Source organism: Corvus moneduloides, chromosome 14, assembly GCF_009650955.1.
Source record: "Corvus moneduloides isolate bCorMon1 chromosome 14, bCorMon1.pri, whole genome shotgun sequence".
Classification (NCBI taxonomy): domain Eukaryota; kingdom Metazoa; phylum Chordata; class Aves; order Passeriformes; family Corvidae; genus Corvus; species Corvus moneduloides.
The window spans coordinates 20,152,027-20,276,874 of NC_045489.1; the positions used below are offsets into that span (position 1 = coordinate 20,152,027).

The 124,848-nt window shown below is 60.0% G+C and overlaps 9 protein-coding genes and 1 long non-coding RNA gene across 26 annotated transcripts; 4 read left to right on the forward strand and 6 right to left on the reverse strand.

The window, feature by feature from the left end:
• Positions 1–893: 893 nt before the first annotated feature.
• UTP14A (UTP14A small subunit processome component) lies at positions 894–6,828 on the reverse strand. The gene is made up of 14 exons (XM_032124185.1): positions 6,655–6,828; positions 6,351–6,415; positions 6,088–6,152; positions 5,833–5,975; positions 5,586–5,741; positions 4,565–4,684; positions 4,157–4,251; positions 3,931–4,054; positions 3,771–3,848; positions 2,987–3,329; positions 2,416–2,834; positions 1,848–2,035; positions 1,681–1,780; positions 894–1,342 (listed from the first exon to the last, which is right to left on the reverse strand). Exons 1-14 carry the CDS (start codon positions 6,811–6,813, stop codon positions 1,013–1,015), a joined length of 2,385 nt encoding a protein of 794 aa, XP_031980076.1. The 5' UTR covers positions 6,814–6,828; the 3' UTR covers positions 894–1,012.
• Positions 6,829–8,692: 1,864 nt separating this feature from the next.
• ZDHHC9 (zinc finger DHHC-type palmitoyltransferase 9) lies at positions 8,693–21,253 on the forward strand. The gene is made up of 9 exons (XM_032123932.1): positions 8,693–8,996; positions 15,732–15,892; positions 16,448–16,606; positions 17,425–17,562; positions 17,688–17,736; positions 18,004–18,106; positions 18,240–18,343; positions 18,457–18,622; positions 19,361–21,253. Exons 1-9 carry the CDS (start codon positions 8,830–8,832, stop codon positions 19,463–19,465), a joined length of 1,152 nt encoding a protein of 383 aa, XP_031979823.1. The 5' UTR covers positions 8,693–8,829; the 3' UTR covers positions 19,466–21,253.
• Positions 21,078–26,185, reverse strand: SASH3 (SAM and SH3 domain containing 3). Of its 3 annotated transcripts, none has more exons than XM_032123935.1 (8): positions 25,982–26,185; positions 23,684–23,776; positions 23,298–23,447; positions 23,069–23,219; positions 22,847–22,995; positions 22,540–22,746; positions 22,106–22,256; positions 21,078–21,997 (listed from the first exon to the last, which is right to left on the reverse strand). In XM_032123935.1, the coding sequence occupies exons 1-8, from the start codon at positions 26,033–26,035 to the stop codon at positions 21,810–21,812; spliced, it is 1,143 nt and encodes a 380-aa protein (XP_031979826.1). In that variant the 5' UTR covers positions 26,036–26,185; the 3' UTR covers positions 21,078–21,809. The 3 variants fall into 3 exon arrangements, with proteins under 3 accessions (XP_031979826.1, XP_031979824.1, XP_031979825.1); XM_032123933.1 differs by having other exon boundaries at positions 23,069–23,216; positions 25,982–26,123; XM_032123934.1 differs by having other exon boundaries at positions 21,078–21,994; positions 25,982–26,123.
• A 585-nt stretch (positions 26,186–26,770) lies between these two features.
• On the reverse strand, positions 26,771–34,914 carry XPNPEP2 (X-prolyl aminopeptidase 2). 2 transcript variants are annotated; one of them, XM_032123931.1, is made up of 22 exons: positions 34,661–34,914; positions 32,554–33,365; positions 31,716–31,789; positions 31,517–31,627; positions 31,367–31,430; positions 31,118–31,222; positions 30,893–30,979; positions 30,646–30,792; positions 30,430–30,531; positions 30,241–30,322; positions 29,669–29,864; positions 29,449–29,538; positions 29,238–29,347; positions 29,074–29,151; positions 28,915–28,986; positions 28,751–28,811; positions 28,516–28,585; positions 28,298–28,402; positions 27,864–27,923; positions 27,610–27,686; positions 27,385–27,483; positions 26,911–27,111 (listed from the first exon to the last, which is right to left on the reverse strand). In XM_032123931.1, the coding sequence occupies exons 2-22, from the start codon at positions 32,597–32,599 to the stop codon at positions 26,911–26,913; spliced, it is 2,037 nt and encodes a 678-aa protein (XP_031979822.1). In that variant the 5' UTR covers positions 32,600–33,365; positions 34,661–34,914. The 2 variants fall into 2 exon arrangements, with proteins under 2 accessions (XP_031979821.1, XP_031979822.1); XM_032123930.1 differs by lacking the exon at positions 34,661–34,914 and having other exon boundaries at positions 26,771–27,111; positions 32,554–32,764.
• A 1,858-nt stretch (positions 34,915–36,772) lies between these two features.
• Positions 36,773–38,675, forward strand: APLN (apelin). 2 transcript variants are annotated; one of them, XM_032123840.1, is made up of 3 exons: positions 36,773–36,856; positions 37,684–37,855; positions 37,939–38,675. In XM_032123840.1, exons 1-2 carry the CDS (start codon positions 36,781–36,783, stop codon positions 37,848–37,850), a joined length of 243 nt encoding a protein of 80 aa, XP_031979731.1. In that variant the 5' UTR covers positions 36,773–36,780; the 3' UTR covers positions 37,851–37,855; positions 37,939–38,675. The 2 variants fall into 2 exon arrangements, with proteins under 2 accessions (XP_031979731.1, XP_031979730.1); XM_032123839.1 differs by lacking the exon at positions 36,773–36,856 and having other exon boundaries at positions 36,863–37,855.
• Positions 38,676–42,430: 3,755 nt separating this feature from the next.
• OCRL (OCRL inositol polyphosphate-5-phosphatase) lies at positions 42,431–64,927 on the reverse strand. Of its 4 annotated transcripts, none has more exons than XM_032123835.1 (24): positions 64,844–64,927; positions 64,676–64,755; positions 64,133–64,212; positions 63,245–63,283; positions 62,711–62,818; positions 62,555–62,638; positions 62,124–62,244; positions 61,874–62,035; positions 60,889–60,990; positions 60,344–60,458; positions 58,469–58,585; positions 58,143–58,330; positions 56,699–56,810; positions 55,139–55,248; positions 54,068–54,203; positions 52,776–52,886; positions 52,308–52,473; positions 51,877–52,112; positions 47,815–47,838; positions 45,497–45,616; positions 45,185–45,269; positions 44,619–44,746; positions 43,948–44,059; positions 42,431–43,845 (listed from the first exon to the last, which is right to left on the reverse strand). In XM_032123835.1, the coding sequence occupies exons 1-24, from the start codon at positions 64,874–64,876 to the stop codon at positions 43,721–43,723; spliced, it is 2,694 nt and encodes an 897-aa protein (XP_031979726.1). In that variant the 5' UTR covers positions 64,877–64,927; the 3' UTR covers positions 42,431–43,720. The 4 variants fall into 4 exon arrangements, with proteins under 4 accessions (XP_031979726.1, XP_031979725.1, XP_031979729.1 ...); XM_032123834.1 differs by having other exon boundaries at positions 62,711–62,821; XM_032123838.1 differs by lacking the exon at positions 62,555–62,638 and having other exon boundaries at positions 62,711–62,821.
• A 76-nt stretch (positions 64,928–65,003) lies between these two features.
• Positions 65,004–69,563, forward strand: ERCC6L (ERCC excision repair 6 like, spindle assembly checkpoint helicase). The gene is made up of 2 exons (XM_032123833.1): positions 65,004–65,352; positions 65,497–69,563. Exons 1-2 carry the CDS (start codon positions 65,303–65,305, stop codon positions 69,296–69,298), a joined length of 3,852 nt encoding a protein of 1,283 aa, XP_031979724.1. The 5' UTR covers positions 65,004–65,302; the 3' UTR covers positions 69,299–69,563.
• Positions 69,564–72,494: 2,931 nt separating this feature from the next.
• On the reverse strand, positions 72,495–73,412 carry PIN4 (peptidylprolyl cis/trans isomerase, NIMA-interacting 4). The gene is made up of 4 exons (XM_032124323.1): positions 73,309–73,412; positions 73,072–73,142; positions 72,834–72,953; positions 72,495–72,673 (listed from the first exon to the last, which is right to left on the reverse strand). Exons 1-4 carry the CDS (start codon positions 73,340–73,342, stop codon positions 72,515–72,517), a joined length of 384 nt encoding a protein of 127 aa, XP_031980214.1. The 5' UTR covers positions 73,343–73,412; the 3' UTR covers positions 72,495–72,514.
• Positions 73,413–74,188: 776 nt separating this feature from the next.
• On the reverse strand, positions 74,189–103,373 carry NHSL2 (NHS like 2). 10 transcript variants are annotated; one of them, XM_032123879.1, is made up of 8 exons: positions 102,997–103,373; positions 82,966–83,118; positions 82,004–82,140; positions 81,709–81,913; positions 80,703–80,834; positions 77,339–79,528; positions 77,110–77,242; positions 74,189–76,762 (listed from the first exon to the last, which is right to left on the reverse strand). In XM_032123879.1, exons 1-8 carry the CDS (start codon positions 103,250–103,252, stop codon positions 76,450–76,452), a joined length of 3,519 nt encoding a protein of 1,172 aa, XP_031979770.1. In that variant the 5' UTR covers positions 103,253–103,373; the 3' UTR covers positions 74,189–76,449. The 10 variants fall into 10 exon arrangements, with proteins under 10 accessions (XP_031979770.1, XP_031979777.1, XP_031979772.1 ...); XM_032123886.1 differs by lacking the exon at positions 102,997–103,373 and adding an exon at positions 95,927–96,111; XM_032123881.1 differs by lacking the exon at positions 102,997–103,373 and adding an exon at positions 92,515–92,616.
• A 985-nt stretch (positions 103,374–104,358) lies between these two features.
• Positions 104,359–105,226, forward strand: LOC116451167. Its single transcript, XR_004243113.1, has 3 exons — positions 104,359–104,659; positions 104,985–105,046; positions 105,116–105,226. It is a non-coding gene; the product is annotated as an uncharacterized LOC116451167 (long non-coding RNA).
• The last annotated feature ends 19,622 nt before the right edge of the window (positions 105,227–124,848 follow it).

Here is a 124,848-nt window from a genome sequence, read left to right on the forward strand (position 1 = left end):
TCCCCGCGCAGCCCAGGAAGAGCCAGCACCCAGAGCCCTGCGGGAGTCACGGGGTACCCGCAGTCGGCACGGGGGGTGCCGGCGCCCCGGCCCCACAGAACGGCCCCCCTTTCCTGGTCTGACCCAGTGGCAACGGAGAAGGGTGGCCCCGGGGACAGGCCGTGCCCGGGGCGGGCTGCGGGGCCGAGGTGGGAGGAGGCGTCCTTGACACGAGGGACGTTTCCTGGGACCAGCAACAGCTCCAGCTCCAGCGCTGGGGCCGGGGAGTGCTTCCCCAACTGGCGCGAAGCACAGCCCACGCTGGAAGTGCGGGGAGACGCCTGGGGGGATCCCTGCCCATTCTGTAAGGCTCTGGCACATCCCTCCACTTGTGCTGGGTGCACCAGCCAACCCTGGGCAGCATCTCACTGTCACACTCCGAGGGGTGGCTGGGCACAGAGCACGGGCTCGGAGGGGGCAGCAGAAGTGAGGGCTGCCCACAGGCAGAGCCAGCTCCCAGCATGTGCAGAGCAGCAGCACCTCACAGAGCTATTTCCATGTGATCAGGTTCATTAGGGCTGAGCAGGTACTTTGGGAGTGCAGGTAGACCTGAGAAACACCCCCGAGACCAGGCTCAGCATGACAAGGTGGGGAGAAAGCCCCTTTGGCCAAGACTTAAAAATCTATATAGATACAAAAATGGGGATATGAAAGACAATGGCACAGGACAAGATGTTGGCAGTTATTCCAGTCCCTCACCATGCTCCCAGACCTGCCCCACTATGAGCCCTTGACCAAGCTCTTACCCTCAACTCAGCCAAAGCACCTGACCCTGCGTGGACCCAAGGACAGGATGGAGGGCACCAGCCCAACCTAGCCCCCGACACTGCCAAGGCAGCCATGCACACAGCACAGAAAGGGCAGCCCTGGGTTTTATTGCAGGGAAAGAGGTAGAAGGAACTGGACAGAACCAGGAGCTGCTCCTGGTTCCTCTGCTCACTCCAGTTGGAGCCCCCAGGCTCCAGGCACAGAACTATTGCGCTCTGCGGCGCCAGGGCTGCGCCTTCCCCCTGGACACAGCCTTCTGCCCGGGCACAGCCTTCCCCCCGGGCACAGCCTTCTGCCCGGGCACAGCCTTCCTCCTGGGCATGGCCTCTGCCCCGAGCCTGGCTCCGCTGCCGGGGGCCGTGTCAGGGACGTCCTCGGCCGAGATGGGCTGGATGATGTGGCCGGCGCGGGTGATGATGCGAGGGGCCGTCAGCTTCTGGAAGGCACGCTGAGTGTTCCACGTGGGGCCCACGGGCGTCCGCATGCTCTGCTCGAACTGCTGGGGCCGCTCGAAGGGGAAGGGCAGCTCGCTGACCTGTGGGGACACGCAGGGGTAACAGCCCCGAGCCACCCAGCCCCGCTCTTCCAGCCCATGCTGCCCCCAATGCCCACCCCTTCCCACTTGTCCAGGACCCACACACATGCTGCTTCCCTTTCCGCTGCCAGCAGAGCCCAGCAGGGCTGGAACAACCACCACCACCAAGGGAGCAGCCCTGTACATCCCTCCTCCTTCATTTCCGAGCTGTTTAAGCTGGAAGCTAAGCATTGGGCAGGGATTACAGGCAGGGACTGTGAACATTTTGGGAAGGGATCACAGGAATGCCGCAGGCTCGCCCAGGTGCCGGAGCTCTCACGGAGACCGGGTGTCCCCACCTGGTGTGCTGCCGCGTGGATGTTGCGCTTCTCGCTCATGATGACGTGGGGCAGGTGCTTGTCCTTCCGCGGAGGCGCTGGCGGTGGCTTAATCAGGAACCTGTGGGCAAGTGAGGGGTCAGGGCTGGCACGGGGCTGGGAGCATCCCTGAGCTCTCCCCCACTCACCTCTTGACCTTCCTGGCGCTGGGTTTCAGCCCCGTGCCGCCCCACTCGCCCCAGCCTGGCAGCACCAGATTCACCGGCTGTGGCTTTGCCGCCTCCTCCGCCTTGCGCTTCTCCCGGCGGAAGTCGGCGACCACATCATCCCCAGCGAAGGCCTCCGTGATCATCCCGCGCTGCTCGATGCCCCCCTCCTGCAGAAGGACAAGGCAGAGTGGATTTAAGGGTTACTGGGGGAATTGGGAGGCACTGGGAGAGGGTTTGTGGGTACTGGGGAGAGTGGGAAGGGTGTTACTGGTGGGGTTTGGGGTTACTGTAAGGGGGTTTAGGAGTACTGGGAGTTACTAGTTTCAGGCTTCTCGTTACTGGGAGGAGGTTTAGAGTTACTGGTTTGGGGTTACCAGAGTTACTGAAGGGAGGTTTGGGGTTACTGGGAGGGAGTCCAGGGTTACCAAGAGAGGGTTTGGGGTTACTGGGAGTTAATGGTTTGGGGTTACTGGGAGTTAATGGTTTGGGCATTACTGGTTGGATGTTCTGGGTACTGGGGAGCACGGGGGAGGCACGGCCTGCTCACCTCCTCCTCCAGAACCACTGGCAGGCTGGAGCAGTCCATCTCCTGGGGCTTCCCATCCAGCACAGCCTCCAGGCTGATCATCTTCCTCTTGGCTGGTGTTTTCCTGCTATGTCTGTCCCCAGCCCTGCCTTCCTCCTGCCGCTGCGCTCGCTTCCCTGCTCTCGGGGCTACTGCCTTCTCCTGCTCTTCTACAAGCTCCTCCTTGGCCAGACTCTCCACATCCTCCATGGTCTGCACGCGGCGCAGCTGCTCTGAGAGCAGGAGCTGCTCCTGGGCCTGAGGGGGCTGCTCCAGCCCCACACCCACCAGCTCCTCCACACAGACTGGGGGGACTGGGCTGTCGCCCAGCTCCTCAGCACAGACTGGGGGGACTGGGCTGTTCCTGGGCCGCTCAGCACTGGCCTCAGTCTCATCAGCACCTACATGTTGAGGGCAGAGATGGTCACTCCACAGGGCAGCAGAGTAAGGACAGCTATGTGAAACCAGCCAGAAACTGTCCCCAAATCCCCCTTCCTTTGTCCAGCCCCACAGCACTCCCAGCCCACCCAGCTCAGGGCCCTGAGCTCCTCACCATGCCCCTCACGGCTCCCTGTCCGCTCCCGTCGCTTCTGCTCAAAATCTTGCAGCAGAGCTTCTTCCTCTGACAGCTCCTCCTCCTCCTCCATCTCATCCTTGCTCTCCACAGCACCAGGCACTGTGCCATCTCTGGGACCCTCTTGTGCCTCAGGCTCTGGGGCCGGGCCACTGGGCTTGCCCAGCATCCAGGGATTAGCTGTGCTGGCCCCGGTGGGCACCGGCAGGGCCGTGGTGTCCTCCTCGGGCACCTCACACAGCTCCTCCTCAGGTGGCTGCACCTGCACCTTCTGCATCAGCTCCTTGTTCCTGGCCAGCTGCTCCTGCATGGCCTTGCGGGCCTGGGGGACACCGAGAGGTTCTAACCCAGGGCAGAGACAACATTCCCAACCTTCCCTGCCCACCTCAGCCTCCCCCCCTTCCCCAAGCAGTGCTGAGAACCTTGCCACGGCATTTCAATGCATAAATGGGCTTATAAGAGATAGAGAGACTTTATACCATGGTTTGGAGGCACAGGACAAGGGAGAGTGGCTGCACACGGGCAAAAGGCAGGGACAGATGGGATATTGGGAAGAAATTCTTCCCTGTGAGGGTGGGGAGGCCCTGGCACAGGTTCCCAGAGAAGCTGTGAATGCCCCATCCCTGGCAGTGTCCAAGGCCAGGTTGGACGGGGCTTGGAGCAAGCTGGGATAGTGAAAAGTGTCCCTGCCCATGGCGGGGGGGTGGAACTGGATGAGCTTTAAGATCCCTTCCCACCAAACTCTTCTGTGGCCCCATCTCACCTCAAGGTCATACTTAGCCATAATGGCCCTGGATCGGGCCCATTTCCCCTTGTTCTGGTGCTTAAGGCTCATCCGCTCCTGGGGGAAGAGAAGCATCACACAGAGTTCCCCAAGGAGCAGGGCCCTCCTGAGGGATGGGGCAGAGGTGCCAAGGCAGCACCTGCATCCTGAGCTGCTCCAGCTCCTCCAGCCGTGCCAAGGCTGCCGTGGGGTCCGATTTGTGCAGCTGCTCAAACTCCTTCAGGGCCTGGCGCCTCCGGCTCTTCTTGAGCACGCGGTGGTACCTGCAGCACAGGGGCGGCTCAGGGCTGGGCAGCCCACGGGCAGGGCAGGGCCCAGCCCTGCCACCGTGCCCAGCCCTGCCACCATGCCCAGCCCAGCCTCACTTCTTGCTCTTGATCCGCTTCGCTCGCCGGGCCTTGGCCTCGTAGTAGGACTGCACTGCCCGCGCCTTCTGCAGCTCCGCCCGCCGGCGCCGGGCCTGCCAGGGAGCACGGGGTGAGGGACGGGAACATGGGGACACGGGGTGAGGGATGGGAACATGGGGTGAGGGATGGGGAGCACGGGGTGAGGGATGGGAACATGAGGACATGGAGTGAGGGATGGGAGCATGGGGTGAGGGATGGGGAGCACGGGGTGAGGGATGGGAACATGGGGACATGGGGTGAGGGATGGGAGCATGGGGACACGGGGTGAGGGATGGGAACATGGGGTGAGGGATGGGGAGCACAGACTGAGGGCTGGGGCCAAGGAAGAAGCCCCCAGAGCCAGGGCCCAGCAGGGTGAAGCCTCACCTCCTCCAAGCTCATGGCCTGCAGCGAGGCCATCTCCTCCTGTGTCAGCAGCGGGTCTGTGATGGGCTGCTGTGTCTTGTGGAGCAATCCTAAGATCTCCTGCTCCAGTGGAGTTCGGGCCTGTTGGGACAGAAGACACAGGAAGAGGATGAGGAGAACTGCAAGGGCCAATGCTCCCCTGGATGTCCCCATCTGCTGCCCCCAAGGAGGTCTGTGGAAGGCCCAGAGAAGTGTCCCCCCCTTGTCTCCCCTTGGGGGACTGGGTGGTCACAGCCCCATTCAGGAGTCCCACACCACAGCCCCTGGGCACTCTTCCAGCCCCGTGGCCAGGTGAGGGCAGGTAGAATTCCTCCCACATTGGAGAAATGGCCTCCCAGTGGCCAGGCAGTGCTGACCAGGCGGCACCACACAGGGAGCACGGAGCAGGAGTTCCAGGCCACGCAATGCCACGTCCCTCCGAAACAGAAAGGGACCTTGGGGCAGATCAATGTGAGTGACAGGTTTGTTGGGAGCTCAGCAGGGGCTGCCCCTTCCTCACCTGAACATCTGACAGCTCCCAGGGATGGCAGTGACTCCCTGCCAGCAGCACAACCCCACAGGAACTCGCATTCAAAACCAAACGCATCCTTCTTTTGTAAGGAATGTTTCCAGGCGTGCAGGATTTGGCAAACCACCCCCCTCTATCTCAGCACTTGTGGCCAAGGAACACTCCCACGTGCCTGGCCCTGAGAAGCTTCAAGGAGGAGAGGAGACAGAGCAGGCTCCAAACCCTTTGCTCATACCTTACCTGGCTTGTCCCAGATGGAATTGACACACCTGCTCTGTGTGAGAACACTGACTGCCCTTTTAACCCTCCCAGCCCAGCGGGCACCTGCCCAGCGCGTCAGCCACAGGCTGGGCCCTCCTCACCTCCACCGCTGCTCCCAGCGCAGCCAGGAGACATCGACCTGCCCCAGCTGATCCTGGAGCACCCTGGCCAAAGCCCCGGAGCCGGCCCAGCTGTGTGACCGCCAGTGCCCACCTTCCAGGCCGAGGTCACTCTCTCCAGAGGGGTGACCGTGGCGATGTCCTGCCGCAGGGGGAACACCAGCTGCTCCGCGCGCCGGTTCTGCACCACCACCTGCTGCCACTTCCCCACGTCCTTCGAGGTGGTGACGTAGGCGGCCTCCCTCACCACCTGGAGGGGAACAGGACGGGCAGAGAAAGGCCATGCTGGCCCCCGGGAGCGGCAGGGGGGTACCGAGGGCCCCTTGGCTCCCTGCACTCACCCTCTTGGCCTCCTCTTTGCTCAGGGGCAGCTCCACCGCTGCCTTCCGCTTCACTCTGGCCAGCTCCTTCCTCACGCTGCCCAGCGTGGATTTGGGATGGATGGGCTGCAGCAGCTCCGACAGAACCAGCTTTTCCCCAGCACCTACGCGCAGGTGTGGCACTGCCAGGTGAGGGAGCTGTCCCAGCCCTCGCAGCAGCGCTCGGTGGGCAGCGCCGTCCCGGCCTCCCGAGCCCTGCCCAGCTCCCTGCCTCACCTTTGCAGGTGACATTGAACTCGGACACCTGCCCGCTCGCCTCCGAGCGCTCCGCCAGCTTCCGCCTGCGAGAGAAGGACAGAAAAAAACCCCAGACGTGCCTCGTGTCCCCCTCGGGGGCTCTGCAGGGTTTGGAACCGGTGCCCGAGGGCAGGGGCCGAGAACCGCCACACCCGCCCCTCTCCCTGGGCAGCCTCTCCCGGCGCGGCTGCTGCAGGAGCCCCGGGGCCGAAGCCATCAGGACGCCCGTACTCCCCGCTCACCGTTTCCGTCCGGACAAGGCGCTGATCGCCTCCAGGAGCTGCCGGTGCCGCCGCTCGCCATCCTCCTGCCACACGGCACACGCGGTCACAGGCCCGGCCTGGCAGAGCGCGCCCACGGGGACGGCCCCCGCGCCCGCTCCCAGGCGCTCCCCCGTGCCCCCACGGCGCCGCCCGGCCGAGGCCCGGACCCGGCATCCCCGGCCAGGCCACGCCGTCCACCCCGGCCAGGAGAGCGCTCGAAGCCCCGCAAACAGCGGTGGAGGCCGCCCGGAGAGCCCGTCGCGCTCTTGCCGGCCCCGCTCACCCCCTCGTCGCTCTCGCTGCCGCTCCCGGCCGCCGCCGCTGCCGGGTCCTCCTCCGCCATGGCTCCGCACGCCGGCACTGCCGCAAAGCGCCACCGAGTGTCGCGCCGGGCCCTCGCGCTCTGCCGCGAAGCGCGCCCGCGTGACGTCAGGGTTGCCATGGCAGCGGGCCCGGCGGGCGGGGCGGGAGCGGGAGCACCGGTGGGGATCGGGGGGGGCCCGGGAGGGACCGGGGCACCGGCACCTCCGGCCCGGCCCCGGAGGGGGCTCCGGGACAGCTCTGCCCCTCCCGGGACGCCCCCGGGTCGCCGGTCAGCGGGAGCCGGCGGTGCCCACCGCGGGCCAGAGCAGCTCTGAGGGTCTCCGCTCCGTACGCGACCCTCGCGCGTCCCCCCAGCCCCGGTGATTCCGGGATTCGCTGTTCTCCCCCGGGACGTGCCGCGGGCTCGGGGACGGAGCTCCCTCACCTACGGCTCCTCCCGCCCGGCCGGCCCCGGCTCCAGGGAGCGTTTTTGGGGTTTACGGGATTCAAAGGATCGTTGGAGCGAATTCCCGGAGTTCTCAGCTACGGGGAGGTGCCGGTGTCTGTCACCTGTGCCCGCAGCATCCATCCATCCTCCTCGTCCTCTTTGTCGTTCTCCATCCCGAACTGGGCGCACAGGGGGGCTCAGGGCAGGGGCCCGCCGAAGGGAGAGGGATAACGAGCTGCTCCCCATCTGCTCGCGTCTCCATAGCAACAACAGCGGGAAAAGTTCCGTATTTTCCCCTCGGGTTTGACGCTCCGGGCCCTGCCTTTGCCGGCAGCCACGTGCCCACGGGGAGCGCCGTGCGTGGGATGCCGGAGACGGATGCCGGGGGTGGGATGCCAGGGAGGGATGCCGGGGGTGGGATGCCAGGGAGGGATGCCCCGAGGCGGAGTGCCAGGGATAGATGGGATGCTGATGGCAGGATGCCGGGGATGGGATGCTGGGGGGTTCTCCGAACCCAACCCCAGGGGCTGCGTGTGCAAAACCCTGTGAAAACTGCTGTGCAAAATGTGGAAATGGGGCGGGCGGGGAACCCACGAGGCAGCAACCCGTGCGCTCCCCGCGGCGCTGGGGTTCGGCAGCCCGGTGCCTGTGGGCACCCGGTGCGAGAAAACGAAAAAGAAAAGGGGAATGGGGGCGGCGCCGGTCGGGCCCCACCGGGGGCTGCACCGGGAGGTGTGGCGGGAGCCGCCGGGCCGAGCCGAGCCAAACCGGGCCGGGCCAAACCGGGCCGGGGCCGGGGCCGGGCCGGGGCCGGGGCCGGGGCCGGGGCCGGGGCCGGGGCCGGGGCCGGGGCCGGGGCCGCCACGTGCCGCGCCCCGCCTCCGCCCCGCCCTCCCTTGTCCGCACCGGGGCGGGGCCAACCGCGCGGAGTGGCAGCGCCTCTGGCCAATGGGCCTACGAGAAGCGGCGGGGCGGGAGGAGTCGCCGCGAAGTGACAGCGGTGGTGACCAATGGGCAGGCGAGAAGCGGCGGGGTAGGAGGAGCTGCCGCCGAGTGACAACGCGCGCGGCCAATAGGCAGGCGGGAGGCGGCGGGGCGGGGCGGGGGGCGCGGCGGGACCAATGGCGGTGGCGGCTCCGCCCCGGTGGGGCGCGGGGCGTGGCGGCCCCTCCCGGCGCGGAGGGAGCGACCGGCGCGGCCCGAGCGGCACCGGCACCGGGTGAGCGGCGGCGCGGGATCCCTCCCGTCCCCTCCCTTCCCGTCCTCTCCCGTCTCCTCTCTAACCCTTCCCTTCCGCCCTCTCCCCTCCGGATCCCGGCACGCCCGCAGAGCCGCAGCCGCCCTGCCCTGTGTGGCCCGGCCCTGCCCTGTGTCCCCTCCCGGTGCGGAGCCGCCCCGCCGGCCCCTCCCGCCCAGCCGAGGGTCTTCCTGGCCGCGCCCCGCGCCCCCTCCCTGGTGGATTCCCACGGCAACGCCCCTCCCGGGCGCGGGGTTTCCATGGCGACGGCGGCCGTCGCCCCCCGCGCCGGTGCCGCCGCCGCCCCGGTGCTGACCGAGCGCTCTCCCCGTTCCCTCTCCCGCAGCCGCCGGCCCAGCCCAGCCCAGCGCGGCCCCGCGGGGCCCCGATGATGCCGGGCGCGCGGGCGGCGGAGCAGCAGCAGCGCCCGGAGGTGCGGCGGCCGCTGCCGCCCCAGTGACGGCCCCGCCATGTCGGTGATGGTGGCGAGGAAGAAGGTGGTTCGGAAATGGGAGAAGCTGCCGGGCAGGAACACCTTCTGCTGCGACGGCCGCATCATGATGGCCCGGCAGAAGGGCATCTTCTACCTGACCCTCTTCCTCATCCTCGGCACCTGTGCCCTCTTCTTCGCCTTCGAGTGAGTTCCCCGGGGACCCCGCGGGACGGGGATGGGGATGGGGTGCCCGGGGCCCTCGGCAGAGGGAGGGGAGCCTGGCGCGGTGCAGCCTGGCAGAGGGTGGCTCTCCCAGCCCAGATCTGCTTCCTCACCCTCAGCAGACCGACCCTGGAGGTTTTGGGGAGAACGGGCCCTGCTGGAGCTTGTGACACTGGCCTCTCTTCCCCGTGGGTCACCTTCCGTCTGGGACTTGGCAGTCCCTTGTCCCGAGTGTTCCTGGCTCCAGGATAGCTGGGGTGAAAGGGCGCTGCTGCTGCTGCAGCCCCGGGGCCCAGCCTGCGTCCTTACCCACGAGGGGAGGTGCAGCTCCCGCGCCAGCCCCACCAGCGAGGTGACCCCAACTGGAGGATTAATGAGGAGTGAGCCTGGGGGTCCTGCCAGTCCAACCTACCCCCAGCCTCCAGGCTGCACTACAGCAGAGCCCCCGCAGCCAGAGCCATCCTGGTGTTTGGGAAGGATCCGACCACTCCTTACATCCCCTCAGCAGCCTAAAGGCCTTCAGCCAAAACCTTCGATCCTGCTGAAAAAGAGGGATCTGCCACCTCCCCTCAGCTCTCTCTGGGAGCCGGGCTGAGGAGTTGGGCTGGCCTTAGACTAATCCGAAAACCAGAAAACAAGCAAAAAGGGAAAAGCCTGTGTTTGTCTGGGCCGATGGTGTGGGAGGGGGCAGGACACCCCTGTTGCCTGGTTAGAGGATGAGCTTGGATCAGCTAAACAACTGCAAAACTTCCCTTGCTTGCTCTCCATGGGCATGTTTGTGTTCTGGGGCGGGAGAAGGGCTGAAACAGGGTTGGGTAACACAAAAGCTAAGCCAGGAAGAACAAGTGGAAGGAGCTGCTCGCTGGCTAAGCCCTGGCTATTCCTGCAGGTCCAAAAAGCCCTTGGCCCAGATGCTGTCCTCCTCAGCATCTTTCCTAAGCCAGGGAACTTGTTTCCACATTCCCTGGCCCAACGTGTCTCTCCCTGCTTCCCTGCCCAAATTATCCCTGGCTCGGTCTGAATTCCGAGGTACCAAGTGACACCGCTCTTGGTTTGATGTTTGGGGGTTTTTCCATCTAAAAAATGGGGCTGAGCCTTCCTGCCTTACAGGAAGAACTAATAAGTGTTGGTGCTCCAGAAATGCTTACTGCTGCACCAGAAACACTGATTTGAGGGATAATTGCTCTGGCTCCCTGTGGATCCTGTCCGTAGCAGGAGAGTGAACCACATCCCGCTCTGCCGTGGTTGCACTAGGCGGAGTGAGCCAAGGCTGTTTTCCAGACCTAGGCTGTGGTTAGTCGGGAACGTGACTGGAAATTCCTTGAGAAGCCCCTTTCCATGCTCTGGCAGGCAGAGGCCTGTGGAGGGGTCGCTTGCACCAAGACATCCAGGCCGTGCCTAGAGCTGGAGGGTGGGCTCTGCGGGGGGAGTGCCTATGGGAACAGGATCACCTCTGAATTTTAGTTAAATCATCTGAGGGAGATAAGGAAAAGTTTGGGAAAATCCAAATAGCCATTTGATTCTTTCAGTGCGGAACACCTCAGTGTTGGTTTTTTTGGAAGAAAGAGGGTTATTTTGAACTTGTTTGGGGATTTTTGAATTTGGGATGGGGATGAAATGTTGCCTTCCCAACGGTAAACACTGCCCAAGGTCTCTGTTTCACTGATCAGGCTGAGATAAGCAGCTTGGCTTCTCGGGAGCCCTTCCTGCCCTGCATGTATAGGGAGTTTTGGGTGAGGATCTCAGCCTCGATCTTTCACTGTGTTGTCCATTTGTCTCAGTGTTTGGCAGGTTCTTTAGCGTTTGCATGGAAATTCCTGGTTTCCCCCTTAAAGTTCGTGTCTGGGTTTGGAGCGGCAGCCGGCGGTGGGCGGAGGAGCCCTTTCCCTCGCTGCCCGCTCACTGCAGGCTGCCTGTGCCGTGCTGCTGCTCCATTCAGCTGAATCACTTGCGCAGTCACACCTTGTCTGAGCACGGCTCCGGGGTGCCTGGAGCCAGGACCCGTCTGGCTGCTCGCCCTGCGCCGGGCTGAGCTTGATCCCGGCGCTCCGGGCTGCGCTGGCTCCAGTTACAGCTGAGGCCGGTGGGGACGGGCACCCAGGTCAGGAGAAAAGCCACCGCCGTTCCCTCCCAGCCCTGGAGCGATGGCTGCACTCGCGGGGCTGCTGCTGGTGGTGGTTTTTTCCTCCGAGTTCCTCCAGTGCTGTCAGCGGCTCCGCGGTGTCCACAGGTGAGGGGGCTGAGCCACCTCAGCCCCGTGGCTGGGAATTTGAGTTGTTGATCCCCCAAACCGCAGTGCTGTGGTCTGGGATCGGGGAAATCTCTCCAGCCAGGAGCAAACAGGACCCAGAGGCTGGCAGAACTCAGTGCTGTACCTGAGATCCGACTCCTCCCTCCTAGATAAGGCAGAGGGACGGAGCTGTGCTGGCTCCCAGGAAGGGCTCTGCAGCGACCGGAGTCCTCTGCCCAAGGGCACCTCTCTCACCACTCTGTCGGCAGGGAGCAGCTCCCACTGCTTGGGGCTGGCCCCTGCAGAGTCCGAGACCTGTGTTTAACTGGGTCTGCTCTGTAACAGGTCCCATAAAATACAGTTTCACATCCTCTTGGCCTTATTTCAGACTCCTAATGGTATGTCAGCCCTGTGGTTGGGCACTTAGCTGCTGTTTGCTTGAGGTGTTCCAGCACGAGGAGAAGACCAGATAAAGCACTTGTGAAATCTCTTTAGGACCTGGGATAATGGGAGGCAGTGTCTGGGAGTTCCCTTTGCCGTTCCTGTCTCTCCTGAAGCGAGTTCCACGCTCAGCTGACGGGAATGGGATTTCTTTTGTCTCTCGCTTTTCAGCACAAAACTTGGCGTCTGTAAATGTTAGAGGCATGATAGCACCAGCAACACTGGCTCCTCACGGGAGGGGGCTGCTCTTGGATTTTCCAGTGCCCAAGCATGTTTGTCACTTTGTTTTTCCTACTTTCTTAGCTTTGTAGAGATGAAAATGTCTTTGTTTTCTGCTGAGCTGAAAACGTCTACACTGCCCCTTGTGTGACTTTATTTTGTAGCCTTGATTTCCAAACCCCAGAGACCCAAGTCTGACAGAGGGGCCTCTGAGCTGGCGTTACCTCTGGTTAGATCTGTGTCAAGCATGGTCAAAACTTACACGTGAGTTGAGTGGTGCTTTTTAATCATTGTAATTACTCTCAGTAGAAGTGAACTTTTTGATGTCCACACTTCAGCTTGTTTTGCTCCTGTTTCTGCAGGAAGTGGCCACTCGTGGGGTTTGGATTGACCTTTTTCTTATATGGGGTTCCTTCTCAGGAGATGATTTTGCCCTCCCTGCAGCCTCCACATCCTCTGTGGCACCCCCATTCCCAGATGGATCTTGGGGTGATTTGCCTGTGCAGAGATTTGAGATTTTAGCTGGGAAAGGAGCAATGACATCGGCATAACACGTCTGTCTCCTGCCTCAGTTGGGTCAGAAGCACATGGTGTGTGCTAACAGTTGATATGTCACTGCTGGCAAATGGGGAGAGCTTCCGTGGAGAGCTCCAGCCCTGCCTGTGCTGCTGGGAAGGGCCTGCACACAGTGTTGTGGTGCGGCCGGGCCTTGGAGCAGCTGCTTCCATGCTTACCTCAAACCCAGCAGCTGCTAGACACCATCCCAGGGCTGGTGTGAACAGCCAGCACAGCCAGGCTGCAGTGCCCTGGTGAGGGTCAGGCATTTGGGAAAGGTACAGCTCTGCTGGCACTCACACCAGGCACACGGTGTGGCTGTGCTGTAGCTGAGCAAAGTTAAACTGGTGATTTGCAGGTGAGACGACAGTGGGTGAGTGAGTGATACTGCAGAGCTTGTGCTAAGCCCTGGGAGCTGTGCTGCCCTGTGGCCGTGGCTGCAGTCCCTGTCACCAGGGCTGGCATGGTGGCTTTCCCCTTCCTCCAGGGCTTTGCTCAATGTGCCGATTACAACAGACCTTCCCAAGTGGGTGCAAAATAACCAGCCAAGCACCATAACTCATGGCACCTCCCAGCTGCTTCTCCCCCTGCTCCCCATTCCAATGATCTCTTTGTTCAGCCTTCCTGCCCCCAGCCCATCCCGCTGTGATGATTAGTTGTGATAGTGCTGTTATTGTCTGCTTTTTGGTGACAAAATGCTCCAGAGCACAGATATGGTGCTGGGAGTGGGGGAGCAGCGTCCTCACATGCCAACAGAGCATCTCTGTTGGCTCTGAGCTCTCCCAAACAAAAGATCTTTAAATGTCTGTTCCTGAGCAGTGAAATTGTCTTCGAGATAAGGTGTGGACTGAAGATACCCCAGTGCTAGAGCGTACCTGAGTACCAACCCAAGAGTTTGTGTGGCTGCTTTCCCTGCTGTGGACGTGTTCCCCGAGTCCCCTCCCGAAGTTCGAGGCCCCTCAGCACAGCTGGTGGGCTCCATGCTGGGCTCCGTGCTGGGCCTTGGGGTGCAGTTTCACCATGGTGGAAGCTCCTCTGGCTCTTACCTCTGCTCTCACCTGCAAGGGGCCACAGAAGCCAGCCCAGCTAAGGGAAGCTAAGCTTAGCCTGTGTGGAAGCAGGAGGGCCATGGCTCAGCTTTAACACGGCTCGTGGATCTGTATTTAAACCCACAATACGTTCATGTTGCCACAGCGGTTCCAAAAGCTGTCTGTTCAGCTGGACAAGGGTCAGGCTGCAGCCCTTTGGGGCAGACGGTGTCCAGCTTTTCAAGGAATAATCACAGAATCATTTAGGGTGGAAAAAACCCCCAAGACCATCAAGTCCAATCTGTGACTGGTCACCACCTTGTCAACCAGCCCAGAGCACTGAGTGCCATGTCCAGTTGTTCCTTGGACACCTGCAGGGATGGGAACTCCACCACCTCTGTGGGAAGCCCTTTTCAATGCCTGACAACCCTTTCCATAGAAAAATTTCTCCTGATGTCCAGCCTGAACCTCCCCTGGCACAGCTTGAGGCAGTGTCCTCTTGTCCTGTCACTGATTACCTGAGAGAGGAGGCTGACCTGCGCCTAAATCCATGTTCCATGTTCCTAACCCCATATTTCTACCTAAATGAGAGCTCTAAATGAGCTCCAAGGTTTTTGTTTACTTGCTGACTGACTCGCAGCTGTCCCTGGACTTTGCCCTTGCAAAGGGAATGCAAAGTTATCTTGGGCTGCCTGAAGACAATAAGCTCGGCCCTCCAGTTCTTCGTCTGTGGGCAGGGCTGGGCACAGGGACGTTGTTTTGGGGAACTGCAGAGTGTGCAGTGTCTGAAATGAAGGATGTTGGTTTAGGGGCCAGGCCCTCTGTGTTGCTGTGGGCTCCTGGTGTTGCAGCTGTGACTAAAGCGTGCTGTGGCTTCAGTGTGCAGCCCTTCTGTCCTCGTCACGCGTGGGGGACAGCTGCTGGAGTCGGGCAATGGCCCGGGACACGTTCCTGCAGTGGGCCTGCAGAGCCCAGTGCTGCCAGCTGGAGCTGGAAACTGTGTTGTGTTTGGGGAATCTATGGTGGGAATGGTGTCCAGAATTAAACACTGCTGTGGAGGTCATGGAAGTGGCCTTGCTTGGGATGGCAGCCCCACCAGGGAGGATAATCCCTGGCCCCTCACTGCAGTAGCCTGATGCTCCCGTGGAGAGTAGCTGTGGAACAGCAGGAGTCTGGGTTGGATCCAGCCCTTAGCAGAAGGGATAAAGGGTGGATCCTAGAAAGGCAGGAGCCTGAAAGCCTGGGTGCCCAGCTGCCTCAGGAGGCACCTGGCGAAGGGATGTGTGCGAGGAGAGGTGAGACATGGCACAAATGGTGGGATGTGGGTGGGCTTTCCCTTAAACTTCACCCCAACATCAGTGGGGTTTTCTGAAGGAATCAGGGTAAAATGTGTTTTTTTTCAGCTCAGTATGTCTCTAAATCAGGACTTCTGCTCAGGCCTCCCACACGGCCTGTGTTGTGGCACTCATGGGGACATGGCTGTGGGTGTCCAGGAGCAGCACAGCCATGGTGAGATGAGTCCCATGCTCCCTTTGCATCTCCTCCATCAGCAGCATCAGCACCATAAACTCCTCATTGGGCCTTGCTGCATTTATAGAGCAAACACACCTTGTTCCCTTTGGAGCTGGGGGTCTTGAAGCAGGAGCCTTTCTGCTTTATTTGGAGCATTCCAGTCCATTGTCTCAGAAAAGCCAAAGGAAGCCAGATGTCTTGTTGCATGGGAATGTTGTGCTTCCACAGGAATCCATTCCTGAGAAGCACAGGATGCACCTAATCCCAATAATTTCTGTGGTGCTGGAAGCTGCTGCCCTTTAGGGGCCAGCCAGAGAGTCCCACCATCCCCACAGGCTTCCATGCCTTCTGGCTCTCCAGGCTTGGGGTCCCTTCAGGCTTTGGGTGCTTCTCCCAGTGGTCTGTCCCATCCCTTGGCACCAGGAATGTAGTGGACAAGGTCTCTCCAGCTGCCTGGTTGTGTTTCTGGCATTACTTAAAACGGGAGCTGAAAACAGAACAAATGCTGGGAAGTATCTGTGCCTGGCTGGTGGAAAACACGGAGATGCTGTGATGGTGCCTGGTTGTTGGAGCTGCCCCAGGAGTGTTCCCTTGTGGTGGTGGGATCAGAAGGATGTACTGAACAGCTTCTCTGCTCCAGATCTGAGCAGTGCCCGGGCGCTGATGCCATGCCAGGCGCTCAGCCCGGCACTGGCAGACTCTGACTCATCGCCTCCCGCCCCGTGTCCGCAGGTGCCGGTACCTGGCTGTCCAGCTGTCCCCGGCCATCCCCGTGTTTGCAGCAGTTCTCTTCCTGTTCGCCATGGCCACGCTGCTGCGGACCAGCTTCAGCGACCCTGGCGTGATCCCGAGGGCCCTGCCCGACGAGGCAGCCTTCATTGAGATGGAGATCGGTGAGTGTGGAGCGGCCAAGCTGGTGAGGGCTGGAAAAGCCTCTCTATTTATGGCATATTTCTAGGTTACAGTCCCTGCAGAGTTTATCTTCCTGGCTGGACCTCCAAAAGTGAGGATTGCCCCAATCTGCTGGCTCACTGTACTTGGCCAAGTCTCAGAAAGTTGGCAGGATGTACCTGCATCCCTCCCTGGGAGCCGTTTCACCTGCTGCTTTCTCTCCCATAGCCATGTACATACAAACCCAGTTTGTTTTTGATAAGGGGTGTAGAAAGCCTGGAGTGATCCCCTTGATCCTTCAGGGAGGGAGGAGGTTTGGTGGATGCGGGTGATAACACCCAGCCCACTCTCAACATGCCCATGAAAGCTCTGGCATCCCTTTTCCTGCCTCCAAGCTGCCAGGTTGGCTCTGGCCCGCATGAGCAGAGCTGCAGCCTCCGGCTCCGGAGCCAGCGGGCTCTGATCCCGCTGGTAGGAAAGGCAGGGAAGTGAGTTGTCATTTGAGGCCTGGCGTGTTGTAGCAGCAGGTCCGATCTGTGCCCGGCTCTCTCTGGCAGAGGCCACCAACGGGACCGTGCCGCAGGGTCAGCGCCCGCCCCCGCGCATCAAGAACTTCCAGATCAACAACCAGATCGTGAAGCTCAAGTACTGCTACACGTGTAAGATCTTCCGGCCACCCCGCGCCTCGCACTGCAGCATCTGCGACAACTGCGTGGGTGAGTGGGGCTGGGGGCTGGGCCTGCTCCTCGCAGAGAGCCTCGGGGGAGGGACGGGCCCGTGCCCGGGCTTGTGCTGGGCAGCTCCGGACTGGTGGAGTGTCCGGGCTGCCTCGTCTTGTACTCAAGGAGCTTGAGGTTTGCTCAGAATCTGGAGCCAGGTGGTTCCTCTTTGCCAGGACTTTGACAGTAACCAGTCTAACCGAGCCCAGCTGCTCTGTGTACACGTGCAGCCCGCTTTTGAGTTCCACTGGACTCTGGCCTTGCAGGACTGGAGGGTTGCAGTGGAGAGTTGTGTCTCAGGTGAAAGCAGCTCCTTCATCAGCACAGAGACTGTGCCATTCCTTGGGGTGCCCTGGTTGTTGTCCTCCTTCTGTGTATGTAATTGGCTCATGTTCAGCATCACTGCTCCAGGCAGAAATCCCATCCTGCTGCACCCCTTTGCTCCTTTTCAGATTCCCAGCCTTTGTGTGTTTATACAGTTCCTTGAACCCTCTCCTGATTATTCCAGGGTAAGAACTTGGGGACCCCCAGGCCTTCATCTAACCCATGTGCTGTGGCTGTTGTACCCCAGGGAAAGAAGACACATGAGGGGTCAAGCTCAAACTCTCTCTTAATGTGCAAAATGACTCATTATAAAACGATTTTGGACTTTTGACCTCCTGAAAGGAGGCCAAAATGTGGGGTCCTGAGTGAGCGGAGGGTTGGACTTGGCAGTTTGTGCCAGCCTGGATTTTCGAGGTGGAAACAGGAGCAAGGATCTAGAGGTGGGCAGGGCCATGCCAGGGCAGTGCTAATCTTCATCTTGGCTTCCCCAGAGCGCTTCGACCATCACTGTCCCTGGGTGGGCAACTGTGTGGGGAAGAGGAACTACCGCTACTTCTACCTCTTCATCCTCTCGCTCTCCCTCCTCACCATCTACATCTTCACCTTCAACATCGTCTACGTAGCACTGAGTGAGTCTGCCTGGAAAGCTGGATGGCTGGGAGGGACAGAGTGGGGCTACAGATGGTGTGAAACCAGGGAACTGGACACAGTGGGATGTTCCATATTAAAAAATCTCTCTCTTTTTGTACCGCAGAATCTCTGAAGATTGGGTTTCTGAACACATTGAAAGAAACCCCAGGGACATATCCTTCCATGGTCCTGAGGGCTTGGCTTCTCCAAAGCTGGGGGTTAGTGGGAGCTGCATCGAAGAGTGGCTGCCTTGGCCACTCTGAGTCTTTCAAAGCATTTTCCTCCCAGGTGACAATGTGGGGAGGAGTTTCATGGCTTTTGGGAGGAGAGCAAAACAGAAAACAGTGGCTAGGAGAGGAAGAGAAGTTGGTGTTTCTGGGGGCAGTAACAGCTGGGCTGGGCCTGCTCTCAGGCTGTTCCCAGTCCTTAACTGTTCTCACTGTACTGGAGGTGCTCATCTGTTTCTTTACGCTGTGGTCGGTGGTGGGGTTAACTGGGTTCCACACCTTCCTGGTGGCACTGAATCAGACAACCAACGAAGACGTAAGTAGAGCCTTCCTCTTCCTCTGAGCTGTCGCCGTTTCTCAGTGTGTCAAGGCTGTGCACAGCACAGGGATCTGGGGGCTGGGGCAGGGTGTCCCTGGAGTAAACCTGAGCTTGTGCCCAACTATTTCAGATTAAGGGGTCCTGGACTGGGAAGAACCGCGTGCAGAATCCCTACAGCCACGGCAACATAGTGAAGAATTGCTGCGAGGTGCTCTGCGGGCCCCTGCCCCCCAGGTGAGCTCCTGAGGGGTGGCCTTGACCTTCATCTTCCAGCAGCAGTTCTGGTGGGGAGAGAGGTGGGATTTGGGGAGACATGGGTCTCTGATGGCGTGGCTGTGTCCTTGCAGCGTCCTGGACAGACGGGGCATCCTGCAGCAGGAGGAGAGCACAGCTCAGGAGGGGTCGTGCCTGCAGGGGCCTGGCACGCAGGAGCCCCCAGCCACGCAGGGCCCTGGGCAGGCCCAGGAGGGTGGCATGAAGCAGCAGGACGGCAGCATTCCTCCCCCCAGTGCCGTGAGTGATCCTCTTGGGAGCTGGGGGGGGGCTCTGGGACAGCGAGAGGAAGCTGAGTGTGACTTAGAAAGGACAAAATGATATGGGGGGTCTGTGCTGAGAGGCTGCTGCTGAAAAGCTTGTTTGCTCTGACCCTGGAAACCAGCGTGTGTTGGTTTCCTTGGATTTCCTCAAAGGAGATCACAGCTGGCTGGGGTTTTGGAGATCAGTCCTGCCATGAGAGCACTCTGGAGCTGTTGCCCATGGAGCTCGGTGGGGCTGGGAGGGCTGGGAGGTTGCACACATCTTGTTCTGGTGCTGCATGTGAGCTGCAGGGCTGTCCCTGGGATCTCCATCCTTGGAGAAAGCTGTTGTGGCCCTGAGCAGCCTGCTCTGTGTTTGAAATTAGTCCTGCATTAAGGACATGGTTTGACAGGAGACCTCCAGAGTGCCCTTCCCACCTAAATTATTCCGTGAACGTGGTGGGAAATAGCTCAGCTTGCTCCTGCTTGGGCATGAGTTGTCGCTTCTCTGGTGGACACAGCCCAGACACTTCTGCTGGAGCAGTCCAGTGCTCCAGCTCTCCCTGAAGCTGCTGTTCTGCCTGTTGGGCGGCCCCTGGTTTCTGGTTTCTCCTTGTCCCAAGCCCAGCTGAGACAGCTGCCAGTGGAGCTGGAGGCAGTAGCGGAGCGGTGGGGGCTGTGTTCTCGGGCTCTGCACTGGGCTGTTCCTGCAGGTCACTCTGTCCTCTCTCCGCAGGTCCCTGCGCCGTCCGTGAGCGACACCGAGATGCCAGAGGAGAAGCAGCGAACGCCTGGGGAGCTCCCGGTGCCCTCCCCGGACGCTGGGCGAGCGGAGCACTAGCATCTGCTTGGAAGGGAGAACTTTCTTGTTTTGTCGAATCAAAGCTGGAAGTGGTGGAGGAGAGGAGGAGAAGGGCTGGATGGCAGGCACCTGATTCCCCATGGCCATTTTGCTTTAGTCATTACTCACCGCGGTGCGGGCGGCGCTGGCCCTGCGCAGTGGCACGGGACAGCGAGCGTGGGCAGCACGCCCTGGTCACCACGGGGCACTGCCACCACCAGGGCAGCTCTGCCTGGGGCCGGGCCTCTGGCTCTGCGGGCTGTCCTGGATGCTCCATCCCGGCGCGGGGCTGGGGCTGTCCCTCTGCCGGGGCCCGGCTCTGACCAGGAATCCCCCCAGGAAGGGGAGAGCAATCGTGGCAGCAGCGTCCTCTCTCCCCTCCTCACTCCTTCCTCTAATCTGTCGCGTTGTTTTGTGGTTGGCGTGGCAAGGCTTGTCAGGAGACATTTTGGTGCCCAAAGGACCCAAACAAGCGGGAAGGAGTTGTGCTGGCAGCGGTTTTTAAGTAGCGTTCTTCCTGTGCTCCTTTTCATGTGGTGTAGCAAGGCAGCAGCTGTGAGGGGACCCTCCCTCCCATCCTGCCCTGGGGCTCACACCGCCCTGGGGCTTCCAGGGAGGGAGAGGACAGCCCTTGCCCCTCCCTGGCCACAGAGCAGTTGTGCTGGGGTGGGCTGAGCTGCAGGGAAGGGTCTGCCCATGCCACTGGCTCCTGGCTGGTGCTGGGGCTGCATTTGCTGCCGCGTGTCCACACTGAGCCCTCCCCGGCTGTGGCACGGCCGCTCTGCAGAACCTCAGCTCCGATTCTGTGTTGTGTCACTGCGTCCCCATGTCCCCACCCCCTTGCCTTGCTCTGCAGTTCTCAGCCACCCTAGACTGGCTTTGGGAGCCTTGGATCTTCCCAGGATTGTGCCAGCTGCCCAGGGCTGGGCTGTGTGGTGTTGGTCACTTGTGTGTCCTCAGCGGAGGAGAGGCTGGGGGATGGTGGGAGAGCTCTGTGCCATGGCAGGGCTCCCCCCGCTCCACAGCCCCCATCCTGCACTGGCAGGACCCTCACACCTGTGGGGTCCCCACAGAGGCTGCTGGTAGAGGAGAGGCCATTCCGTGCCCCGGCAGCTCCAGCTCCGCATCCCACGCCACAAGCACTGGGCGCTCCCGTTCTCCCCGCAGGCGTGCGGTGGGTGGTGGCAGGTGGAGGGTGTCCTGCCGGGCCAGTCCCGTGTGTGTGTCCGTGATGCTCCTGCCTGGCAGTGGGAAATGGCTGCTGCTCCCTCCCTGGCCTCTCGTGCCACCCTGCTCTCAGCAGTGGTGAGGAGCGGGTGCAGCCGGGACCCTGCTCCCTCTGGAGCCTCCCTGCGCCTCCCAGCTCGCTCCTTGCCGCTGGCCCTGGGTGAGGTGCGGTGTTAAGGCGGCACCTGCACTGCCCCCTGTCCCGGGTGAGAGGGCAGAGCTGCCACAGCAGCTCCCAGCTGGAGTGTGCCAGGGAAGGAGCCCCGGCCTCCCTGCTACGGCCCCGCAGCCAGCCCAGCCCCATCCTGTTCCATCCCCCGGGGACAGGGGTCCTGCGCCCCACCCCGTGGGAGTCACCCCAACACGCTACTGACCGAATCTCCAATTCAGTGTGAAAAAGTGTATTTTTTGGCTCTGCTGCTCCCTGTTCCACGCGGTGTGTGGAGTGCTGCCTGCCGGGACCTGCCTGCACGGGTCAGGGTCTCCAGAAGCAAGGAAGGGGTTGGGTGAGGGTTGGGTGTTCTTTTTTTTTTTTTCTTATTATTATTTTTTTTTAATTTTAAAACAATGAAGGAAACTTAATTGGTTTGAAAATGGCTGAGCTGTAGCCCCTGCGTGTCTGTACTGCCCCAAGCCAGCTGCCTCTTCCCCCTTCCCTGTGTCTTTCCAGGCCTCTCCATCTCACACTTCCAGTGTGTCTTAGCTGTGTTATTTGCATCTTGCTGTCGCCCACGGCGGGTGAGGGGGGTCTCCGTGTGTCCATGCTGGGAAGTGTCAGTGTCCTGGGAAGGCTTTAGTTGCCTGCAGACACAGCTTTCCTCCCCAGCTCCCTTCCTGAGCCTGCTGGCAAACCTGGGAAAAGGCAGCCAATGCCTGTGGTGTCCTGGCGGGGAGCGCGGTGCCCCGGCGTGCCCAGAGCCCCTGGCAGTGGTGCCAGGCAGTGCCGTGCAAAATGTCCTGGGGCTCCTTGTGCCCACCCAGCATCTGGCTCTGGTGCAGGGGCCGAGCCGGGCCCCGAGGTGCCACCACTGGGGCTCCCCTGTCCCCTACCAGCAGCCATCCCCTCCAGTCCACCCCACTGTTAGGGCCAGAGCGGGAAGCGGCAGTGCCGGCGGGCTCAGGGGGATTCTGCCATGGAGACAGCCCCCAGCTGCTCCTCGGGACCCCTCAGCTCGGCCTCCTCCCGGCTGCCATCCAGGGTCTCTGATCCCTCAAAGCAGCCAGAGTCCCGAGGAATGTCTCCTTTGGGCCCTGAGGGCGATGGCAGGGCTTCGGAGGTGTCAGCATCCTCTGGCTCGCTGGCTGCTGGGAGAGGGGCCGTGGCATTAGTGGTGCTGCTGGGGTGCCCCGTCGGGGGGTCTGCCACCCCTCCCCAGGACTGGGGGGTCTCCCACCCCTCCCCAGGACTCTTACTGTCGTAGTCCAGGAGGAGCTCGGCGGCCGTCAGCAGCTTGGCGCGGTGCTGGGGGTCCGTGATGTGCAGTTCGTTCAGGTGGGTCTCCCGCAGCTCCTTGAAGTCCTCCAGGGTCTGGTACCCGTTCAGCAGGAGGGTGGGGGTGTGCTCCTGGGTGGGGGGCGTGGGCAGGGGTGAGCGGGGCTCGGGTGGCTCCCCTGGCTCCCTCCCCTGACCCCCAGTGCTGGCCTGTGGCTCCCGCTTCAGCGTGGGTCCATGGTGGGCACCTGCCCCCACGTTACCCAGAAATGCCCCATGTGTCCCCTCTGTGCCCCTGGGTGCTTGGTGGAGGGACCCCCGCGGGCGGGGGACAGTGAAGGGGAGGGGGTGGTCCCAGTGCTGGCACGCCGGTCACAGCTGGGTGCTGCTGTCCCCCACGGCCCCTGTCCCCCACCTGCAGGTTGATGCGCTCCAGCAGCTCATGGAGGGTCTTGGGCTTGAGGCGCTTGTTCCGGCTGGAGCCCCGGCTCCTGCGGGCAGGGACTGTCTCCTCAGGGATCACATCCACGTAGATGAACTTGAAGGAGCCCACCCTGTTGTTGAGCAGCCCCGTCCAGGTGCCCACAGGCGGCTTCTCGATGATGCCAATGATGTCCCCTTTCTAGGCCGAGGGACATGGGATGGCGGTGGGTGCAGCCTTGGGGAACACCCCCACCTCAGGGGTGTCCCCAGCCACCCTCCCTCCCTCCCCAGGGGCTCACCCGCAGCTTCAGGGAGTCCTTGTCGTAGGGGCTGGGGGTGAAGTCGGTGTGGACACGGGCCCGGCCGCAGAACGGGCCGGTGTAGGCTGGGACAGTCTCCTCCAGCCGCCGGCTGTCCCCGGGATCGGCAGGGCTGGGAAGGTCGCTGCCTGCAGAGAGGAGGGGGTCAGGATGCGCCCGGCTGGAGACGCGGGGCCAGTGTCCTGTCGGGGCCGGCCTCACCGCTGGACATCTGGCGTCCGAGGGCTGGGCGCCCGTCCTCCTCCTCCTCCAGCTCCAGGTACGACAGGGGCACCTTGTCATGGCTCCGCTCTTCCGTGCTGCTGGCTGGGGACAGGGGGCATGGGGACCCCTCCTCCTCCACCTCTCCCTGCTGGGGGTACCGGGGTCAGGCCGAGGGAGGGGGAGCTGTCCCCCGCTCACCTGTCCGCGTCCCCACAGCCCCGCTCACCTTCCCCTCGGCCAGCGCTCTCACGGCCATCCTGCCCGTCTTGCGGTTCATGGTGCGGGAGATGACCGCCCGCCACTTCCTGCCCAGCTTCGTCCCGCTGCTCCGCCCGGCATCCTCGGGACTGGCACTGCTGGCATCATCCTCAGGGATCTGCCAGGGGGATGGAGAGTGAAGGCAGAGCCCCCCACGCGGGGCAAGCCTCGGCAGGGTCACACAGGGCTGTGAGACCCCAAATCCCAGCAAGGCTGGCACCCTGGGGCTGCTCCGTGACACCTGGGCCACTGGTAAGACCAGGAGTTTTGGGAAACCAGCTCTGAAATGGGCTGTTCCCGGGGGAGCAGGATGTGTCAAGGGGTGCTGCTGCCCCAGGCATGCTGGGAACTCACGTTCTCCTCCAGGCTGAACTCCTCGTTTGACACGGGGGAGCTGACCTTGGACTTGCTGAAGTCCTTGAAGCTGCTGGAACGCTGTAGGGAAAGCTGGGAGCAGGGGCAGAGGTGTGAGGGGGGAGATGGAAAGGTGTGAGGGCTTCTTCCTGCATCCCCTGCCCCAGTTCCTCTCCTCCCTTTGGGCTGCTCTGCCCATCCCAGGGTGATGCCAGTGCTGGGAGGAGTTTTTGGCTGGCACAGCCTTTCCTGTCTGCCCTCTTCCAGGAGCTGCTGTGTGCCGTGAACTCCCCAACCTGGGATGCGGAGCTCTTGGTGCCTGTGCAACTGCTTGGCACAGCATTCCGAGGGCAGGGATGCTCTGGTGTGGAGCCTGGCACTGCCATGCTGGGAGCAGCCCAGGGCTGTGCCATGTTGCCACGCTGGCACGTGGGCCAGGACATGGGGGGACACAGGGCTCTGCAGTGCCGCAGCTCCTCTCAGCACAGGTGGGCAGGCAGTGAAGGGCTGGTAGCACCAGAGCAGCCATGTCCCTGCTGCTACCCACAGGGTCAGCTCCAGGACTGAAAGTTTCCGTGTTTTCCGCCTGTGAGTGTCACCACACAGCCCAGAGAGCACACCCTCAGCATCCCCAGCTGGCTTGGTGCCACCTCCATGCCTAAGCCATCAAAGCTGGTTTTGGAGCTCAGTCCTGGCACACCTCTCCATCCCCTCCCCTTCCATTCTTTCCTGTGCCCCCTGCCCGCCTTCCTCTCCCTGGCCTCAGGTGCCTGTCTCACACGGAAGGGTGTCTCCACGCCAGGAGCGCCCTTGGTGCCAGCACAGCCACATGGTCCCAGGTGTCCCTCATCCCTGGATGCCAGCACCAGCGTGCTCACATTGGGGCACGCTGAGCTCGGCTGCCACCGCCAGCCCTTTTGAGGCCCTCGGAGCACACACCACGGTGCTCGCTCTGCTGCCACCACCACCACCAGGGATTTCCGTTCTCAAGCAGCTCTGCCAGCTCCTGTGGTGGCTGAGGCCCTTCCCAGCCCTGCACAGCCTGGCCCTGTGCTGTCCCCTCTTTATTCTCCTCCTCATTCGCCCCTCACATCCCTAAGCACTCGGTTTTGCCGTTCCTTGCAGAGGGCTGGCTCTCAGTGTGTCACCCAGCTGCCCATCCGCAGTGGCTTTATGCGGCAGGGCCGGCTCCAGGTGCATCCGTGCAGAGGGGATGCTGGCTTCTGCCCTGCTCCCACCCCAGTGCCCTGAATCCACCCGATCCAGGTGCACCGAACCCCCCCAGGGCTTCACTGCTGAGACAGGACAGCTCTGCAGCTGGGAAAGCCGCTGCCCTGGGGCTGGAGGAGCCATGGAGGGCCCGGCAGTGGGATGTGAGTCAGGGCGGCCAGGCTCTCCCGGCGCAGGGCAGGGAGGGGGAAGTGAGACTGGCTGTGGCTGGGCAAGGGCAGGGGATGCCCACTGGGATTGCCCGGGCTGGATGGGCCACCGCGGTGCAGGGAGGGGGACTTCACCCAGATTTCCTGCGGGAGCTCGCCAGCACGGAGGAGCTGCCAGAGCAGGGAGTGCGCCTGTCATGGGCAGGACCCCGTACCAGGCACTGCCCCTGCTCCCCGCGGTGACTTACTGATGCTGATGCCAGCCCAGCAAAGCTTGGCAAGAGCTGAAGTGCCAGCTGGTGCGAGACCTGGCGGGGGATGAGGAGCCAGTTTGGGCCCCACTGGTGACTTCAGCCACAGGGTGGCACATGGCCGTGCCACGCACGGGGCTCTCGAGAGGCCGTGGCACCGGCAGCTGGGGCTCCCGTGGCTCCCGTGGCTCCCGTGGCTCCCGTCTGGGAGCGGTGCTGCCGGAGGAAGCGGCTGCCGCACGTGACGGAGCTGCAGCCCGACCGCAGCACCTTGCACAGCCATGGCCCCCAGGAAATGACGGGCGGCCGCCCACGCCTGGCGAGGCCATGGGGGGGGCGAGCACAGCCTCCCCCAGCACAGCCCCACGGGTCCCACCGGCACCCCAGCTGGCACCCACGCTGACCCCGGGGGCTGTGCATCCCAGCCACCCATCCCAACGGGATGGAAGCCAGAGTGGGAGGTGGACAAGGCCAGGACCACGCACTGGCGAGGCCACAGTGGCTGGTGGCCGCAGAGACGGACCGATGGCAGGGCCGCTGCCACGCTGTCCCAGCCCCCTGGCACCAGCTCTGCTGCTCAGCATCCCCCGGCAGCCCAGGCTGGAACAGCTCTGGATGTGCCGGGACATCCGCGGTGCTGAGGGCAGCTGGATGCCGCCAGCACTCACCTTCCTGTGTCCCGGCTCCTTGTCCCCGGCGTTGGAGGGCTTGCGGCGGAGCATGGTGCGGGGGCCGGTGGCGAGGGCAGCGTCCGGCAGCGCCGAGCACGTCCCGACCCGCGGCACCGGCACCGAGCCGGGAGCGCACAGGAAGCTGGCGGTCACATGAGAGGCGCTTGCAGCCGTGCTCAGGGTGGCTGCCGAGGCGCGGGCTGGGGCAGGAGGAAGGAAACCCTCCACCGAGCTGCTGCCCTGCCCGGGGCCCCTGGGTGGGAACGGTGTCTGTGCCCGCACCTCTCGGCAGCGCTGCCCCTCGGTGACGCTGCCCCTGCCCTGCCTCCCCTCGGCGGTGCTGCTGCCCCTCGGTGCTGCTGCCCCTTGGCCATCTGCAGATGGGCAGCGTGTGTCCCCCAATGCAAAAGGTGACAGTCCCCAACCCCTCTGTCGTGCCTGCTCATCCTGCTGGGACGTGATAGCCAAGCCCTCTGCGTGACACTTGGTCGGGGATGCCCCCCGTTATCTCAGGTCCCCCCGGCTCGGCATCACACCCAGGTGGGACACGCTTATGGTCACCCCGCTGCTGGCACCCGTGGGGACATCCCTGGTTGTGCTGGCTGCCCTGCACCTTCTCACTCCAAATCCTCCATCTTCTGCCCCAGAATTACAATCTGCCCAGATCCATCTTCTCGCTGTCAGCATTGGCTTGGTCGCCCCAGGGCTGGACAGAGGGCACAAGCAGGGTCACAGGAGGGAGTTAGGGGCCGGACTGCAGCCCTACACCGGCCGTCGAGGCAGCGCGCAGCACATCGGGCACAGCAGGGCCCGCCTTGCTCATGTTTAATCACAAACGAGCAAATAGAATCCAACAAAACGAGGAAGTGAGCACGGGGGAAGACCCGGCCGTGCTGGGAGGGGGTGGAGGGGCCATCGGTGCGAGCTCAGGCCCCCAGCCCGCCGAGCAGCACCGAGAGCAGCGAGGCGAGGACCAGCGTTCCCGCGGCGGCGGTGCCGGCGCCGTTCACCGGGAAGGGCTGGGTGCTCTTCTGCAGCCACTCGTACTCCTCCTCCAGCCGCTGCCGCCGCAGCTCCGGCCCCACGTGCGCCCGGATCCTCTCGTAGTAGGAGTTCAGGTACCGGATCTGCACCCAGGCACCACGGGGAGCTGCAGGGGGGCGGCCTGGATGCCGCCCCCCCTTTGGCCCTCCCCGTCCAGCTGCCCCACAGCCCGACCACTGGCCCTACCTGCAGAGCTCATTGTCCCTCTTCATCCACACATCCATCCCTGCTCTGTCCTCATTTACCCACTCCAGCCTCATGGCATGATTCTGGCTTTTTGCTGCATCCACCCCCCCAGCCCCCTGTGCTGACCTCGCATCCCTGCTCTGCTCCCCACCCTGAGCACACCCCCGTACCTGCTCTGGGGACAGGAGTCTGAGGTCGATGAGGTTGCGGTCATAGGGCACCAGGGACACCATCTCGAAGGTCAGAAAAGGCGTCTCCCCGCTCTGGTGCTGCCATAGAGCGGCGTCATTGGGGTGTCCCCAACCCCCTGAGAGTTGCCCTCACCCCTGACTCGATGCAGGCCCCCACGCTGTGCCACCCCTGTCCCCCCTGTCACCCCATCCCCATCACCCTACCTCAGTCTGTGCCTCCACAACAAGGACGACATCCTCAATGCGGATCCCAAACTCTCCATCCCGGTAATAGCCGGGCTCTGAGGGCCAGGAAGATGCCTCATGAGCCCCCAACCCCAGAGGCTTCCCCAGCCCACCCCAGCAGGGCTGGATCTGGCCCCTGAGTGGGGCTGAGAGCTGACACCCCATCCCTGGTTGAGCTCTGTGCCCAGGGTTGTCCCAGAGAGCCGGGGTGCCGCCGGGGTGCCGGGACATACCGATGGAGGTGAACATGCCGGCCTCCAGCGGCACGTTGTTGGACTGGAAGCCCACGGGCCCTGCAGGGACATAGGGTGGGTTAGAGCTCTGGGGACGGCATGTGCTGCAGGGACACCCCAGCAAGGACCACAGAGCCACCAAGGCAAGGACTGTGGGGCCATCCTGACAAGGACCACTGATAGGATCATCCCAGTAAGGACCTTGGGACCACCTCTGCAGGGATCATAGGATCGTCCCAGCAAGGACCACATAGTCACCCTGGCAAGGATCATGGGTCCACCCTGGCAAAAACCACAACATGCTGCAAGTAGGGATTCCCCTGCCCCTTGGAGAGGCTCTGCTGGGTGATTAGAAGCCCCCAGCAAGCTCCTGTCCTCATCCCTGTCCCCGTAGCTCAGCCCACATACCCAGCACCAGTGCTGGTGGCACCTACACTCGTGGACTGAGAGGAAGTTGCCGATGCCATGGCCAGTCCCGTGGCCGTAGTTGAGTCCAACGTCCCAGAGCGCCCGGCGGGCGAAGGACTCCACCGTTCTCCCTGGGGAATGAAGAGGTGGGATAGGGGCCACGGAGTTTATGAGGCCCCCCAGTGCCCTCCTTCTCCCTGTGCCAGGGGTTCTGTGCAGGGCCAGTGCTGGGTTTGGCACCCACCTGCTGTGTGTGATGGGAAGACGAGGCGGGAGAGGTCAATGTTGCCCATCAGCACACGGGTGTAGGCTTCCTGTGGGGCAGGGTAGGGGGTGAGCAGAGTGGTACCCAGACACTCACCCCTGCACATCCAGCCCTGGCCGGGACTGTGGTGCTGAGTGCCACGGGGAGTGCTGGGCAGTGCAGGGGGTGCTGGGCAGTGCAGGGGGATGTTGGCTGACATGGGAGGGGCTGGTACCTTCTGCAGCGGGGTGGGCTCACCCCAGTGCACTGTCCGAGTGATGTCTGTTGTCCCGTCCCTGCAAAGGGGGGTCATGAACGGGGCTGATGCAGCCCCAGCGCTGGCTTTGCGGGCCCCCGGATGTGGGGCTGTTGGGGGGGTCTCTGGTCAAAGCTACGCACAGATATTGCCCTCCGGTGTCGAAGAGGTACATCTCGCCCGCAGACAGCGTCCGGCTGCTGCCATTGGAGGGGCTGCGAGGGGAGGGGGGTCAGAGCCCTCTCCCAGCTGCCCATTGCCCACTGCCCCCTGCCCACTGCCCACCACTGCCCCAGCCATACCTGTAGTGGGCCAGCGCCGCGTTGAGCCCGCTGGCCGAGATGGTCTGGAAGCTGGGCCCGCGGCTGTGCTCCTGGGCCCTGGAAGGCAGCAGGGAGGCAGGGAGGTGCTGGGGGTCCCCGGCTGCCCTTTGCTGGGCAAGGCAGGCCTGGGGGGCAGCACTGACCAGCGAAGTGCATTGATGTGCTGAGCCCCCAAAAACTCGTCCACCTGCCCCTGCGGGACTGTCTTCTCCAGCCACAGCAGGTACTGGATGACGGCCACCGCGTCCCGGACCTGGGGGTGCCCAGGGGCACCGGGGAGGGGGCATCAGCACCCCGCTTCCTCCGGTCTGCCCCCAGTCTGCAGGGGACTGTGGGGAGGGGGACAGCCCTTACGTGGGCAGCTCGCAGCATCTCCTGCTCACGGGCATTTTTCACAGCCTTGGCCATCATGACAGGCGAGTAGTTCTCCTCCAGCAGCTTCTCCTGCGAGGGCAGGCAGGAGGTGGCACAGCTGCCTATCCCCTCAGGCCCCAGGGGCAGCCCCAACGCGGTGACATGGGGCTCTCCCCGCGCCTGCAGGAGCCACGTGCCCCATGGCCGGGTCCGTGCCCACCTGGGGGATGATGCCGTAGAGGCCGTAGGTGGTGTACTCGGTGCCCAGCCACACGGTGACGTTGCCCTGGGTGTAGCGGCGCAGGTGGGCGCTCACCTGCCCGTACTCCTGCAGCTCCACGCAGAGCGGCCCCGGGCAGCCCGAGCGCAGGGACTCCCGCGCCGCCACCGAGAGCCGGGAGCCCTCCACGAACAGGCTGGGGAGGGAGCGGGACGGGGCAGGCAGAGATGTGGTGGTCACCTGCTGCCTTTGGTTCCCCCCAAGCCCGGCAGAGAGGAGGGACCTGGGGGGCTCAGAGGGAATGCTGGGCTGGGAATGGGAGGAACTCAGGCTGTGAGGAAAGGGAGTGTGCCGTGCCCTGGGCTGGGAGCCGGGGGATGGATTGGGAAAGATGTGTGTCTCAGAGGGACAGTCGGTGGGGCTGGGCATGGCAGGATGTGGTGGCTCTGGGGCTGGGGGCAACGGGGCTGAGAGGAGATCCCCATGGGGGCTGGCTCAGGAAAGGAAGGGTGGAAGGGGGGTGGGTGGTGAGCCCCTTCCATGCCCCGTGCCCACAGGGACATGCTGCCCACCTTATGGTTGTGTTGGTCAGGAGGGTGTAGGAGTAGAAGACGGGGTTGTAGGGGATGTCGTCTCCACGGAGGTTGAAGAGCCCTGCCAGGAACGAGACCTCCATGCCTGTGACCGCCACTGCCCTCCCAGCCCCAGGGTTCGAGCCCACGGCACCTGCCATGGCAGCACCACGGCACCTGGGTACTTACAGGCCGTCTCCTCCAGCCCCGACAGCAGCACGGCTGTGGGGCGTCGCACGTGCTGCTCCATCCGCTGCCGGATCCCGGCCACCTTCTCCTGCCAGCTGCTCCCTGGGAGTCGGGCAAGCGGTCAGCTCAGTGCAGGGACCACCGCAGCCCCAGGCTGTGGGTGAGCGCCCACCCAGCAGCTGTGGGAGATCAGACCTGTGGGGTCTGGGGTCAGACCTGTGAACTCTGCTGGGAGGCTGTAGATCTCGGTGGAGGAGGGAAGGGGTCTTTGGTCACCCCATGCCTGATCCACAAGGTTGGTCTCGAGGGGGATTAGGGTCCGGCCGGAGCCGTGTAGAACCCGGCTGTAGCTGTTCCAGGTGTCTGGGGGGTGAGCAGCCCGCAGGTTGGGGCTCCTGGTAAATCTGCACCCAGGGGCTGCCCTCCCGTGGACAGGGTGACCCCCAGTGTTAGCCAGCCCTACCGATGGAGAAGAGGAAGGGGTCCAAGCTGACATTCCCCCCCGCAGGAACCGCCTTCAGGATCCACATCCCGATGGACTCGATGGAGGCTGCAGGGGAGAGCTGGGGTGGCACCACGAGTTTGTGCTGCGTCCCAGCCTGCGCTGAGCCCAGAGGAGGCTGTGGCAGGGGTTGGGGGGCTCCTGGGAGCGGGGAGACTCAGCAGCCCCCGTCCTGCCCCCACTGACTTGTCCTCTGCAGCTCCCAGTTGCAGTCCAGCTCCCGCTCTGCCTGGGTCCAGTAGCGGCTGTCAGTCCACAGGGCAGCCTTGTCCTGCGTCACCACAGCAGTGCCTGGGACAGGAGTGGGGGCTCAGGCTCACCTCTCTCTCTCCCTGCAGCTGGCAGGGACCCCCAGAGGCTCTCAGGGAGTGGGACCATGCCATGTGCGTGGATCCCCGGGAATGAGGAGCAGCAGGGTTTGGGGGATGCCCTCACCTGCAGAGCCGGTGAAACCGGTGAGCCAGCCCAGCCGCGCGTCCCGCTCGGAAATGTACTCGCTCTGGAGCCGGGATGGAGACGTGAGAGGTGGCTGTGGGCGCCGGCGGGGAGCGGCTCCCCGGGGGCGCGGGGGGACTCCTGCCTTACCATGTGGGCATCCGTGGAGGGCACGATGTAGGCGAGGGCGCCGTGGGTCCGCATGGTGCCCCGCAGCGCGGCCAGACGCGCCGTCGTGTTGGTGGCCGTCGGTGGCAGGTACTGGTGGCACAGGGAGACGTGCTGGGACTGGGGGGGACCCCATGCCGGGGGTCTCAGGAACAGGGAGGGGGAGCAGGGCGGGGCTCACCGGTGGGTCCACGGAGCAGTCCCGGATGTCATTCCTGGTGGAAGGAGCCTGTGGCACCCGCCCTGCAGCACAGCCTGTGGGCACGGCGACACCCGGGAGCCTCAGGCCACAGCCTGGGGGCCTGCTGGCCCTTTGCTCCAGCCCGGAACCGCCCCAGGCAGCTGTGACCCTCGTCCCCACCCCCAAATGCCAGCCAGCCCAGCTTTGGGGCTTTTTACAAAACTCAGTGTTTTTAGCCCCAGGAACAGTGGGTGAAAACCAACGTCATCCCCTGGTTCAAGAGGAATTAAATCTGCCGGTGCCTATGGCACAGTGGGATCATCACAGGGAGCAGCTGGTGCCCAGCACGGAGCACAGAGGGGCTGCCAGGAGCCTGCCCGGAGCATCCCAGCGCTGGGGCCGTGGAAGGAGCTGGCTGATGGTGGGGCTGTGTCCAGCCGGACCCGGTCTCTCCCCAGGGTTGCTTGGCACAGGGTCCCACCACCACTCCCTGGGCTCTCCATCACCAGCTGGCACCTGGCTTCTCACCTTGGCCAAGGGCACAAGGCTTGGGTCCATGGGATAATGCAGGATGGGGTCATACTCAGCATGAGAGGCCTTGGGTACCTTGTCTCTGCACCGTGGAGATCTGCTCCTGACCTGTCACCTGCTCCGGGCCCATCCCTGGGGCAGCTGGGCAGGGTGAGCCCCATGACACAGGCTGGCTCCTACCCCGGGGTGGACCCACCCCTGCTTCCCCCAGAGCTGTGGCTGGGACATCCCACGCTCTCCCTATGTGGTTCCTGGAGGTCGCAGATGTGCCGTCCCACCCCAGTGCCCAGCCCACCGCCGGCCATACCGTGAAGCAGGAGCGCCCAGGCTGTGATCCAGAGCAGGGGGCACATGGCTGCCCTGGCCGAGGCACCAAGGGGACACTGTGGGTGACAGGTCCCTCCTCCTGAGCCTTTGCCCCAGGGGCAGAGGGATGCGGGATGGGAGGGACGAGGCCCCAGCAGATACAGGGTGTGGGAAGCAGAGTTTGCTGTCCCTTTGGAAAGTGAATTCCACTGCTAAATAAAAGCAAACAGCAAAATCAGCACAAAGTCCAAAGATCCTGCAGGAGCAGAGGTGGGAGCGTGCCAGCTAAGCCTGGCACCGCCTGATGGCCAGGGAGAAGTCAGGGAAAGGCTTTGCTCCCTGGGGAACCCCTGTGTTCCGGAGCTATGGAGAGCTGACATGGGATCTCTGGGGTGAGGGCCAGATGCCCCCCAAGCCAGTCAGCCCCCCAGGCCATCCCTCCTCCTCCACAGGACATGGAGCTGTGCAGGTGGGCACCAGCCCCTGTCCAGTGCCTGGGACCAGCAGCCCCTGTGCTCCATGGGAGGATCCTGCTGGGATGTGCCCTTTGTCCTGCCAGGCGCAGCAGCTCCGCACCTCTGTGCATCTGCCTTGCTAAAACCTCACTATCTTCATCATAAGGAGCCTTGACCCCGAGGCCCGTCACTGATGGCACAGGTTCTTCCAGCGGCTTTAATGACTCTGGTTGTGGAGGGAAGGGCTGGGAGAGGGGCAGACCTGCTGCCACAGGCACTGGAGGTGTCCATCCTGGGCATGGACACAGATCTTCAGGGATGAATGCACATTCCCACCCAGGACAGGTCATGGTTTGGTCTGGAAAGGACATTAGAGATCCTCTAGTTTTGACCCCCTGCCATGGGCAGGGACACCTTCCACTATCCCAGGTTGCTCCAAGCCCCTTCCAGCCTGTCATTGGACACTTCCAGGGATGGGGCAGCCACAGCTTCTCCGGTCAACCTGTGCCAGGGCCTGCCCACCCTCACAGGGAAGAACTTCCTCCCTGTATCTAATCCACACCAACCCTCTTTAACTTAAAACCACCCCACCTTGATCTGTTGCAATGGGCCCTGCCAAGAAGTTTGTCCCCACAGCCTCACATCCCCACCCAGTCTTCCCAGAGCACTCCCTACAGGATCATTGCTCATCACAGCCCATGAAGATCTTTGGGATGTGGCCCCACTTCCTGGGCCTGGGGTCCCTGCAGCCCAGCTCTCACAGGCTCGGCCTCGAGGCTGGACAAAGCTGGGTCTGTGTGGGGACCACGAACCCTCCGAGCTGCTGCCGCCTCTTCCCAGTGGCACTTCACGGCCTGTTGGACAGTGCCTGTCTGGCTGTGTCACCACACTGACTGTCCAGCTACGTCACTGAGCTGTCTGGCTGTGTCACTGTTCTGCCTGTCCGGCTGTGTCCCCTCAGGGACTGTCCGGCTGCGTCCCCACACTGTCCGGTGTGTCCGTGCCCGCCTGTCCGGCAGTGTCACCTTTCCCCCCGCCGTGGCACCGCTCCGGCTGTCCAGCTGTGGCACTGGGACCCTGCTCACCACGAGGTGGCACCAGGACGGCGCCGGAGCCGCACAGACCCTGTCCCGTGTCCCACTGTCCCGTGTCCCACTGTCCCGTGTCCCACTGTCCCGTGTCCTGTCCCTAAGCACCCTGCAGCTCCGGCAGCAGCAGGGCCGGGTGGTCCCCTCGCCACCCGGTCCCTCCGGCTGAGCCCTGGAACGCTCATGTCACGAATGCTCTCAGGCTGCCTGTGTCCCCGTCGCCCGCTGGTCCCCCCTCTGTGAGAGGAACCCAGGAAGGGGCAGAGGGGGGTCCCCATAAGGGGCAGGACAGGGACAGGTGGGAGGAGGACACCAAAGCTGCAGCGATTGTTTCCCAACGATGCGATGCGGTGCGTGGGGACAGTCAGGCAGCACTTTGCTGCCACCCTGTTCATTAGTGACACGCGTTAATGATGCTTCATCCTCCCTGCCTGGTTCCTGCCAGGGGCGGGGGCTGCGCCCCTCACCCCACGGCTGCACCCCACTCCCAGGGGGTCCGCACGGCGAGGGGGTCCCCACCCCCCTTATTCTCACCACTGAGCTCCACCCTGCAACGCCATCATACCCAGTGCCAGCCCGGTGCCATCATCCTCAACGGCATCCTCCTCCTCCTCGCCCAGCGCGGGGGTGGCGCGGGCCGTCCCTGGGGACCCCCGGGGCCGCGTGTCGCTCCGAGCCAGCGTCAACAGGACGAAGCTCCTTGTCCGCCGTGCGTCCGGTGGGGCCCGTCCCTCCCGCGGGAGGTTTCCTCGAAGACGAGCCGGAGGAAGGCTTTGGGGGGACATCCTCCCTTTGTGGGCTATTGTTGGCCTTCCGTCACCTGCAGAGGCCGCGGGGTGACTCAGGCCGGGGTGACGCGCCCGGCAAACAGGACGCGGGGAGGGCGTGCGGGCGCAGGAATGCGGAAGGCGGTGGTGGCACCGGGATGCTGCCAGCATCCCTGAGGTGCCCCGGCAGGCAGGGTGTGCCTGGGGATGCCTGCCCGGGGGTGCACCACAGAGCTCGGCAGCCGGGCTGCAGGGGTGAGGCTGCAGCTCCTGGCCCCCCTGAAGGAGCACCCCCACTTTGGGGGTGCACAGCGCTGGAGGGGAGCGCTGACCCCACATTGCGCCAGAAGCGGGGGCTGCAGGAGAATCTGGCTGGGGTGAGGGGCCACAGCCAACAGGGCTGGAACAGGTTCAGGGGATGTGCCCCTCCCGTGTGCGGCCGTGACATGGTGCCCACACACCTGGTACAGCCCCTCCTTACATCCCCACACCCCTCCCTAGCCCCCTCTACAACCCTCCCAACCCAAATACAGTCCCCAGCCCTTCCTACAGCCCCCCCATACACCCCGACCCCCCTACAGCCCCTCCTACAGCCCCCCATATACCCACACCCCCATACAGCCCCCCCCCCCACCCCTCTTTGCCCCCACATCTTGTCGGGACCACCCGCCCTCACCCCGCTGGCAGGGGCTGTCCCAGGGTGCAGTGTACTTGTCACCCACCTTCTTGAGGGTTGATGTCACCCACCTTGTGGGGGGCTCACCCTGGCCAGCTGCCAGGTGTCCCCAAAGCTACTGGATCACTCCCTCCTCAACTGGACACGGAGGGAAAATACAAGGAAAAGACGGAGATAAGGACCAGGATGTGACCAGGTACGGGCACAGTTAAAACAGACTCAGTTTGGGGAAATTAATTGAATTTCATAAAATCATGGAATAATGGAATGGTTTGGGTTGGAAGGGACCTTAAAGACTATCTTGTTCCAACCCCCTGCCATGGGCAGGGACACCTCCCACTGTCCCAGGTTGCTCCAAGCCCCAATGTCCAGCCTGGCCTTGGACACTGCCAGGGATGGGGCAGGCACAGCTGCTCTGGGCACCTTGTGCCAGGGCGTCACCACCCTCACAGCCAAGAATTTCTTCCTAATATCTGATCTAAATCTCCCCTTTTATATATTTATCACCAATCAAATCAGAGCAGGATAATGAGAAAAAACCCCAGACCTTAACTGTTTTTCCCACCTCTCCCTTCCTCCTGGGCTCTAAGTCATTCCTGTTTTCTCTCCCTCCTCCCCTCTGGAGTGGGGGCTGTGGGCACCGACCCGCTGCAGACACTGCCTGGCTGGGGGGCCTGGAGGGGACTGTGGCTGGGGGGGGCAGGACAGTGGAGGGTCCCAGAATCTGAGGGTCGGGCTGGGAGGGGTGTCCCAGGAGCAGGATGGATCCAGGCTGCATAGGGTCCCAGGCCAAGCTGGCAGCAGTGTTAGGGTCTGGGGGCCCAGCACGAGCATGGGTGGGGGGTCCTGGACCAGGGTGGATGCGTGGGTCCCAAAGTCAGTCTGAGTAGGGGGTCCAGGGCCGCACTGGGCACAGAGGCCGGGGCCAGGCTGGGAGCGGGTCCCAGATTCGGGCTGGATGGGGGTCCCCGGACAAGCTGGGGTGGTCTCAGAGCACTGGGGACGCGATGAGGGGGCTGTGGGTGGGGAATCCCCCGGAGGATGTGCCGGGAGGGGATCAGGCAGCAAACACGGATCGGGGGAAACCCGCGGAGGTGTCCAGCGGCGGGGCGGGGCAGGGCGGACACCTCCCCCCATCCCGGGGCCAGATGACGGGCGGCGGCGGGGCCGGGCCGGGCTCTCACCGCCTACAAATGCGGCTCCCCCGGCGGCCGCCCCCGCCGCCCCCCGCCGCCCCCCGCCATGGCCGCGCCGCGCCGGCTCCTGGCCCCGCTGCTGCTGCTGCTGCTGCTGCTGGGGCTCGTCCTGGCCGCCCCCGGTGAGAGCGGAACACTGGCGGGGACCCGGGCCGGCAGCGGGGGATGAAGGGAGTGCGGGAAGAGGGGACGGTGGAGACCGCGCCGGGGTGGCCGCGGGTTGGGGGGCGCGGGGGGACCGGCACCCCCGCCCGCACCGCCGGGATCCGCTGGGCTGCGGAAACACAAAGCGCTTACTTTGGAGCCGAAAACTCCCCGGTCCCCCGAGCACAGCGGGAACGTCCGGAGCCGCGGTGACAGCCTCGGGGCATCGCCGGGTCCCGCAGCGGGACCCACGCGGGGCTCGGCCCCGGCTGCAAACCGGCCCCGCGGGGGTGTGGGGCTGGCGGTGCTGGGACCGGAGCTGGGACCAAAGCATCCCAGACAGACGCCCCGGGGGAGCAGGACCAGTGCTGGCACTGGAGCATCTCCGCCAGGCACCCAGGGGAGCAGGACCAGTGCTCAGGGACCAGAGCATCCCGGCCAGGGGCTCCAGGGCCTCGGGGAAACGGGATCGCTGCTGGGAGCACCAGGCACCACGGGGATGTGGGGGAACGGCTCAGGGTGAAGGGCTGAGGGTCTCGGTGGCACAGAGGAGGGGGTGGCTGTGGCCAAAGGCGGGGGCTGGGCAGCCCCGTGCCCCGCGGTGAGGCTGGTGGCCGTGGCCGCACGAGGTGGCCATGCGTGGCACAGGTGGCCGGGCCGCCCCGGCACAGGAAGCACTTGGCAGTGATGGCTCTTGTTGGGGACAATCCAGGAAACCGGCCGGCCTGGGGCCAGGCAGTCCACGGTACTATTGCCCCTGTCCTGCGTGGCGACACATGGCTAACGCTGTTCCTGGTGTCCTCAGGGCCACTGGGGCAGGCGCCGGACGGGAAGGATGCCCAGGATGGCCTCACCCGAAGGCTGGTGCGGCCGCGGGGTGCACGGCGTGGGACCGGGCAGCGGCAGGGCGGCTGGCGAAGGTACCGGCGGCCCCGGCCCCGGCTCTCCCACAAGGGGCCCATGCCATTCTGAGCCAGGTGAGGTGCGGTGAGGCGTGGGGGACGCAGGGAAACGTGTGACGGTGCATGAGGGAACTCACACGGGCTTGCTCTCGTTGCAGGGCTGCCGCCAGCCTTCCATGGACACGGCTTCCATCGCTCGCGCCGCGTCCTCGCCCGCTCTGCTCATCCTCCGGCCCTGGGCGCGGGGTACCCCCTGTAAGCCCTCGGCTGGCCCCACCTTCTCCCGGCGATTGCTCCTGGTGGCCCCGGTGCCGTGTCTGGCACTGTGGGTGTGTTCTGCCCCTCCTCGCCACCTCCCAGGGCCGGCTGGAAGGGGGTTGCCTGCAGAGGGGCCAGGGTTGCCACGATGCCCTGTTCCCGTGGGCACGGGGCTGGCTTGGGCATGGGCCCGCTGGGACCGCGGGCTTTGCGCAAAGCACTTTGTCAGGTGGAGCAGCTTCTCCTCAGGGGTCCATGAGCTGCCTCGGGGTCCTGCCCCAGCCCTGTCTGTCACCCCCACGCCAGGGGGGAGCACAGAGCTTGTCCTGGGTCTATTTATTCCCCTGGTGCTCATCCCACACCCTGGGTGAGCTGCCCTCCCTTTCCCGCTGGCAGACCCTCCCGGGGACCCCTGTGCTGTGGGGTGCCCACCCAGGACACGCTCTGGGGCCCTGGGCCCCTCTGCTTCACGCCGTGGGACAGCAGGAGCAGGGGGGCACTGGGGGCTCTGTCCAGCTCTGCCATACACCAAAGGAGGGGCCCTGGCTCTGAGTTGGGCCCTGCTGATCATCTCCTGTGTCTGTAAAGATTTATTCCATGTAAATATATCTTTATAATAAAGAGTTATGATTGTTAACTCAGTAAATGCTGATTTCTGGAAGGGCAGGTAGGGGTTGCTCTCCTGCTGGTGGGGAGGGATCTCAGGTCCCTCTGCTCCCTCCTGGGGCTGTCTATAGGCACTGGGGGTGCTGGCAGCCCCTTCCCCAGTGTTGCAGTGGGGATACTGCAACACGCATATATCAAACCAGGAGCCCCGTGGAAAGGAAATATATATGGACAGACAGATTCTTGATAGCTGTTTCAGAGATGTTTATTTCTCCAGCCGCATGGCCGGGGCTCAGCGGAGGAACTGTCCCAGTCACGGGACCAAGGGTCCTTCTGCCCGCGCAGGGAACACAAACCAACCCATGGGAACGAGGCTGAGCAGGGACAGGGAAGCCCCGTGTCTGTGCCCTCAGGGCCCCTCTCCCAGGGCTACACGGCAGGGGAGAGACCCCAACACCCCAGCCCAGTGCTAGCAGAGAAGGTGCTCAGCAAGGAGTGAAGCCATGTGCTGAGCCTGTGGAATTGGCGAGGAGAGCGGGAAAACACAGGTCAGAGAGGCTGAGAGATGGAGGAGGGGATGCTGGAAGGGCACAGAGATGCTGGTCCCTTGGGCAAGGAGAGGGGCTGGGGCACCAGCAGTCCTGGTCACAGCTCTCACTCGTTCCGTATGACTCCACTGCTGTTGGACACTCTGGGTGGTTTGCTGGATCCTCCCTTTCCCCCTGACCCCACCAGCCCTGGGCAGCTGCCCCACAGCCCTGTACACCCAGGCAGCTGTGAGTGCTGGGTACTGCCACCTCCATCCCGGGCATCCCTGTCCCTTGTGTTCAGTCACTGCTATCCCTCCCTGTCCCGGGTATCCCTGGCATTCCTCTCCTCCGTGTCCCCATCCTTGCATCCCCATCTTGGTGTCCCCACCCCACGGGGCTGGGTGTGAGCAGGGCCCGTGTAGGGGGCAGGAGGGTCAAGGCTCAGGGACTGAGGGTCCCTGTAGGACCCTGCGGGTGGGGAGGAGGGGCTGAGCCCTGCGAAGGGAGGGGACCCCACGGGACAGGACACCCCCAGCCGTGGCTGGGAGCCCTGAGGGAGGCGGTGCCCATGCAGGGCCCTGCACTCCCCGCAGTGTCTGCAGGGGGACGCCCCGGGCGCGGGGCTGTGGGCAGGGGTCGGCAGTGCCGGCGGGGAGGGGGTTAAGGGGCTGCGGAGGAGCGGAAGGGCTGCAGCTGGGCTGGGAGCGGGGCCTGGGGAAGCGCCGGGACCCAGCTGGCCTCCATGAGCTCATCCGCCGGGACCGGGCGGGATGCACGCCCCGGCCCAGTGCCAGCGCTCCCGCCACGCGGCCACCGCGCCCGCTGTACGGCCTGCAAGCCACCACCGCCACCCGCGGGCCCTGCGAGCCACCGACTGCCACCCTGCACGGCCAGCGAGCCACCACCGCCACCCGCGGGGCCTGCGAGCCACCACTGCCAGCCTGCATGGCCTGCGAGCCACCACCGCCACCCGCGGGGCCTGCGAGCCACCACTGCCAGCCTGCATGGCCTGCGAGCCACCGACTGCCACCCGCGGGCCCTGCGAGCCACCGACTGCCACCCTGCACGGCCAGCGAGCCACCACCGCCACCCGCGGGGCCTGCGAGCCACCGACTGCCACCCTGCATGGCCTGCAAGCCACCGACTGCCACCCGCGGGCCCTGCGAGCCACCGACTGCCACCCTGCATGGCCTGCGAGCCACCGACTGCCACCCGCGGGGCCTTCGAGCCACCGACTGCCACCCGCGGGCCCTGCGAGCCACCGACTGCCACCCGCGGGGCCTGTGAGCCACCGACTGCCACCCGCGGGCCCTGGAAGGCCCTGCCACCCTCACCCTGCCTCACGGCCACCCCAGAAGCCACTGCCACACACCTTCACCCCTGCTGGCCACCCCATCAGCCACTGCCAGCCACCCCACAAAGCCCCCAGGAGCCACTGCCGGTGCCCCCATGATGGTCTGCATGGGTGCACAAGGGTTGCCCATTCACTGCCCAGTCCTGTCCTGGCCCTCATGCCCAGTTTTCCAGCCCCAGCAGCCTCCCAGAGCTGGGACATGGTGCCCCAGCCACAGTCCCTCCCAGATGCCCCCAGCTCCAGCTCTGGGATGCTGGGGGGGGGTTATCATTCCTCCACTGCCAGCCTACGGTGCTGCTGCTACTGGTTTGAACTGGGAGTGCTCTCCCCCTGCACTTCAAACCACCCCTCAATGCCCGTGGTTTGCCTCCCCAGCTGCAGCAGCAGGCACCTTGCCCAAGAGATTTGGTGAGGTCCCTGCCTGGGCATGGGCAGGACAGGCAGTGGGGGGCCCAGCAGACCTGAGGAGCGACTGCCACGGCCGTGCCAGCAAGGCAGCGATGTCCCACGTCCCCCAGGCATCGCCCAGCCCCAAGTGCTTGGGCTGTGGCCAGGGGCTGCACAGCTGAGCCCTGACCCCAGCCCTCCTGCGCCAGCCTGGAAGGAGGAGGCCAGGGAGGACCTCCCGGTTGGGCTGTGGCCAGCATGGAAGGAGGAAAAGCTTCTGAGCCGGGAGACCTAAGGAATCTCTGGCTCTTCCTGGCCTGGCCTGCTGCCCACAGGCAGGTGGGAGCTGCTGAGCTCGGCCGTGCTCCCTGTGCCCCGTGTGCCACGGCAGTGCCAGAGCCCCTGCACTGCAACAGGGAGCTGGGGCAGGTGGGCAGTGGGCACAGGGCAGTGCTGGGGACATGGGCAGTGGGCACAGGGCAGTCCTGCTCCTGTGTGTGCAAGCAGGGTCTGTCCCGGCAGGGCAAGGATGGGGTCTGCAGGTCCCAGCTCACTTGGCAGGGATGCCAGGGGCACTGGGAGAGGGCTGCAGCAGTAGCAGGAGCCCTGCGGTCCTTGGGGACCTCTGGATGCCCCTGGGGGGGAACAGGGAGAGCTCACCGCCCACCCAGAGCTGGCAAGGGATGCTCGGTGTGGCCGTGGGACACCACCAGCTCCTCCAGCCCCACCATCTGGGCACCACCAGCATCCCTCAGTGCCCATGTTCCTGGTGGGCTGATGCATGTGTGAGACCCCCGGAGCTGCACCCCAACAGCCTCCAGGGTCCCCCACAAGGATCCCTGTGCCCTCCCAAGGAGGAGGATGGGCAGGCCTAGGCTTTGTCCCATCCCCAGGGAGCATCAGGCCTTCGCTCGCTCCGGCATTTCCGCCGGCAGTGGCAGGAATGTGGCTGCTGCGGGAACAATGCCGGCACCTTGCGCTGGTCCCCTCCGTGACAGCACGGGAGCAGCTGCCCAGGCACAGCCCTGCTCCCAAGGAGCCGGAAGGAAGCAGATGGAGATGACACCGGCTGCCATTTCCTGCGGCAGGACGTGCGGGCTTTCTCCACCACCGCTCCCCTCGCTGGCCCAGCAACGCCTCGGGCACCACAGGCATCAGTGCCCAGGGCTGCCAAAGCTGTGTGCCACACAGGGCACCAGCACCCTGCTGGACCCACTGCCCTGGCCAGAGCCAGTGTCATCTCCATCCCGGTGTGGCACATGCCACCACCCACTGCCGGACGGGCCACCGGCGCTGGGCTGACGGTGTCAGCACATCAGGGGTGCACCCAGGAGCTCAGCCAGCAGGAAACAGCGGCATGGGACCCTCTGCCCCTGTCCCCAGCTGTGCCCAGCACACTGCTGGAGTGGCTGGGGGAGAGCCCAGCCCTCAGCTGCCCCTGGAGCGGGCCTGGAGCTCTGGCCAGGGCTCCGTGGTGGTGCAGAGCTGCGTAAGGGGGGCCCAGTGCAACCCCCAGGCCTTGCACAATGGAGGTTTATTTGGAACGAATGGTTTCCCAATAAATTATGTAATTTAAAAATTTTAAGGAAAAGAAAAAGGCAGAAGGGAAGGGAGCCCACGGCAGCTCAGCCTGTGCACGGGGACTGCAGGGCCACACGACACCCTGGGCTAAGCCCAGGCACCGGCGGGGCTCTACGACTGCAGCCCCCTCCCCTTGGCTTTGGCCTCCCGCACCTGAGGCCAAATGGCCCCACAGGCCTCTTAGTGTTTCAGTGGGACAGGCCACTCTTGTACCCTCAGTCACCACCCCCACAGAGGGCTGTGCCCTCAGCCAGCTGTATGTCACCCTTGCACTGCAGCCCCCCAGCACAGCCCCCCAGCTGCTCCTCTGGCCCCCAAGGAGCATTTCTGGCTCCCTTCACCCCCCAAACCTGCACCCTCTGCTAGCACCCTGGGGAGGAGAGAATGGACTCCATCCAGTGGCACCTAGTCACCCAAGCCTGTCCTACCCCCACACTGTAGGCTGGGCTGGAGGAACAGCAGTCCCATCCTGCTGAAGATGCACAGGAGAGCCCAGGAGGCGCAGAGGGCAGCTCATGGCTCTGCCTGACCCTGGCCACTATGAGCCACCCACGATCCTGTGTCCCTAGGGGAAGCTGGGGCACGGAAGGGACAAGATACTGAGGGCAGAACGAGGGGTGCAGGGACAGACCCGTGTGCCAGGGCCCTGTGTCCTGGGAGGGAGGGGAGAGGGGAAAGGCCCTGCTGAAGGGGAGAGGCTGAACGTCCGAACAACCTTCCTGGGTCAGCACGGTCCATAGCACAGTGACGGCATCAGGGCTGGCAGGGCTGTGTGGCAGAAGGTGGCACATGTCCCACAGCAGTCTGGGGCGGTGTATGCACCAGCACATGCACCTGGCACCGGAGGGACGCGTGTGCCACGGCCTCCGAGAGCACCAGCCATCCCCACCCTTCTCCACAGCAGCTCTTGGGAGATGGGTGTGACACAGAGAGAAGCGTGACTGGGGGAGCTGGTGATACTGCCACGGGACGATGGGTGCTGGCACAGTGCTCGGCTATCGACAGATCCACCTGGCTCCCGCACACAAGCCGGAGGCTCCAGCGGTGGATGGCAGTGCAATGAGCGTGCAGGTCCTCTGCAGTGTGAGGTGTGGCATGGCAGGGAGGGGGAACGCGTCCCTTCCGACTGTAAACACGGCACTTGGAGAGCTTCGAGCCTTTACCCCTCGGAGCTGTGAGAGGCCCAGCTGCAGCACAGGCTCTGGCTTTGGCACACGGCAGGAGTCATTCTTCGTCCCCGGTGAGCAGGAAGCTGTAGAGGAAGTTGATGGCACGCTGGCGGTCCTGCTGGGTCTGCCTGGCCATCAGGTTGGGCGGAGGGCGCAGGAGGAGGCTGGAGAACAGGGCAGCTGTGGAGGCAGGTAAAATCCATCACTGGTGAGGAACGAAGACCTTGGGAGGTGCAGGAGGAGGCTGGGATGGAGCAAGGGCTGCAGAGGAACAACACTCACCGATCATGGTGGCACTGACGTTGTTGTCGTCCGAGTACCTGAGCAGCTCCCGGAGGAAGGACATTAGGTACCGAAACACATTGCGGTGGCAGCTCGGCAGCTGAAGGATCACCTGCCAGGAAATGGTGTCAGGAAGCTCTCCCAGCTCCCACCACTGCAGCCTGGGCACACGCAGCACTCCGGGCTCCAGAGCAACTTACCCACAGCTGCAGCCCAGTGCTGATGGCACTTGTGGGCTGTGGCTCCTGGTGACACTGCTTCAAGGAAAGCTGTATCACCAGGAAAAAGCCCCCACTGCCCTGGGGCTGCGTCCTGCTTGTTTCCAGTCAGATCCCAGCTCTCACCGCCCCAAAACTTCCCCCTCTGCCCAGGGACATGCTTGGCCTGGCCTGCTGCCCCACCAGCTGTTAAGAGCCATGCACAGTCCTCCACGGAAGGACAGGAATTGTAGCTCTGAGCAGGTGCTCAAGCCCTCAGGACCACGGGAGGCTCAGCCCCTCCCTCAGGCTCCTGTTCCCCAGGTGCTCGGGGTGAGACAGGGCTCACTTGGGGTCTCTTTGGAAGAGCTGCCTACTCTCCCAGAGCCACTGCCAGCCCCTGGGCAGGGAGCAGGGCCCAGGGCCACGGCACAGCCCACGGCAGCAGCCCCACATGCCGGCACAGCCCCGCACCTGTCGGCACAGCCGGCTGCTGTGGGACACATCCAGGCACCGCTGGTACAGCTCATAGCAGATCACAGGCTCCGGCAGAGCCTCCAGGAAGATGAGGAGAGCCTCAGCCACAGAGTGATTACTGCCCGCTGGACCGCTGGGAATCAAGGGTCATGCTGAGCAGAAAGATCCCCTCCCTCCTCAGATGCTCATCTCCTTGGAGGTCATGCAACTTCCCTGCCTGTCTAACCTCTCCTCCTCCGCCTTCTCCTCCACTGTCTCGCATCCATGAAAAACACTGCTCCATCCACCCTGCACTGCGTTTCCCACCCTCTGGCTGCACAGGAGCCCCCTGCTCCATTAGTCTCTTCTCCAGACCATGCTCCTCAGTATCCCAGCTCCTGCACTTGGCACAGCCCTGCAGAATCTTCCAGAGCCCCCTGGCTGCTTTGGCCAGCACAGATTCAGCTTTCAGAGAGGTTGTGGGGGGACCAAGGGGAGCCCATCCCTGCCAGGTAAAGGTGACAGACAAGTTCTCGTGAGAGCGAACCCTCCCAGCAGAGCTGAGATCCACCACGGAAGGATACGGATTGTCTCAGGAATGCTGGTGTCCAGGCACTCAATGATCTGCTCCAACTCATCCTGCATGCCTGGAGTCTGGAACAGGTCCTCCTGTCAGAAACAGCACAGTGATGGATAAAGTCACCTTCCCCACAAAGGCTGAGGCACATGGTGACTGGAAGGTGAACCCTGGGACACCCAGCCAGTGCCTTGAGCACAGGGAAAAGCCCTGTCCTGTAAACACCAAACTCGAGTTGATCCCCAGGTGCTTGTGAGGAACCAGGTCACCAGGAGAGCTCCAGTGTGGCAGAGGCCCTCTCCCTCTCCATCCCTCTCACCTGGTGGAGGGCATGCTTGAATAGGTGGTCCACCAAGAGCCAGATCTCCTTTGGCACCTGCAGTGGCACCTCAGTTGCCTCCTCGCTGTCCAGGGAGCCCATCTGCAGGATGGATTTCTCCTAGGGAGAAAGCACACAAGGGCTCAGGGAAATCTTAGTCCCTGCTGTCTCAGGCCCTTAGTCCCTGGTAGGGAAAGCTGGGAGAGGGGAAGCAGCAGGACCCTGGGGTGCTCCAGCCCTGACTCACTTTCACAGCACCAGCCATTGCTCCACAGGCCCCGGCTCCTCTCCCTCCTGCTGCCCCATGGAACAACCTGCCCGGTCTCTCCAACAGCCCCAGCCCCCTCAGCCCCCCGGGAGGGGGCTCTGGCTGCCCACGGTGCCCCGGCCCCATCCCAGCTCCCACCCCGCAGCCCTTGTGCCGCGGGAGCTGCCGCGCTGGGGAGCCCAGCCCCGGCCCCGCTCATCCCACGTCTCCCCTGACTCCAGGTGTGCTCCAGCCACGGCTGCTCTCAGGGCTCTGGAACCGTCCTGATTCCTGAAGTTTCTTCCCTGATTTTCCCAAGGAGAGGTCTCGCTGAGCACACACCACCAGGGTCACAGCTCCTGCTTACTCATGTGGAGCAGCTGACGAGCTCCATGGCTCAGATGTCTCCATCACACCAGGCTTTAACCGGATCCACATTCTGGATGTTACTCTCACTTCACCATCACTCACATTCCTGTGACCTCCAAGGAGGAAGCCATGCCCAGCACTCCCAAAGCACCCAGGAACCAGCACAAGCAGGAACACGACCCCGCCACCAGCAGAGGAGTCCACAAGCCACACAGAAAGCAATTCACTGCAGCTGAGGCGACAACTGGCATAGCTGTCCCTGCAGCACACACAGCCACTGCCAGCAGCTGGAGGCAGCTTCCCCACTATGCTCCCAGACACCCTGGGTTGACACGAGCCCTGGTGGCACAGGCAGTAGCCCCACTTGCCACACGGCACAGCATACCTCTGCCCTGCAGAGCACTAGGTCTGACCCCACTGGCAGATGAGGAGTCACGGCTGCCTTGCTCAGCCACATCCACTGGGAAGGTCGGGAAGCAGCGTGTCAGGCAAGAGCAATAGAGAATTCCTCTAAGAGGGAAAGGGGGAGAGCTGCAGACCCTCTCCCAGGGCTGTGGACACTCTTCCAGGGCTGACGCTCTTCCACAGAAACCCCCTGTGCCAGGGCATCGCTGGAGCCAAGCGCTGGAGCAGCCCTTGGCATGGTTGGGAGAGCTGTGGAGACCCCCATGCAGGAGATCCCAGGTTCTCAGGGAAGAGAAGGCTCGAAGTGCCTCGGGGCAGAGGGGAAGGAAGGGAGGAGGAGCAGGAGCAGGAGCAGGAGGCGGGTGAGTGTTGGCCAGGCCCCGGGCGCCCTCTCCTGCCGCGTGTGAGGAAGGGAGGCACGGCCACGTCCTTCCCACGGGAATGTGCTCCCAGAAGGATGGCACCACATCCCTCCCTTCTCCTCTGCCAGGAGGAGACTGAGCTTCATGCGGTTAAACACGGGAGCTCGATCCCCTCTTAAGAGAGGGAACATTCCTTCCCTCTCCTGTTTCACTCTGCCGCTGCGCTGACAGCCCAGGGAGGAACAACTCCCTCGGACCGGGAAGCCAGCACAGAACCAGCTCAAACAAGTTACAAATGTCAGAGGCAGCGCAGGGAGAGCAGGAACACCCCCAACATCTCCCACTTACTCTTCCAAGGACATGCTTTCCTTTCTTGGCTCCAGCACCGAGCACGGGTGCCAAGAGAAGCAGTGATCCCGCTCGGGCATTGTGGCCATCAGAGCCAGCAGCCCCGGCTCCACTGCTCGAGGAGGCACAGAAACATCCACCTCCTGCACAAGGCCCTCCCTCGGCCTCCACAGGGACACAACAAGATGGAAGGAACAAAAGACCTGAGTTTCCTACTCCAGCCCTCTTCCCACAGGTCTGAGAGGATGTTGTGAATTCCACCTTATGGTCAGAGCTATCTCTGGTCTGTCAAAGGCTGCCAATCTTTTTGGGAATATCCAGCACTGCTGTCAGGATCAGGAGAGTAATTTTTTTCCCCAAAGCAAATTTGGTAAGCTTTAACATCTCAGTTGAGCTTGGATCCGGGGTCACTATGTGCTTCTCTGTGCTCTCATCCAGCCCACAGCTGTGCTAAGAAGCTTTGCTGGCAGTGTCCCCTCTGTGCTCCCCTCCCCTTCCCTCTGCCACAGAAAACAGGGGAAAAGCTCTCATTCTTTACAAACACACCACTGAGAAGCAGACTGCCACACAGCAATTGCTTGTGTTACCTTTTCTAAGAAGCTGTCTTCTTCCTGAGAGCAGCAGGAAAGAGAGGAGAGGAAAAAGTGTGGTTAAGAGGGAGAAAGCACTCTTGGATCAACTCTTCTGATTAAGCAGAAGCCTAATTTGCATTATAAGAACCCACTGAACACCAGGTCCTTCACACATTTTGCTGACATGGCCAAAATTAAACCTGGTGAGAGATTTGCCTGCCAATTAGCAACAATCCCACTCACATGATGCACAACATCGTCAGGATTTCTGGAAACCCCTCCAAGGGGCTTGGACAGTGCCGTTCACTGGCCAACAGCTGGGCCATGGGCAGGTGAGACATGTCTGCCAGGAAGAAGTTCCCTGGTCAGAATCACTGTCCCTGTGTTATTTCAGCCATCTTCCCTTGTGACCAGGCCAGAGATAAAACATTCCCTGGGCTAAATCTGTGTTTCTGAGCGTGTGGCAGCTGTGGAGCTCACAGGGCCCCTAAGCAGCTTTGGGTACGGTCAGGGAAATGAGGGTTTGTGCTCAAACCCGGCTGCTGCTGCTGCAGCCTAAGAGCATTAGCACAGTACAGAGAGGAGTGTGCCAAGCCCTCCGGCAGCACAGCCAAGCCCTCAGCATCCCCAAACAGCCATCCCTGTACAGCCAGGGCCGGCTGCACACGGCTCATGGGGTCTGCAGGAGGGAACGGAAGCCGGCTGTCCATGCTGAGTCTTGGCAGATCAACCTCTCAGGGTGGGAACAGCCCCAGCGCACTCCAGGCCGAGCCGGGAGCAGCTGCAGCTCCCATGGCACAGGGACACCAGGAGGGAGTGGCATCTCAGGGTCCCCGTGGCCTCTGCAGTGCCTGCTTGCTTTGGGGGCTCCCTGAGCTCTAACAGAGCCACAACAGACTGGCCTCTTCCCGGGAACAGCTTGCTCAGAACAGGAGCTGGCACAGGTTTCTCTCCTGAGGCACAGGGGGAGGCACACGGTCACAGGTTTGGGAGGGCAGACAGCCACCTGCACGTTTTGTAATGGGTGAGTCATCTCCAGCCTCACCCCCCAACCTGAGCCTGGCTGCTCACCTCTCCACAGAATCACAGAATGGTTTGGGTTGGGAGGGACATTAAAGCTCATCTTGTTCCACCCCCTGAGATGGGCAGGGACATCTTGCACTATCCCAGTTTACTCCAAGCCCCTTACAGCCTGGGCAAACTGTGCCAGGGCCTCCCTACCCTTACAGGGAACAATTTCTCCCTAATGTTGAGACTTCAGCACAATCTGCTCCACAAGATTCACCTGTTCCTGACAGGGGTTCTTCGAGAGGCCTTTTAAAACCCACAGCAGGATCTCAAGAAAAAACAGGATGACACTAATACTGAAATCCCAAAGGAGAGGTGCTCCAGTGACAGCAGCCGTGTCAGTGTCTCTCTCCTGGGAGAACCAGGAGAGCCATTCCCACACAAACTCCCACCTACACTGTGCTACCCTGCACCCACCTACCTCAGCCCCTTAGTGACTGAGTCTCCACACCTCTCTCCACTAAAAACCACAGACGAAGTCTAGCCAGGCTGAGGAAAACACTGGATGCAGTGAAGGATGAGCCCTAACACCCTGCAACTGCAGGAGGTTCTTAAGGCACAGACAGTGCCAGCCTCACACAGCCTGAGCAGCACCAAAATTTGGGGAACTGCACCCAAATGCTCCAGGTTGCAGGGCAGGCAGGACCTGCACCACCACCAGGCACTAAGTGCTCAGCTTGGCCTGGCTCCAAGGATTTCTCAGCTCACAGGTAAAATCAGAATCAAAAACCTTAAAATATCCCCTGTGTCCATAAGGAGAGCTGTGTCCCTGCTGCAGACACTGGGGCAGATACTCTTTGCTGATCGTTTTACTCCTGTATTTCTAGATGTTTCACTGAATAACAGGAGAAAGAAATCTATAGGTAAAGGAAGGAGAAGAATCCTCCAGGTACTCTTACAGATCTAACAGTGTGTCTGTGAGAGCAGAGCCAAGAGTTGGGGCCCCAAGTTCCTCTGTATCAAGCAAGAAGTTGGTGCTGAGCCGGAAGAAGCAGGTGGAAAAGCAACCAAGGCCAGTGAAATGTTCCAGACCCACTTCTAGAACAAGAGTGACTTTCAACCAAATCCTGAGAAATCTGAGGAGCCTGAAGCCTGGATCTGTAGGTTACGGGGCGGGTTCGGTCGGGACGGAGAGATCTCTATAGGCAGGTCTTGGGACACAGTCGGTTTATTGTAAAAGGCGTGGGTATTGGGGCACTGCTCAGAGCTGCCTGACTCAGCTCTGAGCAGGCCCAAGAGAGCAAGCAGGTGAGAGAGAGAGAGAGGGTGTAAGAGCAAGAGTGGAAGTAAGAGTAGAAGTGGAAGAGAGGAATAGAGTGCCTGAAGTCCTGGTTACAATACAATAAATCATCTTCTGTACTGAATATTCTAATTGTCACTAACCAATCTAATACAAGATACAAATCCTATAGCATTTACATACAGCCTATAAGAGTTCTTATATTACCAGAAAGTGTTACATCTTAACTTCTAAAAACTACTCTTTGGACCCCTTCTGCTGAGCTAGTAGGGTCTGCTCTGACCCTTGGACCTGCCTGCAAGCAGAGGGTATTGTTCCATCAAGAGGGGATTATCTTCAGTGGCCATACCATTGTTTTCTAGTTGTTCAGTAACTAAGACCTGGTATTTCAAAAGTGGCTTTCATTTCGATGTTGCCTGTAGTTTTCATATTCCCAAAATCTTTTGTCAGGCAATCATATTTCCACGGCTTTCCTGTTTCATCTTCCCCAACATGGATCAGTTGCTTGACCTGAGGAGGCAAACACTGTATCTTGCCACCTTGATCCTGCCAAGGCTGACTGTGTGTTACAAAGTCAAAATTCTGGTATAAAACTGACTTTTCTGTATACTGAACTTGTGAGAAAAGTAGATACCTACAAAAAAGATGGGAACTGGAAGAGGCAGGGAGAGGCACCGGACAACTGCTGAAGGAAAGAGAAAATGTGGAAGCAATGGAAGTGGAAGCTGGAAAATCCACAGAGGTGGAAAAGCAGCAGCTTACTGGATAAAAAACCCCTCATGTAAAGGTGAAACTGTGAGATAGGAGAGGAGAGGAAAGGTATCACATGGCAGAGAGACTCAAACAATGAGGCTGAGCTTTCAGGTGGACGGAAGGAAATGACTCTCCTGGCTGAACACGAATGGGGACATGAACTGGCACCCAGGAGCTGCTGCACCTCACTGGAACACAGCCAGGTAAGGCAGTAAGGAAAGATGAATGAAACCAGCCTGGAAATCAGAATTACATCCCCAAAATGGGACTTAACCCCAGAAACAGTTATGACAGTAGCCAAAGGACAAGACGTGACTAGGGCACAACTACACCCTCTCTCACGCACACAACGAGCTTTGGGAGGAGCAATATTGATGCTGGGGGCTGGCAAAGGCTGGGGGGAGGAACAGTTTGCTGCACCACAGAGAGACCTCTCACTGATGAGTTATCTCTCACCCAAGGCTTATCTCTCTCACTGTGGTTGGTGTGGGAGGAAAGGGCCAGAGAGGCCGTGACGCTGCTCATCTGTGAGCTGCGTCCTTCAGCATCCCACACCCACACCACAGACTTCCTTCAGTCCTCCTGCTTCTGCTTGCTCCTTCCCCTGAGCAGTAGGAATGCATCCAGAAGGAAAAGGCTCCCGGGGCACTCATCACGGCAGAAGTAGCCCTGGTACCATGGAGGAGAGGACCTCAATCACATCTCTTATGACACAGTAGTGCCACTCAGCTGAGCCTGCCAGCACCAGTAACACCAACATGAGGTGCTGGGATCACTTTTTTGTCCCATCAAACAATATTTGATGAGCCTACTCAGGAAAAAGGGATAAAGTACAGGCTGTCAAAAGCCATTGGCTGGGGTAGAAGGGAAGAATAAAAGAGCACCTCAAGCTCTGTGAAGTCGCTCAGCTCAGAGCCAGCACAGCCAACCCGAACTGCAGGCACTACTCCTGCTTTTGGGAGCAGTCAGAAGGGAATCAGGCCTCTGTGGGTTAAAAGAGCTGCTTCAGAACTCACCAGGTCTATGAGTTTGGTGACTGGAACTTCTCGGATCGGTCGCTTCATCCGGCACAAGGCCTCGAGCGAGGTGCCAAAGCAGCTGGGCAGGTAGGTCCCACTGATGGTCAGGAAATAGTCCTTCCCTCGATCCAAGTGCAGGACAAGAATATCCTCGATTTTATCCTCACCAGAGTTCAGGAGGGTGACTGAGTCCTTGCTGACGTACACATCCAGGGAGATTTCTGTGCTCTCGTCTGCAACACACGGGAGCTCTCAAGAGCACATGGACACTCCAAAAGGGAATGACAAGGACAAACATACAGTGGCAGGGACAAAGGCCACAACAGACAAGACACACAGACAAGACTGATGGCAAGAAAGGTGGGACACAGGAAAGACAGGAAGGACTACATGGAGATGGGATGGGGGGTCTGCAGCAGTACACTCACCTGGCTCCAGGTAACCTTCACAAGGCTCGGCCCGAAGCCATGGCTTGCAGTAGTGGCTGTCATTGAGCTTTGGGATGAAGGAGAAGTGACAGGTGACCTGCCCGTTATTGGTAATCTGGAACTTCTGTTTCTGCAGCTGACGGAACTTCACGTTCTCAAACTCAAACTGCAGAGCAAAGAGAAATCAAGTGATAAGTGATACTAGTGGCCAGGATATGGCCCCCAGACTCTGCAGTGGCCCCCCCATGGCTGCGAGGAGCCCACCCAGTGCAGAATTCCTCACAGAAGTCCTGCCAAGGAGCCAAGACAACATGTCCTCTCTAACCCAATTCCTGATCATATGATAAAGGATGGAGTTCAATTTCCTATAATCCAGTTTATTGAACCAAAGTCTTTGGAAGTAGTTCTGGCACTTTGAAGGCTGCTGTGCTTGGACAGTGACTCCAATGACTCCAGTTTCATCCTCACCTCTCTCCTGCTCAGCTCCAGGGAAGGAAGAAAGTCATTCTCCATCCTGTCCATTATACGAACAATGTCTTCGAACAGCTTCCGATACTTCTGCTCATCCACAACCTTAACCTGTGGGAGAGAAAAAACACTCAGCAAAGCTTCTGACTGGCTTTCACAGGAACTCTCTTGATCATGAGCAAACTGCAGAAGTGAATTATTTCTCTAAGCACTGGCTTGTGCAGCTGGAAGGCTGAGAACTCACACACGTGGGTGCAGCCCCAAGCTGCATCTGCAACTTTACACAGATTTCACCCCTGCAGATGTTACCAGCATCTGTCTGGCCACTGGTCACACACCTGGGAGATCACGGGAGGTGACCTCTGTGGGACGGCATTGGCATGCTGCAGCATTCCTCATGATTCTCCAGAGGGAAAGGAGAGAGGCTTTTCTTTAAACAGATTCAGCATATTCTACTCAGCCCAGGTGAGGCACACATGGAGTGCTGTATCCAGATCTGAGCTCCCCAGTACCGGAGAGACATGGAGCGCCTGGAGCAGGGCCAGCAAAAGCTACAGAGATGCTGAAGGGCTTGGAGCATCTCCCTCACAGGGAAAGGCTGAAGGAGCTGAGGCTGTTCACCCTCAAGAGGAGACACAGCTGAGAGGGGCCCTCAGCCCTGTCTGTCCCTGTCTGCAGGGAGGGCTCTGAGCAGGGCCCAGGCTCTGCTCTGTGGGGCCCAGCAATGGCACAAGAGGAACGGGCAGGAACTGATCCCAAGAAGTTCCACCTGAACATGTGGAAGAACTTCTTCACTGTCCAGAACTGCTCAGACACAATCCCATGCCATGTGCTCTGGGATGGCCCTGCTGGAGCAGGGAGGTGGGACCAGACAACCCACAGTGGTCCCTTCCAACCTGACCCATTCTGGTGAGACCTGAGCCACCCAGGGAGCAGGAGGTAGCAAAAATGGACATGGAGTGTCCCCATTTGCTGCACCAGAAAACCCAAATTTGCTGCCACTCTCCACTGAAGATGTTCGGGTGTGAACCAGATGACACATCCCATGCAGCACAGGTACTGCCAGGCCCAGGCTGCTGCTGTGTCTCCCTGTGGAGGAGGGAACAGCGGGACTCACCCATTCCAGTGCTGCCAGATGCAGCACCCCCACAGCAGGCAGGGCCCAGCTGGGCTCACCTGTGCTCTTGCACCAGCCTTAGCAGAGGTGCCCTGATTCCATCACCGCCTCCCAAAGCAATGCCTGGAATGCCGGGCACTGCTGGGATGCTGCCCCAAGGTACACACAAACCTACCCCGATGCGGAAAAGGGCGCTGACGGGCTTGTGGTCACTGGTCTTGAGGTCCATGTGACTGCAGTACCGGAGCTGATTGATGTTTCCGCCTCTCCAAAGGATCCGATCACACCATGCTGGCACACGACACTTCCCACTACAAAGAAAAACAGGTTACCAGGGGAATCCAACAATCCTATCAAGCCATCCAAGCTGTTCCTCTTCCCAACAAGGCAATTCCCTCCACCCACATCACCACAGCAGTGATGGGATGAACTCCTATCACTTACCCCAACTTGAATTCTGTTATTTCTTCTGCTCTCCTCCCCTTTCCCAACACAGCAGATAAAATTCCCATCCTTTCCAGCACCAGGAAACAAAATAATCCTCAGTCAAGCCCATTTCCACAGCCTGAACCCATGTGTGCTGTGACCCAAGTACATGACTTTCTTTTGCTGCCAGACCTTTCTGCCCACAATCCAACCCACTCATACTGTTTCCACTACGGAAACTCTACTCAGTGATTACTATCACATTATGAAGCCTGAATCCTGGGTTATCCTTCTTCAGATTAACTACTGCGCTGATTCATAAACACAGCAGAGTCAAATTCAATCACCACACGGTTTGAAAGTCCTTCTTGGGAGTTTCTCCCTCTGCAGCAGCCCCTGCAGCGGACGCAGCCATGTCTGTGGGAGGCACCAAGTGGGAACCACAGCTGCTATCGCAGTGCAGCCACCCTGTGGGTGTGCAAGTCAGGGGACAGGGTGACTCAGAGAGCCCATTTCCTTAGCTCTTCAATTCCTTTTTTATACTCTTTGCCTGTCCCTGGCAATAGAAAAAGCCTCCAGTGCAGGGTCACCTGAGCTCACACTTCACCTGCCTTCATCCAGCAGGATCAGCAGCAACAGAGGTTTAAGGGATGTCCCTGGTCAATGTACACAGGGGCTGCTTACGGCAGAAAGCGGGAAAGAAAGGAAGGCCAAACATAACACTGACAGGGATTCACAGCTCTAGAAAGCAGGAAATCAAGTTTTGTGAGAAAACACGTTTTATGTCACAGGTAAATACACCCAGTGGCAGCCAATGTACCTGGAGTCCCAGCGATCTGTTTTAGAGTCATATTTATACGTGGGGATGAATTTAATTTCTCCCTCCATGAAATCTGCAAATGCTTTCTTCTGAGTGCGCTGAATATTCAGCTAAAGCAGAAAAAGAAAGCTTTAAAAAGAAAAAAACCCAAACCAAACCCAAGAAACCCTCCCCTGCCACAGCAGTGTCAGAGAGCAATCTACAGGCAGAGCAACTACAGCCTGTGGCCATTCTGTGGGATTCACAGACATCCCCAAACTGCCTCTCGGACCTCACAGCTTAAACAGTGGTAAAAATTCAACCCGTAAGTGGACTGTTTTCCAAACAGACCGAGTACAAATGGGTACCGCTCGCCAGACCATGCAGGCAGCATCAAATAAGAGTTAAGGGAAATATTAATTACTAAATGCCTTCATCAATTTTCAGGATTAAGATTGCCATCACTAATCTTTCCCCACCACTCATTTTAGCAAGAGCCTCCAGCATTGCACTCACCTGAAAACCTGACACCACCCTCCTTTGCTCCTTTCCCCTTCTGAAAAATCTCCTGGATGTTTTCCTCACTAAGACCTGAGCTACAGCTGTTTCCTGCACGAAGCTCTGCAGTACAGCAAAAATGAGCTACAGAGGACAATCAATCAAATTTCCTGTGAAACTGTCAGAGGTGATATTGCACCACTGTTGCTCATGTTTATGTTTCTCGGGTGCAACCCTTCACCCAAAAGGCACCTGCTGCCAGTTTCTGTGTGCTGCAGGGAAGCGCCGAGCAGGGAAGGCGACAGCACAGAATTCAGGTCAAACTGGCTGAGCAGATCTGGGCTCCAAATCAATACCTCTTCCACAACACCGATCACAGCAGCTTTTGTTGCTGTTACAAATGCCTGTGTTCAGCTTGTAGCTTGTACTTAAGAGAGAATTCCTGCACTGAGACACAGACACACTTACACAGTGACTGCCTGAGTCACCCAGTTACCCCAGCATGGATCCCCTTTGTTTAGGGGGTTGTTGGAACCAGCACACCCTGTTGGGGTCCAGTGTCTGTGTTTATGTCCACACCCTTACTGCAGTGTGTCACTGAATTATGTAGGTTGGAAAAGCCCTCCAAAACCATTGAGCCCAACTGTTCCCCCAGCACTGTCAAGGCCACAACTAACCTATGTCCTCAAGTGTCACATCTACGTGTCTGTTAAATCCCTCCAGGAACAGGGACATCACTGCCCTGGGCAGTCTGTGCCATGCCTGGACAGCAGTTTCCATAAAAAAATTTCCCTAATATCCAACCTGAACCTTTCCCAGCACAACCTGAGGCTGTTTCCTCTTGTCCTGCCAGTTGTTACCTGGGAGAAGAGACCAACCCCCACCTGGCTGCACCCTCCTCTCAGGGAGTTGTAGAGAGAGAGAACATCCCCCTGAGCCTTCTTTTCTCCAGGCTGAGACCCCCAGCTGCTCCTCATCAGATTTGTGCTCCAGCCCCTTCCCCAGCTCCATGTCTGCCAGATCCTCCCAAGCAGACCAAGGTGACCTCCCAGGGATGGGGCGAACGTGAGCGAATTCACTGACCTGGTCATACATCAGCAGCTTCTGAAGCTCGTTCTTGCTGATGAGATTCTTCACTTCACTGGCATCTGGCAGACACAGCCTGTAGTTCAGGTCTCCCAGCCAGATAACAACACTGCAAACAAAGATACACATACAATCAAAATGGTCTGGTTTGGAAACGAGCTTAAAGCTCATCTTGTTCCAGCCCTCTGCCATGGGAAGGGACAACTTCCACTGTCCCAGGTTGCTCCAAGCCCTGTCCAACCTGGCCTTGGACAATTCCAGGAATGGGGCAGCCACAGCTTCTCTGGGCACCCTGTGCCAGGGCCTCCCCATCCTCACAGGGAAGAACGTTGGGAGCAGACCAGCAGTTAACAGCTCCCTTTTGTAAACCACATTAAGGCTGAGACATGTGGAAGACACAACGGAGACATTAAAGATTGAACCCAACAGGAGAAGTTTCTAGTGACAGCAGATCATACAGGACTAAGTCCATCTCCTCTGGAATTCCCAAAAGATTGAAGGCTTGGTTTAGTAGGAGGTAACGCATTTGTCTCAGCATGAAACAAGACAGAGAACAGCACTGACTCTCCAATGAAGCAACACCACACAAAATCCAGGTGGTATTGAGGCTCTTCTCATGTTAAGAAGAGGGCAACAGTGGAGCTCATTAAGCAGAGCCAGCCTGTCAGCCAGTGGGACAGGTGAGGCGCCTGTATCTGCAGGGTTATCCCTCATGTGACACCCTGTTTTTACCTGTTGCTTTCTCACTGCCTTTCCTTCAGCCAGAGCAGGCCACTGCTGCACCACCTGCTGAGCCAAGACCGCCTGATGCAGAATTAGCAGGAGCAGATTTAGGTTCCTGGAGTTTACAACCTCCTGGGCATTGTTTCCCATCTCAGCCATCAGCCACACCTCACCAGCACCCGCTCCCACCCTGCTCCTCTCCAGGGCTCCAAACAGGCCTATAGCCTTCTTGTTATCAGCACCTAAGAAACACTCATGGGACTCGCTCTTTACTCCATAAAAGTTTCATTTAAAGATTAAAATTTAAACCCCTCACTAGTACCAAAGCTCTTCCTGTTTATAGCCAAACCTCAACATTTCCATTAGTGGATTATGAAGGATAATCTAATATTTGAAGTTTTTTTCTGTACTAATCCACTCTACATTTTTAAATGGTTTAAGTATTAGTTACAGAAGTACCAACCATTTGTATTCTGCTTAGGCCTGCTGAAAAGGAAGTTACACACAAATGCAAGGAGAGGGATGTTGGGGACAGGGTGCACAAGGCACCGCAGCAAGGTGGTGACCAGTTTCTCTGCAGGAACTGCAGCACACCACAGCCCTTGGGACTTCAAATTATTTCATCAAGCCAGAAAACTTATCTGCATGAAACCTCCTGTTGCTGCAATTCTGACTTGACTTGGGTTGCTCGACACCACTTCACAAGGGTACAACTCACTCATGCTTCATGATGTTGAGCTCAGACAGGCTGTCACTGGGGATCATGAAGCTCATCCGGGCACAGATGTCCTTGTAGTCCTGGTTTCGGCGCTCAAAGTCCTCCACGTGGGCAGCCAGGTGGGAGTTGACGACACAGAAGGTGGTGTTGTAGAACATGAACCTGATGGCCACACCACCCTTGTTGCCCTGGGGACAGGAAGGACCAGTGGGGCTGGAGCAGGTGAGGCACGGGGAGGGGACTGGGATGGCACAGGTGAACCAAACCAGACTGTGCCACTTCTTGCATGGCTACAGGGAAGCAACAAGCTGGCCTCAGTGACTCACCATCTTTCCCATGACTCCTGTGCCCACAGACTCTGTCACAACCTCTCTGATATTGCTCAGATGATCCTTCTTAGCAAATATGAGCAACATCATCCCAACCAGGCGGACCATTTGCACCTGCAGAAATAAACGGGATCCGGAGTTCCCAGAGAAGCCGTGGGAATGCAGTTCTGATCTGCTCTGCCTGATGCTCTACTGCTCTGCTCTCCCTGTTCCTCGTGTTCTGTACTCAGTCCCTAAATGCAACAACAGAACCCAAAGGGTCTCCTGTCCACAGCAGGGTTCTTGGGGTCCATCTGTCACCCCCCAGGAGCTGTAAGCAGTGCTGAGCTCACTGCATTCCCACACAACAGGGTGGGCAAAGAGGAACTGAACAAACGCGCAGCAGGTTTGTGCCCCAGGTCTCACCCTTGCCGTGCTCCAACCTGCACAAGCAGGGAAGCCCCCGACTGCTCCAGCCAGGCCCAGAGCTGGGGCTGTCCTGAGGCTGCAGGTGCAGTGGGAGTCAGAGCTCACCTTGGCTTACTCCAGACTCCAGTGCAGAGGGGAATGGACAGAGATGCTCTTATTTCCCTGAGGCAGACGTGCCTGATGCACGGGGTAGCAAAAGGCATCTCTGAGCCACACAGGCTGACTCATTTACAGGAAACACTCGTTCCCTAAAGCCAAAGGGCCTCTCTGGATCTGAGCAGTGACCTGCTCCTGCAGAGCTCAGCCCACAGGGGTTAACACCGTGCTCATGTGCCCTGTCCCAGTGGGGATCTCAGGACTGCTGCTGATCTTTTACATGTGCTAAGCCAACACTGCCCAGCCTGTGACCTTCCTGCACCTCCAGAACAGTGGTATCACCACTCTGAAACAGCAACCAGGCCTCACCTGCTTGAGCACAGTCTGCATGCTCACCTCTATGCACAGAAAAATTCACATGTGTTGGGATTAAGTCTATGGCGTGAGGAAAGAAGCTGAGAGCAGGGAATTCAGCTGCAAGGGCCCAGCACTGACTCTGCTCTGCAGGAGCAGAATTTGCAAGTGACCACAAGCCTTATCTACAGCTTCAGCCACTTCCCCCTCCTTCAGCCATATCCTGTGCTCTCCCTTTCACCAAGGTGGGAGAAATTCACTCAAAACTCAAGTGAAGCAAAGGGAGGGGAGGGAGCAGGAGCCTCTCTGCAGTTCAGGCCATGACTCCTGGCTCCGCTTGATAGGTCTCAGTTCAGCAAGATGCTCTCTTCCCTGCTCCATTCCCTGTAACACCTGCCCCTGAGCTTAGCTCAGAGCAAGCAGGATGGGCTGTGACAGCAAACACATGGGCTAAGGAGGAAGGGGAAACCTCTTCATGTACTCCGAACTCGTCCCCACAGCAGAAAGGTTTGTCACAGCAGAGATAAAACCAATGTCTTGCTCTAAACCAGCCAGAACAAAGTCCTGCTGCCACAGTTGAAGCAATTCTGACCCAAGGCAGCAGCATCTGGAAGATTTCACTTCATAAATCATCTGTTCCTTCAGGGAAAAGCTGTTCATTTAGTTTACCAGCTCAGGACACACCTGGCTTCTATACTACAGGATGAGAAGGTAATACAAGTAGAGAATTTGAACCTGATGCTTCCCTGGCACCTAGCTCCTATTTGATAAAGGTATTGTGACCTCCGCTTTTACAAATTTCTATTTCAAAGCACAGTATTTCCCTACAACTGTGGTACAGAAACAGACTCCACATTTAACTTGGCACATTTGACACATGCCCAGGCATGCACATGCCCAGTATCACCCTCGGTTTGCTCCCTGGACAGGTGAGAAAAGGGGAAGCCCTTTTCCTTTTTCCTTCCCATCATGCTAGCTCCATCAGAAGAGCCCACACCACTGAGCAGAACTCACTTTCTTGTATTTGGCCTTAGGGTGCAGGGCCCTCTCCACAGCAGACAGCCACTCCTGCTCCTTCATGGAATCAAAGTAGAAAAAAGCCTCCGTGCTGAGGTCCAGCTCCTGAAACCTGGAAACCCAAGAGGTTAGCACCGCCAGCCCTCCTGCATATACCCCTCTTCCTACAAGAATGTGAAACCTCCAGCAACAGCCCTTGGAGGAACAGCTCCTTATGGCCACTTGCTAAATGAAGAAGTAGAATTTCCCCACAGTGCCTCTGAGATCCTACCCCAAACCCCCCAGCAACCCTCTCCCTGAGAAACATTACTTTAGGCAGAGGACAACGAGCGAGCTGTGGATGCCCCCAGGAAAATCTATTCTGTCATGCCAGCTTTGTTCAACCTGATCCTCTGCCTCATCCGATGGCTTTTTGCCCTCAGACAGCCCCTGTGAGACAGAGCTCAGCTCTGTGCAGCCTGTGAGAGCACAACAGGAACCTGAACCAAACCCAGCCCTCCTGGATCCCAGCAAGAGCAACAAGGATCCCCCCAGCTGCTCACCCGATGCAGTAGAAGTCCGGAGGCTCCATGTCGCACACCAGCCATGGATTCAAGAAGCTGTCAGGAGACTGCCCGTTCACATTCCATGTTCCCACAAAGAACCTACAACACAAAAGCAGCTGAGCTGTTAGAAAACACAATGAAAACCACAGCAGCACAGCAGTGTTCCGGCTGGAAGCACATACTCTGAGCTGTCCCTGCACGGGGCCAGGCCAGCCATGGAGGAACTGAAATTCACAGAATCATTGAGGCTGGAAAAGATCTCCAGATCATTGAGTCCAACCTGTGCCCGATGCCCACCCTGTCACACAGCCTAGAGCACTGAGTGCCATGTCCAGGCGTTCCTTGGACATCTCCAGGGATGGGGCCTCCACCATCTCCCTGAGCAGCCCCTTCCAGTGCCTGACCACCCTTTCCATGGAGAAATTCCTCCTGGTGTCCAACCTGAATCTTCCCTGGTGCAGTTTGGGGCCACTTCCTATTGTACTCTCCCTTGTTCCCTGGGAGCAGAGCCTCTGACCCCCCCGGCTCCACCCTCCTCTCAGGGAGTTGGGGAAAGCCAGAAGGTCCCCCCTGAACCTCCTTTTCTCCAGGCTGAGCCTCCCCTGCTCCCTCAGCTGCTCCTCAAAAATTCTCCCAGTCTTGGCTCACTCCCAGCAACGCTCCTCTTGGAGTAAGACATTCCACCAGCAAACATCCGGCTCTTTTACCACCACAAGGGGCAACACCACGACACTATGGTGGGACATCTGTCTTCACCCTCTCTGCCCACCTGCTCCAGCCTCACCAAGGCTCAGGAGATCTGACACACACACAGAGAAGGCAAAAGGAGCAGCTGCGCCATGGACACTTGGTGACTCTTGGGCTGTACCATCCTCACTGGCCACCTGAGCCGCAACCCATCAGCAGCTGCCAGGGCCAATCCTGGGTGAGATCTGAGCTCACAGGAGAGATCCTGCAGCTGTCCTTCCCTCCCCGGTCTCACCTGAAGTTGTGCAGGTTGATGTAGGCCTTCTCCCTCTTGGCCAGCACATGTTTGATGAGCCCCTCTCTCTGTCCCGACTGCGTGCTGGGCAAAAACATCTTACGCATCGTGTTGGTCACCTTGGGCTGGTCTCTGGATGTACCTTCTCTCTCTCGGTGAGATCTAGGAAGGAGGTGAGAGCAGCACTAGAATCAGTTCTGCTGTCTAGGAAGAAAAGTAAAAAAGGGAACAGATCCCTCGCCTTACTTACTGCTTATTCTGAGGGACAGGAGGAGGCGGGGGCTCCCGCCGAGATCCCGTTTGGTGGTTTTGCATGTTCCTTTTCTCCTCTAGGCTCAGAGTGTTGAAGTCATCCTCAAATCCCAGAGCTCCTGCAACGAAAAATCCAAGAAAAACACCCTCAGAAACAATTCGAAAAACCTCAGATCAAGAAGGAAAAAAACGTAACTCCACAGAAAGCAAAAAACCAAATGATAGTAGGAATGTATCAACTGTGTGACCCTGGAAACGGGAGAAAGGGGCACTAACCACAAGTCAAGGCAGGAAGGAGCTTAACATGCACAAACCAAGGGTGAAAATAGCACTCTGGAAGGAATTAACAGACAAGGGAGCAGGGCCAGACTCAGCTCCCACCCTGGGCACCCCAGCACTGCACAAGCCCCAGAGCAAAGCCAACTGTACCTGGAGATAGACCTGTGAGGCTCTTCTCCACCTGATGCCAGACGGATGAGTCCTTAGGTTCAGGAAGAGATGCTTTCAGCTGGGCTGGAAAAAAGCCCATCCCTGTCAGAAACTGCTGGCAGAGGATTTCACATGCACAGGTGCAAGCCTGCTCACCTTCCTGAATGCTCTGCACTTCCGACAGGAATCCCAAGCAGCGCTCCTCGTCAGGGATCTCGAAGAGCCGCTCCGGCGTCTCGTCGCCCTGTATCCAGACCTTGCAGCCTGCTTCAAACACACTCACTGAGTCAGCCCAGGCTGGCTCACAGAGAGCTTCCAGGTGTTGTTTGTGATAGAAACCTGCACCTAAGTTACTCTCCCTGCGTTTCTGAGGTCCCCCCACCCTGCTTGGGGTATCCCTAGCACATTCTCCTGGCTTTAGGAATCCTTCTCCCTACTGCAATCTTGAAGAGAAGAGCTCTAAAAGCAGGAAGAAAAACTGCAAACATTTCAATCATTTGCATTTCAAACCTTGTCTGTCATGACAACCGAGTGTCTGACAGAGCCAGATGACAACATCAGAGGGAAAACAATCCCTGTTTGAGCAGAGGACAAACACAGAGCCTGGGGGAAGACTGGAAGGCAAGACAAGCACCAGTCGCTGTTCCCTGACAGGACCTTTAGCCACACCACTGCCCTTATAAAACTTACTGTTTGTAGCTATATCAATCAGCAGAGTTTCTTCTGCCTCTAGAAAAGAGAAAACCAGGATCAGTAGAGCTCACACTGGATGCTGCAGTAATTGAGGACTCATATAATTACACTGCCTGCTACCAGCCATAAAAGAGTCCTGACAGAGGAACAAAGAGCTCTAATTTACATCCATACGTTCCTAACAGTTCTGGCAGAGAGAAGCTGGACAGGCACCTCCCAACAAGTGTCCCAGGGAGATTCCCACCACACAGTTCTCATACACCTGGACGGTTCTTCCCCACCAGTGCAGCTACTTTGGGAAAGACCAACTTGACAAGGAGCTTCAGAGCTTCTCTACAGAGCAAGACCGGGGCAGAACATCACCAAACTGCACACAAGGGAATCAGCAAATCCAGGAAAAGGGGCTTTTACTCCTGACAAGGATTTGCCCCAGGGCCACTTGCTGCTATTTAAGTCCTTCCAAGACAAGGCCTAAAGCCTTTCCTCATCCAACATGTAGCTGTTGGGAGCTGAGAGCTTGCTAGACCTTATGGAAGTTTAGATGTAAACATGCAGGAATCAGGCAACAGCTCTCAACTCCTGGCATAGCAGAGAAGCCCAAGAGACAGACACCAAATTCCAGACCCGGAAACCAGGTTCTGCATGTGTTGGCTCTGTGTGATGCCAAGCCCACCACGCATTGGAGGCAGCCAAGTTCCTCACAACTGCAGGCTGACGTGGGCTGACAACCTGCTTGGATGAGGAACAAGGGGATTCCATAAAATGTGAGTTGCTGTTTCACAGGGAAAGCCACTGGCTCAGGAGGCAGTTCAGGAAACACCACTAAATTTGGGGTTTGTGGATGAACAGCAGGAGATTCTCAGCCTTTCCCCCAGCAGTCAGTACCTTGCACACATTTAAAGCGGCTATTGATGGGAATATAATCCGGATCAGAGTTTTCTTTCTCCTGGGAGCGAATAACGACCCTGCAGACAGAAGGAAGGCTTGTAAAGACCCGGCAGCAACGCCCTGTTCACGCACACACAAACGGGAGCTGTGTGTACAGAGACACGATGTTTGATTTCTATCGCTAAGCTTCTGGGGCAGGAGGAGGAAAAAGGCAACGAAGGCGAGACCGTGCAGGACGCGGACAGCCGGGGGGAGAAGTAAGAGCTGCTGCACTCTCCCTGCCACGGGGCAGGTCCAGCACCGGGGCCGCAGCGGCTCCGGCTGCCGCAGGAGCATCGGGGAGCGGGGAAGGCACCCCCGGAGCGCCGGTCCGGCAGCTCCCCGCCCGCAGGGCACGGCACGCAGGGCTCCCGAGAGTCACGACGGCTGCGGCAGCTCAGCGGAGAACCGAGCCGGGCCCGGGCACGGCGCGTCCCGCCCCGAGCCCCGCCGCGGCGGGGCCAACCGAGGCGAGCCGGGCCCCGCCGGGCTCGCACTCACCCGTAGCGGCCGGCCCGCCGCTCCAGGCCGAGCACACACGGCTCCCGCCGCCCAGCCCGCACCTCCGCGCCGGCAACGCTCTGCGCCGCAGTTAAGGAAAGCTCGGCTCCCCGGCCCGGCCCGCCCCGCCGCCCGCGCCCGCCCGGCCCCGCCGCGCCCGGTGGATACGAGCAGGCCGCAGCCCGCGGCGCGCGCCTCCATGGCGGCGCTCGGTCTCCCGGCGACTCCGCGCTGGTCACGGGCGCGGAGCAGAGCGGCACCCGCCGCCGCCGCCGCGCCCCCTGCTGGCGGGAGGACCCCGCCGCCCGCGCCCGCGGCGTGCACCGATGGCGCGGCAGGAACCGGGAGGGCACGGGGAGCGGGGGGGACTTGTGGGCCTGCCGGGCGCCCCTGGATGTCCCGCAGCTCAGTTCCCACCACGCGGCGGGAAAGGCACCGGACGGGACCGGACGGCACCGGCGCTGGTCCCGGTGTCCCCCACCCCGAAGGAGGCGAGGGCAGCGCCCGGCCCCGCCCCTTTACTGCCGCCCCCGGCGTTGATTGGCTGCTAGCGATGGTGATTTGCATGTGGCGCGGTGCAGGACGGGAAGGGCCGGGTTTGAAGCGCAGGGCGGCAGCGGGAGCGCCATGGCCGCCCCTGGGCCGGGAGCGGCCGCGGAGGAGGAGCAGTACCGGAGGTGAGCGGGAACGGGGCTGAACGGCCGGGAGACTGCGGGGGGCCCGTGGGCGGGCTGGGATGGGGCCGGGGGTGGCGGTGGCAGGCCGGTCCTCCCGGGTGTAGCCCGGGCCTGGCCGCCCGGTTCTCACGGTGACTCCTCCAGGCTCGTGACCAGCGCGAAGGCGGCGGCGAGCGACGGGGAGCTGGAGGAGGCGCTGCGGCTGTTCCGGCTGGCGGCCGCTATCCGCCCCAGCGAGAAGCTGCGGGGCCGCATGCAGCGCGTGGAGGAGGCGCTGGCGGCGGCCGAACAGGAGCAGGAGCAGGAGGAGGATGAGGGCTTCGTGGACGTGTGCGGCAGCGGCCTGCTGATCTACGGGGAGATGCACGGGAAGTTGTTCCAGCACCAGCGGGAAGGTGTTGCGTTCCTGTACCGCCTGCACCGGGAGGGCAAGCCTGGTGGCATCCTGGCAGACGACATGGGCCTGGGCAAGACCATCCAGGTGATTGCCTTCCTCTCGGGTATGTTTGACGCCGAGCTTGTCCAGCACGTCCTGCTCATCATGCCCACCACCCTAGTCAGCAGCTGGCTGGCTGAGTTCGCTCGCTGGACCCCTGGCCTACGCGTCAAGGAGTTCCATGGCAACAGCAAGACAGAGCGCACCAGGAACCTGGAGAGGGTCCAGAGGAAGAATGGCATCGTCATCACGAGCTACCAGATGCTCATAAACAATTGGAAGCAGCTGGCCAGCCGCCACGAGGAGGAGTTTGTCTGGGACTACGTCATTCTCGATGAAGCACATAAGATCAAGTGCCCGTCAAACAAAACGACCAAGTGTGTGTACGCGATCCCGGCCCAGCACCGCGTCCTGCTCACAGGCACCCCTGTGCAGAACAACCTGCGGGAAATGTGGTCCCTGTTTGACTTTGCCTGCCAAGGCTCCCTCCTGGGAACTGCCAAAACTTTTAAAATGGAATATGAGAATCCCATTACCAGGGCAAGGGAGAAGGATGCGACTCCAGGTGAGAAAGCACTGGGGCTAAAGATATCGGAGAATCTCATGGCCATTATAAAGCCCTATTTCCTCAGAAGGACCAAGGAAGACATCAAAAGCTATCATGCTGATGAAGTGGATGCTCCTCTTCCTGAGGATCCAAGTGAGAACAAGGCCCCTGTCATGCCATCTCTCACTAGGAAAAATGACTTTGTTGTGTGGGTGTACCTGGCACCGGTGCAGGAAGAAATCTACAGGAACTTTCTCTGCCTGGATCATGTGAAGGAAGTGCTGATGACAACCCGATCACCTTTGGCTGAGCTGACAGTCCTGAAGAAACTCTGTGACCACCCCAGGCTTCTGTCTGCGAGAGCCTGTCTCCAGCTGGGCTTGGAAGAGCAGGAGGGCTCCGAGCAGGATTACAGGATGGAAGCAGGTATGCTTCCAGGCATGAACAAAATAGATCATCTCTCTGATGAGACTGTGATCCAGGAGTCTGGAAAGATGCAGTTCCTTGTGGGGCTGCTGGAACGGCTGAGAGAAGAGGGACACCGAACCCTGGTGTTCTCACAGTCGAGGAAGATGCTGGATATCATAGAGCTCGTTCTGTCTCGCCGACAATTCCAGATCCTGCGCATCGATGGCACGGTGACCCACCTGACGGAGCGGGAGAGGCGCATCAACGCCTTCCAGAGCAACACGGACTATTCTGTCTTCCTGCTCACCACGCAGGTTGGGGGTGTTGGCATAACCTTGACAGCAGCCAGCCGAGTGGTGATCTTTGATCCCAGCTGGAATCCAGCAACTGATGCTCAGGCTGTGGACAGAGCTTACAGGATTGGGCAAAAAGAGAACGTAGTGATTTACAGACTGATCACCTGCGGCACCGTGGAAGAGAAGATATACAGGCGGCAGGTATTCAAGGACTCTTTAATCAGACAGACCACCGGTGACAAAAAGAACCCATTCCGTTATTTCTCCAAACAGGAACTAAGGGAGCTGTTCACGCTGGAAGATACTCGGACGTCTGCGACTCAGATCCAGCTGCAGTCCCTGCACGCCATGCAAAGGAAGTCTGATCTGCAGCTGGATGAACACCTTGCTTACCTGCATTCCCTGGCAATGTTTGGCATTTCCGACCACGACCTGATCTACACAAAGGAGATGGCTCACGAGGAGCAGGTGGAGAGTGAGGAAGCTCATCAGTACATCCAGCGGAGGGTACAGAAAGCCCACGAGCTGGTCCAGCTGGAGTCCCAGCTCAGAGATCAGAGGATGGAGGGGATGAGAAATGCTTGTGAAGAGATGTGGCGAAGACCATCGGGATCAGTTTCCGGGCCTAAGAAGTTGTCTCCAGGGTTGAATGACAAAAATCACTTTGTTTCACCACCAGTAGCTGATGCACATGAAAAAGACAAAGCAATTGATCTTACAGAGGATGAGGAGGCCCAGGTGCTCGATGTCAGCTCCAAAATGACAACTCTGACTCTTGCTGACTGGGATGAAGAGAAACTGGTACAAGATGTATCCAGTATGGAGACAAAAGTGCTCGATACCAGCAAGACAGCAGAACAATCTGGTATACAAGAATCTGAGCAAAATCCTGAATCTAGCATTACACCATCATCCCCTGCACTCGAGAAAGAGAGTCAAAGCCCCCAAGAGAAACAGCATTCACAGGTACATTCAGACAGCTTGGCCAAGGCAAGGAATGACTTGTCTGGGCATTGTCACAATCCCTCCAAGTCTGGCATGGCTGACGATCCTAAAAGGGATGCAGAACTGTCAGTTCAGGTACTTGACCCACACACTCCCCTGGGGACGGAGCAGAACAATGTTCCTGAGCCAGCTTCTGCTTCTGCAGTGCTGAGTTTATCAAATGTTACACCAGAAATCGATGCTGAGCTCTACAAGTCTCACGTGTTGGAACACAGCTTGGAGGGTACATCTGCTCCTTCTCTCCAGGATCAAGTTGACTTCAATCTGGTTCTGGAAGAATCTGAAGAGGAATGGCAGGATGCCTCAAATGGAGAAGGATCAGTGGAACACCCTGAGAAGGAGAGCATACAACTCCAGGCAGAAAGCTTGTGTAAATCTCCAGACAAAGAATCTCCAACCAAAACTTGGCCAAGTGAGACCAGTAGCCACGGCAAACGCTCTCCCACAGCTGAGGAAGAGCCAAATGCCTTTCTGCAAGGGAGTGAAGCATCGGAGGAAAGCAGTGGTCTCTTTACTTTTGGTAGGAAGAAACGCTTAAACAGAATTGCTTCAGACAGTGAGAGCGAAGATCAGCCTGAACAAGTGCCCTCCTCTCCCTCGGACAGCGCTTGGCACCGAGTTCCAGAAGGAATTAGCGCTTCCACCCCTAAATATGACACCAGTAGAGCTAAAGGCATCTTTTCTCCCCAACTAAATAACAGTGGTAACAGGTCTAACGCTTCCAGACACTCGTTCATCAGCAGGTTGGTAGATGAGGTGGAGGACATTGGCGAAATCATGGGAACCACTGATGAGGAAGATGATGATGACAGTGATGAGGAGCAAGACAGGTTTGTGGAAGAAGAAGCTGAGGAGTGCACTGGGGAATCTGCTGAGACTGAAGAAGAACCTACTGGAGAAACCCTTGATACAAGTGAAGGGTCCTCCCACACAGACAGTGTGGAATCTGAGCAGTCCGAGGCAGAGGAGACGGAGTCATCTCAGGAGGAATCCACGGGTGACGCTGAGCTCCAGTCGGGTGAGCAGATTGACTGCTTCACCCAGGAAAGCAGGTCTGAAAAAGGCATTGGGCAGAGCTCCTCTCCTGCTGCAGGAGATTACGACACTTTGGTGCACAGTGGGAAGAAACTTCAGAATGATGGAAAACTCCAGGAGGCGTTGGACTGCTTCCTGCAAGCTCTTGACATAAAAAGTGGAGATCCTGAAGTTATGCTTCTGACCCTGAACTTGTACAGACAGCTGGCCCAGAAGTGACATGTGTGGCTCTGTGAAGACAGTCTGGCTGCTCCTCGTTCCCGTGTGTCTGCACCATGGCCCCGGGATCCCTGAGTCAGCTCCAGGCTGCTGGCTGCTGTATACTGAGCAAATTCAGCACCTCCTGCTTGAGGAAACAGTCCAAACATCCAGGTGTTGGATGCTGGGGAGGGAACTTCACTGTGGAGTCAGCTCACAAAGGTGAAAATGGTTCATGTTCCTGTCTGATTATTTAATAAAAAAAAAGGTATTGTTGATGTCTAAACCCCTCTCCATGCTGGCAGCCCTGGCTTCACCTTTCTACCCTCCAGGTTCTGTCGCTCCTCTCCCCTGAGAAGATGGGGACAGTGCAGTCCCACAGTCACTGTACAGCCCAGCCTTGGGCTGCTGTGGTTCCTCCCTCCTTCTGGGTTTTAAATAAGCCAGTTTGGGTGCCTGAAGGTCACCCACCATTTGGGTGAGCTGAATGCTGGTGCAAAGGAGACTCCTGCAGCCTGGGTGTAAGATGGTTTGAGAATGGATTGGCTGTGGAAAAGTTAAAAGATTTAAAAGATGTCTGCTGCTCTAATTTCTCCAAACAGTGGAGGAAGCAGAGCAGTGGAGACCAGCACAGCATCTGCCTGGCACCAGCTGTAACAGCCAGTGCAGGAGCCCTTCTGAGCCCCCTGCCAGGCGTGTGCATGGGGGGCTGTGGGGCTGGAACACAATTAGACCTTGACTGCTGCAAAGTGCTGAAAGCTTCAAACCCTTTGGTGTTGCTGGAGGAGCCAAGGACTTCAAAGGAGGCTCTAGGCTGGCCTTATTTGTCCCCCTCCCAGCTCCCACTCCCCTTTCCCTCTGTCTGGACAGTGAAGCCTGAGGTACCAGCAGCATATACTGGGTTTAACTACTTTTTCTGCTAAGGAAATCCTGTAACCCTCTCCCCACACACAGCTGAGCTCTGTTACATTAAGTATTTCTCTCAGGTCCTGGAGGCAGGATGAAGCTACGAAGAGGGTTTGTAGTTCATAGAATGGTTTGGGTTGGGAGGGACCTTAAAGACCTTCCAGTTCCAACCCTTGCCACAGGCAGGGACTCCTTCCACTAGACCAGGTTGCTCCAAGCCTGGCCTTGAAACACTTCCACGGATGGGGCAGCCACAGTTTCTCTGGGTGACCTGTGCCAATGTTTGATCACCCTCACAGGGAAGGATTTCTTCCCAATATCCCTTCTAACCCTGCCCTCTGTCAGCCTGAATCCATTACTCCTTATCCTATCATTCCAGTTCTGGGTAAAGAGCCCCTTCAGATACTGAAATGGGCTACGAGGTGTCCATACAACCTTCCCCAGGCTGAACAGCCCCAACTCTCTCGGCCTTTCATCACAGGGAGATGCTCCAGTCCTTATCAACTTCATGGCCTCTTCTAGACTTGCTCCAACAGTTCCATGTCCTTCTTATATTGGGGGCCCCTGAACTGTGTGCAGGACCCTAGGTGGGGTCTCAGGAGTGCAGAGTAGAGGGGGAGAATCCCCTCCCTCACGTGCTGCCCACGAATGCCCTGTTCCAGACAGGAACATTTCTCTGGATGTAGCCCACGACATGGGTGGTTTCTGGGCTGAGAGCGCTCACTGCTGGCTCATGGGGAGTTTTTCATTAACCATCATTGCCAAGCCCTTCTCCCAGGGCTGTTCTCAATCCCTTCTCTGCCCAATCTGCAGCTGTGCCTGTGAATGCCCTGACTCAGGCGCAGGACCTTGTACTTTTCACGTGGTCCCACCTCTCCAGCCTGTCCAGGACCCTCTGGATCCATCCTTCCCTTCCAGTGTGTGACCACACCACACAGCTCAGTGTTGTCAGCAAACTGGCTGAGAGTGCTCCATCCCACAAACCAGCAGCTCAAAAGCTCCTGGTTCTGGCTCTGAGTGACTCTGCACCCCCACCCTGCCCCTCACCAACACAGCCCCAGTCTGGTGTGCTCATCACTGGGACTGACTCCTGCCAGTGTCAGCTGGTGACAGCACAGCAGCAGATCTGGATGTTTCCTTGTGCCATGGCACGCTGCCTTCTACAATGCCCCACCGCAGCACAGGACTCCACACCTGGCTGAGCTGTGCAGTTTGGGAGAGGAGCTCTTTGTACTCGGAACCACAGCAAACACGGACCTAATTCTGCTGGTGCAGTTGTGCCAACATGCTTTTGCCAAAAGAGAGAACAGAGCTCTGGTAGCCTGGAAACAAGGGTTTATTAATAGGGCACCATTAAATGGGGCAGTGTCTGCTCTGGGCAGCTTGTCTACCCTCCACAGCAAGCCATTCGTTGGCTTCTCTGAGCTTTCCATACTCAGCAAAACCAACGCCCTGAAAAGGGAGGGAAGAGAAGGTTTCACCTCACCTCTTCCTCCTGTGGAATCTCGGGAACGGCCTTTTGTTCTTTGATGTTTCCTCATCTCCAAGCTCTGTGCATGGTGCTCACCTGTAAACAAAGCTGGTGCCTGTTGCTGGCGCCATGGCTGGTTTGGGGGCTCTGTGGGCAGGAAGGGGATCACGGCTCTGGGATGGATTCCTGAGATGGCAGGAACCTGCTGGGCTGCTTCACCTGCACACCCCACAGCACAGGGGAGCGCACGAAGTGGCACACAAGCGTTTAGTGGCTTTTTGCTTATTCAGACCTGAGTTATCCAATTTCTTCCCCCAGCTCTGAGTGGGCAAGGTGGAGCTATAGGAAGAGGTGAGTCTGTGCTCAGGAGAGCTCTTCCTTCTCTCCTGCCCCCAGCTCCCTTCCCTGCCTGGCCTGACCCAGCTGCAGTGTTACCCACCCTTCACTGAAGGGACTGTCCTGCAGCCCCGGAGCACAGCTGCACCACAGGAGCTGTCTGCACCCTCCTGGGGAGGATGGAGATGGAGACCAAGCCCTGGGGACCCCTCTGTCCCTTTCTGTTTGCAGATTAAAAAGCCTGGGCACCTCATTCTGCTGAGAGACCATTATCTCCACAGAAGGAGAAGCAAGAGGCTGGCCTGCCAGGCAACAGGGGCTTCAGTATCTGTAAAAGGCTCTTGTTTCACCCTTCCCAGGGACACTTTACCTCTCTAGGCAGGGCCCTGCTCTGCCAGCACAGTGGGCAGGGACAGCCAGCTGCCTCCAGACATGTTGCCGGTTGTGCCCGACTTGCTCCAAGGCCAAGGTGTCTGGGACTCAGGATTCAAGCAGTCAACAAGGTCATCATGATCATTCATGTTTTATTTTCTGCCTTCCACCATGATAATGTGGTATCCAAACTTGGTCTTGACGGGAGGGTCTGTGTACACGGGCTTGTCCATGCTGCTCACAGGCAGGGCAAACGCTGCCTCCTGGAATGGTCCCACCATGGAGCCTCTGGTCATCCAGCCCAGGTCTCCCTGCAGGAAGGGACCGTCGGGGTTAAGCTTTGAGATTCAGTGCAGGGAGGGTGGGTGATGCGGCCGTGGGGCGGGTCCGTGCTGACAGCGGTGAGGAGCAGGCCCAGGCTCCCGCAGGCGCTGCCCGGCCCCACTGCCCCGTCCCGGGTGCAGCACTCACCCCTTGCCTGGCCTTGTCCTCGCTGTACTGTGCCGCCACCTCGCTAAAGCGCTGCCCGGCCTTCAGCTTCTCCATGGCCTCCATGGCCCGGCCGTGCTTCTCGCACAGGATGTGCCGAACCTGGAGAGAGGGCAGCGGGGCTGTGGCGAGCGGGGCCGGCGGGCGGGACGAGCCTCCAGGCGCGGGGGCGGAGCTGAGAACCCGTACCCCGCCTGGCCCCGCCGCCCCCCGCGCTCACCTTGACGGCACTGCCGCCTCCCTTCGGGCCCTGTGCTTTGCCCTCGCTGCTGCCGCCGCCGCTGTCGCCGCCTGTGAACCGAGCACCCTGAGACCGGCCCGGTCCCCGCTGCCCCTGCCGGGCTCTGAGACCGGCTCGGCCCCCACCGCCCCCGGTCCCCCGCCCGGCCGGTGCCGGTGCCGCCCCCGGGTCCCCGCCCGGCCAGTCCCGGTCCCGGTGCCGCCCAGCCCCGCTCACCCTTCCCGGCTTTGCCTTTCCCCTTCGGAGCCATCTTGCCGCCGTAAGGCCCCGAGCTGCCCGCGCCGCGCCGGGCGGGGGCCGCCCCTGCCCCGCCCCGAGGCCCCCGGCTGCCCGCGCCGCGCCGGGATGGAGCCGCCGCGCGGGGCCGCGACGGGCGGGGGCTGCGGGACACGGGGCTGCGGGACACGGGGCTGTCGGACACGGGGCTGCGGGACACGGGGCTGTGCCCGCCCCGCGGGGGCTGTCGGACACGGGGCTGTCGGACATGGGGCTGCGGGACACGGGGCTGCGGGACACGGGGCTGTGCCCGCCCCGCGGGGGCTGTCGGACACGGGGCTGCGGGACACGGGGCTGTCGGACACGGGGCTGCGCCCGCCCGGCGGGGGCTGCAGCCGCCCGGCGCACAGAGCTGCGCTCGGCATCCACTGCCGTACCCAGCGCCCGCCCAGGACTGTCCCCCACACTCTAGGCTATCCCTCTCATCCACCCCACCTGCCCCAGGTGCCAAGTCCACTCCCAGTCCACCCCTCCCCACTTCAGTCCTGCCCCCGGCCTGTAGCCAGTGCCCGGCGCTGCCCCCCGGGCTGTCCCTGTCCCTCTCCCTGTCCCTCTCCCTCCCACCCATCCCACCCGCCCCCAGGACGCCAAGTCCACCCTCAGCCCCTCACACCATCCCCGGCCCGCGCTCCGGCCTGTGCCCAGTGCCCAGCCTGGGCTGTCCCTGGCCCCTCGGTGTCCCTGTGCCTCCCCCAGAGCCGCCGGGCCGCGGCTGATGGGGCCGGGCTCCCCCGGAGCCACCCGGGGGTGTCAGGGCGTGCCCACCTCCCCAGCGCCGGTCCCTCGGCAGCCCACAGAAGCACAGGCACAGGCACAGGCGGGCAGCAGGGAGCACTTTACCAAGCTGGCGAGATAAAAAGTACAACATTCCGTAGTTGGCACCTTGGCGGCCCCCACCCCGGGCAGGGCTGTCCTGCCGGCCGCGCGCCTCCCGGGACCCCGCTGCCCTCCCAGCGGAACAGCCGCAGCCAGAGCGAGCAGGGAGCGAGCGGCCAGGGACGAGCACTGAGCCAGGAAGAGCCTCAGGAAGAGCCTCAGGAAGAGCCCCAGGAAGAGCATGTTCCTCCAGCCAGGGAAATTAGGATCTCCATCCCATGGCCAATCTCCATTCCGATCTCCATTCCACGGCCAGTCTCTGTCCCACAGTTGACCTCTGGCCCACTTGGACATTCCCCCCCGGCAGCACGGCCACTCCAGCTGCCAGTGGTGCTGGGGGTGTTGCAGGGGGGTCCCTGCCCCGTGCTTGCCCCCAGCCCCCTTTGCCGGCTCTGTCCCTGGTTTCCTGAGCAGTCATGTGCAAAATGTACCCGTCCCCAGAGCTTCCCAAGATGTGCCCTGGCCCCATCCCGCACCAGCACTCTGCCACTGGCTGGGGCTGCAGGATGGGGTGAAATGTGGACATTCATTAGAGCTATTTTTTTGTCCTTTTTTTTTTTTTTCCTGAGTTTCTCAGCCTGGCTCTTAATTACAGGCTTAAATCTGCAGCCTTGGGAGAGGAAAGGGAGAGATGGGCGAGTACCAGGAGGGAGGAGGAGAGGAGAACCAACTGAAGCCTCAGTGCGATTAGATCCAGAGTGGGGGCAAGGAAGGGGAGGTGTTTGCCCGGGCTGTGCTCCCCGGGGATGCTCCTAGTGGGGCAAAGACCCCGTGGTGCCCTGCTGCTGCCTGGACCCACTGCACCGCTCCGTCCCAGCGCGGGAGGGCTGGAGTGAGTGGAAATACATCAAGAAATAAAGCGGAAATTTCCCTAACACCCTGTTTCCTTGTCAGCCGCAGCTGGCCCTTCCTGTTTCTCTGGGCACATGGCCGTGCTCCTGCTTGTAGCTCTGTGTTTCCTCCCTGCCCTGCCCTGGAGCCCCGCACCACGGCCTCTGTTACTGGCAGCTGGGGCCCCCATGCTGGAGCCAAGCCAGGAAGAGGCAGCTGCAGGTGAGGGGGACAAATCCCACCCAGGGACGTGCAAACCCTCCTCCATGGCCCCGTGCAAACCCTCCTCCATGGCCCCGTGCACGTGCCCTGATGGCACGTGTCCCACTCGGCCTTGCTCAGCTCCCTGGTGGCCAGCGGGCACGGGTGAGTGGTGGGCAACCCGGGGGGGACCCCAGGAGTCACCAGGGAGGTGGCTCAGGTGATATCCATCTGGATTCCAGCCACCATCTCGGTAGCATCCCAGGGCCTCCGGTGGCCGGGGCAGCAGGAGAAGTTGTCGCAGCGTCCGTCCGGGAGATGCAGGAGGCAGAGCTGGGGACGAGCTTCCTTCCCATGGCACAGCACCCCCATCGCCCCGGGCGGCAGCGGGGTGCAGGACCCCCGGTGCGGGGGCTGGCGGGGAGTGGGGTGGCTGCTGGACCCCCTGTGCAGTGAGGCCAGGGCCGCTGGCAGGGGAGGTGACCCCGGGGTTTGTTTTTGGACTGAGAGCTGAGGAGCTCCAAAATGCAGCATTTTGGGGGCTTTCAAGGGGTGGGGGTTTTGCTTGAGGTGGTGGCGCTGGCTGCGGACGCCGGGTGCCAGTTCCCCGTGTGACAGGGAGGATGCTCAGGGCAACGACAGGGAACCTCCTGTGACTCTTCGAAAGCAACCGCAGATCCAGCCAAACCCCTGGCGTCTTCCCAAAGTGCATCTCTGTGTGTCCAGCTGAATTCATCCAAGGGACCTCTGCATGGGAAACTCAAGGTACAATGTCAAAGGGAAGAGAATCAAACATCACCACCACTGTGCATTAGAAAAGCTGTTTAAAGTACCACATGCCGAAGGGACCAAAGAGTCTCAAGCTGCTTTGCTGCGGGCATGGGACAACACCTGGGGCTGTGATTCTGTTCTGCTTCCTGGGCAGGCGCCTTCAATCCCTGAACGGGCTCAGCCAGGGCCAGTCCCAGCTGCTTCCCCCGTGGGAAGGGCCCAGAGTCATGAGGGCTTGGGCTCCAGCCACTGCCTCTCTGCCAGCAGCTCTCCAAGTAAGGAACAAAAGCAGAAGAACGCCCCAGCAGGACACAGGGGCTCCCCAGCAGCCAGGACAGCCCTTTGCAGCAGCGCTCCCTCTGCAGCCATCGCCACCCCTCCGGCTGGAGGGCCCCTGCATGGTCAGGGCTGGCTTTTGGGGCTGTTTGCACCGTCCAGCTCAGGGGCAAACTCTGTGATGACCCTCCGGGCCAGCGGGTTCGTGGTCTTGAGCAGTTCAGCGGCAGATGGCCGAGTACCAGGGCTGGTTTTGCTGCTCTTTTTCTGGAGCAGGGCTTTAAAATCCTCATTCCTGCTGGAAGACTTCCCACTGCTGCCTGCTGCTGCCAGGGACTCGCCAGCTGAGGAGCCTGAAGTCTTTACAGGTGAGTGGGCGGTGGGTCGGCTGCTGAAGGTGTCACCAGGCTCTTTCCGCCCCAAGACCTTCCTCTTCGACCTAGGCAACAAAGGGACACGGGTGGGAGTAGCCTGGGGGTGGGATGAGGCCCCAGAGCGAGGGGCACAGCAGTGCCCATCCTGCTCTGCTGGAGCAAGGTGACAACACGAGCATGGCAGGTGGTGCTCCTGGAAGGTGGGACTAATCTGGACCCTCCCTGCTGGTGGCCTAGTCTGGCTGCACTGCACTCAAGGCAGCAGCAACCGGGCTGTGCCCAAGGACGAACATTGGCCCCAGTATGGAAAACGGAGGTGTCGTGGTGGGGGGACACAACACCCGGTGCTGTGACAGTGGTGGGACACAGTGGGCACAAGGGCTATGCCCTCCAGTGCCTGCACCAGCCTTACCTGTGGATCACTGTGAAGAGATCCTCCGTGGTGCGGGAGGTCGTGAACACCTCATCGTCCTCCTCCACAATGGACTCGGCCGTCTTGTCGCTGGCAAAGCTCTTCTCCTCCGTGCCAGCCTCTGCTGAGCTGCCTGTGGGCAGGGAGGAGACAGCAGTGAATCCCCTGTGCAGCATGGGGAACCCCTATCCCTGGGGTGATCCCACCACAGGGGTGGGGAGACCCTCACCTTGCTCTGAGGCAGGCTCGCTGGCAGGCGTGGTGCCCACAGCCTTGGGGGACGGCGGATCCTCAGCCTCAGGGTCGCAGCAGGTGGGCTCAGTGTCCAGCGTGATGATGGGGCTGGGGGTGGGTGGCAGGTCCCCCACACCAGCTCCCAGCTGTGCCAGGGCCGGGATGAGCGGCAGGTACAGCACGCTGGGCTTTTTGGGCACTGGCGGCGGCACCTTGGCCTTCCTGCGCTCCCCCTCGGCACCGCTGCGCTCCGGCCGCAGCTCGTCCAGGCTGCCCTGTGAGAGCCGCCGGGGTCCTGCCGGGGTCAGGGACAAGTGGGGCTCCCCCAGACCCCTCCTCAGCTCCCCTCTCCGCAGCACCACGACGACATCCTGTGGCACCCCCTCCTCCTTGGCGGCAGTGCCTGGCGGGGATTTGGGGGACAGGGGACCCTCCTCCCGCAGAACCAGGGGCTTGGGCAGGATGCACGGGGGGCGCCTGGCCAGTGGTGGCTTCTCCGCCACAGGTGGCTTCACTTTCCTCTCCGGCCCTGGGCAGGGGACGCGTGCTGGCTCGTCCATGTGCTCTGGGCCGTCGGTGTTGTCCTCTGGCTCTGAGCGGCTGATGGAGCGGAGGCGGACGGAGCGCAGGTCAGACTGTGTCACCACGGGCATGATGGGTGTGATGGGACTGGTCTTCTGGGCCAGCTTGGTGCCGAAGGTGGAGTCAGAGTGGTGCCGGCTGACCTTCGTCTTCCCCTTCAGGGAGATCTTCAGCCCTGAGAGGTCGAGGTGGGCGGGTGGGGTCAGTGGGAGGTCGAAGGATAGCCTGGCCTTGGGGCTCCTCTCCATGGGGGACGTGGGGGGCAGAGAAGATTTCCTCTCAGGGACCAGTGGCCTCACACGCACCTGGTGCGGGGAGTGCCCGAGGATGGTGGAGGTGGGGACGGTGGGGGTTGGGGTCTCTGACTGACTGGAGTACCCACTGGATGGGGACATCAGCCCCGTGGGCCTGCCTGGAGAGGAGGTCTTGAGGTCTGCCTCGGCTGAGAGCTGGGAGGGCGTTGTGGCCCTGGAGACTGAAGGGGACACGAGGGACTCGGAGCTGCCCCGTGTCTTGGCACACTCAACGGCCGTGGTCCCTGTGGTCGTGCTTGAGCCAGAGAGGGACTGGTAGGGATCACTGCCGGCCTTCCAGTCCGTGAGATGCCACTGGTGGGGGGTGGCTGTGCTGTTGGGCTCCCTCCCTGCACTCCCCTGTGGGTCGGCGTGCACCAGCCGGTGACCCTGGAGCTCTGGTGGGATGCACAGGCTCTTGGGCCGCTGGTCCTTGGGCAGTGCCGCACTGAGCCCCACGTCACCGTCCTGCCCCTCTTTGATCAGCGAGACGCTGCGTGTGGGTGGCGAGGGCTTCTTCTTGGCCTTCTTCAGGGAGATGCTCTTGGAGCGCCGCCGCCGCTGCCCCTCGGGCTCCAGCCCCAGGGAGATGTTGTCAGTGCTGGTGCTGCCCTCGGAGCTGGCGCTGGGGTAGCTCAGGGCGTAGTTGGCGCTGCCTCGCCGGGTCTCGGTGTATGCGATGTCCACAGAGCAGAGGGACCCCGAGTCAGTGGGCACCGACAGTGACCGCTCACGGAACCGGCACCCTGCCCGCTCCACCTCCAGCTGCACCGGCCCTGCCACTGGCTCCGGCTCCTCTCGGCTTCCCGGCAAGAAATTCCCCTTGGCTTCCTGGACACACCCGGAGCTGGGGGGGGAAGCAGGCACTGGGCCGGAGAAGAAGCTGGGCCCGTTGCTGCCCATGTGCTCTTCTGTGGCGATGAAGAAGGAGGTGGAGGCGGCGGGTGAACCTGGGCTGGGCGACGGGATGGAGCCGCCTGGGGAGGTGCAGGTGGGCCCCTTGCCTGGGCCAGTGGTGTGGTGGGGGGGGCTCCCATAACCCAGGGCACTCCAGGGCGGGGGAAAAGGGGTGCCCTGTGTCCCATTGCAGGCACTGGCACAGGGGTTGGCTGCCCCATCCATGGCAGCAAGTGGCTGGCAGCAGCGGGCCCCGAGGTCACTGAAGGTCTTCCTCAGCGGGGCCGAGAGGGGCTGGCGAGGGCCGATCTCTTGGGGCGTTGTCCCCCCACTCGTGGTCTCAGGCACGAAGCTGCAGGACAGGGACTCAACGATGGGCGTGTGTGTGCTGGACGTGGGGCCGTTGGCGCTGCCTGCGGGGAGAGACACAGCCTGCTGAGCACCATCCTGCCTCACTCACAGGGACACGGCCCTGCCCCGCACGCCGTCCCAGCCCGTGGCCAGTCCTGAGGCTGTACCTCTGCCCAGGCATAAAATGTGGATTTGTTGGCTGGAATGTGCCATGGACAAATCAGCAGCCATGGCAGGAGGCTCCATCCATGGGGACATCAGTCCCATGGCAACCAAAGTGTTGCCCTGGTGCTGCTCCGTGGGGGGGGACATAGATGGGGATCAGGAGGAGCCAAGTCAGGCACTGCCAGCTGGGACAGGGAGGGACATGGTGGCTCACAGTGCCACCCCATCACAGCCCCTCTGGGATGGGAAAGGAGCCTGGAGCCCTGCGGTGGCTCTCAGTGCCACCTCACCTCAGCACAGCCAGGATGGAGAAGGAACCTGGAGCCCCGCTCTGAGCACCCCCAGCAGACAGGGATGCTCAAGGCCGTGGTGGGCTGAGGTCTGATCGACTCCAAGGGAGGAGCTGTGACAACCAGTTGATGGTCTGACCACTGTCATGGGAAGAAACCTTCCTTCTACCCCGTGAAAACCACCTTGAAGCAGCTGGTGCCGTGGCTTCTCCCCCTGTCCCTACCCGCCTCCACAGACAGGCTGGCTCTGATTTCTCTACACCTTCCATAGGGGACAGCAGGACAGAGCCCCTGAGCCCCAGTGGCTGCTGTTCCCAAGGGTCCAATGCCAGCCTGGAAGCACTCCAGGCACTCTCACACACACACCCTGAGCACTGGCGTGGCCAGCTCACCAGCCCCAGCAAAGACCTGGCCAGGTGTGTGCCCCATGGCCATGGCACCCTGCGACAGGGTCTGCCCACGGGGAAGGTGGGCACAGGGAGCGGTTGGAGCCAAGGTTGGGTGACTCCTGTCTCAGAACCCTGACTCAGGGTGCAGGGGCTGCCCCCAGTGCCATGCCAGCCCCAGGCCTGCCCAGTGTCACCAGTGTGCCCAGCACCTCGGTGCCTTGGGAGGGCGCAGAGTCAATGGGGTGCCTGCACCTCCCGCGGGCGGGGTGTCCCCGGGAGCCCATCTGTGCCCGGGCTGGCTGCCAGCCCCAGGATGGCTGTGCCGCCCGTCAGGACAGCTCAGGGGGGTGCCAGCCCTGCCCGGGTGCCGCCTGCGCGGTTCTTGCCGTCACCTTGGTCTCGCAGGGACAGGTTAGGGAATCCAATAATGGTCCGTCTACGCCGCAGGGTGGACTTTGGGTTCATCGCGGTCTCTGTGTTAAACAGGGAGTGACGAGCACTCGCGTGCCTAGCAAAGTGCTGCCCTGTAGCCAAAACAAACAGCGGTACGCCGCGGTGCCGGGAGCCGCTGCCGGGGCGGGAGCTCAGCCCCCTCCTCACCCATGTTCTCTGCCTGTCCCCAGCCTGGCATGGTGACACAGGTGGGAGTGTGGGATGGCAGGAGGATGGTGTGAGCCATGTGGGGCAAGCACGGGGGACATGGAGGCATGGTGGGAAATGCTGCAGATGGAGGTGGGATGGATGGAAAGATGCAGAGACCAGCCCTGTGCTGTGTGACAGGCACTGGTCTGTGCTGGTGAGGCCGGACCCCACACTGCTGTGCTGAGCTACACTGGGGACATGTACATGAGCCATGGAGAGGGACCAGCGTGGCCCTGGCACAGCTCTCCATGATGGAGGGAAAGGGCGGACAGACACCTCTGCCCTTCAGAAGGCGCACCTCACCCAGCCAGCAGCCCCAGACTCTGACCAGAGCGTGGCACCTGTGTCTGCAGGGACTGGGCAGGACCGCGCTGCTGGGAGGTGCGGCCCCAAGAGGATGAGCAGATGGACAGACAGGAGGAAGGTGAGACAGGCCGGGTGCACGGCGTGTGGTGAGAGCCCGGGAGACAACAGGCCTGGCTGGCGGGGCATTACACTGGGGATGCGAGACCTGCCAGCAGCATGGCCAGCGGACCAGACACACAAAGCTGCAGATGGCACAAGGGATGGCTGGGAATGATGGACGCCAGCATATCCCTGCTATCCCCTCTCTGCCTCGGTGCCCACCTAACCCACAGGGACACAGCTCGCAGCCACAGCCCCCTCCCACCACCCACCCCTGCCCCAGATGGCTGCTGGGGCACATCTCTGCCTGCACCCCATGTCCCCCCTCCGCGCCATGGGGTGCTGCCCTACCCGAGACATTGATGGGGACAATGTTGGTCTGGATGGAGCTGGGCTGGTGCCACTGCTTCTCCTCCACGGTGGGCAGGGGGAAGGCCCTGGGCCAGGGGGCCTGCTTGTCCGGGCTGGTGGGGAGGCTCAGGGAGGTGTCAGGGGGCCGAGCACCAAGCGCAGTGCTGCTGGTGCTCTCCTCTTCAGCCTCTCGCTGGCTCGGGGGCTACAGGGAGAAAGGCACATCAGCCACCAAAGGGACAAGGGTGGAACACAAACAGGGACTTGCTGCCCACCCCGCCACCCCAGAACTCACCATAAGCACGAACTCAAGGCGCTTGGCAGGTGGGGGTCGAGGTGACGGCTCAGGGGAGGTGTCGGGGGGCAGGTGTCCAGCAGCGCGGAAGGTCTGCCCGGTGACCCTGCTCTCGGTGTACTGCTCCTCATACTCCTCTGCAAGAAAAACGGCACCTGGGACTCTCCTCCTGCTGCCAGACCCCGGAGCAGGGGACGTGTGAAGGGATGGTGACTATCCCCTCTGGCTGTTCCCAGCCTAGCTGGCCATCTCTGCTCAGAAGTGGCAGCTCAGAAGGTGAGGAAGGGAGACCCCAAGGAGGGTCTGGGAGAACTGAAGAAGCACAAAGATCCCAGCAGCTGGCCCTGCTCCTCCCGGGGCGCAGTCAGGGGATGTGGTGGGTCTCGCTGGGAAACAGCCCCACTGGGGACAGCCAGGAACTCAGTGTGTCCCCATCCTGCAATTGTTGAGCTAATTAATGCTGGTGGCTGTGGACTGGCGGAAAGCAGTGCTGCTCAGGCTGACTTAATGAGATTACAAGCTGGGGGATGGCTGAGCTGCTGATCTCATCTGATGCCTGAGGAGCATCCGCGCCAGGGCCGCGTGACAGCCTGGGCCAGAGATTGGAAGGAAACAAAAACCACTGGACACGTTGATCCAGTTAGGCAGATCAGTGGCAGGTCCCTGAGGCCCTCGTGAGAACCGTGCTCTGGTGGGGCTCATGGGTGCCCTGGTGGCCCCAGCAGGTGATCCTGGTCCCAGTTGCTTTGGCACCTACAGCAGTGACTTGGGAGCAGAGATCAGTGAGGGGCTACTGGAGGCTGGGATCCCCCAGGACCCAACTCCTGCAGGCTGGTGAGGTCTGAGGAGTGGCTCAGACATGCATGTGGGAGATGAGCTCACAGTCTCAGGGTGATCACCTAGCCAGGGCAGCACCCACCCAACACCCTCACCCAGCCCACCCCAGCCCCTCTCCCTGCTACCTTGCAGCAAGCTCTGGAGGTTGAGCTGGGCCTCCTGGTGCAGCTGCTCCATGCCCGGCGGGCGCCCAGCTGCTAGGAAGACGTTCACGGGTTGCTGCCATGGCAGCTTGGTGGGGGCGCCTTTCTTGCTCTCGAGGTCCAGGTTAGAGGTGGCTGCAGGGGGGAGAGAGTGGGGTTAGGGGCAGGTGGGGGGTGGCTTCCCTGCGGGTGCTGCTGTGGGATAACGCTGTGCCAGCACAGCGCTCATCCCACCCCAGCTCTCCAGAAATGCCGGGATGTGGCTGTGTCCCACCCTGGCAGGCTGCTGCCCGCTGGGACCAGCCCTCATCACCGCCACCGCTTTGGGGGCTGGACACTGCCCCTGAGGGCTGCCAAGAAGGGAACTGGCTGAAATTGGGGAAGGAAGCCAGCCCTGCCACCCGTGCCTAACCGCGCCCGGGCGCAGGAAACGCTGCACGCTCTGGTGGAGCAACGTCCTGGCTGCGGAGGAGAAGAAGCTGCAGCTGAAAGGCAGGAGCCAGGGACCCATCGCTCCCATTGCACTGCAGCTCGGGGCTCACATGCCCTGCCCTGGCCTGGACACCCCCAAAGCTCTCCAGGGAAGGAAGCCTCTGTGAGGACTGCTCAGACCCTTTGAAACACCCCGATGGGTGGAAAAGTCCCTGGAAGCAGGATCTGGGCTCAGCAGTGAACTGGCCCTGTGGGGAGCTGAGTGCTGCTCCCACAAACAGGCTTTGCCATGGGAACACCGCAGCCCTGGCACCACTGCTTGGAGCGGGTGTGGGTTTGCACCCAGCATGGAGCCGAGGCAGTGCCACTGCTGGCATGCTGCCTCCGAGGGCACCTGCGCCCCAGCAGGCACTGAGCGGGTCTCTGGGAGCTTTACACAGGGATATGGATGACCAGGGGCTCATCCCTGGGGATTCAGGGTCATCCTCCGCTGCACAGTCCTTGTCCCCATCCCCATCCCCATCAGCTGAGACGCTCTGATTACCGGTGTGGGACAAACACTTCCCCTCTGCCACCTGCAGTGCAGTGCCGGGCCCCAGGACCACACCACTGCCCTGCTGCCAAAGCCTGCTCCGTGCCAGGCCCCAGCGGAGGCAGCAGAAGCAATCCCATTTACCTGGGAAGGGGAGTGGCCCCAAAACAGGTGTGGGACCCCCAGAACAAGCCACATTTCCCTCTGCCCCCATTGGTCAGGCATCTGTGGCCCAGCTCATCTGCACTGCATCACGAGCATCCCTCTGCTGCTCATGGTGCCTTCCTGCCCCCAGATGCCCTCCTGCCTACAGTACTCTCGTGCCCCTGGGTGCCCTCATGCCCACCCTTCCCCCAGCTGACAGAGCCCGCACAACGCCCAGCACCCCAAAGCAAGGTGCCATGTCCCCAGCCTAGTTACTTTTATAATTTGTTTCCATAACGACGGGCCTTAACACCGGGTTTTTCCTTTTTTTTTTCCCCTTCTTCCTCCTCTAAATAATTTGAGTCGTTTCCATACCAACCAAGAGGTGTTGGGGCGCATGTGTGCATGTGTGTGCCCGTGCACAAGGCACGGCTGGGCATCTCCCCAAAAACCTGACCCACAGTGCCAGGGGCAGAGACCACACCTTCACCTCTGCAGACCCCAGACCCCAACCTGCTGTTTTTGGCGAGGTGGGGGATCCACTGCTGCCGCAGCACTTCTGAGAACACCGCAAGGGTGCACCCCAACTCCTGGCTTGCTGCACCCCCTGCCTGGCTCACACAGCCCCAGCCTTTGGCCTCAGCACAGCTGATGCTCCTCACCTTCTGCCCATATATCCCCCTGCAGCCGCGCCCCACCAAGGACTCGGGGACACCCTGAGCAGCCCCCTGCTGCCCCTGCACCTCTCCAAGCCGCTGCCGCCCTCCCCGGAGCACGGGAGCTCACCTCCGCACCTCGGCCGTGCTGCCGAGCCACCCCGGCACCCACCCTGGGCTCCGACCGCGTGGGCAAACCACAGCACCAGAGCCGGGGCCGCCCTGGGCGCGGCGGAAACGCGGCAGCACCCACGCCCAGCACCCTGCCCTGCAGCGGGGACAGCCTCGGCCAGAAGGGGAACACGCAGCGCCGGGGTCCTCCCCATGGAGCTTCCCCCTCTTCACCGACGCGTGCTCGTTTGGGACTGAGTGACCCAGTGCAGTCCTGCGCCGCTGTGGGCAGTGCTGCAGGCACTGCCGAGGTGCTGGCAGTGCCGAGGTGCTGGCATTGCCAAGGCGTGGGCATCATGGGTTCCATCTCCCAGCTGGGGAGAAGGGCTGGGGGAAAGAACGGATGAGCCGAGCCATCTCCTGGCACCCAGATGCCCCAGACTTGCACCGCAAGGACAGCACTGTGCCAGAGTGAGCAGCATCCTGAGGCTTTGGCTCCCCGGGAGCAGCCACGCTGAGGCTGTTTTGGGAGCAGTGGCTCTGGGGGTGTTTTGGGAGTAGCACTCACAGCCCAGCGCCACGCTGCAGCTCGGCGACGGGGAATGAGGAGCCGGCAGTCCCGATTCAGTGCCACTGCCACAGTGCTCCCAAGGCATGGGCAGTATTTGGGAGCAGCCTGATGCAGGCTCAGTACAAGGGCATGTCGGAAGCGTCCACGGAAGCCCAGCTGCCACCCCCATCTGGGGGCACTGGATGCCCCAGCCAAGCAGGAGTGTCCGGCAGGAGGACACAGCAGCTGGCGGGGATAGTGCAGCTGAGCTGAGCCAGTGCCCTTGGCAGCGACCCTCCCACCACGCTTATCAGAGACAGGCTCAGAGCACGAAATACCTCTGAGGGGCTCGCACCGTGGTGAATGCCTGCGGGAGATGAAAGGCATCCTGGCACAGCGGAGGCAGAGGGACAGCAGAGCCAGAGGGACAGCTCCATCCCACCAACTCCAGCAGTCTCGACCTGAGCCTGGCCAGCCTTGCTGCTGAGGGAAACTGAGGCATGGCTGGTGGGGGTTCACCATGCTCCCTGCTGGCACCAGGCCCCCTCCTGGTCCCAGGGCTTGTGGAGAGGAGCAGGCAGCATCACTGACTCTACCTGCTAATGGACATCTGCCTGGGATGTTCCCAGAGTCAGCACCATCAGCCGCAGCCTATGCTGCAGCCTCAGAGTCCTGCTGAGCGTGAGTCAGTGTCCAGGGTCTTGTGGCCATGGTGGGTACACAAGGACCGAGGCTGAATTCCAGGGAAGTTCACTTGAAGGGGAGCTGAGCTCCACTCTCTCCTGCGGGAAGAGCATCCCTGCAGGACCCCCAGCCTCTCAGCATCTCCTGAGTCACCCCTGCTCCATGCCAGCATCCCTACTCACCCACAGCCCAGGCATCCCGAATCCACAGGGAGATATTTGACAGAGCCATCAGAGCTATTTCAATCCAGGCCGAAGCTCCTGTGAGACGATGCCTCTTGCTTGAATTCACCGCCAAACTTCTCCCTCTCAGGCTCGCTCCCCACGCGCAGGAGATGCCGGGGATGCGTCTGGAGCTGCTGGGACCCTCTCTGCCAGCGTGGAGCACTGGCAGCAATGATGTAACGGCAGCAGCAGGCGATGCGCCATCAGCAGAGCAGCCATGGCAACGGGTACGGGCACAGTGGCAGCTGCCGCCAGGCCGGAGCGCCGAGCACGCCGGAGGGCGAGGGCAGCAAACTTGGGGCCGAGAATGAACCTGACAGTCCCCCGAGCTCGCTGGCCGGAGCCGTGTGCTGCAGTGCCCGGACCGTGTGCCACCGGCTTCAAGCAAGTGCCGCGGCCTGCCCCGGTACCGGACTGCTCACGGCCGGCGCGTGCGGCTTGGTGACATTCCCGTGGTACGGAGCCAGGCGCATGCTGCTCCACAGCAAGTGGAGAGGAAGGGAAAAGAGTACACAGAGGGAGCTGGCAGCGGCCGCACAAACACCTCCTGTCCCAAGCTCACCCCCTGCCGAACCCGACCTGCCGGACCAGCTCCCCGCGGGATGTGGAGCTGCATCCGCGTGCACGGCAGCTCCAGGGCCGGATGCCCGCCCAGGTCTGAATGAAATCCTGAAGTGACACCCTGCTGACACCCTCAGGCCCAGTGCCACAGGGCAGCGGTGCTCACTGAGCAGACCGGCCCCGTGTGCCGCTTGCACACGCTGTGCCTGGGATGAGCCCTCACTGCGAAAGCCAAGAGACTGTGCCCTGTCCAAACCTGACCCTCTCCAGGTCACCTCCCACTGTCACATGTCTGGTGGCACAGCTCCAAGCCCCCAGTGAGGCAGGGCCACCTGCACAGGTGTCTGACCTGCTGGTGGTTGAGGCCAGAGGGCTGGAAGCCTTTCAGAGGTGCCATGCCCAGACCCCAGCTTGGCCATGCCAGGACCCTGGTACAGCACAGCCCTGTGCTCCCACACAGGTGCCCAGCAGGACCACAGGCACAGAGAAATGACATTGTCTCGACACACCGGATCTGCCAGAGGCTTTCGGCTCTTCCAAGCTCTGTTTAACAAGGAATCAGCCAATTTTTGTACTGATGGGAGACAAGGGCACTGCAGAAGTTGCTGGCAGGGTGGATTTGGCAGCTGTGGGGGTCCCTCAGTTCATGGGGAGAAGGCTGGATTATGTGAGAGGTTTCTATGAAAACCACTAGCAGCAAACCATTCAATAATGTCCCTGTCCATCGGCAGGACTCAGAGTTGCAGTGTGCAAGGACATTCGGTCCTGGCAGTGTGATGGGCCCCAGTCAGGGAGTTTTGGTAGAGAGGAGGTGCGTGTGCTGCAGGATCTGGCTGGCGAGGCTGGCCCAGGAGGAGCCCAGTGTGCCATTTGCCCATGCTGTGGGGATGGGAACCACCTGCGGCCACACTGGCAGCGGGGCTTGGCCCGGGACCACACCAGCCAAGGTGGACGCAGGCTGCTCCCTGACAAGGGGCTCAGACCCACTGCTCCCGGGGCCGGAACAGCAGCACTGGGGCAGGCACTGGAGCCCCAGAGTCTGGCTGGACCCAGATTCCCATACCAAGCCCTTCACCATGGGCAGTAGGACCAGCACCCAGAGCCCTCCCCCAGCCCTGCCGAGGCTCCCTGGCAGCCTCCTCATACTCCAACCCTTACTCTCCCGTGCTTCCCAGCAAAACTCCAGGCACAAATCTTTCCTGAGAGCTTTAGGAAGCCTGGCATGGCAACCTGTCAGCCCCAGCCGGCCCTGGCAGCCCACCATTGCCGCGTCATGGCCGAAGGAACCACTGGGCACAGGGTGGCCATGGCTGGCTGCCCACCAGCCATCCCACGGTGACATCCCCAGCCTGGCTGGGACTGTTCGGTGGCACACGGAAGCCCAGGCAGTGCTCACCACTCTGCCCAGTGTCAGCTGCCTGTGCCAGAGGCTGCTTCCAGAGGGGTCCTTCCAGGAAAGCACGGCTTCCCCTGTGCCCGGCTGGTTTTACACTCCGCGGGGCCGGGACAATGTGAGGAAGTCGCCTGAGAGGGGAATGCGGCCAGAGGCCCTGGGACAAAGGGGCCTGAGACCTGAAATCAGCTACAGCAGGAGCGAGAGCAGTGACAACAGCAAGGGTCCTGGGTGTCTGTGATGCCTGTGTCGACCCACGGTCCGTGGTCCCACGGTCCTCCCTCTTGCTGCCACCAGCACGTGGAAGCTGCCAGGAGGGCACCGTAGCACCAGGACAGGCAGGATCTGTCCCTGCAGCACTGATGAGTGGTCAGTGGGACACATGGGCTGGGAGTCTCTGTCTTTCTCTTGCTTTGTCAAGAGCAAGGATACCCCACCAGGCTGGGGAATGGCAGAAGGATTTAAAAGGGACAGGGACACTCCACAGCTCAGGTCAGGCTGGGAAGGGTGGGACAAGACTGGTACTGCTGGAAGGCACTGGCCCTGGGGCTATTGCATGGCCTCCAGAGGGTCTGTGCCCAGCAGCTGCCCCCAGCCCAGGGTCCTGCCCTGCAGAGTGAGCAGTGCCTGCAGATCCCACCGCCCCCACTGCCCGCCCCAGCCCTGCCCTGCTGCCTGGCTTACCTGCCCGGTGCCAGGGTGCCAGGAGCCACTCCACCTTGGCCATGGCTGTGAGTGCTGAGGGAGACCGCTCACTCCAGCCACCCAGGAGCTCCTGCCTCAAACCAGGCCGAGAGCACTGAGCTTCCCTGTCCTTGCTGCCTCCAGCTCCAGCGGGGAGAGGAAGCGACCAGGAACTGGCTGTTTGAGTCAGTGCCACAGCCCATTGTCCTAGCCCCGGCCCCTCTTCCTTCCCTGGGGAAGGATGGTGGAGCGACTGTGGCTCTGCATAGCCCGTCCCACATCCACCCGCCCTCACGGCGGATCGCCCAGGGATGCACCTCCCTCTCTGTGCAGCACCTGGAGAGGGATGCTATCGCCAGGACAGGCTGGACTCCCTGAGCTGGACAGGATCACGGAACCTACACATCCCCCAGCTGTGGCTGAAGCACCATCTGAGAGTGCTGGGCGACCTGGGGGGACACAGCACATGGGGGCTCGTCCTCCCAGCAGAGCACGGCCATTCCTGCACGGAGCAATCGGACAAGAATCCTCATGGGGAAACCAGCGCCTGCAGCCTGTTGCTGTCCCCGGCCCGGCTGAGCCACTGCCCGCCAGCTCCCCAGCCCTTACAGCTAACAAACCAGGGGCCCTTCTGCACCCCCTGGCTCTGACCTGGGAGCTGCCAGAGCTCCCAGAGCTTTGTCTCACTTCAGCTCCTTCCAACGCCTGGAGCAAAGGCTCCTCAGGGAGCACTTTCCCAGTGCCCCGGGGCTTTGTAAAGCTGAGCTGGCTTCTCCCAGAGGATGGAGGCTCCTGGGAGCCAGGGCTGCAGCAGAGCTGAGAATGCTGCCCCAAGCCCGGGCTTCATTCAGGGAGCGGCTTTGGGGCCCTGGGGGCAGCACGTGGAGCACATGCCTTGCCGGGGGCTGGGCTTGCCACCCATCCACCCCATGCCAGGCACCCAGCGATGCTGCAGACCCAAACGACGGGATGGGTGAAGGATGGCGAATGCCAGCATTTTCCCCTGGCAACCCAGACACATGGCTCCGATGGACAGGGGCACAAGGGCAAAGGACACCTTCCCCCATGGCCAGTGCTTCCTCTGGGACCCGTCTTGCAGCTGTAGTGCCAGTGAAGAGAGATGCAGTAACCGGAGACCTCCCAGTCCACCAGACCACCAGGCAGAGACCTGAAAAGTCATCACAGCTGTGCCAGCAGCCCACAAAGATGCTGCCTGCTCTGAGGGGCCGCTCCAAACATCACCACACACACAAGCCAGGGGCTGGGGCTCGTCCCACTCGGCTCCTCTGGCATGTGATGAAGGAGTGCAGGCGGCTGCGAGCCCCCCACCAGTGCCACAGGAGCCAAAGAGACGTGTACTGGCCAAGAGGACAGAGCAAGGGGTCACTTGCTCCAGATCAATGCAGCCATTCCCAGCCTGATGGGCCACAAAGAAAGCCGGATCCTGGACCCCAGATGCAGCGTAAGACCCTTCTGCATGCTCCCCATGCAGGGGGCAGAAGGCTGACCCTGCCTGAGGTGAGACAAGGTGCGTCCCACTATGGCAGGTCCCTGCCCTGCTAGCACATCCCACCCCACCAGCAACCCACACCCACCACAGGGCTGCTCCTTATGGAGCCCCAGCTCCCTCCCCTTGGCAGATAAGCTCCAGCCTGGACCTGCTGCCACCTCTCTGCATGGAAGCCTGTGCGCAACTGCTCAGGAATGCCCAGGCACCGAGCTTCCGGCAGCCCTGTGAGTGTCCAAATATTTGCTCGAGCTTTACACCCAAGACGAGTTTTGGGCTATGCAGTGCCAAATCCCACTCCTCCCTGCCCCCAGCAGCCAGATGCAGGTCTCCTCAGGGAGACCAGGCACCAGAGGGAGATCTGATGGAGATCTCCAGTCTGGCAGGGAGCTGTGACCTGTGCCTCATGACAGAGATGAGCCTGGCCCCACAATCCCCCTTGGGCCCTTCCTGCAGCTCCAAGAATTCCTTTGACAGTCCAGAAGTGTGATTAGTTCTCTCCTCTGAGTGACACCAGGTGGGAGAGGCAGGCAGGGAGCAGAGAGCAGCATCCAATGGTCTGGGCACTGCTCATCTTCCATGCCTGCAGATGGGAGCCGAGGGCACTGTGCTGGGGAGTGGCCAGCACAGCATCCCTCATCCCTGATGACCTGCAGGGCAGCATCCTGCGGGCTGGGGACTGCCTGCCTCCCAGGAAGGAACGGGCCAGCATCCCATGGTCCCTCTGAGTCCTGCAGTCCAATCACTGCCCACTTCCCATGCCTCGCAGAGGGGAGCCAAGGGTGATGTGGTGGATACCGAGCAGCCCCATATCCCACACCCCTGTGACCCGCAGCTCAGCATCTCTCCTGGTCCCCTCCTGTGCAACTCAAAGTTCTTGTGCCCCATTTCAGTGCTTTGCACCCACCGCTAAACAGCGGTTGCAAAATTAGACAGCACCAGGCTGTGCTGCCACCCTCTCTGCCCACTGATTATTAAGCTGTGACAGTCATTTGGGCTGTGACAAGCAGTCCCCATTCTCCTGCAGTTTCTAAGCAATCTTCCCGAGGTCTCTCCCAGGGCTGGCAGCTCCCTGATGCTGCCCACACTGCTGTGTCCCGCTCCCAAGCCAGCAGGCAGGGAAAGGGCAGCAGGAGCTGCGGCCAGCAGAGCCCAGCATGCTGCACTCTGGGACTCCGGGGCTCCGGCGGGCCTGGCACCAGAGTTGTGGCAGACCCCGGCTCCTGGCTCTTCTGGCATTCCCAGGAGCTGGGTTGGAAGAAGAGCTGGAGCCCTTGGGAAGGTTGCTGAACTGCCTGGACCAGCTACGTGGGGACAAAGGAGTGACCAGACAGGTCCCGCTTGTCTGACCCGGCTTCCTCAGAGGGCACCTGCCCTCACTGCCCGCTCCCAGCCCCAAGTGAGTCCTCTGCTCCCTCTGCTCCCTCTGCTCCCCCTCAAACAGCTCCCTGCAGAGCTGCAGGGCTGTCCGCCTCCCCGAGATTGTTTGTGGTACAGAGCCCCCAGACACCCACCACCACTGCGGTGTGTGGGAGAAGGGAGCTGGGCTGCGGGGGCTACACCGGCACTGGGCTCCTGCCTGGGTGGGCCCAGCTCCAGGGAGAGCAACTACAGGGGCTCCCCACTGCCGGGGCTGGCTCCCCATACCTTGGGGCTGCCTCCCCATGCCCAGGGCTGGCTCCCCACACCTTTGGGACGGCTCCCCGTGCCCAGGGCTGGTTCCCTACTGCATGGAGCTGGCTCCCTGTAACCCGGGGCTGGCTCCCCGCAGCTCGGGGTACGGGCCAGCACCTGTCCCACACGCTGGGGGACCGTGGTGTCCCCACCGCCAGCCCCATCCCGCGCCGTCCCCGTCGAGGCCAAGCCTCGGCCGGGGTGACCTCTGCCCGCGTCCTCCAAGCGACCCACCGGGAGCGGGGAGCCAGGAGTGCCGAGCCGCAGCCCGAGCCCAGCCCGAGCCGCCCCCTCCCCGCCGCCGCAGCCGGGGGTCGCGGGGGTGGCGGCGCTCCCGGGGGCGGCGGGGGCGCAGGTTCGGTCCCGCCCCGCCCGGTACCTGTTGCCGAGCGCATCCTGCCCCGCCGCTGGCTGCGCGGCCCCTTCCGCTGCGCGTTGCCCATCCTCCGCCGCCGCCCGGCCCGGGCTCCGCGCGCCGCCGCCCCCGGGCCGCCCCCCGGCCGCCCCCCGCCGGGCCCGCCGCGCCGCGCGGGGAGGAGCCGCGGGCCGGGCCGGGCCGGGCCGCATCGCTCCGCTCCGCGCCGCTCCGAGCCCAGCCGAGCCGAGCCGAGCCGAGCCGCGCCGAGCCGAGCCGCGCCGGTCGGCACTGGCACCGGCACCGGCACCGGCCCCCGCCCCGCCGCCCCCTCGGAGCCGAACGGGCGCCCAATGGCGGCGGCTGCGGGGGCCGGGCGGGGGCGGCGCGGGGATGGGGAATGCCGGGGTGATGGGATGGGGCGGGGGGATCGGGGCTGGGGTGATGGGGTGATGGGGATGGCGGTACCGGGGCTGGACGCCCTCCGGGGAGGTAGAGCTGTGGGGTACCAGGGTGATCGTGGGGCGGTCCCGGGGCTGGGCACCCTCAGACCAATAGTGTGGGGATACCAGGGCTGGACAGCCCCCAGGGTGATGGGATTGGGTCGGGGGCCCTCGGGTTGGGTAGCCCCTGGGGAGTTGTCTGGTTTAGGGATGAGTGGGGGGGGTCCTGGGGCTGAACAGCCCCCGGAGTGGTGAGGATGAGGTGGTGCCAGGGCTGGGCACCCCTGAGGCCATGGGGCTGCGTGGGAGGTCTGGGGCTGAGCACACCAGGGGTGTTGGGGCTGCGTGGGGACCCCGATGCTGGCCCTGTGGGGTGGGTGGCTGAGCAGGGGATGCTTGAAGGCAAGGGGTCGGGGACTTCTGCCGAGAGGCAGAGGTCAGCTGCAAGAGCAGCTGGAGCCGTGCACAGAGGGAATCAGGAGGTGTGGGAAGAGCTTTGGGGCTGGGTCCGCTGTGTGAGAGCTGCAGGACATTGCAAGAGCCAGGCCTGGGGGTGATGTCATCTCAGGTAGGAGAAACAGGGTCGTCTCTGTCTGCCAGTACCTCCAAGGTCTCTATTCTCGGCACTGAGTGTCCCAGGCAGTGCCATGACTGCACAAAGCTCGGCTGCATGCAGGGACCCCCAAGAGTCTTGGATCAGCTGCTGCCCTTGGGTTCCTTCCCCTGGCCCAAACCTCATCATATCCCTGTGACGGGGAAAAAACCTTTTCCAGAGTGGGGAAACCTGTCCAGCATGCCAAGGCCCCCCACTTGTGCAGCCCTTCACCCCTGGGAGCCAAGAGGCATTATTGGGATGGCTCAGCCCAGCCTCTGTGTCCCAGGACGGAGCATCCCTGACACATCGGATCTCGGCATCCATATAGCAACAGAAAGGACCAGAAAGCGCTGGGAGGTTGTTATGGAAACAGCCACAAATTGGATCAGTACTCGGTGCAAGGAGCAGTTTGTGTGACTGATGTGGGAGCAGGTGGGTGTGACAGCCGCAGCAGTGCGGGGGCCCCATGGTGGCACCCATGGTGGAACCCCGGTGCCCATGCTGTGTCCCTTTTCTGGGGCTGGGCTGTGGCAGTGCCTCAGCTCACAGGGATCCGGGTGTGGGGCTGCAGGCAGCGCAGGCTGGCTCCCACCCACCTCACCCAGCCTCTGCACTCCCCAGGAAGGCGAAGGACTGGGGCGAGTTGGGGGTGGTTCGCAGAAATTCCATCGGGAAAATACTTTCTGCCACTTCCCCAAGCCCGAGCCAAACCCAGCACAGGGTGTCAGGCAGGGGGGCAGCGGCCCCTGCACAAACACCCCTCTGTGGGGCTGCGATCCGACAGCGTGGCCATTGTCCTGCTCCCTGCCCTGGGGAGCCAGGCAAGGTGCCCATCACTCCGAGCCGCTGGTCTCCTTGTGCGGGGCAGCCCCAGACCCCGCATCCTCCTCGAGCCCCGCGGGCACACAAGGCTGCCTGCGCCGTCCCGGCCACACGGCTCCTGGGAGCCCGGACAAATCTGGGCTCCTCCAGGACCCCGGGCTCACCGTGCCAGGCTCGAGGGGCAGAAGGGCGCGGGGAACTGCTGGTGCCACGGCTCCGTCCGGCTGAGCGCGAGGGTGGCCCCGCTCTGCGTTCCCGGAGCAGACCCCTCCTGGCAGAGAACCCAGCTGTGAAGGAGCCATAAACACTTGCTAAGTGGCCGAGCTGGTTATTTTCGGGCCAGGAGGCCATATTAAAGCTCACAATCAGCGAGGCAGATGAGCTCATTGGAGAACAACGGCTTGGGGCCGGGCCAGAGCCGGGGCCAGGGCTCCCAGCCCCGCGCCGGCACCATGACGAGTCCCAGGGCTGTATTGGACCCTGAGAGGTCCCAGGTCCCAGCAGAGCCACCGGCAGGGTCCCGGCCAAGCTGGAGGGCAGAGCTGGGACACCGAGCCCCACAACACCTTGTGTTGCCCCGCTGAAGGTGACCCCCAAGCTGCCCCTCGAGTCCTGGCAGGGGATCTGCGTGCAGGGCTGGAGCTGCCGTGGTACCTTTGTGCCACCTCGAGTCCCCTCCAGGCTCTGCATTCCTGGGATTCCTTCAGTGCACCAGAAATATTTCCTTGCTCTGTGTCCTGGTAACTGCTCTGGGGGCCTGACCGTCCTGCCCAGGACCGGCACTGTCAGCGGTGCCCTCCCTGTTCCCGGTGTGCCAGGGCTGGAGGATGCAGTCACCTGGCTCTGCTGCCTCCCGCGCAGTGCGAGAGCTCGGCATGAAGCTGTGTGTGGGGTCAGGCAGAGGCGACAGGGGGACCCCAGCCCTGATCACTCCACAGCCTGCACCCACACCCCCAGAGCTTCCTCTGAATGCCCTCCAAAACAGCTGTGCCAGAGAACAGCGCGGAGCCAGGCTGCCACCACGTGCCGTGCCACCATCACTGGTACCTGTCATTTGTGAGCCCTTTACGGGAGACGTGGGGTGCCAGGGGTGGCATTGGCACCTCCCCCGCACTGCCACTGGATCCCCCAGCCCCTCTGCACCTTCCGTGCACCTTCCTCCCTCTGGGGAGGCTTCCTGTCCCAGCCCGAGTGGGTGAGGAAGAAGAGAAGGGACACATCCAGTCCTTTTGCTGGGCACGGGCACTGCCAGGGAGCAGAGGGCACCGCACCCCTCCCGGGGCTCTGCCCACTGCCACCATCGGTGTGTCCCGCCTGCGAGCCCTCGCGGGATGGGCGCTGGGTGCCCAGCTGGCCCCATCCCACCATCCCCACGGCGGGGTGCGCACAGACAGGAGCCAGGAGCCGGCCAGGCGGCTGTGCCAGCCCCGGGGCTGCTGCTGCCTGCCCCCACCTGCAGTGACAGCCACCAGGTCATGCACCCCCGACTCCCTGCCCTTGTCCTGCGGCGCTCCCAGGCCCTCCCGGGGCGGGGCAGGGAGTCCCACAGCCAGGAAAGGACAAAACTCTTACTTACCCAACTCTGCCTCCTCCTCTTCCTCTCCCTCCGGGCCCAAGGCCAGGGGGTACGGCGGCTGCCCCACACCTCAGCGGATGCTCCGAGCCCCCATGGCCGGGATGGACTGGCGGCTGCCCTGGCCGGGAGCGGGAGGCGGCCACAGCGCCAGCTCTGGCAGTCGCTTGCTCGCACTAACTCGAACCAGGTTTCTGGAGAAAGGCTGGATGGAAACGCTTCTCCCACCCCAGCCCAGGCCCTTCTTAAAGACATAGCTACACATCCCTGCCGCGGGTGCTGGAGCCGTGGAGATTGAGCGGGGATGGAGCATCCTGCCAGCTGGCGTCTTTCCGGTGGGTCTGGGAGCCACAGCAGGGGATGCGATTGGTGGGTCCCCGGGAGAGGAGATGGCATCCACCACCTCTGCTGTCGGCTGTGCCAGCCTGCGTGGGTACTGTGGGCAGTACCAGCTGACCCTCCTGTAACTAGCAGGGGTCAGGCGGCCAGGTGGAGGTTTCCTGGGGATGGCAGCACCCCATGGCTGTCAGGGAGGTGGCTGTCCATCCCCCCCTGCCCTTGGCTGGGGTCCCAGTGCGGCAGGAAGGGAACTGGTCCCACACAGGCAGTCCCTTGCAGGTGGCCTCGACAGCCCACGCTCTGCCTGACAGCCAGGACCACCCGGGAGGCCACGGGCTGCAGCTGCGGGGAGGGGAACACCCGGGGGATGGCCAGAACCTTCTCATGCTCTGGACGAGAGGGCACCCCATGCTGGGTGTGCAATGGGGGATTCTCTCTCCCCACTCGCAGGGCACAGCTGCGTGAGAGGCCCTGGGGATGGCAATGACTGGATGGTGATGGACAAGCCGTGTCCAGCAGAGAGGTGTGGGCACTGGGCAGCCACAGCCACGGCAGCCAGTTGGGAGGGATGAGAAAGCACTGGAGCAAAATCCTGACACAGGGGGAGGTGATCTCAGGGCTGACCCCACAGCAGGAGAGACTCCCCCCCATTTCCACAGAGCACAGACCAAGCACGAGACAACCCAGGAGCATCCTTCCTTCCAGGAGCGCTGACAGCACAGAGCCCAGCACCCCCAGCACGCCAGGAGCCCCCATCTCTGTGACAGACACACGTGAGCACACGCAGACATGTGCAGAGCCACAAACACTCGTGTGCCAGTGGGGTTTGCTCTGCACTGGGGTGCGAGGTGCCCTGCTGTCCCCGTCCTCCTGCCTGGCTATGGGGGCACTGGGTCAGGATCCAAGCTCATGGTGGGGCCATGCTGCTCCATATGGATGCAGCTGGAGACTCAGGGTGCCAGGAAGGGAGGAAGTGGCTGCTCACAGCCACTGTCTGGGCAATGGGGAGAATTACCTTGTTCCCTGTCTACTTTGATCTGCTGCCATTAATTAAGTCAAGGAGTAATGATCCTCTCCTGATGCCTGCACTGCCCACCAGGCTCAGTCTCCCCATGCCACACAGCTCCATGCTGCCAGACACTGTGCTGTGCCAGGCTGGCATCCGTGAGGGGTCAGGCTCCGGCAGACAGACAGGGGACGGTCACCCCCATGCTGATGGGTACTCAAGCAGAGCCCCATGCCCGCCGCTGCCCAAGGTGCCAGCCTGATTCCCTGCCAGCGGCATCCTGGTGCCAAGGTGGGCGGCCAGCGGGAGAGCAGGAGGAGGGTGGCAGAGCCTGCTGGCACAGCTAAGGAGAAGATTCTCCTTGCCAGCATCCTTGGCCCATTGGGCGCTGCGCCAGCTCCTGCTCAATCCAGACTTGTGCTGGCAGCCAGTGGCTCCCATGCACGCGCAGGGACTGGCGTGTGGCTGGCCCTGTGCCAGCGCCTGCAGGGCAATGGGCATGGCCAGCGGGCACGGTGCTGGGCACCTGGGGAGCACAGGCCTGGCTGGGAGTTGGATACGCATCCCCAAGGGACTGCAGGGTTCTTAGGCAGCCAGGTGGGTCCCTGGTGGGCTCCTGTGTCCCTCCCCAAGGGTCATCTGCTCTCCGAGGCACAGCCCCACAGCCACTGGTGCCTCGCTGCACGGATGACTTGCTCGGGTGCCATGGGGAGCCATCCTGCACTCCCACCTCTGCCTCCATGGAGCACCACGGAGCTCCCTACAGCTGGAGAACCGGCTGCCAAGGCACGCTCCAGCTCTTGCTTCCACACGGAGGTGAACACATCCCACATGCTGCTTTAGGATGACGCAGGCTCCAAGGAGACACATAGTTGAAGCCAATCCATGTTCCTGGTCCGTAAGTGTTGCCATATTCCCAGCCAATGTGGGGCTGTAAGTGCTTCCTAGGAAGAACCAGGAACACTGGTGCTCGTGGAGTTTCTTCTGCAGAGCCGGGCCCAGGCAGGAGGAATCAGAAACACCAGGGGTGTGCAAGGCTGCGAGGGGACAGCAGTGGCTGTGTTCCCTCGTGCTTTCATGCACTTCTCACGGGGTGATGGGTGTCCAGAGGACCTGCTGTCCCTAAGGACCTACTGCCCCTGAGGGCCACAGCCCAGCTCCTGAGCAAGGGCCACCAGCTCAGCTGTCACATGAATCCTTCCAAAACACCACCCAAGGGTGAAAACACTTTTTTTGGAATCGAGGTTTGGATCCATCCAAGCAGGAATCTCAGCCCTGACAAAACCCCAGCAGGGAGGTCGCAGCAACGAGCTGGAGATGCCGTCCTCAACACCAGCTCTCAGGATGTCCCACGTGTCTCCCCAGCATGGCCAGGCTCTGCAGGAGCCCCACACCCACGGGCAGGGGAGCCTGGGGAAACTGTGACCCTGGAGGTTGGAAAAGCCCAGCCAGGGCTGCCCCTTCCTTGCAGGAATGTCAGCAGTGTGGGGAGCTGCTGGCAGCAGGATTGGGGTGTCCTGCCCCTCACGCTGCCTGCAGCACACATTTTCGGGGAGTGGCCATCAGCCCACTGCCGAGGATAGCTTTCAGCCAGAGCAGGGCCGGTGTGAGCAGTGTGTTATCCATCCATCCATCCATCCATCCATGCATCCATCTCTCGCTGAGCTGTCAGACGGTTCCTGTTAAGGGGAGGGTGTGGCCCCACTCCCCCTCCTCCGGCAGCTGAGCCAACTATCCAGCCTTGGTCAGCATCCCACTTCCCGCCCACACCAGCAGCCTGGGGAGACGTGCTCACCCTTCTGACACTGAAATCACCACTGGCTTGGGGAAATGCAGGCAGACAAAATGTCTTGGAGGTCTGGAAGAGTTTTGGGAGCTGCTCTGCCCTGCAGAGGAGGCTGCAGTGGGTTGTGGCTGGGATGAGCAGTGCTGGGCTCCTGAGAGGGACCCCCATAAGCCTCTCTGGCACTACTGTGAGGCTTTGGCACTTCTGTGGGGTGAGCAACCCTCACCCCACACTGGCCACAGCCTGTCCTGGTGGCTAAGAAGGCTCCAAGTGCCCCTTCACAGTGGTGGTTTGGCCACGGCAGGTCAGGGCTGCTGGGGAAGAGAGCATCAGGGTGAACTGAGACCATGGCTCACTCCAAACCGACCCTTCTCATCCCCGGAATTTGGGACATCTCCTTCCCGTGGCCCTGCAGTGAGAGCCCTGCACCGAGAGCCCTGCACCATTCCTGGCACTTTGTTCCAACTTGAAGGGCACTGATCCCATGGGCAGGTGCTGACGAGGGCAGCTGCGAGGTCAAAGGAGTGGGGCTCAGGTAGGTTCACATGGTCATGGCTGCAGCCCCTGTCCCCTGTCCCTGGGACTGAAGGACAGACCAGCCACTTCAGCCTGGCAGGAAACTCTAGTGTGTCAGAAGGGGTTGGGTTTTTTTTCTTTTTTTGCTAATTTTTTAAAATCCAGTTGCAGAATCTGGGGGGAAATATCTGTGGCAGCTCAGCAAGGGAAGAGCTGAGCAGAGGGCGTGGGGGGCAGCAGCCCTGGCTGGCCGGCAGCCCTATCTCGAGGGCTGCTTTCAGAGAAGGCTGGGAGGTCAGAGGATGGGAACGCTGCACATTTCAGCAGGAGCAGTAAACAGCTGCTCCTGCCAGCACAGCCTGGGGTTTCTTCCAGAGAATCGTCCTGCAGCTCTTCAGGGACTGTGCCTCGAATAGCTCTCGGCGCCGGCCCCATCCTCTGCTTCGCTGAGATTTATTTCTGGAGCTGCAGGGTCCCAGCGCGAGAGGCTGAGCCATCCTGGTGAGTGCCACCCTCCAGGATGTGGCTGTGCCAATGGGAGGGGGACAGGGAGCCTGGTCCCTGTTCTGCCCTGGCTGCAGTGGGACCCTGTCCCCAGACATGGCATCCTTGCACCAAGGGATGAGGGATGCTCCCAGCTCCCAGCTCCCAGCTCCCAGCGTGCGCCCTCCCCACTCCCACCACTGCCGGTGAATAAGAGCAGAGGAATCCAACAGCCGTTGGCTGCCGTCTCCTGCTGGAAACAGCCACGCTGCCTTGTCGGACAAGTGTTTCCCCAGCCCTTTGCTGTGTGATTTCTTCATCTGGAAGCAACACTGCTCCACTGGCATCTCCCCTTCCTGAGGAGGATGAGCTCCCTCAGCTCACAGCCTCTGGGAACACCAATGGACGCGTTCTGCTGCACAGTGGTGACCTGAACTCCCCAGCCGTGGGGTGAGGAGGCCCGTGGCTCTTGAATCTTTCTAAACCTGTCTGGTAGGAACCAAAAGCAGGCAAAGGCTTGTGAGCTGACTGAGGATGCCCAAATCTGGGAGCTGGCACAAGGACCATGCTTGGGAAGGGCAAGCCACCACAGTCCTTACAAGCTGGCCAGGCAGGCTGTGACCTGGACCCATGCTGGCTGAGCAGAGGCTGCGCCAGGGCATGACTGGTGCAGGGCGAGCTCCCCCCGGAGCATCTTCCATGGCCTTCCATTCAATTTGAGGAGGGGAAATGTGATTTTTGCCATTGGATCCTCTTCAATAAATGAAAATGGAGGAGAAAATAAACCCCAAACCCAGTGTGGGGCATTGTTAAGTGTTTGCTCCTCACTCCTGGGTCCCTGCTGTGCTGCAGCTCAGTGGGAAGCCCTGGGCAGCCACCACTCTCCGGCAGCACCAGGAGCTCACAAGGAGCTCCCAGCCCCCCAAGACGTGATCTGATCCCACACCATGGGCTGATGCTGGAGCAAAACAAACTGCCACTGAAATACAAGTCAGAATTTTGTTCTTTACCCAAATAAGTTCGGTCACACTGGAAGCTCTTGCATCCCACTGGCTGGTGGTGGATGGATGTGGAGCAGGTGGGAGGGTGCTGTGGGCTGTGCTCCCTTGCTCCCTTAGGATGCAGGGGGAAATGAACCTCCTAAGCCTCTGTGCCACTGAGCAGGAGTGAAGAGGAGGCGTGGTGAGCTTGGCTCTGTTCGCGCTGCCCCATCTCTTCCCACAAGATAAATCACAGCATTTTTACCACTACACGCCTCTGACCCCAGCCCTGAGCCAGCCCAGCACATCTACATGCATGCATATTCATGGTTCTAACGAGGAGCTGTAGCACAGGAGGACAATTTGCTGCTGCCTTACACACACACCTGCAGCTACCTGTGGTGTTGCTCCGTAAGAAACTCCATGGAATTAGCTGAACACACGGCGTGGGGCTGCACGCTCCACCTGCCCACAGCAGCAGCTGCAGGCGTCCCCCGACCATACCCCCACCACCCCCCCACGCTGTCACTCTGCTGTCCCCTGTCCCCTACACCATCTCCTCCATGCTGTCTTCCACTGTCCCCCCACACTATCCTCCCTCCTGCCACCACGGTGGCACACACACGATACTCCTGTGGCCACCTGGAGCAGTCCCAACCTGCTGGCCAGACACAGGCAGTGAGGGACCATCTGGTCACCGGCACGATCAGCTCCTCCTCCAGCAGACCCTGGTCCAGCACGTACAGCGAGGATGCTGCCGGGTTTGGCACACGCTGGTGCAGTGCACGGGTCAGCTTGGGTGACCGTGAAACCTCGCTGTCCCCTTATTCGTCCTGGTCGATGCACAGGACGGTGGGAGCCGCTTCTCTGTCTGATGACGGGTCCGCAGCATTTGCAGGAGCAGCGCAGCTCCCAGGCCGGGCCGGGTGCTCCACTCGCTCCCGGCTTCCCGGACGCAAGCTGTGAGGATCTGTCAGTGATTTCCCATGGCTCCAGGCAGATGGAGCAGCAAGGTAGCTCTTGCGAGGGGATTTGCCGAAAGCAGAGGCACACGCTCTGCCAAGGGCCTGGGAAACGCGCGGTGCTTGAGGGGAACGTGCTGGAGCAGCACTGCCCTCCCCGCCCCGCAAAGCCTTTAAAACAAACTTCTATAAACAACTCCAAAATCAGCTTATTTTAAGATCTCCCGAAACGGCACACTGCCTGTTCCTGACCCAGCACAGCAGCCTGTGCCAGACCGAAATGCTTGGAATGGGAAGTGGAAGCAGTCCAAGGGAACCCAAACCCCGCTGGCTGCCAGGAGAGGGGACGAGCTGCCAGGATGCCTGGGTGACAACCCAGCATTTTCCCCAGATACAAAACACCCCGAGTGAAAACTGCCCCACGCTGGACAGGACAGCCCCCTTGGTCACCTGCCCCAGGATGAGGCGGAGCACCTGAGGCAGACACAGTGTGGGGGGACACACAGCCCTGACAGCCCGGTGTCCCTGCTTTCCCAAAACAGCCCCCCGTAATTGCAGACACAGCGTGAGGTGTGCTTGGCTGGCAGCCTGGAAAATGCCCACTGAGAGCAGGGAAATAAAGTCCGGGCAGAGGGAAAGGGTGCAGGGTTGTCCTGGCCTCACCCCAGTGCCCTGGCATCCCAATGACACCGCACCCCCATGCCCGGCACGGTTCCCTGGCCACTGGCACCATGGGCCTTGGTGAGGCATTGCCACCCCTACCCCGCTCCCCCAGACCTCCCTGCTGACGGAGCAGGGATGATGGGCCCCGAAAGCGGGAGCCGGCGCGGGTCACCCGCGGTGACCACATCACACGGGGTGACCACATCGGAGGAGCAGCAGCGCAGCCCTCCGGCACTGGGGCAGGGAGCGGAACCCCTGGGAGCGGGAAGCGGCCCCAGCAGCGGTACCCCCGGCATGGGGCCCGCAGGCTCCCCCGTCCCACGGGGGTGTCCCCTTACCTGTGGCGGCGGCGCGGAGCGGGCGGCCCCGCAGCAGCGACTGCAGGCGGGCGGCGCGGCGGTGCAGGCGGGCGGCGCGACGGGCCAGCGCCCGCAGGTGGCCCTCGATGTCCCCCAGGAGAGCGACCGAGTGGCCGCAGAGCTCGGCCAGCTGCCGCAGCAGGGCGAGAGCCGCCAGGCTGCAGGTGTCCCGCAGATCGGTCAGCGGCCCCGCCGGCCGGACCCGCACTGCCACGCTCCGTCGGTAGAACGGCATGGGGCGGATTGGCTCGGGGCGGATCGGCTCTGTTTCCCCCGGCCCGGTTGCCCCCCGGCCCGGTTCGGTTCAGCCCAGCCAGGCACTGTTCCCCCCGTCGAGCCCCGCGGCTGCGAGGGCTGTGGTCCGGCAGCAGCGCCGGGGCTCGGAGCCGGTCTGTGGGAGGAGGAGGAGGAGGAGGAAGGGGAGGGAGGGGCGGCCCCGCTCGGGGATGCTCGGGCCGGCGGCGGGGCACGGCGGCACTCGGGAGGGAGAGAGCGGCCCCGGCGGGAGGAGCTGCGGAGACGCTGCGGGCTGGCTGGGGCCGGAGCCCTGGAGCTGGCGCTGCTCGGGCTGGGGCACAGGAATCCCTCGGGGCCGGCCCTTCCCTCCCGATGCCATTCCGAAGGACACGGACACCCTCCGGTACCGGCAATTCTCCGCCGCGTTCCCATTCCCAAGGGCACGGGCCCCTCCGGCGCTGTCTCCAGCTGCAGCCGCCCCTCCTGTGCCGGGACCCGGGGCCTGTGGGGCCTCCCCGAGTCCTGTCCCTGCCTCCTCGGGCTTCAGGGTCCCTAGAGGTGGGCAGCACCCGCAGCCGCAGCAGGACAGGCCGTTAATCCCGCATTTCCCCCGCATTTCCCGTGGGTGTTCTGCTCCAGAAACTGCTCCCTCCCCGTCCTCCCTGCTCCAGCGCCTGCTAAAGCCAATTTTTGGGTGTCCCCGGGATGGCACCAGGGTGCAGTGGGGATGTCCTGGCTGCCCAGCCCCGGGGAGCTCCAGGCTGCATGGCTCCTGGCAGCAGGGAGGGCGCAGCAAAAGCTGAGAGAAGAGCAGCTGTGGTGAGTGTAACCTCCAATCCAGATGGCCCAGCACCCCATCCCCGGCAGCTCCAGTTGCCTGGAACAGAGAAGGACTAGAATCCCTACTGGGAATTTCCTGTGATACCATTTCTCCCTGCATGGTGAACCTTGCTGGACTCCTGAACTATTCCTGCTCTGCTTGGGTTTGTGTAAACGTTTGTGCGTCCAAACCCAGCTCCATGGGGCTGCTTCCACTGAGAACTATCCTTTCCCTTTCCCTTTCCCTTTCCCTTTCCCTTTCCCTTTCCCTTTCCTTCTCTCCTTTCCCCTTTCAGCTTCATGAGGTGCCCTGAGCTGCTGTCTGTGCAGAGAGCTGAACAAGGTCTCCTCCAGGAGCCTTGGAGCTCTCCCATGCGTCATTCCCTGGGCTGATGGACTGTGGTGGCTGCCACCTGCCTGGATGCAATCAAGGCAGAAGGAGCTGAGGAGCGCTGGTGCCTTGGCTCTGTTCCCAGCACAGATGGGGAAACTGAGGCATGGGGTCACACCCCGCTAGGACATGAGGAGGGTGAAGTCAGCCCAATTCTCTTGGCTTGGCCAGCCTCGGTCATGAATCATCATCCGGGTAAGGAGAGCATCTGGACCCCATCAGGGCTCTGCTCACTCCCCATTCCCAGCCCACCCGCCCTTCCCAGCCCTGACCTGTCCCACTGCCCGCCGAGAGGGAGCACATGGACAATGTCCCTGTTTCTGTGGCTTTTCCAGCACAGATCTGTGTGTTTTGAAACACGAACACGAGGTCTGAACTGTCCTTCCCAGCAGCCACAACACCCACTTGGGCACTGTCCTGCTGGTCGGGGCAAGGGCAAGAAACCCTCCCAAAAATGGAATTTATCCAATTTTTTGTCTGGTTTTGAGGTGGTTTTCTCTTGTTCTGCCTCATGACACAGGTTTGTTGTGGCAGCAGTGCCCAGGTCTCGAGGCTGGCTTAGCCAGGAGGATTTTAAGCCAGGTAAGTGCCAAGGGCTTTTTCTTTTGCTTTCTGTGTGCCTTTGTCTCATTTCCAAACCTTCTTCTGTAGTTGGAGAGGTGTGAACACCTTGCCATCGAGTGTGAGCTGAGATCCGGACTCTGGGAGCCAAGGGATTCATAAAACCATCACATAGTGCAGCAACCTCAATAAATGACAAAAATCTGGTCGCTTAGCAACTTAAACTGGCTTTTTTTTTTCCTAAATGGATTGTGTTTTCTTTAAGTCTTATATCAAATATTTAGCGTGAGAAAATGACAAGGACCCTTTCCATGTGAAGTAAGCTGCACCATGAAGTCACCACATTATTTTGATGATCAGGAGTGGGGCTGGCCAGGGTGGGAGGGCTGGAAACGAGGAGCCACAGCCCCGTGATGGCTCTGGAGCTGTGGACAGGCCCCAGGGAGAGATCCCGGGAGAAGCAGTGCCAGAGCCTTGTTGTGGTTCTCTGCGGAGCACCCCCTCGGCGGGGGAGGGCCGGGATCCAGGGCTGCTCCGGGATGCAGTTGCTGTTCCGGATGTGCGAAACCCTGGCGGGGAGCGACGGGCTCGGCATCCCGTGGGAAACAGCCCCGCTGGCCAGTGGCCGGGCAGGAGCGAGGCCAGTTCTGCAAACACTGATTATAACCAGATGTCTCAGGCATCGCTTTCCCTGCTCTGGCTCCGCTCCGCCCCGCAGGGAGAGCCCCGTCCGAGCAAGGGCGCACGGCGTGCCCAGAGGGGATACCTCGGGTGGGCTTTCTGGGGCTTTGGGTGGAGGGCGTCCGGGGATGGTGGCGCCCAGACCCTGGAGGGGGTCAACAGGCGGTCCTGACCTTCTCCCCGATTCGTCCTGAGGACTCCCACTGCCTCTGCCTTGCGTCTTCTCACTGAACATCTGGCGATGGAGTGAGGATCATCGGCTCCACACAACAGCCTGTCCCATACCGCATCCCTGGATGCTGCAAAATCCAGAGCAGCGTCACTGGCTGGACCAACCCCAAGGGGTTCTGTGTTCAACAGCCAAATTCTCTGCTTTTGCAGAACGGCTTCTTATTGCTCCAAGACCTCCGGCTCCGGGGCAGCACTCGGCTGGAGCCCACAGCCATGCAGGTGAGCCAAGTGTGGCTCCTCACGCAGAGCTGACGGGAGCTGCTCCAGCTGCCTCACCACCCTCACCAGGGTCTCACTCGTGCTGCACGGGTGCTGGATCCCCCCGTTCCCGGCGTGGGGATCCTACTGGCCTCCCAGTGCCCACTGGAGGGTGCTCTCTGCCAAGATTTGCACCGTGGATGCTTCTAAAGCAGCTCTAGGTGAGAAGAACATAAGGGACAGGTTGGAGCGGTGTTGGTGGGATCTCTTCCTCAGCGAGGAGGCAGCACTGGACCCTCCTGGGCACCGTGCGGGATCCCCACTGCAGTCACACGCCCCAGGACCAGGTCCTGTCCCCATTTGCTCCCTTCCACGTTGATTTGCTCTCCCAGGCTTTGCTGTGGGGCAGCAATTCTGTGGGGCAGCAGCTGAGGCTGCTCCATGTGCCCAAGCCGTGGATAAACATCTCCAGAGCAGGCTGCCTGGCCATACCCCTCTCCGTGGCCTCGGAGCCTTTGTGGTGCTTCTGGCAAGTCCCTTTCCTGTCCTGCTCCAAAGCCCGACAGTTCTGCAGCTTCCCTGCTCTCCTGTGTCTCCTCCGGCCATCTCATGCGATGGTGCCAAGCAGATGCCAGCAGGGACACACAGGCTGCCGGGGCCATGGGCCTGCTCAGACACGATCCTATGGCCCAGGACACTGAGGCAGGACAGGGAACAGCACCTGGGATCAAGCTTTTCTCCCACACAGTTCACTTCATTTCCCAAGCTAAACACAATTTCTTCAGAACTTCATCCGAGGAGCCTGAGATGTCCCCAACCAGGACCATGGATCCAGCTCTCACCACCTCCCATTCCCTGTCCTCCTGCTAAAAATTAATTGGCACAGCCAACACCCCAAGGGTGTCTCCCGCAACCATCTCTGATGTCATTTGCCACCAAAATGTGCTACAGCATTCCCTGCTCTTGGCTCACACATGCTCCTAATCATTATAGCAGCTCCTTTTCCATCCAAATCCACTCCCTCCCACCCTGGCAGTCCCCACAGTGTGCTCCACAGGGGCCGGGCTTTGCGCTCCTGAAGTGCAGGTGCTGAATCACTTGTTCATTGAAGTGAATGTACAGCTACAAACTCATCCTCCAGCTCCCTGGCCTGGCTGGTCAGAGGTGCAATGGACTTTCTGGGATCAATTAACTTCCCTCTGTGTCATCCGGGGACTGGGCTGCACTCTCCAGCTCTTTGTCCTTTCCAGAGTGCTGTGGAAAGCATTAACATGCGCAGTGATGAGATCCATGGTGGAAGTGTTCACGAAAAATTGAATATCGGGTGCTTTAGTTTTCTGTTCAAATAATTTTTTCCACACAGGCACCTTTCCCCTGGCTCCTACCTGTCCGTAGTCCTGCAGCCCTCTGGCTACCCCAGCCATCCAAACCCCCTGCTGGGAGCAGTACCAGGGATGTTTTGGAGACACTGACACATTTTCCATCACAGAATCTATGTCATCCCATCTGTGCTCCATTAGCCTATTTTTAATCACAATTTAAAGCCATTTTCCAGGAACAAACACAAACTTGCTGGCCTGTAACTCCTTCAGGCCCCAGTGATGTTTTGGTTCCAGGTATGTGAGTTGCTGCCAGGCAGAGCAGAGGCTGCAGTAACAGGATGAATGTTCATAGAATCATGGAATGGTTTGGGTTGGAAGGAACATTAAAGGGCATCTCATTCCACCCCCTGCCATGGACAGGGACACCTGCCACTATCCCGGGCTGCTCCAAGCCCTGTCCAACCTGGCCTTGGACACTTCCCAGGAACAGGGCAGCCACAGCTGCTCTGGGCACCCTGTGCCAGGGCCTCCCCACCCTCACAGGGAAGAATTTTGAGAGCAGATCAGCAATGAACGTTTCCCTTTTTGTAGAATCACATTATTACATCTGCTGAGTCACTGCTGTACACCAAATTGGTTTTGATTCCCTACAAACCTCAGCTCCTCCAGCCCAGGATGCTGAACCCACTGATGCCCTGGGTGGGTGTTTGTGCAGACTCCTGGCACCCCGTCCCTCCCGGGGAGGGAATGTCAGGATGGAATGCTGCACTTCAGTGAGGAAGCGATGTGGACTTCACAGGTTTCATGTTTTTTTGAGTTTACTCCCTCCAGACTTCCTTCCACACCCGGACAGCACGTGCTGTGCTTGCTTTGTGGTGAGCCCCTGGGCTCCCTGAGCCCTGTGCTGCAGAATAACAAACACAGGTGGCAGGTAAGTGCCAAGGGCTGTTCCTTTTGCTTTCTGTGTGCCTTTGCCTTGTTTCCAAACCCTTTTCTGTAGCTGGAGAGGTGTGAACACCTTGCCATCGAGTTACTGGACATGCTGGCTATGGGGAGCGAGTGCTTAAATAAACTGCTGCAAAATAATAATTATTGGACAAAACCCACCAGCAAAATTCCATCTGCGGGGCAGAGGACACAGTTCCTGTAATTGACACAGTGCAGGTGTTTGTGTCAGGAAGGAAACATCACTTTGATGCTGTCTGAATACCTGGGATTGTTTAATGATTTTAATAAGGAGTCACTCATGCAGAGGCCCCATGGATGGATCCTGCTGTGTACTCAGAATTACTCACCCTGTTCTCCTGAGGCAGAGGTTCCAGGCATGTGGCAGCTCACAGTAACATTTTCATTTATTCTTGATTTAATCCTTAAGGTAATTTACTCTTACATGTGAAATTAGTTTTTTCTGAGTCAATAGATTTTTTTTTTAAAGTTTTCCACCTGTTTAAAATCCATGGGTTGTGGCTGGGAGGGGATTGGCAGTGGCGTGGGCGGACGTGCATCCACAGGCTCCGGGAGAACCAGATCTGATCTGTACCCCTGGCAGGACAGAGGACAGTGTCAGGTGAGCCCCAAACCAAGGGCTGGCCCAGGGGCAGGCACAGCTCTACTGTCCCTGGCAGTGTTGGTGCATTGCTGGTGCAGGGTTGGAGATGGTCTGTGAATGTTCCTGCTCCAAAGGCTCCAAGATTTTGCCAATCTGCAGATCACACATGGCTACACGGCACTCGGGGACATTTGTCATGGGGCTGTGTCCCCCAGTGGTGGAGCCCCTCATGCTGCTCTGTGGTGGCAACTGACCCACCCTTGTAGGAGGACACCAGGATGTGTCCCCTCCGTGGGATCACCGTTGTCCTGGCTCACGGGAGCCAACTGTGCTGATGCCTGTAGGCTAAGCCAGGAAGAATTGGGGTCCACGTGTTACATCCCCCATCCCACGCGGGGTGGCTCATTCTGCCCTGTTAGCACGTGGAGGAGGAGTCTCACTCAGGGTGACTGGTCACTGTCACTTCCCACTACGACAATAAACGTCTCCTGCTCCCTAATTTGCTCTCCCGGTTCTGCCAGAGCAGTCGCACTCCCCACCCCGATTAGGAGTGTGATGAACATCATCACTGCTGTCCTGTTGCTCACCAGGTGTCTCTCAGCAGGTTAAATAAATGCTGGTGAGGACTTCTCCCTGTCAGGATGCCAGGGAATCACAGTCTCCTCCTGCTTTGCTGCCAGCTCTGCTCTGGAGCAGAGGGAACACAGCAGCTCTTGATGAGGCTCTTGAGTCTCATCCAGCGGCTGGATCCTGTGCTGAACCTTGCCTAGATCAACACCCCAGACCTCAGAGCCATGGCAAAGACCAAAGCTCCTCTTCTTGCACTCTCCCATCCCCCTTTGCTATCCATCTGGTTCCAAAATCTCCCTTTGCCCGCCTGCCGAGCAGCACATCCCATCCCAGCAGCACTGGGTCAGACTGTGGTGCCAGTGAGGTCACATACACGGGTGCTGTGCGTCAGTGAGGGCACAGCGAGTCCCTCAACTCCAGATGCTGCTCTTGCATGGTGAATTCAAAGTCACCATTTGTGATTTCATGATTCCATGACTCCGTGGCACTTGAGGACATGGTTTAGTGGTGAACTTGGCAGTGCCAGGGGAACAATTGGACTTGAGAGAGTGGCACTGTGGTTTGGAGAGTCTCGGTGAGGGTGCTGAACTGGGGAGCGTTGTTCCTACACCACAGCGTCCTCCAAGTGGGAGAACATCCCACCAAGCCCTGTGAAACAAAAACACATGGAGCAGGAGGAGCCTGAGCAGGAGAGGGGAGTCGTGGCTGATCCCAGACGGGCAGGATCTCTGTCCATCAGCACTCACCTGGCTCTGCCCCAGCTGGACTCACACCAGGGCAGGGAACAGGGAGGAGTCACCTCCACACGCATGGAGTTGGGGGGGCTTAGAGCAAAGCACCTCTCTGCCAAAATGTGACTTTACATTTTGGGTTTCACACTGAGTCCTGTCCTAATCCAAACTTTGATGTGGCTGTGAATGGCTGAACCGCAGCCCTGTGTGGTGCAGCAATATATCCAATTAATATGGGCTGCTTCACATGCACCGTGTACCTTAAAGGCATGCTACATTACCAGCATATTTTTCCCTGGCTTCATATAAATATTTATAGGGCCCGGGGGGTCACTACATGAAAATAAATAGTGTTACCCTCTGGTATCACAATACATATTTCTAGAACAGAAATGAGTTATTTAATTTTCTTCACGTGCACGTGTCCAGCACCAACAGAGACCACGGAAGGGAGAGTTTGACTCCGAGCTCGCTCCTGGGCGGCTCCGCAGAGCTCCTCTGTGAGGATGTCCCTGTCATCTCCGCCGGGGTGTCCCCGTCAGCTCCATCCTGGCACGGGCACGGTGCCCGGCTGCGGTGGGACAGCGTTCGGGGCTCTCCTGCGGGTGTCACTGTGCAATCGCTCTGGAGCTGCCGAGCAGCGCTGCCTGGGAAGAGATTTGGCCCAGAAGAGGGAAGGAAAATATTCCTCACGGCCTGACGCGCTGCCAGTGCTGCTGATGGCCAAGAGCTCTGGATTTGGGTGCTGGTCCCCCCTGGCCTGTTCTTTTCCAGTTGCTTTCCCCCTCCTGCTAAAATCCTGGACCTCACTCTGGTTCTCTCCTCCCGGCTCTGGCTCAGGCTCCCGCTCCTCCTGGGCAGCTGGTGGGGCTCTGAAGGGCTGCAGTAACTCCTGAAAGACAGAGCTGGTGGGAAGTAGACAGGGAGGAGAGGACCTGCCATGGGTGCAGGTTTATTTATGATCCCTTTTCGTCCCTGCTCTGACGCACTTGGCTGTTCTGAGCCTCCCACACCTTCAAAAGCCACTTGTTCCAGTTTCTCTTCAGGTAAAGCTTCACTTTTGGGTTAAAAAGCTCTTTTTGGAGGAAGAGCTCATCCAGCAAATCCACCTTAAACCTCTCACTGCTCAGGGCCCTTCCTCCTGCCTCAAGACACAACCCCCGGGCCTCAGAATGCTGGGGGCACGTGCAGCCTCTGCCCACTCACCGCCCATGCAGCCCCTAAAGCCTCTCCCAGCAGGGTGTGAAGGGGCAGAGGATGCTCCCATCCAGCCCAGGGCTGTGCAGCAGCTCCAGGGGGAATGGAGCAGCCAAGGCTGGAGAGGGAGGACAGCGATGGCAGGGAATGGGTGGAGCTGTGATTTCTTTTGTCGGGAAATCAATAAATCAGCGGGTCTGGCACTCCTTCGGCATCTCATCCCACTCAGACATCCCAGTGGGAAGCAGGCAGTGCAGGGAGCTCGGGGCTCTGCAGTGCAACTGAAGTCGGAATTCAGAAAATACCTAAAAATAGCAACCAGATGATCCCTGACCCCATTACTCATCTCCCTCCACAGAAGTACAGATGAGACCAGCCTGGACTCCAGCTGAAGGCCTGCTCCTTCCCTGAGGGAGCTGTACTGAGGAGTCAGATGCGTCCACAGCAGCCCCGCAGTGTCGTTCCACCACCGGTGGTGAAGGTGGGGTGGGAGGTGGGATGGAGGGAGGGTTGGGATGTGGGGTGGAAATGCCTCTATTTCCATTTACAAGCAGATCCACCCGAGACAAAAGTTGATGGTTTTGATTTCTCCTTTTATCTCGCAGCAGTTGTGTCGTTGATGTCCCAGCATTTCTGGCCATTTCAAACTCAACATTTCTGGTGAAAACAACCAGAAGAGGCACTTGATGGTTTAACTTGTGGCGGTTTAATTCCCGGTCCCCTGTTAGCATCGGCTGGTCTCCGTTTCAGGATTAGCAATGGTAATTGATACCCGAGCCCGGGATAACTGCTCCTGGGCTGTGCTCCTGTCAGCCCCAGTGACAGCTCTGTCAGTCACCAGGTGATTTATGCAGGCACAGAGCCTCACCGGGGTGGGTTTTGGTGCTCCTGTTGCAAACTGCTTTTATTTTTCCCTCACTGCTTCACTCACAAGCTGATGCTCATCGTTATCGTGGTTTATTTGTGTGCGTGTGGGATGAGCACTGCAGGTGTTACACGGACACGGGGGTGCACACGCACGTCTGGAGCTGCTGCTGAGTCCACACCCCGTGGCTCCTGTGCGTGCCAGGAACAGCTCTGGCATGTGCCAGCTGCGGGCTGGAGCCCCCAGGCACCTCCGAGGACGGTGGGCAGCACCTTGCAGAGCCACGGGGGCTGCCAGCTCTGCTCCCAGCCGATATCCCCCTGCAGGGCTGGGCAGAGGGGGTCAGCATCCTCCCAAGTGTTCTTGGTTAGGTGGTACATGCTTGGATGGGAGGCTGGTGAGCACCTCAGCACAGGGACTGTGCCCCATCTGCCCTCAGGGACCGGAGCTGTGCTCTGGAGCTTGTCTGGCATCACTGCGGGACCCTCGGCAGCCAGCTTGGGGCGTCTGGCAATGCCTGCGGGGTGCCTGAGGCTGCCAGAAGAAATCCCTCACCGGTCCTCGTGGGCTGGAGTGAGGTGCTGTCTGCTGCGGAGGGTGGGGAGCTGTGAGCCTTTGCCCGGACCCGCGTGGTGCTGCCCTGAGGGATGGGGTGCAGGAGCAGCTGTTCCCCACGGGAAAGGCTCATGTCCCAAGCACAGCCCTGTGCTGGAATCACCTCGCTGCCTGAGGCCAGGCACCTGTGCCCACAGCTGGGACACGTGGAGGCAGACTCTGTCCCAGGAGCCTGGGATGGCTCAGCAAGCAGCAGGGAGGCACAGGGAACGAGCTCACCAGAGTTAGCACACAGCCAAAAACGAAATAAAAGGCCCTTTGTCCTCCTTCTCATTAGTCTGTGTCTCCCCTTGCAGGGGAAGTAATTATCCATTTCTTCATGCTGTTGTGTGTTCTTCGTGCTGCCTGGTGCTTGCCCAAACACCTTGTCTGCAGAGCCAATTGATGCTTCTCACTCCCCCGTTGTCTGAAAGGGCTCTGTGTTCCTTGTGCTCCATCTGTTTGGCCTTTGTCTGCCTTTGTTTTGCTTTATTTTCTCCCTGGTGCCCACTTAATTAACCAAATAGGGGTAATTCTGCCTTCAGGGAGGGATTATTTCCCACATGGGAGAAGCAGCTCCGGCTCTCCAGGCTGTGCCTGTGCTCCCGTGCAGGGTTCCTCACCAGTGCCGAAGCAGTGCGGGAGCTCAGGGCTCCGGACCCCCAGCTCCAGGATACCTCTCTACCCACGGGATGTGGCCACCTCTTCAGAAAAAATAGATTCAAGGTTATGAAAGTGAAATCTCTGTTCTCTCCCACCAGACATTACCCAGGGGAGTCTGAATTCCTGTGGCCCAAAGAGCGGGAGGTGATTTTCTGGGGCAGCATCTCCTGGTGACTGAGGAGGGAATAACCCTGGCTGTGCCAGGTTTTAGTTCAGGTGGCAGACTGTGTGCTCAGCTCCTGGGCAGTGTGTGAGCTGCCATGCTGCCCCAGCCCGGTGTCCCTGGGTGGGAAGGAATGTCCCTGAGTGAGATGGGATGTCCCTTAGGGGGAAGGGATGTCCTGAGAGAGATGGGATTCCTGCATGTTTCTTTGACAGCCCTGATGGTTTCCAATTTTAGCCGTGAGCACTTAAAGCCCGCCTCGTGGCAATGATTAATTGGGAAGATGTTGAATTAAGACTATTGATGTCCCCTCCTGAAGGTCAGGCTGGTGATCAAGTCATATGAGAGTGTTTATGCTCATACTAAATTAATTGCCTGCCATTTTCATGCCTGTTAATGATTTGTTTGTGATGCTCTTCATTGTTGTAATGGGGGACCAGTGACTGATGGACCTCCCTTCTTTATGAGTGCAATTAAAAAGGCAGCAATTAGGGCATTTATGCAGAAATAACAGCCAGGATCGAAGCCTTGCGTAGGGTGTGTGACCCACACTGTTGGTTAAGTGTCACAGTCACAGCTATGGACTCCTGCCTGGGTTTACATCAGGCTGCTGCAGTGGGATGTGATCTCCAGGCCCAGTTCTGGGGAAGCAACAAGTGGGAGCTGCCACAGCAGGCACACGATGAAGGCTGAGGATGAGGAGCACTGTGGGCAGCAGGCATGGCATCCTCCCCCTGCTTCCCAGCATCTCGGTCAGTGAGGGCTCCTAAAGCTCCTGGACGTGATGTCCTTCATTCAGGTGCTGCCCTTGGCTGTGCTGGGTCCTCAGAGCATCCCCCACAGGGGCCCGCTACTCTTGCTAAGGGACGGGAAACCACAGTGGGGTTGGGATTTCGGGGTGGCACAGACTGTGGCAGTGATGCTGCTGGACCTTTTTGGTGAGCCCCAGGTTCTTACACTGGCAAGTTTGCTTCCAGTAGCCCAGGACAACCCTCTCCCGACACCAGACATGGAGATTGTTTGTCTTTCAGTGCCACCAGGATATCGCAAAATCACAAAACCATTTATGTTGGAAAAGACCTCCAAGATCACCGATTCCAACCATCGACCCAGAACTTCCAGGCCCACCCCTGAGCACAGTAAGAGCAGCCCTGTTAGAGGTGACAAGGATCTCACCCCCAGTTAGTTACTGCATACACTGATACCCACATCCTTTTAGATCTCAAGGCTGCAAGATGTCTTGACCTCATAGACTGAGAAACTGCAGCCTCAGAACAAGAAACCTCTGAGCTGGGTTTCTGCTGACACGCTACCCCCCGGCAGCCCCTCGGCTCCCTGGCGTCCACCAGCCCATGCGGGTGTCTGAGATGTTTCACAGCCTTTGTGTCCACGGGGGACATTTAAATTCAGCTGGTTTGTCTGACAGAACACCCCCAGCTCTGGGCAGGAAGGTCATCTCCAGCTCACGGCCTGTCACCAGCCACTCGGGGCTGAGCTCAGACAGGCTTTGGCAGGACGTGTCACTCGTGGGTCTCATCGCTCCGGATGCTGTCGGGTGATCTGAGCACACAGCTCTGACAGCAGAGCCTTGCTACAGCCAAACCTCTCGCTTCTGGCTCCTCCTCCAGCCGCCCAGCCTCCTTCTCTGTGGAGCTCTCAGATGTCACTGTTGACTTTATGCTCCCTTTTTGTGGTGGCCTGTTCTGGGTCGGGGTCGGTTCCCTGTGCCCCCAGGTGTGCAGGAAGCTCATCCTGGCCCTCAGGCAGCACATGCCCTGTTACTCCTTGTTTGCCATCCCAACCATTTAGGGGCCGCAGTTTTGTCCCGTCTGCTTGGGATACCTGTGGGGACAGGCCAACACTTCCCGGTGCAGTGGATCTGTGGGGCCGCTCCTCATTCCCCCTCAATTTTCTGCTCCCCTTGCATGCAGCCCACAGTGCCTTTGATAAATCCACGGGGGTTTTCCTCACAATGTTGTGGTTTCTCCTGTCCAAAGGGACTGTTCTTAAACTGGTGTTTCACAGCTGAAGTGTGGAGGTGAGGTTTATTGTGGAGCAGAGATCACAGCCTTGTAAGGAGGCTGTTCCCATTGGAGCTGGGAACGTGCAGGGCTGCATCCCTGTGTTGCTTGTTTAGGATCTCTGTAGAGCCAGGTGTGGAGCTACTCCACCCCAAGGTGGGGATGGGAGTCACTGAGCTGAGCTCAGCTGCATTCCAGGGGGGGCAAGAAGCACTGACGTTGGTGTGGCATGGTGGGGCATATTTCACAGAACCATGGAAAATCCCTCCTCGCTCCAAGTTCCCCAAGTACAGCTGTTCCCCGGCACTGCCAAGGCCACCACTAACCCATGTCCCCAAGGGCCACATCCACACGTCATGAATTCCATGTGTTCGGGGCTGTCTCTCTTGGCTCTGTCCAAGGCCATCTGGGGCCAGCTCCCAGCAGGGTGTGGGGGGTTGCTCTGACTTTCCTGTTCTCACAGAGTATCCCCAGAGCTCCCTGCTGTCCCACACAACTTTGTCCATCTTGCAGGAAACAAAAGATCAGAACAGGCTTCAGAAGAGCGGCTTCTCAGCAGATTGGCTCTGAAAAAGGAAATGGGTCCTCACAGAACTAAACTTTCTGACTCTGTTATAACCACTTCTTAATATTCTAAAAACATGACACTGGGGAGTTACTTTGGGAGGGGCTCTGTCATGGGGACCAGCAGGGATCTGTGACTTCTTCTGGGGACAAGCTTACATTTGTGAGTTAAAACCTGCCGGAAATTGCCGCCTATCTCTAGTTCCAGTACAAGATGTAACCCATCCCCTCACAGCCCTACTGTGAAAACCAGGAAGCACCAGCACTTGTCACACGGCCTTCGCAGCGCAGGATTGCCACCCCTGTCACTTCACCTGTTTTTCTGCTATTGGCAACCACAGCTATCCCTAATTTATATCAAGTGGTGCCTCGGCACCACAGGCAGGGCCCGGGCAGCTAGGGAGCTGGGTGCCTTTCACCCTTCTGGGGACAATGTGCCACTGGAGCAGCTGGACAGAGAGCAGGGGCCACGCCGTGGGGGTCATGACTTCCCTACATTATCAGCCAGCACTTACGCAGGGAGGGAACAGTATTCCCTGTGCCTGATTAGTATTAAATATTCCCCAAGCCACGAGGTCCTGGTGTGCATCAGCATATGGCAGAGCTGCCTCAGCGCTGGCCACCGAGCGGGGGGATTCATTAGTAAGACATTTTTATGTATGAAAAGAAAAACATTCTGATCCCTGCGGCTGGCAGCAGGCTGGCGTTTTACAGTTCTGGGAGGAAGAGAAGGATCTGCTCGTTGGCACACTGCCCTGAAATGTTTATCAGCAAACATTTGTCCTTGTTTTCTTAAATTAAAAAATTGCATATTGCGTGTTGGAGTAACAGTCTGCTGGAAATGGGCCCTTTGGAAGGGCTCTTTTTGTCACCTAACCCAACCCACTGGGCATCCTATACCTGCACCAATGCCACTGCAGACACATCCCTTCCCTCTGCACCCCGGAATGTGTCGGTTCTCAAGGTCCATGTGCAAGGATTTCTCTTCCCTTGTTTCCCCCTCGTTGAATCAGTGGTGGCAAATTAGGTCATGCGGAGCTAAATTGAGCATTAACTGTTCTCCCTTCAGAGCTGTGTCTGCAGCCTCTCTGGGGAAATCAAAACCATTTCAAAATGTGACTGGGATCAGATCCTTCCCCTCCAGTGCTGGAGAACTCTGGGCTCTTCAGAGAGGACTCTGAGAGAAAGCTCCTCGTGAAGAGCAGGGCTTTGGGGAGGCATGAGGATGAAGAAGGGCTGGGAAGGGGCTGGAGTGTCCAACCTGCCCTGGCAGCCCCCCTCCTCAGCTCTGCTCCCACATCTCACGGTGCTGCTGTGCCTTTCCCTGGTTTCTGCACACCCTGGTGTTCCTTACACATTCAGCAGCTCCGGGTGGTGGGATCAGTCCCTTCAATCTCTTTCACAACCCAGCTCTCTCACAGCTGCTGCAGGACCTGGGAAAGCTGCTGAGAGTCTGGAGTGAGAGCTCCAGAGACTGTCCCACCCCTGTGGAGCTTTGTGAGGGTTTGACCTGTGCTGGAGCCTCCATCCCTGCCTGCTGCACTGCCCAGGCTCAGCTCCCTGGTACAGGAATCCCTCCCTCACTGCCGGCAGCAGGAGCAGCATGGGCTCCCTTAGTCCTGGGGAACCCGACCCTCCCGCTGGGCACTCCTGCTGCACGGGGGGAGCTGTGACTGGAGCTGCTCTCCACTACCCTGTGACCAGGAGCTGTTTCCCATCACTGCCTTCACATACTTCTTCCAGATTAGCAAGCTTCAAAGGCAGCTCGATGGTGAACCACAGCACGTGGAGTAGTGAGGGACATTCCTCCTGTCTCTGAGGGCACCTGGGCCAGGGCTGGTGCAGCTCCTGCCTCTCCTGGAAGATCCCAGCCTACCTGGCCAAGCCCAAGAACTCTGGGATTAGTATTTCCTAGGCACAACTCGGTCAGTGATGGTGGAAAGGTGCAGGAACTCCTTCGTGGGACCTCATGGCTGCTGTGGCACAAGGTGAGGAGTGCTATCTGTAAGGAATGGTGCCTGCAGGAATAATGGGGTAAAACCTGGGAAAAGCTGAGAGCAGGGAATGACTCCAGCAGTGAGGCTGGGCTGGGTAGGATGGAGCCTCTGGCTACACATACCAGAGTCACTCTGTGGGCTCTTTCCTCCTTCCCACTCTTTTCCCAAGCTGCCCTCTCCAAAAAGGCTTGTCCTCACAGGCTGGTTCCATGGATACATTCCAGGCAAGTTAATGAGACCTGAGAGCTGCTTGTGGCTGCCTCAGCATCAGTGAAATGGGGCTCTCCAGTGTGTGAGATGGTGATAAACTCAGCAGGAGCACCACAGCCTGGGATGGGCCGTTCATCCTTCAAGCACCCAGACCCCACCACTGAGATCCATTCTTTGAGGTACATCGAGCCCACACTGGGCAACAAGAGCAAACATCGAGGCGCTTACAGGGCTGGGTGACTTCTCTGAGGGCATCTGTGGCGTTGCTCCCTCCAGTTTCCTGACCTTAATCCGTAAAACACTGTCATGGCTTGGAGATATCTTGCAAGTTGGCAGAGCTGGGAAAGAAATAATTCCTGCCTGGGGAATGCAAGGCTGGAGCCCCTCTGCTCTGGAGCCAGCCTGGGAGAGCTGGGGGTGCTCACCTGGAGAAGAGAAGGCTCGGATGAGACCTTAGAGCCCCTTCCAGGGCCTAAAGTGGCTGCAGGAGAGCTGGAGAGGGACTGGGGACAAAGGATGGAGGGACAGGACAAGGGAGAGTGGCTTCAATATGATGAAGGGCAGGACTAGCTGGGATACTGGGAATCAATTATTCCATGTGTGGGTGCGTGCCCTTCCTCAGCCCCCAGACCTGCAGTGCTGGAGCAGGACCCCATCCTGCTCCCAGGGCCAGCAGCAGGAAGGGGAGATGGCAGCAGGATGGACCCAGAAGCTCTGATGTGCAGGGCGAGAGCTGCACTCGGGCCCTGCTGAGGGAGGCAGAGCAGGAGGCTGGATCCACAGAAGCTGCTGACCGAGGAGAGCAGAGTGGGGCTGGCTGGGCTCCTCCAGCTCATTCGATGGGAATTGAGAAGGAGTTGCAAGTGGTCTGGTAAGGTTTGGAAGGGACCTTAAAGATCATCTGGTTCCAACCCCCTGCCATGGGTGGGGGTGCTGGGATGCTGATGGGATTTTCCTGGGATGCCCAGTAGCCTGTTGTAAATACCCTGGGGATACTGCAGAACACACGTGGCCTTTGGAAAAACACCCACATTCCCTAAAATAGTTTCCCAGCCAAAGCTGAGACGTTATTTAATGAGCCCCGAGTTTGGATAAGGCTGGTTTAAGCAGATCCTTGGGTTTTCTCAGCTATACAGGGCTCCGAATGAGCAAGATTCCAAGTTTCTGCCAGGAACAAATGTGTGTTTGCACAGATGGGAGGGTTACCTGGTTCTCTCCATCTGAGATGGGTTATTTACCATAAACATGTTTGCACTGGAGCTGTGAAATGAAGGCATGCTGATTGAAAACCTTGGAGCAGCTGTTGTCTCGGCATCCCCCAGGAAACTGTCACTGCCGGCTTTCCTTCCCATGGAAGTGACACTGCAGATCAGTCTAGGGAATGAGTGTTGTGTTGAGGAGGGGTTTCTGTCATGCTGCCAGGAGAACAGCAAATTCGTGTTTGATGCATTAAGCAGCATGTAGAAATTTAATCAAAACTGCATTTATTATACATGACAGTGGGGAAAAAATCCTGGTAAGGGCTTCTGCTCTTCATTAACTGCCTTAAAATGACTCAAGAGGAGAGGGAAAGTGCTTCAGCTTAGCAGAAAAGCTTGAAAATAAGAGTGTTGCCATTAGTTTTGTTGAGGTGACCCATAAAGTGTTTGGAGCAAAAAAACTCCCCCTGGATCAAGTGCGGTGCCTGAGCCAGCGCTCGGGAACAACCCCGGGGGCTGTGATGCACTGGAGTCTTCATCCCCTGGGGTCCCCATCCCCTGGGGTCCCTCCTGTGTGGCATCAGCTGGAGCTGGCGCTGGAGCAGCAGTGGCTCTGTCTCTGGAATTGGCTTTTCCAGGCTGGAGGCAGGGGTGCAGCACGGACACAGCCTGTGGGTGTGACTCTGTGTGTGACGTTTGCTTCTCCTCCAGGAAAGGCAGCGGTGTCCCCAAGGTGCATCAGGTGTGGGCAGCTCTCCTGCCTGGGTTCAGGGTGATGGGGGATCTCAGGTGGATGATGGGGGGCTGCTGCTGCTGCTCACAATCCCCTGGACACTTCCCCAGCAGACAAAAGCTCTCGTCCCCCTTGGCTGGCGGAGGATGGACTTGGCTGCTGCTCTGCTCTGGTTAAGCAGAGGTTTGGTGAACCCAGTAACTGTGTAAACAGCATAAACCTGGGAAGGTAAATAACAGTTATTGCCAAGATTACAGCTGAGTGGAGACACGACGGCATCCTTCATTGATGGAAGGGAAAACCAGCAAGGAAGAGGCTCTTGGACTGACTCAGAGCAGGAAGCACTGAAGCAGAATGAAGGGAATGAAGCTGTATTGAACTGCAGGGTGAATGGAAATCTGGGAGGTGTCCTTGGTGGAATTCCTTGTGCTCGGTTTGTCCCATCCTCCTTTGCTCCCTGGAGCTGAAGGCACTGTGCACGGTGCAGGGGGAGCCCACGGGAGCAGAGGGCTCACGCACAGCCCCATCCAGGCACCGCCTCGCTGGGGGTGAGCAGCAGAACCTCATGGGAAGCCATCCCTGGGAAAAGCCTCCTTGGCTTGTCTCCGTTTGCTGGGAGAGCAGGAGCAGGTCTCCAGCCTCCTGTAGGGATTTAGACATGGACAGGAGAGTGTGGAGCACAGGAACTCACTTCTGGCAGCTGCTGTCCTGTCGCCGTGAGGGGCTGAGAAAATAAGGGCAGGTTTTTATGGAAAGGGTAAAAGCCTCAAGTGCAGATTGGAATTCTTAATGGAGCAGCCTCTTCCCTCGTGGAATGCAACAGCACTGCCAAGGCTGGGAGCTGAGCTGTGCTTGTCTGAGCATGGCTTAAACGGCTTGAAGGGTCTGGAGGGCTCAGTGTGGGAGGGGATGGGGCAGCTGCGATGCTCCTGCCCTGCATCCCAACACCAGAGGACACTTGATGGGATGGGAAAATGTCCCCTCCTCTTAAACAACCCCCTTTGCATTCCCCCCTCTGCCTCCTCTCTGTGGCTGCAGCCCTGGGGCAGTGAGGTTGGGTTGGCAGTGCTGAGAAATCAGATAAATCAGGGAAAGAAAACTTTTGGTTTTTTCCCTGTTAAAGAAAAGAAAAAAAAAATAAAGAAAAAAAAGAAGAAGAAGCAAGAAATGAAAGGAGCAAGGAGAAAAGCTGTTGAGAAGAAAATTAATCTGGAAATCAGGTCTCTTGGAGTCAGGGGGAAATTGTTTTCAGAGAGAAAATTATTGCAAAATACTGCACGAATAGGATTTTACCCTGTCAGACAAAAAATGCAGCTGAGGGAAAGGCCGGGCTGGTGGCAGTGGTAATTGTTTCTGACTGTAATTTAAACAAGGCAGGAGCTGCTGGAGCAGGGCCTGGCAAAGACAGAATTCTCCTTCTTGTAAGAGGAGCTGGGTGGCCCATTGCTGGAAAACAACTGCTGAAATGTTTAATTTTGTGACTTTTTTTAAAGAAAGCAAGCCCATTTCTCTTTCCAAATTAATGTTGTTAAATGCAAAGTGGGGGTTTTTTTTTCAGATTAAAATGAACCCTCCCTCCCAGTGAAATAGTTCAATAAGAAAATGGTGTAATATTTTTATTTTGGATAAAGCCAGAGTGGTTTTACTTATTTTCTTGCTTTAATACTGGGCTGAAAAATCGATACTTTGCCCTGATCTGGTGCATGTTTGTGGGGGTGGAGGGGCTAGTTGTGCCAGCTGCAGAGTCTGGGAGCCCTTTTTGTACTGAGGGGAGAAAATGTTGAAATGTAGAAGACACATGTCAAGAACATGATGAGGGGTTAGGAGGTTATTTGGCTCTGGCTGTCTTGTTGGGTTTTCATTGGAAAATCAATAACAATCTTGTCCATGTGTGTCAGCAGCAGCCAGTCAGTCTCTTGCAGATCCACAGGGATGAGCTGGTCACTCCAGTCAACTCGATCTAAACCCTTGGAAGGTTTCAGGGAAAGGGAAAACTCACTTAAGGCCAACACGATGTTCAAATGTGGTTATTTCTGCCAAGACTCCCTGCCAAGGGATCCCTGTCCCCACCACATCCCTCTCACCCCACCCCTGAACCCCTTGCGTGGAGCTCCCAGCCAGGACCTGGCGGACACTGGAGCTCAGGACAGCAGTGCCCAAGCACAGGCCCCTGACCAGCAGCACCAGAGGGCTCCCATTTCAGTCCAGTTTAACACACAGGACACTCCCAGGGGTTTGGAAATCCATGGATGTGTCCATGCCTGTGGTGGCAGCTGGGGCTGTCACCAGCCTGGGAATACAAGAGAGAAAATTTTTATTTAATAGCAACCATTGCCATAAAAGATGGAAATATTGACTGAATGCCCCAGAACTTCACCACTATCCATGGATTTTATTGAGGGGAGTTACGGCCATGGCTCACATGCAGAAACTGTCTCCTAGCGACCCCTGGGCAGAAGCTGTGCTTTGCGATTTGTGCTTTTCTGGTTTAATGTGATGTCCCAGCACAATGCCATCAGAAGGAGCCAGAGCTGTTAAATCCATCCAAGCCATGCTTCCCAAAACAGCTCCTGGATTTCCTTTCTCTCTCTGTGCTATTTATATTCCTTGTGCTTGTGGAGAGAACACAGCTCCAATGCTGCCTTTGCTGCAATTAAATAAACCCTCTATTCTACTTTTTCATTCCTTTTTTTTCCCAGTAGGCCTGAAATAAACACTCAAGGAACAGCAGCAGGGTGCAGGGGGCTGTGAGCTGGGACTGAAGGGAGTTCCCTCTCTATCCAAAGGGATTAAGTGAGAGGTGTGTCACAGCCAGGCGTGCTGGAGACTCCAGGGCTGGTTCACCAAGGCTGGGAAGGATGCAGGAGGAGGGAAGCCCATCACCCCACTGGAGCTCATCAGCCCAGCCTGGCCCCTCTCCACACCACGGCCACATCTTGGCCATCTCTGTCACGGGCAGACCCCGTGCAAGCCCTGGATTAAGCTTCGCCTCCTTTTTAAATTTAAAATCCAGCTGCCTGCAGATGCATGTGCAGCTTCAGTGACTCCTCAGTCCAAAAAGCTGCTGAGTGGATAAATGGTTTGAAATGGTTGATGCAGAATCTGGGTCTTGGCATTTCCAGGAGGAGGAGTTCCCATGTCTTTTCATTTTACAAAGTGCTTGGAAAAGAGTTAAAAGATCAGCTGAAATGGAATGGAAATTGTTTGAAGTTCTCTAAATATGTGTATATGGATACACACACAGGGGAAAAAAGGGAGGAAGGGGGAATTCTGGTTTCAACTGTTTTCTTTTTGCCTTAGGTAAACTAATTTTATTTCAGCTTTTCATCTGGTTTTGTGGAAGACTCATACTTTTTACTTTTAATTTTCTTGAAGAGGTTTCTGGGATCAGGATACAGCATCAGCAGCCTGGGGAATAGGGAAGGAGACCAGCACAAAACCTCGATATGTCCTAAGGTTGGTGGCGACAGAAGTGCCTGCGCTGGGTGTTAGGGAAGAAAGGAAACCTTTGTGCACCATGAGTGTATCTGTACTAAAGGGTTACGCAGCATCCAAACTACAGGGTTACACGGCGGAGGGGTGATTATGTGGCTCATGCAATTATCACCCTCAGGGAGGTGTTTTCCAGCACAGCGCTGAGGAATTCCAGTGCTGATGCGATTTCCTTCCTCTCTAATTCCTCAAGCCATTAATCTGAACCGACTTTTATCATCCCCTTGCTGCCCTCCTGTGCACGCAGGATGATAAATGATCCACAGGCCACCCTGGGTTGTTGTGCTGTAATTTACTGCCCAGCGTTGGCTCTGGGGCTGAGCTGGGCTGTCCCTCCTGCTGTCCACAGGTTGGGCTGTTTGAGCCTCGAAGGGCAGGGAGCCAGCACCAGAGACTGAGTTTGGGGACTGGAGGGGGACTTCATTTTTTGTCCAGATAGCAGTTTCTGCTTAATTTCCAAGACGTGGGTCAACACAAGCATCTTTGGAAGGAGTGTAACAGCATCCTGCAGTGATGGCAGACCTGGAACTGGAGGCACTAAGCTTGGGATGTTGTGTAGGGAAAAAGGCAGCTGCTCCTGCTCATCCTCTCCATGGCTCCTCTGGTTTTGTGGCTCATGCCTCCCTGTGCTGGGGGATGCTGTGGGGATGGCACAGGGATGCCTCCCTCCCTGCCACCATTGCTCCCGTGTCACACCATTACTTGCTTAGGTCAAGCACCTTTGGTGATGGAGGGGATTTAAGTCCCACATTTGATGGTGAGCTAAAGGTGGGAATGTGCACTATTTTATTCCCCCCAAAAAACCCAACTGTGGTGGTTTGTATGTGTTTAAATCACATTTCT

Excerpts from the sequence above, each read along its gene's own strand:
- UTP14A (XM_032124185.1), bottom strand. The coding sequence starts at position 6,813 with ATGGCAACCCTGACGTCACGCGGGCGCGCTTCGCGGCAGAGCGCGAGG. Across the intron at positions 5,976-6,087 it reads GTTCAATGTCACCTGCAAAG|GTGCTGGGGAAAAGCTGGTT; the intron begins GTGAGGCAGGGA and ends ACCTGCGCGTAG. Across the intron at positions 3,849-3,930 it reads TGGAGCAGCTCAGGATGCAG|GAGCGGATGAGCCTTAAGCA; the intron begins GTGCTGCCTTGG and ends CTCTTCCCCCAG.
- ZDHHC9 (XM_032123932.1), top strand. The coding sequence starts at position 8,830 with ATGTCGGTGATGGTGGCGAGGAAGAAGGTGGTTCGGAAATGGGAGAAG. Across the intron at positions 16,607-17,424 it reads CATCTGCGACAACTGCGTGG|AGCGCTTCGACCATCACTGT; the intron begins GTGAGTGGGGCT and ends TGGCTTCCCCAG. Across the intron at positions 18,623-19,360 it reads GCATTCCTCCCCCCAGTGCC|GTCCCTGCGCCGTCCGTGAG; the intron begins GTGAGTGATCCT and ends CTCTCTCCGCAG.
- SASH3 (XM_032123935.1), bottom strand. The coding sequence starts at position 26,035 with ATGCTCCGCCGCAAGCCCTCCAACGCCGGGGACAAGGAGCCGGGACAC. Across the intron at positions 23,777-25,981 it reads AGGAGCCGGGACACAGGAAG|CTTTCCCTACAGCGTTCCAG; the intron begins GTGAGTGCTGGC and ends CCCTGCTCCCAG. Across the intron at positions 21,998-22,105 it reads GCTCCTCCTGGACTACGACA|CAGCCAGCGAGCCAGAGGAT; the intron begins GTAAGAGTCCTG and ends CCCCTCTCCCAG.
- XPNPEP2 (XM_032123930.1), bottom strand. The coding sequence starts at position 32,599 with ATGTGCCCCCTGCTCTGGATCACAGCCTGGGCGCTCCTGCTTCACG. Across the intron at positions 30,980-31,117 it reads CTGGGAGCTGCAGAGGACAA|CCTCCATCGAGTCCATCGGG; the intron begins GTCAGTGGGGGC and ends TCTCCCCTGCAG. Across the intron at positions 27,687-27,863 it reads CGGCATGTTCACCTCCATCG|AGCCCGGCTATTACCGGGAT; the intron begins GTATGTCCCGGC and ends CCTGGCCCTCAG.
- APLN (XM_032123839.1), top strand. The coding sequence starts at position 37,566 with ATGGCTCTTGTTGGGGACAATCCAGGAAACCGGCCGGCCTGGGGCCAG.
- OCRL (XM_032123834.1), bottom strand. The coding sequence starts at position 64,876 with ATGGAGGCGCGCGCCGCGGGCTGCGGCCTGCTC. Across the intron at positions 60,991-61,873 it reads ATCAACCTGCACAACTTCAG|GTTCTTTGTGGGAACATGGA; the intron begins GTGAGACCGGGG and ends TTTGTGTTGTAG. Across the intron at positions 45,617-47,814 it reads AAGACAGCTTCTTAGAAAAG|GAGAAATCCATCCTGCAGAT; the intron begins GTAACACAAGCA and ends CTTTCTCCCTAG.
- ERCC6L (XM_032123833.1), top strand. The coding sequence starts at position 65,303 with ATGGCCGCCCCTGGGCCGGGAGCGGCCGCGGAGGAGGAGCAGTACCGG. Across the intron at positions 65,353-65,496 it reads GAGGAGGAGCAGTACCGGAG|GCTCGTGACCAGCGCGAAGG; the intron begins GTGAGCGGGAAC and ends TGACTCCTCCAG.
- PIN4 (XM_032124323.1), bottom strand. The coding sequence starts at position 73,342 with ATGGCTCCGAAGGGGAAAGGCAAAGCCGGGAAGG. Across the intron at positions 73,143-73,308 it reads GAAAGGCAAAGCCGGGAAGG|GCGGCGACAGCGGCGGCGGC; the intron begins GTGAGCGGGGCT and ends CTCGGTTCACAG. Across the intron at positions 72,674-72,833 it reads AGGACAAGGCCAGGCAAGGG|GGAGACCTGGGCTGGATGAC; the intron begins GTGAGTGCTGCA and ends CCCTTCCTGCAG.
- NHSL2 (XM_032123876.1), bottom strand. The coding sequence starts at position 85,930 with ATGGTGAACCCCCACCAGCCATGCCTCAGTTTCCCTCAGCAGCAAGGC. Across the intron at positions 83,119-84,885 it reads GGCTCGGCAGCACGGCCGAG|CCACCTCTAACCTGGACCTC; the intron begins GTGCGGAGGTGA and ends TCCCCCCTGCAG. Across the intron at positions 77,243-77,338 it reads CGAGCCTGCCTCAGAGCAAG|GCAGCTCAGCAGAGGCTGGC; the intron begins GTGAGGGTCTCC and ends CCCTGCCCACAG.